At 37.7% G+C, this 121,896-nt stretch overlaps 7 protein-coding genes and 3 long non-coding RNA genes across 17 annotated transcripts; 8 read left to right on the top strand and 2 right to left on the bottom strand.

Annotated features, from left to right (window-relative positions):
- Positions 1 to 269: 269 nt before the first annotated feature.
- LOC149678824 (cytochrome P450 4V2-like) lies at positions 270 to 48,701 on the bottom strand. 4 transcript variants are annotated; one of them, XM_089836761.1, is made up of 12 exons: positions 13,527 to 13,844; positions 12,045 to 13,334; positions 7,449 to 7,561; positions 7,285 to 7,370; positions 7,007 to 7,206; positions 6,071 to 6,140; positions 2,947 to 3,070; positions 2,729 to 2,884; positions 2,491 to 2,664; positions 2,340 to 2,406; positions 1,076 to 1,255; positions 270 to 1,010 (listed from the first exon to the last, which is right to left on the bottom strand). In XM_089836761.1, exons 2-12 carry the CDS (start codon positions 12,241 to 12,243, stop codon positions 844 to 846), a joined length of 1,536 nt encoding a protein of 511 aa, XP_089692887.1. In that variant the 5' UTR covers positions 12,244 to 13,334; positions 13,527 to 13,844; the 3' UTR covers positions 270 to 843. The 4 variants fall into 4 exon arrangements, with proteins under 4 accessions (XP_089692887.1, XP_089692889.1, XP_089692888.1 ...); XM_089836763.1 differs by lacking the exons at positions 12,045 to 13,334; positions 13,527 to 13,844 and adding an exon at positions 48,278 to 48,701; XM_089836762.1 differs by lacking the exons at positions 12,045 to 13,334; positions 13,527 to 13,844 and adding an exon at positions 45,623 to 47,254.
- LOC149678826 (uncharacterized) lies at positions 17,218 to 17,692 on the top strand. The gene is made up of 2 exons (XR_016366286.1): positions 17,218 to 17,335; positions 17,556 to 17,692. It is a non-coding gene; the product is annotated as an uncharacterized LOC149678826 (long non-coding RNA).
- Positions 37,193 to 38,724, top strand: LOC149678825 (uncharacterized). The gene is made up of 3 exons (XR_016366285.1): positions 37,193 to 37,862; positions 37,934 to 38,346; positions 38,428 to 38,724. It is a non-coding gene; the product is annotated as an uncharacterized LOC149678825 (long non-coding RNA).
- LOC149678823 (uncharacterized) lies at positions 38,764 to 48,861 on the top strand. Its single transcript, XM_089835944.1, has 10 exons — positions 38,764 to 38,891; positions 38,973 to 39,158; positions 39,780 to 39,856; positions 39,920 to 39,986; positions 40,149 to 40,313; positions 40,382 to 40,517; positions 40,588 to 40,808; positions 41,481 to 41,761; positions 41,820 to 41,985; positions 48,706 to 48,861. The coding sequence occupies exons 2-10, from the start codon at positions 39,129 to 39,131 to the stop codon at positions 48,859 to 48,861; spliced, it is 1,299 nt and encodes a 432-aa protein (XP_089692070.1). The 5' UTR covers positions 38,764 to 38,891; positions 38,973 to 39,128.
- Positions 48,862 to 53,821: 4,960 nt separating this feature from the next.
- Positions 53,822 to 62,635, top strand: LOC149678822 (uncharacterized). The gene is made up of 5 exons (XM_089835943.1): positions 53,822 to 53,983; positions 58,619 to 58,760; positions 58,815 to 59,035; positions 59,102 to 59,412; positions 61,693 to 62,635. The coding sequence occupies exons 1-5, from the start codon at positions 53,822 to 53,824 to the stop codon at positions 61,985 to 61,987; spliced, it is 1,131 nt and encodes a 376-aa protein (XP_089692069.1). The 3' UTR covers positions 61,988 to 62,635.
- Positions 62,636 to 65,761: 3,126 nt separating this feature from the next.
- Positions 65,762 to 68,693, top strand: LOC149678821 (uncharacterized). The gene is made up of 7 exons (XM_089835942.1): positions 65,762 to 66,356; positions 66,485 to 66,591; positions 66,748 to 67,225; positions 67,470 to 67,784; positions 67,826 to 68,172; positions 68,277 to 68,432; positions 68,514 to 68,693. Exons 1-7 carry the CDS (start codon positions 65,762 to 65,764, stop codon positions 68,691 to 68,693), a joined length of 2,178 nt encoding a protein of 725 aa, XP_089692068.1.
- Positions 68,694 to 72,380: 3,687 nt separating this feature from the next.
- Positions 72,381 to 86,354, top strand: LOC149678820 (ATP-binding cassette sub-family C member 1-like). Of its 4 annotated transcripts, XM_089836758.1 has the most exons (22): positions 72,381 to 72,611; positions 72,691 to 72,909; positions 73,046 to 73,159; positions 73,228 to 73,365; positions 73,922 to 74,059; positions 74,237 to 74,295; positions 74,408 to 74,704; positions 75,028 to 75,202; positions 75,263 to 75,517; positions 75,900 to 76,103; positions 76,428 to 76,574; positions 77,284 to 77,374; positions 77,853 to 78,223; positions 78,502 to 78,669; positions 79,042 to 79,217; positions 79,746 to 79,851; positions 80,172 to 80,696; positions 80,915 to 81,114; positions 81,306 to 81,432; positions 82,835 to 83,083; positions 83,153 to 83,604; positions 85,537 to 86,354. In XM_089836758.1, exons 1-22 carry the CDS (start codon positions 72,567 to 72,569, stop codon positions 85,646 to 85,648), a joined length of 4,368 nt encoding a protein of 1,455 aa, XP_089692884.1. In that variant the 5' UTR covers positions 72,381 to 72,566; the 3' UTR covers positions 85,649 to 86,354. The 4 variants fall into 4 exon arrangements, with proteins under 4 accessions (XP_089692884.1, XP_089692882.1, XP_089692883.1 ...); XM_089836756.1 differs by having other exon boundaries at positions 72,382 to 72,611; positions 82,835 to 83,604; XM_089836757.1 differs by having other exon boundaries at positions 72,383 to 72,611; positions 72,733 to 72,909; positions 82,835 to 83,604.
- A 2,368-nt stretch (positions 86,355 to 88,722) lies between these two features.
- LOC149678819 (sodium-coupled monocarboxylate transporter 1-like) lies at positions 88,723 to 90,648 on the top strand. Of its 2 annotated transcripts, XM_089837209.1 has the most exons (5): positions 88,723 to 88,871; positions 88,927 to 89,256; positions 89,944 to 90,151; positions 90,217 to 90,371; positions 90,434 to 90,648. In XM_089837209.1, the coding sequence occupies exons 2-5, from the start codon at positions 89,170 to 89,172 to the stop codon at positions 90,629 to 90,631; spliced, it is 648 nt and encodes a 215-aa protein (XP_089693335.1). In that variant the 5' UTR covers positions 88,723 to 88,871; positions 88,927 to 89,169; the 3' UTR covers positions 90,632 to 90,648. The 2 variants fall into 2 exon arrangements, with proteins under 2 accessions (XP_089693335.1, XP_089693336.1); XM_089837210.1 differs by having other exon boundaries at positions 88,723 to 89,256.
- A 19,086-nt stretch (positions 90,649 to 109,734) lies between these two features.
- On the bottom strand, positions 109,735 to 110,675 carry LOC149678818 (uncharacterized). Its single transcript, XM_089837208.1, has 3 exons — positions 110,609 to 110,675; positions 110,358 to 110,546; positions 109,735 to 110,304 (listed from the first exon to the last, which is right to left on the bottom strand). The coding sequence occupies exons 1-3, from the start codon at positions 110,636 to 110,638 to the stop codon at positions 109,807 to 109,809; spliced, it is 717 nt and encodes a 238-aa protein (XP_089693334.1). The 5' UTR covers positions 110,639 to 110,675; the 3' UTR covers positions 109,735 to 109,806.
- A 5,472-nt stretch (positions 110,676 to 116,147) lies between these two features.
- LOC149678817 (uncharacterized) lies at positions 116,148 to 117,044 on the top strand. The gene is made up of 2 exons (XR_016366284.1): positions 116,148 to 116,274; positions 116,334 to 117,044. It is a non-coding gene; the product is annotated as an uncharacterized LOC149678817 (long non-coding RNA).
- Positions 117,045 to 121,896: the final 4,852 nt, after the last annotated feature.

The following is a 121,896-nucleotide window of genomic DNA, read 5'->3' as shown; positions in this document are numbered from 1 at the left end:
GTACTCTTATATAGCGCAGGCGCCAAAAAGCGAGATGGAAGGAAGAGTTTTACCCCCGTGTCTTCCCATATTAAATAGATGCAAAACTTGTATTGTAATCGTGGGGATTTTCAGATTTTGATATTTTAGGGTGAGATTTCGGGATTTTACGTAGGGATTTCGGGATTTCTAGATTTTAATGTGAGATTTCGGGATTATAGGTGAAGATTTCGGGATTTTCAGATTTTAGGGTAGGGATTTTGGGATTTTCAGATTTTGACGTGAGATTTTGGAATTTTTAGATTTTAAGGGTTAGATTTCGGGATTTCAAGATTTTCGAGAGAGATTTTAATAGATTTCAAACGAACTGTACGGGATTTTGACAAACGTCCGACCCCTCGAGGAATCCCAATTCGCGGTAATGGAATACTTTTAAGCAGAGACGATATAAATTTATGAATCATTTCAAACGCGAAAAGTAATATCTTCAGCAACATGATTGTTGTTTGATGGAAAGACCAACAGGGCGATCACCATTTCGACCCGCGATGTTTATACTCTGGCTCGAGTCGAATCTATTTATTATTAACTCAGAATGCATTTTCAATTGTTGCCTCGAACCAATTATATTTGAATTTATTACTGATTTAATATTTTAGCGAACATATTTTTCCTCAATTTGGAACCCCCTTAATCATGCTTAAGTGAAAACAAACGATTACAAGTACTAATTATATACGACCTGTGCTTTTTAACACGTGGCTGTACAAAAAAACGTGCATTTGTGATTAATTATTTCTTCAAGGTTTAATCATTTGTTAGTAAAAATAAATTGAACAAAAGAAATACAATACATAAATATTATCAATAAGTCTGGATTCTGGGCTCGAATTGGAGAGGCATCTCGTGAATATTTATGAAAATAAACATATTAGGAATTACTTTGTCTCTCGGTAGTTGCGAAGTGATTCGGAAATGGCGAAGAAAGTTCGCTAAAAATAATTTCAATTCAATCGTGGCGAGCGCTTGTCCTGAAAAAAATTTATGAAATTAACTTTTAGAAATAAGTCATTAAGAAGGAAATGTGTTGCCAAACCGATGCAATTTCGGGGACCGGCTGCAAATGGGATATAGCAAAATGGGGGTCTTCCTTTGCTATTTTCAGGATTGAATCTGTCGGGGTCGAATACTTCTGGATTGGGGAAATATCGGGGGTCGTGATGAACGCCTTGTATCAAAATAAGGCAATCCACACCCTTTTTAAGAATTTTCTGCCCTAAAATTTGCAAAAGAATTATATATTCAGTAACGTTGCCCGGATATGTATTGACGTTACAAGTCTCTCTACGAGCGCGATTTCAAGTCGCGAATGAAGGAGATGATAAAAAGTGACTCTTCGTTTTGAGGGTAGAAATGGAACTGATTTTATTATTGGTAACAACAGGAATGTATGGAGGGGTTGGAAAGGCTAAGGTCAAATCCTAATCGGTGTGAAATGATCTTGGAAACAACTGGCGTGGTTTAATTTACGCTAGTGATGTCATAACCTGACGTAAAAATCGTATTTACCACTTAAATTATTTTCATTCATTCATTGGCTGCCAAAAAACTTGTTTCCTATAATTCTCCACCCTCAACCCTAGGTCATCTGCCTAGGCTGAGAGAATCGAATATGAAGGCGAACGGCGGCGAATCAGCGCATTTAACTTTAAAAAATCTAAGGTCACTTCTGCCATGCCTTTTTTAACGAGTCATGACATTTTTCGCCTTCGGTAGACAGCTAAGCAGACGTAGGGGGAGGAGCTACATTTCTCGAAAAAAAGGACTCGCCTGATGTTTCCACCACCAAGGGCACAATTCGAGAGCCCCCTTAGCCATTCCAGCCCCTCCATACATTCCTGGTAACAACAGAATCCACAAGTCAACCCTGTCATAAAACCATTCGGTGAGAGTTTCTTCACATCTCTCCGCTAAGTCATCAAGTCATAAATTTCGGGAGATTCGTGGAAATGCCAATTAGTGCCTAATGGCATCCTAGTCCGGCAGGTCAGGGCCACGAGGACCACCCCAGCTAAGATGTCAATAGGACACCCTAAAGGCATAGACGGTTGGCGAGTATATTTTTCGAAAACTAAACGATAGTCGATTTACGGCTCATAATTTTAGACTTTCGAAAAAATATTGGAAGAGATTTTGAAGTGGAATTCACCCTAGCTGATGCTTCATTTTAATTAAGTATAGGTTTTAAATTATTTTATTTAATATTCAACAGTCACTGTTAAAGTCTCTGAAGTAAGAAATTAGTAGTTCCAAAATATACTTACAACATAGTAATTACCAATAATAAGCAGAAAACGAACCTATTTGTAAATCTTCAGTGAGCTGGCGACCAATAATTGCAGCTGGAGGACACAGCCTTAGTGATTCCTGCACATATACATGTTTTGATTTACTTAAATATAAAGAATGTTTAGAATTTAATTTGTGTCTAGGCTTTTAATCAAAATCAACCTTAATGACATTTTCGAGGTAGGTCAAGTGTTTAAGGTCGTTGTATTCGATGTCTCTTTCGATGTCCGTTCCACAGACGGAAGTCAACTCTTGGTAGACCTTTTCTTGAATCTCCGGGTAAAGACCGAGCAAATACAGGGTAATTGTTGTAGCAACAGAGGTGCTGTCGAAACCCTGCGAAATTCCTATGGTATAACCATAACCTTATTCCATTTAAAGCGCACTTGTTGTTTCATACCCCTCCAATTATAGTAACGGCTTCGTCTCGAAATTGTTTATCACTCATCAAGTGGGGGTTTTTCTCGAGCATTTGTAGAATGATATCCATAAAGTTAACATTTCGAACGTTATCGTCGGGCTCTTTCATATTCGCCTTCTTTCTCGTCAACTCCGTCTGCGAATGAATTGGTGTTTTTTTTTCACAATGTGTCCGAGTTACCTAAAGTGTGTGCTTACTTGGAACATCTCGTGGAATAATTTAACCGCATTTACTGTTTCTTTTCCCTTAGCTGTCATTTTGAACATATTGTCCGATTGCAACCATGGTCGAACTGAACGGTAACTGAAGCTTTCTTCGCATCTAATTTTAATGATTAATTTCTTATTATTATTAAGCACTCAGTTCTTTTTTGGTTGAGGCTTGAAATATCAAAATATTATTTGGATTCTTTGATTTTTGGTTAGAAAACAATTTTCGATAGCCCAACATTGCTACCATCGATTATCTTCACAAAACATTTAAAAACAAGAAGGCCCAAGGGCTGGGCCTTAATAGTAGCCACATCGCTATCTACTTAATTAGCACATAAATAAAAAGAAAAGAAATATAAAGACCAAAAGACAAAAATTCAGAAGTATCCGACCCCACCAATAAATAGGGCCCTCCCTCATTCCCGACCCTTTAGAGATAAATTAAAGGAAGAAAACTCGCTTTTTCTGAAAAGCCGTCATGATTCAGTGGTAAAGTGCCTTACTGCTCCAACCAAGAAAAATTTTAATTAAAATGCAATTTCTAACCCAGCTGGTTCCACCTATGGATGGGTTGATATACAATAGAGTTTCAGCATAGCGCGGCTCCTGTGGATCCCCTACAAGCGGACTTTCCTCCTGAGCTCCGGGTTTGGCTTGGCAAAGGCTAGTGGGCGGGATTTATACATGCACGCATAAATCCCGCTCACAAATACCTCTAGCTTTGCCAAGCCAAAACTGGAGTTCGTAAGGAAAGTCAACTTGTAGTGGATCCACAGGAGCCACGCTATGCTTTAAGCTAAAATTAAAAATCTAGGGTTGTAAATTTTCCGGAAAAATAAAACGCGGAAAATTTTCCGGAAAAATATAACGCGGAAAATTTTCCGGAAAAATATACAAGTTGGGAAACCAAAATAAACCTCTCCGAGCCGAGACGAATTTACTTTCCAAACACAGGTCCGCCAGCCAATGAGACAAACCGGAAATACATAGTTCTAATCGGCGAGATTTTGCCATGATCATTTGTAAAGTTTAAAGCGTTTAATAATTTCCTGCGTATCCTCAATAATTCTAATGAGGACCTAATATCTATCACTTAAATGTGTATTTAACTTTCGGCTCACTCTGAACCGTTAAGACCTTCTATAAGAGGACATGAAACAAGGTCAATTCTGGTTTAAATCTAAGTTATCTAATCTCATAGACACAGTCGTTTCAACACGTATGGAGAGATGAAGTATTAACATCCTTATTATTTAATGAAGCTAAAAGTTACGTTTACACTATATATAAATGTAGTAAAGATGAATTAAAAAGTAAACACCAAATTTTAAATGTTAATATCAAAAGATGTTCTTGGAATATTGAAATGAAACAGAGCTTTATAGCTACACAATTACTAAAAGAATCGTAATGCCGAAAAATATTTAAGTATTTCCGTTTAATATTCTGCAAAAAGAAAATGTTATCGTTTTGTAAGAGATCTTTTCATCCTACTCGCTTTATATTAACTTTGATATGCGTGTAGTGTTTCGATTCAGATGCAATCTTCATTACTCGTTCTATATTAACTCTCACTTGTGTCAGTACATAGAAATAAGTTTATCTTAAATAATTAATTAAATATAAATGATATTAATTATTTTAATCGCCAGTAAATAACTTTAAAAATAGTTAAATCGTTTAAAATAAAGTTGTTCCTATTATCTTTCGAAACTTTGCTAATATTGACGTTTAAAGTGAAGGGTACCCCTCTTGCCCGCTTTCTTCAAATTTTGGGGCATATATACGATTCGTTTCCATTATAATAATAGATAAAAACGCATTTGCGTGAACCGATGGTGGAAGCCCTGCCATTGGGAAGCTAGACGTTTCTCGTAACCCTAGCCGCTCGCCGCGTAAATCTTAAACCTAACGACGACGATGGAGTAGAAGCCAATGTTACTGATTGGTGTCTATGTGGGATAGACGAAAGACCAGTAGATGGTGGTTGTTAGACGTCAATGAGGATAGATTAGTGTGTATGTGGTATACACAAACTAGTGTCCATGTGGAGTGGACGAAAACCAAAACTGGTGGTGTGGGAACTCAAGTAGAATAGCCAGCGGAGACAAACACAATTTTCCAAATTTCCGTGAACTGTCAATGCAGTCCGAAAATTGGGAACACGTTTGCTCCGATACGCAAACTGCGAACGCGGTCACGTGGGTTGTGACAGACAGACACACATACACGTCCGGTGCAATACCTCTCCGTGACGTCATCGTCACTCGGAGAGGTAAAAACTAGCAATTAAGTGAGCTTTGAGTCAATTTATCAAACTTTTGAAGATATTTCGATAGCTTCTTCAGTTTTGTTGTCCTGAGTTCGAAATTAATATAATTGAATAGATACATTTTAAAATAGAAACTGCAGCCTTTTTATATAATTGAATTACGAATTTAACTAATTACACCTCGCTGACTTACCAAATGTAGTTGCATATCATGAGATGACTCATTTTTCGTGCAGTTAATTTTTAAAACTTTTCAATACAAGATGGGGAACACTTTTTGCACATACCAGATGAAAAGTGGCGTTTCATCCATGTTGCGTTATTTGCATAACATTGTTTACAATATATACATTCTCCAGTTATTTTGCCATCTTTAGTAGATTTATTAAAGTACCGCCAAATATTAGTCGTTGATTTTCCCATAATTTGTGACTTTAAACAGGGTTAACAAACAATTTTTTCCCCCTCCGAATTCACCGAAAACAAAATAATGAATGTTTTGAAAAGAAAGGCAATTGGAAAATTTTAAAGTTTTAACTTTTTAATTGAGAAACCGGTAGCGGAAAAATACGGAAAATTTTCCGGAAAAATATAGCTCGGTCATTTTCCGACTTACAACCCTACTAAAATCTAACGATAACGAAAGCGAAAACCCCGGCCACAACTACTACCACTACCACTACTACTACTACGGCTCGGGTCAAACTAAGAGCCTCATCGTATACTACGATGTGGCTAAAAATGAAAGAGTTGAAGTACAAAATATCTCACTGTTGAGGGTTATGTTTCTGACGTGTTCTGTTATTTGGAAGCAGAAAAGATTTTCCGTAATTTTACCTTCGAATAGCTTTGAAAAGGACATCTTTGGCAATATTTTCATTTTCATATTCGTAGTCAAAAACTGCGTCTATAATTAGAAAACCAAATTTAATTTAGGCTTTACAGACGTTTAACCGTAAGAACACCAATACTTTGAGGACTTTTTCGCAAAATTCCGCGGAACTTTTTTTACCGAATTCCGTGAAATTTTGATCAGTGAACACCAGCCACAATCCAAGAGTAAACAAACAAACCTAAACTAAAGCCGCTGCTGGGATATTGCGCTTTTGGCTTTAGTTATCAATAACGTAAGTTCATAAGATATATTCCTTAATTTTTCCAATGGTTAGTAAGAGCTTGTCATGAAGTGACTTTGGTGAAACGTCAAACATTCTCGTAAAACGACGCCTGGTAAGGCGCTGTCAAAGGCTTTGTATAGACTGAATTTAATAAAGATGGACCGCGAAAAAACCGAGCGTATAGTCTATTCTAGGGTCGTTCCCAAACTAGCTTTTAGTAGGACTCAAGCATATACGAAGCATGGACAAAGCAATACTGAAGGACCGATGGCAGCCCATAGAGCCCCATACTAAGCGACTAAACAACCAATGTTAAGCTTACTTCCCCCTTTTCAGCCCCAAAATGGACGGGGGGTTATAAAAAATACCGAGTCAAATCCCGGAAAAAGCTAGCGCCATCTAGATAAAATAAGACGCTAGGTACTTCCCTCTTTAGAACGTTGATTCCCCCATAAGCCCTCCACTATCCGCTTTGCTATTATCCGCCGCTAGAAGGCGAATCAACAAGTATTTTTCAACTGTCTCCTTCTGCCATCCGTCCTTCAGTATTGGTTCGTCCATGTACGAATTATAGGAAGTGTCATTCTTATATGGAACATATCGTTTAAGCTTTTGGAATGCTTATCATCATGCGCAATTAAGAGCATCAATTTACCCAAAATTATGTAGAACACGCACTTCTCGACTGAGTCCGATATATCTAAAATCCTGGAATCAGATTTGGAAATGTCTTCTTGTAATTGAGAGATCATAATTTTGACGTGTTTGTTCATCATGGGAACAAACTCCTTGACACTCTGGAGATGAAACATCGGATTCAACAATTGCCTCTGTTTCTTCCAATGGTCTCCATTGCTAAAAAATTCAGCATTTAAATTGCATTTTTGAATATATCGCGATCATAAGTAATGCAATAATTTTTAAAACTCTTACCTCGCTATTAAGCTCTCTCCTAAAAACAAGTTAAATAACTTGTAATGCTGGCTTTTGTTGATTTCTTTCCTATTAGTTAGGACAACCTTGAAATAAGTGTTCAATTCCGCGGATGTTAGCGAGGTCAGTCCCAAATTTATTGCCACACTAGAAAGGGCCATTACCTTTATTAGCTCTGGATCAACTAAAATAACCAATTTTCGATTGAAAATGTTGAAATCAAAAAGTCCTTCTTGACGAAATATCGTAGCCATTCCCATGGCGGTCTCCAAGAAATCTAAAAATAGCACAATCCCTTTTGTCACTACCAAAAAAACCCCCACAAATATATTGACAGTGAAATATTTGAGAGACAAGCTTCTAAAATTACATCCATTCCTGATATCATCTTTAAAAAATGTTCTTAGTTTTCATTTAATCTGAACAATTATACTTTTCATTGATTTTTTTTTTGTGTGGATTGACTTCAAAATTAAAACATTAATAACGATGGAAGACGTTATTTAAGAAAGCCGCAGTATTATCATTTTCCATTTTTAATTTCAAAACGGTGTTTAAAAGTTTTATTTTGCACCAAAAGGAGATGATCTAAAAGGACATAGCTTTCCAGCCTAGGAATGAAGGTATTGTGTGTCAGGTTCTCTCTAACGAACGTCTCATCTCGAGTGTTCCTAAAACTTGATATCCCAAGGCTAGGCCGAATATATTTACTGTAGAGTAAATGGTAGTTGAACACCCAAAGTTTTTCTCTCCTAACATTTTTTCTCGGCGCCAACTAACATCAGCCGCGGAAAGCTGGGTCTCACTAAAAAATTCCACCCCCCCCCTTAAAAAATGTACGAAACTTCAATTTTTGGATTTGAGGTTGGGTCCGCTTGTGTTGAGTTACTCAGCCAATAGAAGACGGATATCTTAAAAGACGATCGGAGCAAGTTACGAATAACGAATCGGGTGTAAATGTATTAATTTCTTTAAAAACGTTTGCACTCCACACGATACACCGTTGGCATAAAAAACGCAAACACCGTGCACTTGGATGAACCCTCCATGCTTGAACTTACTCGGATAAAAAAATTAACCCCGCCTCTTTTACTTCACTCTCCACCGCTGTGGAGCGCTGCTTCAATAGCTCGTTCTCGGTCGTGGCCGATATTTTAGAACTTTTATCTCTCCATTCACGCGAGCTCCGTTGGGAACTTTAAAAAGCTTAACGTCAGAACTTTCAGACACAGAGGCTACGGCAAAAAATCTTACATAGGAACTTGGTGTAAGATTATTCTACTATTGTTTTGCACCGAATTTACACTTTAAATTGGGCACAAAAACTCAAGGTAATAAAACTCTCTTTTGGGTGTTTTTACGGTGTAAAAAAAGTGTTTTCTTAAATTACACCCTTTTAACTAGGCCTGTGCGAGTACTCGAATGAAGGCGAGTACTCGAGACTCGAAAATCAAAATTTTAGGACTTGAAAATTATTTCGAGTCCTTAAAAATCTGCACTATTGGACTCGAGGAGGACTCGAACCGTAACTTGACGCCTTATCAAGTCGAAAAATATTTACTTTGTGACCCGGAATTTTAAGTAGAGCGCCGCATTTAGTGGGGTTTAATCGATTTAAAGTTTAGAAAAGACAGGTGATTGGACAAAAAATTTTTACTTCAGCTAAAGGAGTTAAGCAAACCAGAACCAAAAGTTAAAATTTTTGTTACTCCGCGTCATTTTCCTCGTGAGATTTATACTTTGTGAGTAAAATTTATCCTTATTAGAAATTAATTTATTATAATTCTTGTATTATTAGTTATGTAAAATTAAACTAAGTAAATTAAATTAAAGCAGAGCTGTGCTAATTAGCTGACAACTAATTGAATTAGAATTAGCAATTTGGGAAATATTTATGAACTAATTAATTAGCCAATTAGCAATTAGACATAGAAACTAATTCAATTCAATTAGAAATTAGGTATTTATTTATCAAACTAATTAATTAGAATTACTAATTTCTAATCAATTACTTGTCTAATTAAGGTAAAAAAGAAACCATAAGTAAACATAAAAGTTTAAAAGTGCCCATGGATTTAGTACTTTGGTAATGCAAAGTTTAATGTTTTAATGCCATTGAAAAACGGGTAGGGAAGCCGTGAATTATTCTCGAAAAATGAGACAAGCCTCGAGCCTTCCGTCATGTTAAAATTTGTCTCATTTCTTCATTTTCTTGCCACAGTTCCTATAATGGACCAGAGCTGTGCTAATTAATTAGTTAGCTAATTGAATTTCTAATTAATTAGCAACATTTACTAATTGAAAATGGTAATTGAATTTTAATTACCTTAGTGCTAATTGAGAAGTAATTCTAATTAATTAGTATAAATCGGAAAGGTAATTGTCTAATTAAAATTTAATTAGATTTAGGATTAACTAATTTGCCAATTGGATTTTCAATTAGTCTTTTACGACAATTTGTTGTAAAAAAATCGAGGAATTAACTCTTGATTCATCTATTTGAATATGAAAAAGCCTTATTATATCGATGAGGAAACCTTAGTGCTACTCTAAATTTTTCAGCTCCTCAAACATGAGAGAATACTAGTACTAGTAGAAAATTGCGTAGTTCGCAACTGCCCCATGTCGAAATTTCGACTGTTTTACCTACTCGAATTAATAGCAGTGCGCATGTATTTACTACTCAGGAGTCCATTATAGGAACTGTGGCAAGAAAATGAAGAAATGAGACAAATTTTAACATGACGGAAGGCTCGAGGCTTGTCTCATTTTTCGAGAATAATTCACGGCTTCCCTACCCGTTTTTCAATGGCATTAAAACATTAAACTTTGCATTACCAAAGTACTAAATCCATGGGCACTTTTAAACTTTTATGTTTACTTATGGTTTCTTTTTAACCTTAATTAGACAAGTAATTAATTAGAAATTAGTAATTCTAATTAATTAGTTTGATAAATAAATACCTAATTTCTAATTGAATTGAATTAGTTTCTATGTCTAATTGCTAATTGGCTAATTAATTAGTTCATAAATATTTCCCTAATTGCTAATTCTAATTCAATTAGTTGTCAGCTAATTAGCACAGCTCTGTAATGGACTCCTGAGTAGTAAATACATGCGCACTGCTATTAATTCGAGTAGGTAAAACAGTCGAAATTTCGACATGGGGCAGTTGCGAACTACGCAATTTTCTACTAGTACTAGTATTCTCTCATGTTTGAGGAGCTGAAAAATTTAGAGTAGCACCAGGAGCAGATGACAAAGGAGTCTCGGACGCTAGCTTCCACAATATAGAGGGCAATGGGACCCGCGTACGTCACAGCTGTAGCGGTATCGTTTGCCATAGAGGCGCTATCAGACATTATAGCAGACGATGCTTTTGGTGGATTATATCTGGCACCAAAGTCTGCTGGGAATTTTTTTTTGTAATAACGGACTAACGGTGGCTACTGAGGTTCGTCTTACCCGACCGCGACATAAATAAACACAATATAATTACTTTATTCAAACAGCTGTAATCGTTTTGTGACCTTAAAGGTAGGAATTAATTGACTGCTACAAGAGGTTGGAAACGAAATCACTGTCTCTTACTTTTTGGGTTTTAAAAGATCGTCAGTGATTTCTTTTCCCAACCTCTTGTAGCTATCATTTAATTCAAGAAGAAATTTCGAAAAATTTGGCACTGAAACACATTTTAGTTTTTTAATAGTGTACATACGTTACTCGCTGGGCTTTTCATTATCAATTTTAGTCTAAAAAAAGATTAAAAAGTCGTTGAAATCCATTTTTTAACTCTAATACTCGTTAAGCCTAGGCTAATTATAAGCAGACGATACATATTTTTAAAGAGAGGCTCCAGACGCGATTTCCCAGATCTCCTTTCGAGACTTTGCAGCCACGCTATTGGTTGGAAAATAAAGCTCAAATTTCCTACGAGAGGTGGCACTGGCGTAATGATTTTGGTTAATAACCGTGACGTTCGCGGATCCCATTGCCCTCTACATTATGGAAGCTAGCGTCCGAGACTCCTTTGTCATCTGCTCCTGGTAGCACTAAGGTTTCCTCATCGATATAATAAGGCTTTTTCATATTCAAATAGATGAATCAAGAGTTAATTCCTCGATTTTTTTACAACAAATTGTCGTAAAAGATTAATTGAAAATCCAATTGGCTAATTAGTTAATCCTAAATCTAATTAAATTTTAATTAGACAATTACCTTTCCGATTTATACTAATTAATTAGAATTACTTCTCAATTAGCACTAAGGTAATTAAAATTCAATTACCATTTTCAATTAGTAAATGTTGCTAATTAATTAGAAATTCAATTAGCTAACTAATTAATTAGCACAGCTCTGAATTAAAGTTAGTATTAATAGAGTTAATTTAATAGGACTCGAGTGGGACTTGATATAATTTATCAGGACTCGACACTGGACTTGAAACCCAGTTCTTAAGCCTACTTTAGGACTCGAGGACTCGATACCAATTAAAAGACTCGACTCGAGATTGTATAAGAGCTTTTTTAAGGACTCGAGACTCGACTCGAACCCTAAAAAACTGGACTCGTACAGGCCTACTGTTAACACATTTTTAACACTTTTATTTCTTTGAGTGTAGGCGTTTATGTACTGCACAGCTCACTGAGTATTTTACTCTTCATATAAAACTTGTTGCAAAAATAAATCATGTACTGCACAGCTCACTGAGTATTTTACTCTTCATATAAAACTTGTTGCAAAAATAAATCAAACTCACAAGTTGTAGTATTGATGTCTTTAACGGGTGGAAAGAGCTTCAGAAATCTGACGTGACCCAAGGCGAAGACTGACTTGAAGCCGTAATTTGGGTAGGAATCCTTAATTCGTGGTAATGGAATACTTTTAAGGAGAGAAGATATAAATGCCATCAATTTATGAATCACTTCAAATGTGAAAAGTATTATCTTTATCGACATGATTGTTGTTTGGTGGAAAGACCATTTGCGCAGCGATCAAGACTTCGACCAGAGCCTAAGCCTCGAGTCGAATTCATTTATTTTTAACTTATAACAAATTTTCAATTGTTGTGTCGAGTCATTCAAAGTTGAATTTATTACTGATTTACAATTTTAGCGAACAGATTTTTTTTTCAATTACCATTAAATATAGATGTAGGGAATTCTCTTAAACATGTCAAAGCGAAAACAAACGAGTACTAATTACGACCTGTGCATTTCAAAAACTCAGATTCAACTTCAAGTCATGACTTGTCTATTATAATTAGAAGGGTTCCCTACCATTGGACCGTTCATTCCTGTTAGTACCCGTTGAACAGAAGTACAGAAGTACAAATTTGGCACTTTTTAAATGAATAGAAACTAGCATCTCAGCTAGCACCAACCCAATACTTTTAAAGAAAGATCATTGTGTACGAAGAAGCTCACATTGAACGGTCAATGGAAAATTAACAAAGAATCATAATTATTTTGTTAAAGTCGTCAACTGATTAAAAGGGTCAATATTTTTGGAAAGAAGGCAAACTAATTATTAGGGCCAATGTTTTGGAAAAAGTGAAAACTGACTATTTGGTCGTATATTTTGGAAAAGGTAGCAACAGGGATAGATAGACTTTTTTAAGACGGAATAAACAATGTTTGGCCTTTACTTCAGTCCGACTCATAGACGAGTATATAGTCCCTTCCTTCGACACGTAACCAAAAAATTAAATTATCTTATTGGCTCACAAAAACTACGTATTGGTGACGTTGCTGACGGGGAGGGCCAAAAATACGTAATTCCTGTTTACCTCTGTCGTCATAACTACGACCCCTCTTGCGTTGTACCATAGCCCACTCGATCACGCGCGTCACGACGCAAGCTGCTCGCGCTATAGCTATAGAGCGCGGATCGAGTGGGCTATATGGTTGTACAGATAAGCGTCTTCACAGGGGTTCAAAATGGAGCCGTCTAAATGCGAGGGTCCGGTAATTATTCGGGAATTGTTTTTAATAGCAATTAAGAAGGTAGTTAGTGAATTTGGTGCCGGTGTTTTGGATTTGGAGTACATCTGTAAGGGTGAAAAGTGTTCGCTAATTCTTTCTTAAGCCAATCATTTCTACTATCCTCATGATTTTGTAAACGAATTTGATGAAGTTAACCAAGGCTTAGTGAATAGTCAGGAGTTTTGTGAGCTTAGTGTTTGGTTAAAACCTGTTCGTGCTGTAATATCAATGAAGACTTTTACTCAATTCTAACTCACTTTTAATTTTCTTGGGTCTTCCCCGTTTTTTTTTCAGTTGCAAGCCCTATGTCTTGTGTAACTTCCATTTTTAAACAATGTTATTTCAAAAATTACAATCCGAGCCCATTCCAACTTGGCAGACGAAGGGGCAGACGACGTTTATTTGACCCGGATATACATACAACGCCATAACGAAAATATGACCCGCCTCTTCTTTCATACCCCTCCGTCACGGGTAAGGGGTTCGTGGACTAGGACGCGCACCCTGTTACCCATTCCGTCTTAAAAAAGTCTATCTATCCCTGGTAGCAATCAATTATTAAGGTATATAAGGTGGTAACTAGGGATGGCAAAAATTCCGGAATTCCGGAACATATCCGGAATTTTCCGAAAAATTCCGGTACGGAATTTTCCAAGTTGAAAACCGGAATTCCGTATCATACGGAATACCGGTTTGTACGGAATACCGGTTTGTACGGAATTCCGGATCATACGGGATACCGGTTTGTACGGAATTCCGGATCATACGGGATACCGGTTTGTACGGAATTCCGGATCATACGGGATACCGGTTTGTACGGAATTCCGGATCATACGGAATACCGGTTTGAACGGAATTCCGGATCATACGGAATACCGCTTTGTACGGAATTCCGGATCATACGGAATGTTTTCAGCCAACATTACTCAAGAATCAAGAGTAAGACACACCACTATTGTCTTCAATCTTCATCTCTTCAAATAATACAAATGGAAACCTTCCATAAACGGCGTCACACTCTTAAAGGGGGGGGGGGAGTTTCTGAATTTGTGACAGTCCGTGACAAGGGGGGGGGGGGGGTTCGGAATTTGTGACAGTCCGTGACAAGGGGGAGGTTGGCGTAATGCTATTCGTGGCGTCACATTCAACTTTAATTTTGTTAGGAAGTCGGTGTATAAGAGGGGCGGATTGGCTCTCTTTCGTGATAAAATAATAAAAACAAAATTCTAAATTCCACCGTGGGAAACAAACTCAACAATATACAATAATAGCTAATGGTGTTGAGCCTATTTGTCTGTCCATAATTTAACAAAATTTATTTTCCTTGCCTTGATAAGTTATATAGCTAATGTAAGTTATAGCTATATAGTTAATGTTAATAGCTCCGGTTTTGATATCGGTTAAATTCCTGATTTGGTGTCGGTGTAATTTTGGTTTTGATTCCGAAATTGAAGCCGGTTTGATTCCAGAATTGAAGCCGGTTTGATTCCGGAATTGAAACCGTTTTGATTCCGGAATTGAAACCGTTTTGATTCCGGAATTGAAACCGTATTGATAACGGAATTGAAACCGTATTGATTCCGGAATCAATGCGGTTTGGTTCCGGAATTAAAACCGGATTGATTCCGGGATTTTTCGGAGTGTCAAAAGATTCCGGAATTCCGGTAAATTCCGGATTTGACATCGTCAAATACCGGTTTCGGAATTTTCCGAAAACCGCCATCCCTAGTGGTAACTGGCAACGAAGTATTAGGGACAATATTTTTGGAAAACGTCAAAACAAATCATTTATCATATATTTTGGAAAAGGTGACAACTATTTATTTGGGCATAAATTTTGGAAAAGGAGGCAACTAAGTATTACGGTAAATATTTTGGAAAGTTGGCAACTAATTATTAGGGCCAATATTTTTTGATCACATATTTTGGAAAAGATGACAACTAACTATTATGGCATATATTTTGGAAAGGTGGCAACTTATTAGTAATAGATGTACGCAAATGCGAGTTGACATATTTATTTTTAGTTCACAAACTTAACCTAGCCTCTCCTGTTCTAATGTTAAATAAATCACACTTAAGATAATACTAAATTTAAATTACTTTTGGAAATGAACATTTAATGACGCATCTTAATTACCTTTCCGTGTGACGTAGTCCAGGAGAGGTTCTGTAACGGCCGTGTCTGTGTGTGTGTGTCTGTGTGTCTGTCTGTCTGTCTGTCCGTTGTTACACCCACGTGACCGCGTTCGCAGTTTGCGTATCGGAGCAAACGTGTTCGCCATTTCCGAACTGCTTTCACAGTCACGGAAATGGCTACTCTACTTGAGTTCTCACACCACCATCTTCTGGTCTTTGTCCATCCCACACGGACACCAGTCTGTTCTTACTGACTTCTAATCACCACCATCTTCTGTTCTTTGTCAATCTCACATTGACACCAGTCTGCACTTACACTGGCTTCTAACACCACCATCCACTGGTCTTCCGTCTATTCCACATAGACACCAATCTGTATCATTGGCTTCTACTCCATTATCATCGTTTGGTTTTAGAATATACGCGGCGATCAGCTAGGGTTACGAGAAACGTCTAGCCTCCCTAAGGTGGGATCGCCACCAAAGGTTTTCGCAATTGCGCTTTTTCCTTACTATTATCAAAAACGGATTTATGGGATAAGAACGTCGGAGTTAGCGAATTCACTCCCCATCCTAGCATACTTTATTGAGAAACTTCGTCTGCTTATATTTTGACTCCACCCACAAATTCTGTATATAGCCACTTCTAGAGATCGAATTTGTGGGTGGAGTCAAAATATAAGCAGACGAAGTTTCTCAATAAAGTATGCGAGGATGGTACTAGAGGCTAAAGCTATGATCCGACGTTCTTATCCCATAAATCCGTTTTTGCTATTATGATGGAAACGAATCGTATATATACCCCAAATTTGAAAAAAGCGGGCAAGAGGGGTACCCTTCACTTTAAACGTCAATATTAGCAAAGTTTGAGAAGATAATAGGTATAACTTTATTTTAAACGATTTAACTATTATTAATGTTAATTATTGAAGATTAAAATAATTGAGTCATTCAAAGTTGAATTTATTACTGATTTACAATTTTAGCGAACAGATTTTTTTTTCAATTACCATTAAATATAGATGTAGGGAATTCTCTTAAACATGTCAAAGCGAAAACAAACGAGTACTAATTACGACCTGTGCATTTCAAAAACTCAGATTCAACTTCAAGTCATGACTTGTCTATTATAATTAGAAGGGTTCCCTACCATTGGACCGTTCATTCCTGTTAGTACCCGTTGAACAGAAGTACAGAAGTACAAATTTGGCACTTTTTAAATGAATAGAAACTAGCATCTCAGCTAGCACCAACCCAATACTTTTAAAGAAAGATCATTGTGTACGAAGAAGCTCACATTGAACGGTCAATGGAAAATTAACAAAGAATCATAATTATTTTGTTAAAGTCGTCAACTGATTAAAAGGGTCAATATTTTTGGAAAGAAGGCAAACTAATTATTAGGGCCAATGTTTTGGAAAAAGTGAAAACTGACTATTTGGTCGTATATTTTGGAAAAGGTAGCAACAGGGATAGATAGACTTTTTTAAGACGGAATAAACAATGTTTGGCCTTTACTTCAGTCCGACTCATAGACGAGTATATAGTCCCTTCCTTCGACACGTAACCAAAAAATTAAATTATCTTATTGGCTCACAAAAACTACGTATTGGTGACGTTGCTGACGGGGAGGGCCAAAAATACGTAATTCCTGTTTACCTCTGTCGTCATAACTACGACCCCTCTTGCGTTGTACCATAGCCCACTCGATCACGCGCGTCACGACGCAAGCTGCTCGCGCTATAGCTATAGAGCGCGGATCGAGTGGGCTATATGGTTGTACAGATAAGCGTCTTCACAGGGGTTCAAAATGGAGCCGTCTAAATGCGAGGGTCCGGTAATTATTCGGGAATTGTTTTTAATAGCAATTAAGAAGGTAGTTAGTGAATTTGGTGCCGGTGTTTTGGATTTGGAGTACATCTGTAAGGGTGAAAAGTGTTCGCTAATTCTTTCTTAAGCCAATCATTTCTACTATCCTCATGATTTTGTAAACGAATTTGATGAAGTTAACCAAGGCTTAGTGAATAGTCAGGAGTTTTGTGAGCTTAGTGTTTGGTTAAAACCTGTTCGTGCTGTAATATCAATGAAGACTTTTACTCAATTCTAACTCACTTTTAATTTTCTTGGGTCTTCCCCGTTTTTTTTCAGTTGCAAGCCCTATGTCTTGTGTAACTTCCATTTTTAAACAATGTTATTTCAAAAATTACAATCCGAGCCCATTCCAACTTGGCAGACGAAGGGGCAGACGACGTTTATTTGACCCGGATATACATACAACGCCATAACGAAAATATGACCCGCCTCTTCTTTCATACCCCTCCGTCACGGGTAAGGGGTTCGTGGACTAGGACGCGCACCCTGTTACCCATTCCGTCTTAAAAAAGTCTATCTATCCCTGGTAGCAATCAATTATTAAGGTATATAAGGTGGTAACTAGGGATGGCAAAAATTCCGGAATTCCGGAACATATCCGGAATTTTCCGAAAAATTCCGGTACGGAATTTTCCAAGTTGAAAACCGGAATTCCGTATCATACGGAATACCGGTTTGTACGGAATACCGGTTTGTACGGAATTCCGGATCATACGGGATACCGGTTTGTACGGAATTCCGGATCATACGGGATACCGGTTTGTACGGAATTCCGGATCATACGGGATACCGGTTTGTACGGAATTCCGGATCATACGGAATACCGGTTTGAACGGAATTCCGGATCATACGGAATACCGCTTTGTACGGAATTCCGGATCATACGGAATGTTTTCAGCCAACATTACTCAAGAATCAAGAGTAAGACACACCACTATTGTCTTCAATCTTCATCTCTTCAAATAATACAAATGGAAACCTTCCATAAACGGCGTCACACTCTTAAAGGGGGGGGGGAGTTTCTGAATTTGTGACAGTCCGTGACAAGGGGGGGGGGGGGTTCGGAATTTGTGACAGTCCGTGACAAGGGGGAGGTTGGCGTAATGCTATTCGTGGCGTCACATTCAACTTTAATTTTGTTAGGAAGTCGGTGTATAAGAGGGGCGGATTGGCTCTCTTTCGTGATAAAATAATAAAAACAAAATTCTAAATTCCACCGTGGGAAACAAACTCAACAATATACAATAATAGCTAATGGTGTTGAGCCTATTTGTCTGTCCATAATTTAACAAAATTTATTTTCCTTGCCTTGATAAGTTATATAGCTAATGTAAGTTATAGCTATATAGTTAATGTTAATAGCTCCGGTTTTGATATCGGTTAAATTCCTGATTTGGTGTCGGTGTAATTTTGGTTTTGATTCCGAAATTGAAGCCGGTTTGATTCCAGAATTGAAGCCGGTTTGATTCCGGAATTGAAACCGTTTTGATTCCGGAATTGAAACCGTTTTGATTCCGGAATTGAAACCGTATTGATAACGGAATTGAAACCGTATTGATTCCGGAATCAATGCGGTTTGGTTCCGGAATTAAAACCGGATTGATTCCGGGATTTTTCGGAGTGTCAAAAGATTCCGGAATTCCGGTAAATTCCGGATTTGACATCGTCAAATACCGGTTTCGGAATTTTCCGAAAACCGCCATCCCTAGTGGTAACTGGCAACGAAGTATTAGGGACAATATTTTTGGAAAACGTCAAAACAAATCATTTATCATATATTTTGGAAAAGGTGACAACTATTTATTTGGGCATAAATTTTGGAAAAGGAGGCAACTAAGTATTACGGTAAATATTTTGGAAAGTTGGCAACTAATTATTAGGGCCAATATTTTTTGATCACATATTTTGGAAAAGATGACAACTAACTATTATGGCATATATTTTGGAAAGGTGGCAACTTATTAGTAATAGATGTACGCAAATGCGAGTTGACATATTTATTTTTAGTTCACAAACTTAACCTAGCCTCTCCTGTTCTAATGTTAAATAAATCACACTTAAGATAATACTAAATTTAAATTACTTTTGGAAATGAACATTTAATGACGCATCTTAATTACCTCTCCGTGTGACGTAGTCCAGGAGAGGTTCTGTAACGGCCGTGTCTGTGTGTGTGTGTCTGTGTGTCTGTCTGTCTGTCTGTCCGTTGTTACACCCACGTGACCGCGTTCGCAGTTTGCGTATCGGAGCAAACGTGTTCGCCATTTCCGAACTGCTTTCACAGTCACGGAAATGGCTACTCTACTTGAGTTCTCACACCACCATCTTCTGGTCTTTGTCCATCCCACACGGACACCAGTCTGTTCTTACTGACTTCTAATCACCACCATCTTCTGTTCTTTGTCAATCTCACATTGACACCAGTCTGCACTTACACTGGCTTCTAACACCACCATCCACTGGTCTTCCGTCTATTCCACATAGACACCAATCTGTATCATTGGCTTCTACTCCATTATCATCGTTTGGTTTTAGAATATACGCGGCGATCAGCTAGGGTTACGAGAAACGTCTAGCCTCCCTAAGGTGGGATCGCCACCAAAGGTTTTCGCAATTGCGCTTTTTCCTTACTATTATCAAAAACGGATTTATGGGATAAGAACGTCGGAGTTAGCGAATTCACTCCCCATCCTAGCATACTTTATTGAGAAACTTCGTCTGCTTATATTTTGACTCCACCCACAAATTCTGTATATAGCCACTTCTAGAGATCGAATTTGTGGGTGGAGTCAAAATATAAGCAGACGAAGTTTCTCAATAAAGTATGCGAGGATGGTACTAGAGGCTAAAGCTATGATCCGACGTTCTTATCCCATAAATCCGTTTTTGCTATTATGATGGAAACGAATCGTATATATACCCCAAATTTGAAAAAAGCGGGCAAGAGGGGTACCCTTCACTTTAAACGTCAATATTAGCAAAGTTTGAGAAGATAATAGGTATAACTTTATTTTAAACGATTTAACTATTATTAATGTTAATTATTGAAGATTAAAATAATTAAAAATAATTATATTTATTTAAATATTAAAGATAAACCTCTCGTGCAAACAGAGAGATTATCATTGCCTCCTATATCTACCAAGGCCCGTGCTTGCGATATATTTCCTTCATTGCCTCCTATATCTATCAAGGCCCGTGCATTGTGATATATTTCATTCATTGCCTCCTATATTTATCAAGGCCCGTGTATTGTGATATATTTCATTCATTGCCTCCTATATCTATCAAGGCCCGTGCATTGCGATATATTTTTCAAAACAACAACAAAAATGGGAAACCCCAACTCAGAAACATAATAACGTTTTCATTGGATACTTAAATTTATATAATCTTCTTGACACGGAGAGGTAATATTTTGGTTTTCCCAACTTGTGTTAGTTCAGTCTTCATTGTTATTGTTACACATAATAGCTTATCTTAGTTCTTTACGAGACATTTATCTCCTCCGGGGATTGAAAATTTTTCATAATGAGATTTCTGTCGACTGGGAATTTTAGAGAATGCGATTTTTATCCAATGAGTTCCTGTTCAGTGGAACTAAACCTGAAATTCACCAACGAATTTAGTATATGTACTGTACTGTACATGTCTTGGTCCCTTTATTAGCCTCCCTCCCCAAAATTTCTAACCCTAGCGACGCTACTGTAAGTCTCTCTGCCTACTTTGCCTTCCACTGTACAAGCCCGGGTGTGGTGCGATTCAACGTGTCTCAGCGTGTTTAAATGTGTCGCGGATGAACTACTGAACATAATAATATGATGTTGCATAAGTTACTTTGGTTACTTGGGTTATTCATTCATAAATGTTGCCACTAAAAAATAAGAGTTCCATTGAAATTGTCCCTCCAAAATAACAATGTAGTTGTAGAATTTTCTAGCCTGGTCGCTGGCAAAACAGTTTCGATCCATTCTGTTTATGGTTTTCCTTTTTAGGTGTTTGGGCCACAGTTTTTTGACGTATTTACTTTTTCCCTTTAATATTGTGCCTTTTTTCTAACGATATAAGAAAATTTCGAAAACATTTACTTAGCCACTCGCTTTGCATGTAATCGTATATAAGTAGTGATAGCTACCTAGTTGCGCAGAGATCCAAGATGGCCGCCACCCCAAGATGGCCGCCACTACCCAACTCCAACCAAACTTCCAACCCTAGATTGGTTTCAAACCAAAGTTTTCAGACAAGTCCGGACTGGCCCGAGCTCTTACAGGCTATTTTCAAACCCTATGACGTCATCTTCTTAACTCAAACCAAAACTTAAACTATATTCAACGCTGGCCTGCTACAAAAAAAGAAAATGAGGCACAGCATATTTACAAAAGAACCCACCACCATTAAAAAATGACTAGAAAGAAAGACATCTTAAAGTGGTTGGGATTGGTGTTTAAGTAACAGAAGTTAAACAACTGATAACTTTCACCTTGAAACACGGGGCTTATATAGTAAGTTATGGAGGTTAAATCTAATTGTGTCTAGCTTTCAAGATTCTTAAGAAACTATTTTTCGATAATAAGGAAAAAAGTTTATTAGGTATATATTCATAGAATGAGAAATCTCTCCAAGGTCTAGGTTTATTTTTCTATATGCAAAACTTGTCTAGTCACGATTGAAATAATGCAAATAAGATCGTGTGATAGAAAAAATTTATGCGCGAAGGTTAAAAAGGTGTTACCTTGGCAGAAGTCCGAGGGGGGCAGAGTTTGTTTGAATCTGTCTGGGCGTGATGTGAATAATATAATTCGAATAATATGCATGAAATTTCCTTATAGGAAAATTTGGTTAAAATTAGTTTAGGAGGAAGTGAAATAATTTTTTAACATGATTTAAATATAAATAAACGTATATTAATATTAAACTAGAGAGGTATTTTTTATATGCGTATTTATGCCAATATCCTTCATAATCTCCAGTATCAACTCGTCAATAAAAAATGCATTTAAGGTTAAATTAACAAATCGTGCATAATTATATTTTTTAAACATTTAATAAAAGTAAAATAAGGTGGTTTTATAAAAAAAAAACCACGTCTGGGCCTGTATTCGAAAAAAATGACCCTGAGATTTTGGTATAAAAGCTGGAGCATCGGCAGTAGATTTTCACAATCGAACTTGCCACCATGAACAAGTACCAAGAATCGCAGTCTCTATCACAATCGCTCCTTAAGTCACCGCCGTCGTCGCAAGAAGATTTTCCACCCCCTTCTACCAGTAGTGGAAAAAGAGCCATCACCCAGTTCCTGAAGCCAGAACCCCTCGAAATACTGCTAGACTCGGACGACGATACCTTTGTGCAGGGCGTCCTGCAGAAAAATATCGTCGGGTCCAGTGGTATTGAGGGCTCCTTTCGCGTCAGAAAGGAAGGGCAGTACTTCGAGACAAAAGTCCCCCCACGCCAGGGGGATTTTTACATAGACGCGGCAGTCTATAAATTTTTCGATATTAGAAACTCCCAGCCTGATAAGGTCTGGGAGTGTAACCACAAAAGACTGAAAATAGTTTTAAAAAAAAACAACAAAGAAGGCGTTAAATTCCTTAACGCCTTCAAGAAGCTGGTGGAGACCGTCAAACAAGACGGAGAGGCCAAACAACAGCCTCCCAGCAAAGTACGTATCTATTTAACAATGGATCCGTAGACCAAGCTTTTTTCTAATTTTTTATTTCTGATAGAGATTTAAAAAATGAGCGACAGCAGTAGCAGCGGGAGTGACTCGGAGGGTAGTGAGGGAGAAGAACACGTAGAGGTAAACCGGTACTACACAATTGAGCGGCAGCTAGACAAAACGAGTCGCAAATGGCATTGTAAACAAATCGATTTGCGAATAGCTTTTAAAAATTTGGATGATATCCCAACGCGAGATTTTTTTCGAATTTTTCGAAAAATTCTCGACGAAGTTATTCGCAAATTAGTAACCGAGAATCCCGGGTATAATCGGGTTCGATTTGTTTTAAGTTCCCCCGGATTGACGACCCCCGTTAATATTAAATTTATAAAAATTGATAAATTCACCAGTAAACGAATTATGCGCACCATCTATAGAGTAACGCAATCTAGTCGGGACTTTGTCTTTAATGGTGAAGATTTTCAGTTTGACATAATTTTTTTAAACCTCGATGCGAATATAGGGACTTATTATAAATCCATTAAAAATAGAACTTTGGTTAATTTGGATTATTTCGTTAAACAAAATAACCAATTTATTTTTATGGAGAATAATGATAACCTCTGTTTTGCTCGGAGTTTAGTTCTGGGTAAAGAGATGGCCGATCGCAATTATTATCAACAAAATAAGCAAGGTCCGCCCTTTAACAAGAACAATTTTGACAAACTGAAACGCAATAGCACCCTCGTGGGTAATATTGCGAAAATCTTGCACCGAAAAGCCGGCGTCCCCGAAGGGTTCGTCACTCTAGAAGATATTCAAAAATTTCAAAATTACTTAGCTCCCCATTATAGGATCGTAATAGTTGATGCTGCGAATAATTTTACCATATTTTTCAAAGGACCCCAAGCTCCTAACTCTAGAAGATATTCAAAAATTTCAAAATTACTTAGCTCCCCATTATAGGATCGTAATAGTTGATGCTGCGAATAATTTTACCATATTTTTCAAAGGACCCCAAGCTCCTAAATTTATCTATCTCTTAAAAATTGGCGATCATATCCACCCCGCGAAAACTTGGCACGGCATGATGGGCGGATGTACCTCTTGCGATTTATGCTTAAAATCGTTTTACAAACGTGAATTGTTAAAAGAGCATAAATGCCCCGAGGGTACAAAACCCTATACATGTTTTCGATGCCAAGGAGAAGCTTTTCATTCGACCAGCGAGGACGTTTTAAAACGCTGCGACAAATGCCACCGCTATTTCTTCCCCGGCCCCTGCTTTGACACTCATGTTCTTAATGGCACCTGCGATAGTCAGAAACGATGTTTAGAATGTGGGCGGCTGATGGGGGACAATCACGACTGCAATCCCGAATGCTCTCAATGTAAAATAGTTCATCCGCCAGGCGAGCATTTTGTTATGCCTTTGGAAACCAAAATGAAAGCCTCGCGGTTTATTTATTACGACATTGAGACTATTCTCAGAAATAATATCCACGTCCCCATTTTACTAGTTTGCGACGTGCAGACTGAAGCTGGCTTTGAAACCAAAATTTTTTACGGCGCCAATTGCGTCGAGCAATTTTTAAATTATTTATTTAGCGTAGAACAGGTAGTTTTGACTGGACAAAAACGTAAAACGTACCGACCACGCTTTACTAACACTCAAGTCGTAGCTCATTACGCGAAAGCTTTCGATAACTTCTTAATTCTTAACGCTCTAGTTCATAGACACGTCACCCCTGCCGTTATTTTTGACGGCAGTAAAATTCTCATGATTCATCTCGAGGGACCGCAAATTAGATTCCTCGATAGCTATAACTATATTAGTCAGCCTCTGCGTAATTTCACCAGCATGTTTAGCCTCGGCGATGTGGCGAAAGGATTCTTTCCATTTGATTTTCATACCGAAGAAAATCTAAATTACATTGGCGTCATCCCTGAAGCTTCGTACTTTAACGTAGCTCAAATGAAGGCCAATGATTATCGAGATTTTCAAACTTGGTACGCGTCAATGGAAGGATCTATTTACAACATCAAAGAGGAGCTTATTAAATATTGCATTCAAGATGTCCGAGTCCTGAGACAAGGCGTCGAAGCTTTTAGAAAAATTTACTTAGATCTAACCAAATTAGACCCTTTCTGCTTGAAAAATATCACTTTGGCGGGTGCTCTAACCACTATTTATCTTAACAACTATTATAAACCTTACAGCATGGGTATTGTTCCTTCTAACGGGTATAACGCAAAATTTAATCATAGTCAAATTAGCTTAAAATATCTCGCTTGGGTGGAGAAAATGGAGGATATAAAATTGCGCACTGCTTTAAGCTACGGGGGCGAGTATCGCGTGGGTCGCTATTTAGTCGACGGCTATAGCGAAACTCCACCCAAAATTTTTGATTTCCACGGTTGCTACTATCACGGTTGTCCATGTCAAAAACTAAATGTCTACAATACCCAACTCAAGGCTAGCAACAGATTTCTGTACGAGCGGACGCTAGATAGAGAGCTCTTTATTAAAGAGAATATGCCCGGCTACGAGTACACATCGATTTTTGAGTGTCAATTTGTTAAGCTTTTAAAAGAAAACGCCGAAGCAAAGGCTTTTTGCAAAAGTTTAACTTTTCGGCCTCAAATATCAGCTCGTAGCGCTCTCTATGGGGGACGAACGGAAAATTTTGTTCTTAACTGCCACGTGCAAGGTGAGGAGAAAATTTTCTACAAGGATATTATTTCTTTGTACCCGAAAGTCTGTCGTGATTTTCCCTACCCTAGCGGCCATCCCATTATCTATAACAGAGATTTTGACAAATCGCCAGGGTGGTATTTTGGCGTTATGAGTTGTCGTCTGCTGGCCCCTCAAGATCTTCACATCCCCTTAATTCCCTTTCGCAGCGGTGGTAAATTAGCCTACGCCCTCTGTCGCACGTGTTTAGAATTGCGAGCGGAAATCTGCGATCACACTGTTAATGAACGGGCTTTCGAATCAGTCTGGCCAACGGTCGAAGTCTATGCCGCTATGGAGCATGGTTATAAACTCCTCGATATATTCGAGGTGTACCATTATCCAAAAACGGAATATTTCTTCGCCCAGTACATGACTGATTTTATCGCCTTGAAAGTGAAGAATTCCGGATTTCCCGCTCACGCGCAAACGCCTCTGCAAAAAGAGGCGTATATCGCCGATATAAACAAGAATGAAAAGCTTTCTTTGACCGTGGCGGATATTCAATCAAATCCCTCCCTGCGTAATATCGCTAAAATTAATTTAAATTCTCTTTGGGGTCGCATGGCGTTAAATACGGGAAAGATTCGCAGCATCTTTATCAACAACTATTACGAATTAATACGATACGCGAGCGATTACACTCTGGAATTAGTCGACTTACGGCCAGTTACGGAGTCGATCGCTCTCTTATCGTACAAAGCCAAAAGCGATTACATTCTAGACTACAAACTGGGGTCGGCCATTGTGGGGAGCTTCGTCTCGTGCTACGGGCGACTCGAATTGAACAAGATGCTGCTTCAATTGAACCGCGCAGCCTTGTATTGTGACACTGACTCAATAATCTACCGCCATCTACCGGGAAAATTTGACATTCCAACTGGCAACCATATTGGTTGCTGGGCGGATGAACTCGGCGGTGATTATATAACTTCCTTTTGTAGTACCGGCGCCAAAAGTTACTCGTTTCGCACTAGCAAAGGAAAAGAAGTCAAAAAAATTAAAGGCCTAACTTTAAATCGAGAAAATTTGGAAAAAATTGACTTTGAAACCTTTGAAAGTGTGGCGATGAATCCGGAAAAGGAAGTTATAGTCAATGTCCCCTTTAATTTTAAACGGGATAAATACAAGCTGCAGTTGGAGACCGTTAAGCTCACCAAGAAGTTTCGCCGAACCTCGGACAAAAGAGTGTTGAACGCGGATTTGAGAACCAGTCGACCGTACGGTTTTAAAGAGTCAGCATCCGCCTCAACATCTCTCGCGCATGAATTACGAGGCTAGGCGAAGACATACGTTCGAGGGCTTGTGGGAATCTTGCGTTCCCATCGAAGCCCTGGCCAAAGCCGGTTTCTATCTTGCAGATGTAGAAACACAGACGACGCGCTGCGCCTTTTGCGGCATCGCCTTGTACCAGTGGCGTTGCACGGACCATCCATCGAGGGAACATCGGAAGCACAGCCCATCGTGCCCGATGGTTACCAAGAAACCGTGCAACAACAAACCACTGCGTCAGGGGTTTCCCGACTTCCCGACCAGCGAGGGCGAGGATGTTTGCGACCATCTGGTTCAGACATGCCCAACCACCACCAACGAAGAGCGGTCGGGAACCGAAAAAGTGCGCGTCCATCCGTCGTGTTTGCTACTGTAGTGCGCGTTTACCAACTGCCCTCCGAGTCGCGCGTCAACTTTGACCTCCTCAACGCTCAACGCTTCCGCCAGCGTTGTCTGGAATTAGAAGAGAAACTTTTTAAAAAAACAATTACCTAATAGGGGAATTTTTTTGGGTAAAAGGGTTTCGTTTATATTGTTTAAATATTTTCTAATTTGTACTTATTAAGGATCTTTGGATATAAACTGTTAATTAAAATAAAAATGTTTATTAATCAAGATGAATCCAACCGAGTCAGTCTCGCATTCTTTAAAGTTCCAAACACCCGCTCAGTTTCTAATCGTGGGGCCAACGCAAGCGGGGAAGAGTTTTCTTTTAAGTAACTTATTGCAAAATCATCAACTTATGTTCGACCCGCCGCATAAAAAGGTTATTTATTGCTACGCGGCCTGGCAGCCAAACTACGAAAAATTGAAACAATTAATTCCGGGGATTGAATTTATTCAAGGATTGCCGCCCCCCGATCCTGAATTTTGGGAAACTCATCGCGATTCCTACTTGGTACTAGATGATTTGGCTAGTCAGCTATTTAAGCAAACTCATATTGCCGATTTAGTGTGCGTGACGTCGCATCATTTAGGCTATACGGTCATTATTATTACGCAGCAACTGTTTCCCAAGGGTAGCCAGTCGCGAATAATTTCCCAAAACTCTTCCTATTTCATAATAATGAAAAATCCTCGCGACGTCGCCTCTATTCGTTATCTAGCCCAACAGATTAGCCCCGACAATCCGAAACGTATTACGGACGCGTACAGGCTAGCCACTAAAGAACCCTATAGTTATTTGTTAATTGATTTAAAACAAGAAACTCCGGACAACTTACGGCTCAGATCTCGAGTTCTACCTCACGAGGGGCCTATGTATGTCTATGTCGATTAAATTTAATTGTCATTTGAATAATGGCGCCGCGCGTTAAACATCGATCAGGAAAACGTTCTCGCCTCGTAGTAGCGCGTCCATCATCAAAATTTGCCAAATTTGTCCCCTATTTACAGAGTCTGCGTCAAACTAGCTGTAAACAACGGCGTACACTCTTAAACAATAGTAGCACACCTCAATTAAAAAGCATTCAAACAATTTGTAAGAATTTAAAGGGCGGGGGCATTTTTTTAAGTAAAGACCGTAAAAAAAGGTTGGCCAAGTACAAGAAAATTATTAGACAATTAGGATCGAGTACCTTGTCGCAGAAAAGCAAAAAGAAGTTGCTCTTGCAGCAATCAGGTGGCTTTCTCACGACGTTGCTTGCAGCTATCCTGCCCTCAATTGTCCAAGCCATAGCGGCTAAACTATGAAACAAATGGTTTTAGTCCCAGCCAGCGCTGTAACTTCAACAGCGGCGCAAGAACATTCGGCCTTGGACCGAGAGATTGATGATATTTTTAAATCGCCATTGAGTGCTCGTGATAAATTATATAAATATTTAGACGCCTTTAATAAATATTTAAGTATCGAGAAAAAAATCCCCTTACCAAAATTTGAAGTCACGATGCCTTCAATGGCGTCTTCAGCCGCGTCTATACCGCCATTATTGGCCACCCCTGAAAAGCCGCCTCGAAAAAAACAATCTTTATGGTCAAGTTCTGCCACGTCATCTCCCTCCTTAAGTTCCTCAGGTAGTGCTTTTACCACGCCGCCACGCTATAAAATTAAGCCTCGGGAGAGAGTTTTAAAAAGCGAAGCCGGAACTCCTACACCTGATGAACTTTACCAGCAATTTGGGCCAACCTATGTTGGCGATATGGTAAAACGTCAAGCTGAAGTTTTGGCAAAAAGCTTGCAAAGAACATTTTTCACGCCAAAAAGAGAGATAGAAGAAGAAGAAGAGGGGGCTGTCGGATATGCAAATCGCGATGACGACGGCGATTTTCAAGAAGAAATCGTCGATGAACAGGAAAATATACCAGAAGACAACGCGGAAAGTTTAACGGACCTAGAAAACCTGTTTGAAAGCGCCTCTGCCAAGCAGAAGAAAAAAAAACAAAAAAAGCCTCGGAAGAAAAAAGATGAACTTCAAAACTTAGGACCGCTGGTTCCATCTAACGAGAGGAGAAAGAGGCACAATAAATGGCGCGATATTAATTAAATGTAATATTTAGACAAAATAAAAATTGTTTTATTGCGAACAATATCTGTGTACATGTTTTTTTAAATGTAAAGATAAATATAATAAAGCGACATAATCGTTAAGCTTAAGATTCTGATCATAGATGGCGTCTAATATCGTCTTCCTTGAGATTCCATCCGCCCTTAGTGTTAGGTACAAACAACAATGGATGCCGCACAGTTGAAAAAAAGGGTGTTGAATTTGATGCTTGTTGTAAACAACTCTTTTCCCGTATCGTTTTAAATTAACCCTATAGAATCGTGGCGAATTTCCGTATGTGCAGAACATTTCCACCGTGTCATTGCTGCAATAACACGCTATCCAATGCTGTCCAGCCTGGCCAGATGGTTCATTGTTAAATACGAAGCAAAATTTGGATTGTTTAGGACGATGCGGTAGCTTGTCCACCGGGAAGCAACCCAGGTAATAGGGTCGCGTCCTTTTGTCGCAAGTTAAAAGAGCGTTTATTTGCGAAGTGTTCATAATTGGCTCTTGACGAGGCCCGTCTCAGGTAACGAGACTTTTTGCAATTCGGCGGCGTAGAAGACGCCCAGAATTTCTTCTCCCTTCAAATCTGCTACTCGATACACGGGTGGAGACCTTGGTATGACGTCAACAACGCGAAATATTTCGTCAGTAAAAGTCCCACCAGAGCTAATTTTTCTAAAAACCCGACTGGCTATAGAAAGACGCACGTGGTCGCCAATTTTAAATCTTGGTGCGTATCGATGAATTCCGTTAGATTTGCCGTACAATTTATTCCAAATAATTGATTCGTTATCTATATTAACATTTGTCGGCGCTATGCCGGTAGTTGAATGAACCCGTTCATTATAAGCTCGAGTTATTAAAGGTAAATATTTCACGTAATTTTTATTTCCCGTGGCCGTTATAACCTTGGCAATCTGCTCCTTAATTGTTCTTATAAAACGCTCGGCTAAACTAGCTTTATGCTGACTCCGGGCAAAATGTATTTGCACATTGTTGCGCTTTAAAAAAGAGTCAAAGTTGCGCGAACTAAACTCCCCACCGAAATCGGCATAAATTTTTAACGGAATCCTCTCTCGAAATATGGTTTTGAAAGCTTCGATAACCTCGCCAGATGTTTTGTTTTTAAGAGGTATTGTCCATCCGTACCGGCTTAGGACATCAATGACGCACAAGACGTACCGAACATTTTTATTAAAACGTTTTAATTTTGGTAGATCCATCAAATCAGCTTGAAAGACATCGTCCATGCTCGAGGCGTACACTTGGTTGGTTTTGAAGCGGAAGCGTCTAAAACGATGTTTCGTGTAGGCTGGTTGTTTCTCGAGAAAGGCGGTTAATTTTGCTTTGGACACGCCCGGTAAAGCTTTTTGTAGCCTGGCTAGCGATCCATAAGCGGCCGGATTAGCCACGTCGTAATAAATTTTTCTAATTTTAGTATCCATAGTGTAACGAGTGTAAATAACGACTAAAATGTTTTCCCAATAAACAACTTTATTTATTATCCACAAAGGTATTTTAAAATAACAATATCAGTTCAACAATTACTATATATCAACACATTTTTTAAACATCCGTCAATAACCATAAATCAAGGCGTTCTTTAAATCGGCAAAATTGTTGGCAAAATAAGAGTAAATATCCTCTTGATCATCTAGCCATCCATTTTCATCCTCAAACTGCCTTAAAATTTTGTTCCGGTCCAGCTGAGGCAGCGCTTCGTGCAAATTGCGTTCAACTCGATCACTGAAATTCGTGTCAAATTCCGAGCAGCTTTGAGAGTGGCAGATTTGTTTTCGACACTCGATGTTGCCGCAGGTGGAAGTGACGTCAAACAAAGTGGTGGTGAGCTCATTTAAAATTAATTCACGCATTCGACAGACAGCTATTCCTTTAGCCTTGAGACTCTCGTCAATGAGAGGCTTTAAATTGAGCAACGTCTGCCAGCCTGTTTTGTCCAGGCTGAATCCTTCGCTGGTGCTAAAGTTGAGGAAATAACGACTTCCGCTGCCTCGTTCGTAGTGTCGAAGATCAATTAGCCGTTCCTCTTTCGAATTGACGAAACATTCCAGCTTGAGGCGTTCTTTGACGGGCAACCAAATATGATAGCGGGGAATTTTTCCCTCGAGAAAAGAGGTGATTTCATTTTGAAACCGAAACAAAGCGTACCAAGCGTTGGGTTTTAATATAGTTTTTGTACGCGTATCCGATCTTTGAACTAAGATTTTAGGTTCGATTGATTCAATGACGCAAATGTCGAGCTTCGGCGTGACGGTGTGGACTTGGTGCATTTTGACTCGCGACTGATATTGTATTTTTAATGCTTTAGTCTTTTATACGTTGGGGTGATTATAAATAATTTCTCTGTTTTTAGATATAATTAATTGATTGTTTGGAAATTCGGCCATAACAATGCACGTGACGTTCTCGGCTAGCGCGGCGCTGAATCTTAACGATAATCGCAAGTTACCAGTCTGGGGCATGGAATTTAAACCTAAAGACGCGAGATGTTCTCTACTCAAATCAAAAACAACGATAAAAAAGCCTTTTTTATATAAATCGTAAGAAATAATATTCCCTCTGTCAAGACCTAATGTGTCGAGCCCCTCGAATAAGGAATTGTAACATCTAACGTATTGATCATCGGCAAAATTAGGCGTGAAAGGTATATCAGGATAATTTTGAGAGTTTAACGAGAATTGCATGAAATCGAGATTGAAATGTTGGAGATCCAGGGGGTTGGAAGTGGCGTCCCCCACAAATTTACTATTAGCAACGAAAGCGACGACAGTTCGCGATGGTAATGGCCCTGAAAACAAGCTGTCCCTAATATAATCTTGCGTTCCAGCGGTTATTAAGAAATTTTTCATAACGACAGAGTTTACTTCGTAGCGAGCGTTTATTCCGGAATTTAACATTTGGGCGTGCGCTATTTGCAGTTCGGGATTAACCTCAATCTCGCGCGTAAACAAGGTACATTCCGTTAAGTCAATTTTATAATTTTTGTTCTGCTCATTGTGGATAATGGCGAAATCCGAGGAGCTGCGATGCAATCTAATCCGAACCTCAATATTATCTAGTAAGAATTTGGGCGTTTTGAACATATCCAGAAATAATTCGCCAATTACATCGCACGTCTTTGATTTGGCGACGCGTTTACTGCGCCGCCCGATACCATTATCTTCTTTGTTAATATTAGCATCTTCGAGAGCCGTCGCCGGATCGATAATGGTATCCAAATAATATAACATAGAAGTTAACCACGAGTTGGCCGCCGTTTGGCCATAATTTAAAAGTACTTTCAAATAGGCCATGTATGGAAACATATTATTAGGTTGCTGGACGGCGACGCCATTAAGAAATAATTCTACTTGACAAAATAGCGAGGCAATTATTAAATTTGTCACCGAAACTTGTTTCTCAGCCGCGGGAACGGCAGTCCCATCGCTATGTAAGACGCGAAATTTTAATCTCAAAAGAGTTTTAGTCAAATCATGATAATTGTTTGAGGGAGGAATGATAAATTCTACATATTTAGCATTAGTTAGCGGGGCAATTGGATAATGAGCTGTTGTTTTAGTCCCGACAATATTATTGTTCACTACCGGCTTTTCAAAGACTTCAAAATCGGAGAGAACGCTTTCGTAGGTCGACATGTTTAGTCTAGAAAATCGCGTTTAGTGCGTCTCTTAGGACGTTTGCTCCGGCTTGTTTTAGCAGTCCTCTTTCTTTTTCGGCCCGTTCCACTCTGAGTATTGACAAAGCGGTCCACGCCTTTATGTAGTAGGGAATTTATAGATTGTTTGACATTTCTTTTAATAGATTCACGTGGTGATATGGTGGGGTTTTGAGCATCGCTAATAACTCGGCCTGTCAAACCCACAGCTTCGGACGCTAGCGTACTAAGGGCTGGCCTAATAAAGGGTGTAATTTTGCGCAATAAAGAATTAAAGATACCGCCCACACTGAAGCGACCTCCGGATTGGAAAACGTTCGCGTGTAAAGATGGCAGAGACGATCCTCTTTGGAAATACAGAGTATATCTATTAGGCACCATTGCTCCTGTTCTATTGACGTCGACGCCTAAAAAACAGTTTAATATATACTTTGCCTAAATTAAACGGGATATTTTCCCCGTAATCGGATTTCAATTCAATTTCAATTTCCTGTATATCGCTAGTTGAAATTGGATAAAAGTCGATATTATTAAATATTTCCTGGTTCTCTTCGTCTAGTAGCGAAAAAGCTGGCATTTTTATGAAACGTAGCAGAGGGGCTTGACCACCACCCACTACTTGTTGACGGATAATATTGGTATAAACAAACATGGCGTCGACGCCTCTCATGATATCCGCGGGATACTCTGACGTCTCGCTGTTGATATACCGATCCAATTGATTACTACTAAAACCTAGCAATCGTCCCAGTCCTCGTCCGGGTGTTGTTTTGGGAAACAAAATTGAGACCGTATCGTTCAGTTTTGAAACCGTGACGGTTCCGTCTACATTCTGCCAAAATTTTAGACTTTTTCTATGCGTCGGCGACATGGCTTCGCTCATAGCACTTAAAACATCGCTAATATGATAGTATACCCCGGGAGGAATCTCGCACGCGTAATTGTCAACTCGTTTGCCTTGAGATCCGGGTACATACGGTTGGTCAGCATAGTCGGGATCTTCTGGAAATCTATCAACATCGTATTCGCTAGTCCAAAAATTATTAGCCTCTGTCAGTGTCATTGATCTCAATCGGGGGTTCACCAACGCTACACCCGAGTGGCTATGTTGCAAAACTTCTCCCTCTTCGGGAATGTTAAATAACTTGGCCATCGGTCCAGCTACCGAGACGCGAACACCTCGCTCTATTTCGAGACGCGTGTAGTATCTATTTTCTGGCGCCGTTTTGAGAATAAAGATTTTAAAATGACGGCGAGTCATAAATTGCTGAACTTCTAATAATTTGTTAATCACTTTCAAATGTAGCGAAAAGGGGATTACCGCACCGGTCGGGGTAAGATCACAGGTATATTCACGCGCCGGTATTTTGATTTTCGTTGTCTCCGTCTTTGTAAAAAGATACATTAATGAAAAGTGGACGCGATATGACACGCCTGTACTGTTAGTAGTTTTAAAATGCGTAAAATTACGCTCTAGAGGCCTCTTGGATAGAAACGTCCCCCCAACGTATTCATTTTCTAAATTTAATATATCCTGCAAATCCGGCGAAAATTTCATTTCAATTTTTGCCGGACAATGGACTCTAAAATAATGCTCCGCTCCTTGTTTAATAACGCTAAATTCAGCATTGTGCAATCTTAAAGGATCGTGGTTGTTCGAGCTTATTTTGAGCTCTTCGGCGATTTCATAATAAATTTTAAAATCATCCTCCAAAGATTGTTTCGCTTTAAACTCGCCTGACACCGAGAACAATAAATAAATCCATGGCTCCTCCCCGGCGGTATAATGCTTAATGGTTCTATTGACTCGATATTCTAGATAGGCATTGTTTTCATTTATGGTATATTCTTGTATCGTGAGGCTTAAGGGACCGCATTGCTGCTTTCCGGTATAATATTTATCGGGGTCGAGGTTGAGCAATTTAGCTAATTGGGGAGAAAATTTAATTTCCACCCATTCCGGTGTTTTGAAATTATACACGATAGCATAGCCCCAATTATCTACTACGTGATATGTGAATTGAATTTTATTTATTACTAATTTTTCTAAAGTGTTGGCTACGGCTCGATAAAGCCCTTCGGCGTTTTTCTCTGGCGTTTTACTGGCTTTAAAAGTTTGAGGTAAGAACAATATTTTATAGTTATCATAATCTTCGGGGTTAATTTGCTTAGGCTTTTCAGAGATAATTGGCTCGGGTTTTTTCTTTGGCGGATCAACCGGCTGCGGAAACAAGGGTTTTTCATCAACCGATGGTGGGGAGGGGGTCGGTAATACGGGTAGCTCAAAAGTAGAGGATGTTGTAGAGTCTGGAGATTTTGAGAGATCAGGCTTGGATAGGTCGGGTTTCGATAGGTCGGGGTTCGGTAGGTCGGGGTTCGGTAGGTCGGGGTTCGGTAAGTCGGGGTTCGGTAAGTCGGGGTTCGGTAAGTCGGGTTTCGGTGAGTCAGGTTTTGAGGGGTCTGGAAATATATATATTTCCTCAACCTCTGTTGGCGAGGGGGTCGGCGTCAGTGGTTCAAAGGTAGAGGGTTTCGGAACCTCGGGTGCTGGAATTTTAGGGGGATCCGGAGCTGGTATTTTGGGGGGATCCGGAGCTGGTATTTTGGGGGGGTCCGGAGCTGGTATTTTGGGGGGATCCGGAGCTGGTATTTTGGGGGATCCGGAGCTGGTATTTTGGGGGGGTCCGGAGCTGGTATTTTGGGGGGATCCGGAGCTGGTATTTTAGGGGGGTCCGGCGCTGGTATTTTGGGGGGATCCGGAGCTGGTATTTTAGGGGGGTCCGGAGCTGGTATTTTGGGGGGATCCGGAGCTGGTATTTTGGGGGGATCCGGAGCTGGAAGCTTCGGTAGTTCAGGCTTGGGTGGCTGAGGTTTTGGCTTTGGCTTTGGCTTTGGTAACTCAGGCTTAGGTGGTTTGGGCTTTGGATAGTAGGGTTTCGGTAAGTCAGGTTTAGGGGGGTTTTGTTTTGGAGTTGTTTGTTTTGGAAAAGTTATTTTGGGTGGAGGGGTTATTTTAGCTGGCTGTGGTTGTACAAGTACTACGGGTTCAGTCGTAGCAATAGGTATCGGAAGAAAAGGCGTAGTTCGCGGTAAAATAGGTATAGATGGCGGTACAGGCCTATATTCCGGTTGAGGTTTTTTTCTTATCGGCGGAACTTCGTGGCTTGTTTTACGTTTAATGCCTGCCTTAGGAATGTACTTGTAATCAAATTTTTTTCTAAAACTATCTCCAACATTATCAATTTCGATTTCCACGTAATTGTTAGTGTAATTTAAACTTATATTTTTAGCATGCTTTGATACAGGATATTTGGATATATAGGGAACATCTTCGTAATTATTCTCCTTAAATTCATATAGCGTGGCCAAGGGGGAATCAGCTGGTATTTTGAACCGTATGTTTTCCTCTCCTAAAACTTGCAGGTAAACGGGAAAGTTTGTATCTAACTGTTTTCCTAGGGCCCCGTCTTTATATTTATTCACTAATTTAAAAGATAATTTGCCTTTTAAATACGGATGACTGTTTACATCATCATTTAAAAGCTCAACAAAATTTTGAGGCAGTTCGTACTCTTTGGTCTTGGTATAACGATTGACTGGTATCTCTATTTTTTGATATTCAACAGGCTCTCGAATAGCCGCATATTTGTCACTATTTGGATCATTTACGACCTGAATTTCAAACTTGTTAAACTCTTCGCTTATATTCACCCAATGATTTGGAAATATGATTTCCGCCAACCCAACTTCATAATCACTAGTCAAGTTAAGGGGCTGATGCAAATAATTTTTAAAACTTGACTGAGTATTGTTTGGATATATATCTAGACACGTATTAGACGCTAGAGTTAAAAAAAAGGCGTCATTCATGACTGACGCTTGTTCACCAACTAACACTGATCTCTTAGGCTAACGTTATTTTATACATAAAAAAGATTGCCAATGGCTCCGTGGACTGGCCGGGATTTGAACTCGCCACCTTTTTGGGTATCACAATAGTACACCCTGCCTTAAACCATTGAGCCATTGACAATCTTGAAAAACACTCAGTTTATTTTCATCAAAACAACAAAATTGTTAAGCCTTTAAAGTCGCTATCCTTGAAACATCTACATCAATAGTTAATTAACCCGTTTCCAATAAAATATTATCCTCAAAACAAGGAAGGTTTTAAGTCATCATCCTTAAACCATCTACGTGAAAGTCGTGAATACTTAATTAAACCGCATCCAATAAAATATTTTCCTCAAAACAAGGAAGGTTTTAAGTCGTCATCCTTGAACTATCTACGTCAATAATTAATTAAACCGCATCCAATAAAATATTTTCCTTAAAACAAGGAAGGTTTTAAGTCGTCATTCTTGCAGCATCTACGTGAAAGTCGTGAATAGTTAATTAAACCGCATCCAATAAAATAGATTAAAGATTGGGGGTCGGTAACAAATAAATTTATCGAAAGCATTGCCTAGAGAACTCTTCTAATATTAAATTTGACCTCGATCTTTTAGTATATAAGAACCGTGTTTTAAAGAGAGAGTTATCAGTTGTTTAACTAGACGCTTATCCATAAAACTACTCAGTACCAGTACGAAGATGTCTTTACCCGCCGATCGTGGACTCACACAGCTTTTGCTGTGTGAGAAGAGACCAAATTCGATTGTTCCATCTGGCTCTTCTCAGGAATAGTCTGGGAAGAGACCAAATTCGACTCATTAGAACCCGACTTGTCGGGTTCTAAGTTGGCTATCAAGTAAGATTTTCGGAATCATTTATAACAAAAATTTAGTTTTTCATAATTAAATAAAACATTACCGATTATAGTATGGAAAAAGAAAGTAGCCCTGATCCAATTGATAGCCAAGAATCAACCTTCATTGCGGTGTCATATGTGTACATACAACTGACTACCGCAATGAAGGAAAATCGAGTTTAAGTTAAATCCTGCTACTTCTTCCGCTGGATACATTTTGGACACAAGAAGTAACGAAAAAACAACCAAGCCTCGGTCCATGATCTTCGAGAACCAATGGAGGACTTTACTTAAAATATCTTTCTCTAACAATCCTCGATTACCCTGCCTGTCTTTCATCAAAATTCATCCGGCATCGTTTATCTTAAGCCACTTGACGTCAGCCATCAGAATGCATGAAGAAAGCTAGTGGCGCTAATTACGATTTAAAGAGCGGCTTTCAGTTAAGATTTCGACTAAAATATCAAGTTTTGAAAATCAAAATGTCACTTTGAACAAGATGCTTTTTTACACTAGAGATAAGAACAATAAAATCTTTATTTGTATATTTGTCTTTGTTTCTCAGACATATTTAAAGGTTCTATGGTGGGAAATTCAAACAGAAATCTGGCAAAATAACACAAGTCTGGGTTGGTTTAGACTTGTTCGGGGGCATAGCATGGTGGAAGGCAGGAATACCCATAGCACGGTGGAAGGTAGGGAATATCAGGTAAGATTTCTCCATAAAATAACACAATCTAGGGTTGGCAGTTCATCAATCTAGGGTTGAAAAATAACACGCCCGAGCTCGGGCCAGTCCGGACTTGTCTGGGAAGTTTGGTTTGAGTTGGGTAGTGGCGGCCATCTTGGGGTGGCGGCCATCTTGGATCTCTGCGCAACTAGGTAGCTATCACTACTTATATATTTACTTAACTTAAAACGGCAATGCGTAACATAAAGTCAATATTTTTACGTAACAACAACCAAAAAAAACCCCTCCTAAGTCAACACTAAATTTGGAATGCAAGAAATAACCTGCTGAAAGTAAAGGTAGATAAATATAAATGTTGCGAAAATAGTAAACCCGTCTCGTTACTTCAGCGGTCTTGATTTACCAATACTTTGTGCTAGCGCACCTGCGCACCTACTTTGGCCATAAACAGAAATCGTCTCAGAGTATTTTTGTTTTTTCTTTTGTTGGCTGAACAGTGTAACTAAAATCCAAGAGAAAAAAAATCTCTTTTGCACCACGCCGCTTTCAACAGTCTGAATTACAAATCATTCAACATGGGTGATATTCGAATGGGAATAATCGAGGTAAGAATATTTCCGCACAGTAGCGTTGCTAGGATTTGAAATTGGGAGCAGACAAACTGCTTGAAAGTTGTTATAGGAAATAAATAACAAAATTTTGCATAATTGGTTCATTGAAACATGTGTAGAGACCTTTATAACTATCCGAAAATCTGTGTCTACGTGCAATTATTCGTATTTTAAAGATATACAAACCTTTATTGATAAAGAGTACAGAACCGAGTTATTGACTATGAGACAATTGTGGATGAAAGAGTTTTACTTGTCTTAAGTTTAGTTTTCGTTTGCTTTTAGTCTTCACTACTGTTTGATATTGAAATTCAGCTCTACAAAGATGAAACTTAACGAACTTATCATTATAATTTTTTTACACTATATTGCTATAGAATTTTAGGGGGTTACAAGCAATTTTTGGTAGGGTTTACGGATTATTTTGAGGGGACTAACTTTGAAAATTGGGAGGGGGGCTATAGCCCCCAAAAAAGCCTAGCGACGCCACTGTAAAATTCCGCAGCAATAATCTCTAATACATCTTTCAACGCGACTCGATATCCAGAAACTGAGATTAATCACGAAAATTTCATTGGTCAATTTGGATTGCATAAATAATTTTTTTTCTCACAGGACACTCAGGGTTTTGATATCGCCGACAGTCTCTACGCTGCGGTGACGGAGTTTTTCAGTAAAAGGTTTAACATTAGGTAGAATTGTGTGACACTTCTTCTTATCGTTTTATCTAAATAATGTTTATACTTTATTCCAAGTCTCATTTTTGTGCCCGTACCTTTGGATGAGTTAAACACTGTGCGAACCCGGAAAGATTTACCACTGGTAATATAAAGATTGCACAATGGGTTTTTGGGGATCCCTCAGATAAGGCACATCAAATCTAAATGATAATCGCTCTTAAGAAGTCTCCGCACCCAAACTATAGGACACTACTTGATCAGATATAATATGTTTATTTCATTTTTAAACGTATCCTTTTTGCAGAGAATGGACATGGTACTTTTTCCTATACAAGTCGATCGTTTCGCTACACCCGAGATGGTATGTCGAGTGACGAGTGTTTATAACTCTGTGTCGACCTACATCATCTCTTCAATCCCGAAAATGACGAAGACACCATCTCTGTCTTTCCTCAACATGGAACGACAAGTAACATGGACAATGCTACTTGTTATTACAAGGAAGTACAATAACAGTTTTATGAACATTAATTATAGTTTTCGATAACTTGGATTGTGAGTCTGTTGGCAGTTTCGATAATTTTGGCTTTGGTCATGCCCAAAAACGGCCGACCGTTCGTCTTTACTTTTGTCGACATGATCTGGAAGAATTTGCTCCTCTTTTTCTTCGAACGTAAGCTCCTTCCAATTTAAAAGGTGTAATAAATCTGTACTTGAAAGGCAACTCGCATTTTTGGTCACAGCTTACAACCGTGTTGAGAAAAGGATCGCTTGGCGCGTGGCGGCCATGTCGTGGTTGATCGCGACCACTTTTATTTTCTTCGAAATATCAGGCAACCTGAAGTCGGATTTCACCGAGAAGGACTATGATACGGTTGACACCATCGACCAGCTCCTCCAACAGGATTTACATAACGTCTGGTTTTGGGAGGACTCGGACGAATTAGATTCCTTGCTCAGAAAGGTAAGCGTCGTCCACCCTAGTTTGACTTCAACCGAACTTTTACGTCCTTTGATAATTAGTTTTATGAAAAAAAAAAGAAAACCTTATGGCCTTGACCCTCTTGTTGGAATGTAGCTTCGTCTCTAAGTCATGTGACCAAGATGTATTGCAGGGTTGAATTTCTGTTTTCAAGAAAGGTTTAAGGGCCAGTCGCTTTGATTAGTTTAAAACTTGACCATCGAATTTTTGGAAGCCACCACATCAGGCGAGAAAGATAAATCCATATAATCTAATTATAATACCAAATTGAACACTGATTTACATTAATTATCTTAATTTAATTTTAAAATGAATGTGAATAAATAAGCCTTAGCCGTTTCGCACGCTCGCGATAAAGCAATCAGTATGAACCGGAAATAAGAAAGTATTCATTTTAAACATAGCCCACTCTATCACTCTTGTTGCTGGAGTATAGCCAGAGTGATTGAGTGGGATATGCTTCATGGAAATTGTCGGCTTTCATTCGCACTAGCGAAATGACGTAGATAATGACGTCGAGGGCACCCTTTTTTTCTATAAGCTCCTCCTCTTTTATAAAACCAACTATTGGATTCAGACCAAAAAAGCTAATGAATATTTTAGTCTTTTATTATTACTGAATGATTTAAACAGAACTATAAATTTCATTTCTAGGTTAACGTGTCCATCCCAAAAAGTTCAATACTTCCGATTCTAAACGGGGTTGTCGGAGACGAGTTTGTCAACGTCGCGGAAAGCGTCGGTGACAACAGGAAGTTCATGGTCGTTGGGACACTTATAATTCAATTCCTTCTGCTTGAAAATAAAAGAATAGTTAATAAAATACAATACGCGAACAAATATTACTTTTCCCCGCCTATAGATAGTAAACCCTTGACTTTTGCTGTTTCCTACAATTTCTCGCAATCAGAACTCATGGAGAAAGTCAACCTGATGTAAGACTAACGAAACAAAGAGGCTACTGTCACTTTTAACACGTGATCTTTGTTTCAGTATTGAATTACTCGGAGAAAACGACCTCTTGTTTTATCACTTTTACAAAGCGCGATACTCGATGGATCACATCCAATGGAAAGAACCAGAGGATGATTTTTCTCCGATATCCGTTACGGAAATCGAAAGCCTTCTTTCTCTGTACTACGTGGGAAACGTCATCACGGTATTAGCTTTAGTATTGGAATATGCTTTATATATTCTGCAGGCTTTGAAGAAGTCGAGAACAGTAGTGAAGGTCTCAAGACGACGTTCACGCGCACTTCACCTTCATTATGAATTCCAATCTCTTACCTTCCACGACGGATTTCACTTAGTCTCCCGTTGAAGTGAAAGCAAAATATGACTTACAAGTTACAACCCCTAACATTGTGAGTGAGAGGGAAACTCGAGTTTTGCTCTTTGCGCATGGGCAAAATTTCAATCGCACCACTAAGGATTCTCTGGAGAGATATTAGTCCATTCCCCCACGTTACGTGGACTAGCTATTTCCGCCTTGATTTACAGCCGTCTCACAATCGCGTGTGTAACGCGTATTTGGTTTCCGGATTTTGTGTCTAGTTGGGAATCCATAATACGTTTTTTTCTTTATGTTAAAAAACGTATGTTGTGAATATAGGTAAATTATATTGCTTAAAAAAAAATAAAAATAAAATTGTATTTAAGTTTATGCTTAAAACGAAATATAAATTTCAGAAAATAAATGCTTCTGTTTAGAAAGTAATATATTAATTTCTGAAAAAATACTTGTACTTAAAACAAAATCTTTAAACAGATATTTCGGCTTATATCGAAATAAAATAGATGTAATTTTGCTTAAATATAAATAAAGTAGCCTGCCTTTTTCTTAAATTTAAATGAAATAGGTGTAGGTGTAAATGACTTGGTTTATATCGAAAATAAAATTGGCTCGAAAAGAATTATGCATTTTAGCGAAATTTGAGAGAAATACAACGCGACGTTACAAGCACACATTAGGCCAGAATTGAACCTAAAGCCCACTACTTAGTCTTGCAATTGGGACGAATGAGGGTTGGGAATCTGGATCCTAAACTGAAACATTTGGCGGGTATAACAACTATTTAAAGACGAGTTTGGAGTTCTGTGGAGACGTTAGTTCAAAACGTAATGAGGGTGTTACAGTTAAGATACGACTTACACGAATCGAAAATTTAAATATTCTGATCCATGTATTTGTATAATTTCAGAGGTAAGCCTATATTTTATTTAAGATATGAATGATAGAGCGAAGGAGAAATAATATCACATTTGGTTTTTGAATTGTACGTTTTGTTGAATTAAGTCAAAGGTAAAATCAGTAGTAAATATAGGAAATAGGTATCTCCAGTTTTAGTTAGTGTAAGGCGTCCTTTTCCCGTAGAAACACGGTTTGCGTCGCAAAATTTAAACTAATCCAATCAGAGAGAGGCAACTTATCGAGAAACATTTTTTTACACTCGCCACTACACGGTCATAAAGCTAACTAAAATCGTACAACCTGCACAGACGAAATGAAAATAATTTCGGGCAATATGTAGAGTACTTCCCCCTATTTACTTCTGGTACGATCAAACTCAATGAGAATTGCGAACTCTTCAATCCTACAAAGATAACTCTTCAACTTAGAATGTTGAGAACCGTGAAAACGCTCAGCATTTTCGTTCTATTCAATAGCCCCTGAAAAATTGTAAAAAGGCATTACAATTGATAATAATAATATTAAATTTAAGCCATATATGATTTTGCTTAAAATGAAAAGAAAAAAATAAAAATTGTTAAGTTTGGTTAGTTGGAGTTCTATTTTGGTCTCAACTTACTCGAGCGTAGCTTTACCCTTTTCACATTCGCCTTGGCACGAAGTCGGGTCGATTGATTTACGGCAACTTTCGACAAGCGGAAAATAAAGGAAGTGAAGTTAAAATTGGGATAGTTATAATCTTTTGAAAATTAAGGTAATTTAATACGAACTTTGAGAGTTAAAACTTTAGGAGCCGCTGCCCTCACGTTAAGTCGGGTCGATTTAATTTAACGGTTTAACTCACTAATGTTTCTCTCGCCTGCAATGCCAAAAATAAAGTTACTTTTACCAGAAGCACGCAGGAAGTATAATCTGGTGAAATATGAGCGTTTGCCAAGAAACTTTCAAAAGGCCGCTATAAAGTGCTATCGATTTAAGTAAGATTAACGTCTGAATTCAAGATAATTTCCTTACCCGCAATGCGGAAAACCACGTCCTAATTGCCAAACGAACGCACGGAATATAATTTGCAATAAATAACTGAAAGTTAAATATCAACTCTTTGAAAATATTATTAGACAGTGCGCGTCGAGTGGTTTATGGTGAAATATAGAACACCAAATACAACCAAATGTTTGTTTCCCGTGTTAAATAACATTTCAAAAAATCATCTGTAAACACGAAAGATTTGCAGATGGGAATAATTGAGGTTAGAATCTTTTAATTAAAAAGAAATTCAAAGATAGCTGATAATACCAACGTCGTCCATTAACGTTTTACAATGCAAATGTCACTTACGTCGCCCCTGCGTCTAAGTCCAAAGAAATCATGACTATGTATAAATAGTAGGCCTGTGCGAGTCCAGTTTTTTGGGCTTCGAGTCGAGTCTCGAGTCCTAAAAAAGCTCTTATAGAATCTCGAGTCGAGTCTTATAAATGGTACCGAGTCCTCGAGTCCTAAAGTCAGCTTCAAAACTACGTCTCAAGCCCAGTGTCGAGTCCTGATAAATTATATCAAGTCCCAGTCGAGTACTAATAAATTATTTCATGTCAAAATCAAGGATAACTATTTTCAAATCTTTTTCTTTTTTACTCTTCATTTGTTCAAATATCACAGCTTGGATATAAAAAGTAAGAAACGTCAATAAACATAATCTTAACTTTTGGTTTTGGTTTGTTCTAGCTGACGTCAAATTTTTGTCCAATCACCTGTCTTCTCTAAAATCTAAATCGGTAAAACCCCACTAGATGCCACGCTTTACTTGAAATTCCGGGTCACCGAGTTCAGGGGAAATACATGGATAAAGGATGAGCGTGAGGAAATTTGTTTTCAGGCTAGAGGGTAGGCAACTCCCTATCTCCGAAGGCAGCTTATTCGATATATACTTTGTTGCACCTTCGGTTGTCAGCACGGGAAAGCTAGGCCACTATGTAATGTAGATTTGTGCGTGCTGACAAGAGACGAAAGAAGAATAAATTCTTTATCCATGGTAAATATTTTTGGACTTGATATGGTGTTAAACCTCGGTTCGAGTCCTCCTCGAGGATTTTTGAGGACTCGAAATTATTCTCAAGTCCTAAAATATTTATTTTCAAGTCTCGAGTCGAGTACTCGCCTTTGATCGAGTACTCACACAGGCCTAATAAATAGTAATGTATTAAGGATTCGCATCCCTTTCGTTCCACAAGGCATTTTGCTCAGATACCCGCTTCGAAAAGAACAAGTCGACCCAAGGGCTCGTAATAGTAGCCCCATCGTACGAGTGAATAGCCCCTCTATACCTACCCTAATGAGCGGATAACCCCTCTATACCTTACCCTAATGAGTGAATAACGCTATCTTTTACAATGCTTAAATGATTTACCATGCATAAAATCAGAGTGAATAGCCCCTCGATGCCCTACCCTAAACAGCGATAAAAACTTCTGCCCGGTCGGTAAAAATTTATTTAATATGCTTTTGCCTCTCCAACCGTGAAGTTATATCTCCTGGCCTCGGATAGGATCATGACTCCTAGTTGAAGAGATAGAGAGAAAGAGAGAAAGGGACGGTGCCTGTGACAAACCTCTCTCTCCGAGTATAGCGCTTTATTCGAGACCGTTTCTTAACAAGCGATTTTGGGCGAGGCTGTTTAGTACTGGCAGGGGCTGGCAAGTGAAACGTCCGCGGTTCGATTCTCCGTGGAGGAAGGAAAGTTAAAAAAAAATTTCTTCCCTGCATTAAGTTTAAAACTCCACCTGTGAACTGTAACGTTAACTAAAAAGAAAAATATTTTCTCTCGACGTTCAAAAATGACGAACGATACTGCCAAAGGCAGGACTGTGGCACTACTACAACAGGGCAGATCAAACTAAGAGCCTCATCGTATACTACTATGGGTATGGTCCCATTTCTCCCAATTCTGTGTTTCCCAAAATACATTTTTATCCCAAACTTTCCGATTCCCAGTTCTCCCAATCTTATATTTCCCAATCGGAATTTTTATCCCAAACTATTCAATTCTCATTTCTCCCAATCGAATGGTTTCGTCTAATATTTTATGCTACAAAGGGTTGCTTTCAAAACGACTTTGATTATTTTTAATGCGAATAGGTTAGGTTAGGTTAGGTTGGGTTAGGTTAGGTTAGGTTTGGTTGGGTTAGATTGGGCTAGGGTTAGGTTAGATTGGGCTAGGGTTAGGTTAGATTGGGCTAGGTTAGGTTAGGTTGGGTTAGGTTAGGTTAGGTTGGGTTAGGTTAGGTTAGGTTAGGTTAGGTTTGGTTTGGTTAGGTTAGGTTTGGTTTGGTTAGGTTTGGTTAGGTTAGGTTAGGTTTGGTTAGGTTTGGTTAGGTTTGGTTTGGTTTGGTTTGGTTTGGTTAGGTTAGGTTAGGTTAAATAATTTTCCTACCAATTAATGTGAAGTGTTATTCTAAATGTATTATATTTTTCTGCTAGATCCACGAGAAAGTTCGTGTTTTATAAATCATTTAACTATGGTACGCCTTTTCCAAAATATTAATGTTTAACTTCATTGACTTCTCAAATAATATGCCTTTTCCAAAATATTAATGTTTAACTTCATTGACTTCTCAAATAATATGCCTTTTCCAAAATATTAATGTTTAACTTCATTGACTTCTCAAATAATATGCCTTTTCCAAAACATTACTGTTATGATAGGTTAGGTTTGGTTTGGATAAGTTAGGTTAGTAATATTTTATAAATCATTTAACTATGTTACGCCTTTTCCAAAATATTGACGTTTAGCTTCATTGACTTCTCAAATAATATGCCTTTTCCAAAACATTACTGTTAAGTTATTTTAGGTTAGGTTTGGTTTGGTTAGGAGGATGTCTCTTCCTCTTTGGAGCGGTTATACACTTCAAGTAAGTGTATCCCTTATGAAATGAAAAAATAAATAAATAAAACCATCAAATTCTACTCTATTTGAGTCTTTTTGGGTATGCAATATTGGGTTAATTGGAATAGGAGAACTGGGAATTGGGTGTTTTAAATTGGGTGAAACGGGGGGTAACCTGTTCGACCACCAAACAGAAAATACAAGATTCAGGAGGAAAGAATAAAACAACTAAAAAGGGAACTGGATGCGGGGAGAAAAACTCCATTTGAATATATAGAAATCATAAAATGGAAATTCAAACTAAACTGAATATGTAAAACATATCATTGTTAATAAAACCAAAAAATTCTCTTTGAATTTATTAACATATGTTTTATGCTGAATTGGGAGAAATGAAATTGGGGGAAAAGACATAGTGTTGGGTCAAATGGGATTGGGAGATATGGGAATTGGGAGAAACGGTTTGGGTTAAATGGGAGTAAATCCTACTATGTGGCTAAAAATATGGCTTGTAACCGTCCAGCCTTGTATTCTCGGGAGAGATATAGTTCAGGCTGAGAAATAAGTGTTAATTTAAACTGTTCATATGGCCAGTAGAGCCAAAGCACTTTAAAACTGGACATTAGCCACTTAAAATGGTGAAACCTTGGAATGTTATAAATAATTATATGGCCACAGGGCCACTAGACTCCCAATCATTTAATTTTTAAACTGGCCCAGGCAATTTTTAAAGTGGACATATGACCAGTGCCACGCCTTATTTCTCAGCCTGATATAGTTCATTTTCAGAACGCAACCAAGCTATTCCCGCCCCGATTTACAGCCTTCTCACATCCCCGGATGTAACGCGTATTTGGTGGGAGGTCTATGGCCTAGTTGGAAATTCATAAAACGATATTTAAACATATTTATTTGGAAACGCAGTTTTAATGTTGTAGCGATTTCCTTTTGTACTGGGGTGGCTACCGTAATGTTATGAATCCGGGTACCCGCCAAGCTTTCACTATTGGGGCTTGCGGTTAAAGTAAATTGTAATATATCAAAGTAGGTCGTTAGTCTAGGGGAATGTCTTTTCTAAGTTAATTTACGCATATCAAGACGCCTAATTTAAGGTTGCCAAAAGAATAATATTTAATGTTCCGTTCTTAACAATTTGCATGCACACTTTTAAAGAAAATGGACTTTACCGCGATAAAATTATTTACATGCACACTTTTAAAATGAGACGTTACCGCGATAAAATAATTAGCATGCACAGTTATTAGTCTACACTCAATTGGCCAATAATCTATTCTCGAGAATATCTAGCTACTACTACAGTCTGTTATTTTCTTTACTAATTAAAAGAGATAACCCGAGTAACGGGGTGGTACGGTGTACCGGGTACTTAAGGCTTTTCCTGGTCCGAATGTTGGGACCGTCTAGTAGCAAATCTCCGGTGAGGCGCGCACTTAATGGTATCCGTGGTTGAAGCTTTTGGTTACGGCACTTATAATCATCCCGCAATTATTTAATTGATGGCAGCGAGGTGTTCTCGTACACCGGTAATAGTTCCCGGCCGTTGATATGGTTCGCTACGTTGTTTTAGGACTCGAACGGGGATGACGTCTATCTTTCGTTTCTCGACGCGTTCGGTATTATTTTTGGACACGTTAGGGCCGAGGGTGACTTGATCTCGAACACGAGTACTTTGTTCTTTTATCCTTTTTTGGTTCCAGCCCTGGCGTTTTCGTCAACTTCTTCCTCCCAAGCCTCGTGTCTTTCTGCTTAGTCCAAAAACGAAAACTACTCTCTTTCTTCTTACTTAGCATCCAGGTGTTTCTTCTTTCATGGAGGTCAACCCTACGCTTTTTTACCGCCAGGCCAAAGTTTTGTTGACCTCTCCGTTCTATTCATCTCCCTTCGGACCGCGTCTTCTCGCGTACATCGTTTTTCCCGACAATATAAGTTATAAAGTTCAATGATACTAACACTATAAAGAAGACCTTTGACAACCTTATCTTTTCTCGTGTATGAATAGCTTTCTTCGCGGTTATTATAATAGTATCGTGACGAATTAGGAAAAGGGCCCAGCTAGTGAAAACTTAACCTGGTACGGGTCAACTTGGCCCAACCAGGTGCTTACTGAAGGGTTAGATTTCGAATTAATGAATTTATTTCATTTATCTGCGAGTATTTTCATGAATATAAATTCCTATTTTCATGAATGTAAATTCCAGCGTTACAATGTAACCAGTTCGGGAAGCCCTCTTATGAGCAGTTCCCGTAGGAGCGGATTTCATAATAGTGGTCCTCATAACAGCAGTTCCCGTATGAGCGGATTTCATAATAGCGGTCCTCTAAAGAGCGGAAAAACAGATATGCGAAAAACGATAGTTGTTTATTATGGTGCAAGCTGGCCCAGCTGGGTTATATGAACTCAAAAGAGCTAGGTCAGATATGGATAATTTGGTTAGGTTAAAGATGATTATTTCAACTAAATAGTATTAGGTCAGGTCAGGTTAGGATTTGTTTCGTTTGGTTAGTCTAGGTTAGTAATATTTTAAAATTAGTGTTGTTTATCTTCATTGACTTCCCAAATAATAGTATTGTTTTTCCAAAAAAATACTGTTTACAATTATCTACTTCCAAAATAAAATAACCTTTCTCGAATTATAAAATGCCTTTTCCAAAAAATTACTGTTTACAATTATCTACTTCCGATATAAAATAACCTTTCTCGAATTATAATATGCCTTTTCCAAAAAATTACTATTTACAATTATCTACTTCTGAAATAAAATAACCTTTCTCGAATTATTTTTCTATCCTGGTATGAGAATTGTAAAATGATACAGCCTGAAGAATAGTACAATATTTAAGTGTACTTTTAAAAATATTCATAAACACGATCCGTTAGTAGGTCACATTACTGATTAAATGATCACAGAAAAAGGTAGTTTTTGAAACCAACGAATACAACTGTATTGTTAAGAAATGCGCAAAACACGCCACAAACACTGCTGTTTCCCAAAATAGCAGCCGCTATTTCTAAAACAGCAGTTTTGAAAAACACCGCTGTTTTTTTGGAATCGCGGTTGCTATTTCGAGAACTGCTCTACCGGGAACTGCTCATACGAGGTACACCCACTAGTTCACCATAACGGCCAACGAATTTTTAATACAATTTATTTCGATTCCTTATTAATATTGGACCAAGGCCGAAAAAACAAACGATATGTGTGAGGTTGACTGAAGTTTCAGATATTGAAATTTTTTTCTAGTTCTTTTTATCCACTCAATCCTTAATCAATATTTAATTCAATCAACTGATTTTACTGATAATCGATCTAGTCCCTCTAAATTAATTGAAAAAATTACATATCTACGCTTTTTCAAGAACAATTACATTTTCGAAAACATTTTATCATGAAATTAATTGTTCTTGAAAAAGCGTAGATATGTAATTTTTTCAATTAATTTAGAGGGACTAGATCGATTAACAGTAAAATCAGTTGATTGAAATAAATATTGATTAAGGATTGAGTGGATAAAAAGAACTAGAAAAAAATTTCAATATCTGAAACTTCAGTCAATTGATAAACCTCACACATATCGTTTGTTTTTTCGGCCTTGGTCCAAACCAAGACGTTTTTATATAATATCTGTCACTTCAGTCTTAATGTAATTAAATTTTGAATAATTATGTTTGCTTTACCGTCATACATTTGCACTCTGAAATATAATGGTGCATTCAAACACCATATATGCTGTTTTTTCCAGTGCCATAAAAGACATCATTTAGGGTGTACTTTAACCCCATTTCTATGATCAATTCACGCCATTTACTAATATTATTTGCAAGTATTAAGGAAATATTAAGCATTTATGCACCATTTACAGTGGCTTTTAACATCTTTTTTAGACAATCTATTGAACTTCTAATATTACTTAGTTTAATGGTTTTAAAAGTAGGGAAAAAGTACGCTACCTATGTCACCTTATTAAACCAAGTGAAGTGAAATAATTGTTAAATATATATTATAACCACTACACCACAGACACGTGGTAAGTCTAAGTTTTTCAAGAGATCTAACTAATTATTATGTCCAATCAAGATGGTTAAAACATGTTTCTACCTGGGCTCGAACCTGGGACTTTCCGCTTGTGAAGCGGACATGATAACCACTACACCATAGATACGTGGTAATACTGAGTTTTCCAAGAGATCTAGCTAATTCTTTTGCCCAACCACGATGGTCAAAACATGTAGATCTAGCTAATTCTTATGTCCAATCACGATGGTCAATACATGTATCGACCAGGGCTCGAACCTGGGACCTTCCGCGTGTGAAGCGGACGTGATAACCACCACAGATACGTAGCGACACTGAGTTTTCCAAGAGATCTAGCTAATTATTATGTCCAATCACGATGGTCAAAGCCGTACTTCTGTAATTAAGTAAAATTAACATACTTAGACTTAATTGTTTTGATCACGCTGGCCGATAGCACACCCTGAATACTTAATTGTTAATTTAAGATAATTCCGAAAAGTATCTTCGCTGTAGTTTTTAAGTTATCGGTGGGGAAAAATCACGAAAAACCCATGTTAATCTCCATAGGAAATTAGCAAAAGCGGGTGAATATTACTTTAACGTTACAAAACGGTATCAAGTCATATCTACAAGGGCCTACCGGCCCTGTAGAATTTCCAAGGTTCTAAGAGACAATTTTGGACAGAGCTTATTAAACGTTTAACATTAACATTAATAAACATATATATTTCGATCCGCGAGAACTTAGTCTCGCCGATTTGGTCTTGGAACAATTTGTTCTCAGGACAATTGGGTCTCGAGACAATTGGGTCTCGGGGCAAATGGTTCTCGGGACACTTCGGTCTCGAGACAAATTGGTGCCGGTACAATTGGGTCTCGGTACTCATTGGTCCCGGAAAAATTGGGTCTGGGGACAAATTGGTCTCTGGACACGAAAATCTCGTTTTAAGAAATTATCACCCCTTCAGCAATTACTTATTTCAGCCAAATTTAACCCAACCAAACCAAACCAAACCAAACCTAATCTGACCTAACCTAACCGAACCTAACCCAACCAAACCTAACCTAAACTAACCAAACCTAACCTAAACTAACCAAACATAACCTAACCAAACCTAAACTTACCAAACCTAACCTAAACTAACTAAATCTAACTTAAACTAATCAAACCAAACCAAACCTAACCTAAACTAAACTAGCCAATCCTAACCAAACCTAACCTAACCAAAGATAAGAAGATTATTTATATAATGAGCTTGAAAAGCCCGCCTCTTAGCACGAACAATTTATTAACAACAATACAATAATATAAATATTTTGGAAAAGGTGGCAACGAATTATTGGGACCATTGTTTTGGAAAAGGTGGCAACGAATTATTGGGACCATTGTTTTGGAAAAGGTGGCAACGAATTATTGGGACCATTGTTTTGGAAAATGTGGCAACTAATTAGTTAACCAAATAATCATCAAACCGTTCCCGAGACCAAATAATCACGATACCAAATAGTCCCGAGAGCAAAAAATCACGAGACCTAATAGTTCCGAGACCGTAAAATCACGAGACCAAATAATCACGATACCAAATAGTTCCGAGAGCAAAAAATCACGAGACCTAATAGTCCCGAGACCAAAAAATCACGTGACCAAAAGTCACGGGACCAAAAAATCACGAGACCAAAAGTTACGGGACCAAAAAATCACGAGACCAAATGGTCCCAAGACCAAATCGGAGAGTCCAATTAGTCCCAAGACCAAATCAGCGAGACCAATTCAGCAAGACCAAATTTTCCTGTTCCGTCTATATTTATATCCTGACTGATTTTTTCATCAACACACAACCCACACCTTTTTACACAGGATCCAGGGTCGTTACTCATTAAGAAATATTTTCCCAATCCAAGATTCCTGGGCCATCTTAGAAAATGGTAGCCAGAAGTATTTGAAGGGTTTTATTGTTACCTTACAATTATCGGTATTGAAGGTTTAGGTTTAGTAACGAAAAATTCCTGAGAATCTGACTAATTCCTCATTCTCATCAAAAAATTCGTTTTTGGATAGTTACAAACAGCCTTCACTGACATGTACGATATAAGATTTGGGTTCATTGAGGTATTTGCGAAATTATTATTTTTTTTACTTAACATGTTTTTTATCAAAAGCCACATTTCTGCCCTAGGAAACGAAGGCTTTGGAATCCGCCATTCAAGTATACGATATGCTGACAGAGTTCTACAGTAAAAGGTTCAATTTGAGGTAGTCTAGATGAAGTTTATTAAAATCCTGAATGCTAACAATTTTCTTTTTACATGAAGCATTGGTTTTTTTCCTTTTTCACAAGAGCATATCAAGGCATTTCGGGAAGGAGGCGACTTACCAGAGGTGAAAACACTCTTGAAAAGCAGTAGTACCTTTTTCCCATTTTAATCCAACATAACCCAATATTTAATTGCAATCATTGCAATTACGCCGCGTTATTTCACATATTGTTATTAGACTTCCGCGTAGATAACAAAAAAAATTTAGTTTTCTCAATACAGAGCCGGGAAAGACAAAGCGCTCGTTAAAGAACGACAACAAGAAGTGATATCTAGTTTGTTAGGGAAAGGTATAAGATGCCTAAGTATTCGCGCGCCATAGTCCCAGTCCCCCTTTCAAAATGCAAGGGGGACGTAAAAGGAGGCCGGGTTATTTCGCCTATCCTCAGTCGGAGAGTCGCGCTGACGTGAGTTTTCAAGAACCAATGAGATGCTGATTGTAATTTAGAGGCGGGGACTAACTCCGGACCTACGTCTGGACTGGAGATAAAGCTGGAAATGTGGCTAATTTATACCTTCTCCCTATAAACTAGATATCACCTCTTGACGACAACTTGTCATTTTACAGACAATGGACTTCTTGATGTTTCCTCTTCAAGCAGAGAATTTCGTTTCTCCTCAAATCAGGGCAAGAATGACGGTCGCCTATGACTCGGTGGCCACCGTCATCGTCTCTTCAGTCCCGGAAATGACAAAGAAACCATCTCTGTCTTTCCTCAACATGGAAGGGCCGGTAAATCTTCTATATCTAAGTCCAGACTGACTGATAATCAACGCCCAGCCCAAACCGCTAGACCTAGAAGGCTGAAAATGTGCAGGAACGTTACTCATAAGTAGTAGGCGCGTACAAAGAAATATTTTTCCAATTTGCCGCCATCTTAATAAAGGCGCAAAGAAATGTAAAAGAATCTTCTCTATGCAACAAAGTCCGCAGCAAATCAACCGATTTCGCAAATATTTAGTACACTGGTTACCTTTAAGCTATAGACGGGCTGAATGGTCTTTTGGGTTCGATTTGTTGCATGTTTTTAAATGGCGGCCAGAAACTTAAAAACCTTTCTTTATGGAATAATGTCCGCGTGAAAAGTCCCGACGGGCTGACGGGCAATGCCGAGTGCCTTCGCTCTTAGGGTGCTACAAAAAATTAGTCATCAGTAAAATCTACCCATTCTCAGGCCCGGATCGCCCATAAGGCAGACCGGGCAGCTGCCCAGGGCCCCGCTGTTGGAAGGGGCCCCGCTAAATATCAAAGGTTCCCCGTCCCGGGCCGTTTCAGAATTGGAAAATTTTTCCTTTAAATTTATTTCAAAAAATCGAACTGTTCGAGAATTCTGATTATGCAGCCTCAATATTTTGCTGCATAATATTAGGGGGGGCATCTATAAAATTCATCATCTTATAGATCATTCCGAAACTTTTCACTTGCTGTGCAAATTAAAACCCAACATTATGTTGAATGGCCAATATCAGGAGCAGATGACAAAGGAGTCTCGGACGCTAGCTTCCACAATATAGAGGGCAATGGGACCCGCGTACGTCACAGCTGTAGCGGTATCGTTTGCCATAGAGGCGCTATCAGACATTATAGCAGACGATGCTTTTGGTGGATTATACCTGGCACCAAAGTCTGCTGGGAATTTTTTTTTGTAATAACGGACTAACGGTGGCTACTGAGGTTCGTCTTACCCGATCGCGACATAAATAAACACAATATAATTACTTTATTCAAACAGCTGTAATCGTTTTGTGACCTTAAAGGTAGGAATTAATTGACTGCTACAAGAGGTTGGAAACGAAATCACTGTCTCTTACTTTTTGGGTTTTAAAAGATCGTCAGTGATTTCTTTTCCCAACCTCTTGTAGCTATCATTTAATTCAAGAAGAAATTTAGAAAAATTTGGCACTGAAACACATTTTAGTTTTTTAATAGTGTACATACGTTACTCGCTGGGCTTTTCATTATCAATTTTAGTCTAAAAAAAAGATTAAAAAGTCGTTGAAATCCATTTTTTAACTCTAATACTCGTTAAGCCTAGGCTAATTATAAGCAGACGATACATATTTTTAAAGAGAGGCTCCAGACGCGATTTCCCAGATCTCCTTTCGAGACTTTGCAGCCACGCTATTGGTTGGAAAATAAAGCTCAAATTTCCTACGAGAGGTGGCACTGGCGTAATGATTTTGGTTAATAACCGTGACGTTCGCGGATCCCATTGCCCTCTACATTATGGAAGCTAGCGTCCGAGACTCCTTTGTCATCTGCTCCTGCCAATATTTAGAAAAAAACCCTTAAAACTTTATTGGACAAGTATATTGATTAAATTCCACAAAATATTTGAATTATATTGAATTTATTTTTGTCACAATAAAACTGTGATGTTGAGTCCATAGACCGGGTACAATTTTATTGTCCAAAGATTACATATAAGGTGTCAAAAACACAGAGTTTAATGTTATTCGAAAGCGGAATATCGTTCAATTGTTCAAATAACCTTGAGCAATAAGAAACTCGTACAATATGTATTTTCAGGTTTTTATGGAAACATTGTGCAACATTTATTGCAAATGATGTTCCATTTCGTAAAAAATATTGTGGATTTGAACTTTGCAGAAAAGTTAGTCTGGATAACGTTAATTTTTACTTTGTAACTAAAACAACGGGCCCACGTTTTTTACATTAACATACCACTGGGAACATAATAGAAAGCCCATGTTGCAATGAAAACTGGACTTAAGGGGACCGTATACGCTCAATAATTGGCTCAAAAAAACGTTCAAATATATTGCCACAATATTTTTTTTTTGGAAATTGATCATCATTTAGGGTAAATTTTGTACAATACTTGCGTAAAAAAATCTGAACGAGTGTTTATCGCGCAAAATGTTATTCGAACAATTGAACAATATTTCGCTTTTGAATAACATTAAAGTTTGTGTATTTGACGCTTTATATGTAATGTTTGGACAATAAAATTGTACCCGGTCTAAGAACTCAACATCAGCAATTTTACTGTGATCAAAACATATTCAATACAATTGAATATATCATGTTGAATTTAATCAATATATTTGTCCAATAAAGTTCTAAGGTTTTTTCACAATATTGAGCTTCAAACATCTTGATGGATTTCGGAGTAAATTAGTAAAAAGTCTTGGGAATAATTTTTAAGACGATGAATTTTTTAGATGTCCCCATTTAATTGCGCAAAAAATTGAGCGTGTAAAGGCCACATAAAAACTTTCCCAAGAACGAGAATTATAAGCGTTCGTGAATGGTCATAACCCATGCAGACGATGCGCTAGCAGTTTTGTGAAGCGGGAATGCGTGATCTATTTGACCATGCCACAATTATGTGTGGAACCTATATATTATAAGCAGACGACATTCTGACATAAAGTCCTCGAGCCTCGAGGATTTTGTCAATGATTTCGATATTAATAAATAAATATAGAATTTTTCACCTATACTAAAAACAGAAATTAATTACCTTACACGAAGTTCACTTCAATAATGGTTAGTACTGTGGACATCATCTATGAAGATAAAACCCGAAAAAAAAACTTTGCAAGAGTGAAGAGGCGTGAATTTTTTCCCCTCCCGACGCGCGCTAGTCGCGAAGAGAAAAATGTTTCCTCTCGAGAGAGAACTGTGATAAATGGCCACTGCCAAGATAATCTGACATTTCCTAGAAACGGCGGGATTCAACTGTATTTCGCGCAAGTGAGAAGCCGCTGCATAAGATACAACCATGATGCGATTGTAAGAAAACCTGTTTTACGCGCATTTTTCTCAGTACGCGACGCTAGTGTTTTTATTTTCACCTCTCTGCCTCGCTTTTCGGGAGGAACGGTACCGTTTCTAACCTGTAAAAATACTTCATAGATGATGGCCGGCGCGAGGTAGGGAGAAGTGAACTTCGTGTAAGGTAATATATTTCTGCTAAAAATCAGGGGCCTCGCGTTAGCAATCTGCCCTGGGCCCCGCATTGGCTTGATCCGGGCCTGCCCATTCTTTATATCATTTTGATGGAAGTTCTTATTATACGCGAGCGACGCCGAGGGTAACAGCTAGTATTCAATATTTTATCACTAAAGGATTTTTATTGGATAAACGTTTAAGCAAGAACTAAAGAGAAACGCCCTAAAAATTAGGTAAAAATCGTGCACTGTACAATAAGAATTGAGATAGTTTTTAATAATAATAGATATATTTAATAATTATGAACTTAAGAAATTAGAGTTTTATTAAATTGGTTCGTATTAAACTCTAGGAGAAATCTTTTAAAATAATAAAGCTTAAAGGAATGGGCGTCAATAGTACTTTTATAAAGATAGTGGTACTACTGAAATTAAAATAGAAGCGATAGTTTTCATTTTATAATTAAAATAAAATTTTATATGGACATCACCATTAACCCCTATCTCTAAACTTCACTGTCGTGCTTGGCTAGACCTGTCAGATGGTTGGCTGGTTTAAATAGACGTTTAGCCAATGAGATTTTAGCACTTCAAGCAGAAGAATTTAGGTCGGATTTTTTTTTGAGTCTGACAACTTAGTCTTCAAGTATGTTTAGCTCTCGTTAGTCGTTTCGTTGATCAATTTGAATCAAAATTAATTGCAGAAATGCCAAGTTGTATTATAAAAGACTGTCTAGGTGTGCGGTTAGTATTTATACTGTTCCCGACCTGATTTTGCATAAAAATGGTTACGATATGCCACGAAGCCCACGATTCGCTAGCGTACTAGGCCTTTGCTACGGCGCTACCATATTATCTCTACGGGCGCTACCAACGTAACTTGTCGCCGGTCTAGCGCTCAAACGGGTAATAGTCGAGCTTACTTTTTAGTAGAAGCTTGTCCTATAGATACCTCGGCCAATAAGATGGAGGACTGAATTAATATATGAGAGTGACGTATCGCACTCTCTCTGGCTCTGCGGAAAAGCACCATACAGGCGCGATAAGGTCCTCAATGCAATTAGTATTTTTGATTTAATTTAAAATATACTTAATGTAAAATTTTTCCAACTCTCGAAATCTTGGTTTTGGGTGAAATTAAAGGGATTACAGCCAAAAACGTTTATTGGTGAACCATTCCTTTAATGCTTTTTAAAATAAACTGTCGTCATTGGAATTAATAATAAAAATAGTTTTAATGATTTATAATAAAAATAAGGTAACCCTGGCTGAGTTTAATTTAAATAATGGTTTATATTTACGAATGATGAGACCCGCACAAAAGCGTCCGGCGCGAAATTGTAGATCGTTCAGGTAACCGGCGCTACTGTTACAGAATTGCACCGACAATAGTTTAAATCATGTCTGATATTAACTCATACTGTCTCACGGTCCTCGCCCTGAAATGCAGTTCGCCTTAGTTTGGATGACGAGCCTATTGGCGGTTTCAATCATCTTGGCTTTAGCCACTCCCAGGAAAAAAAATGGCCGCACGTTCATCTTTACTCTTATTGATATGCTATGGAGAAACTGTCTGATTTTCTTCTACGAACGTAAGATATTTCAAATTAAAAGTAACGAGATTTATCACAAAAATGACTTCACAGCGTTCATGTCGGTTGAAAAAGCGATCACGTGGCGAATAGCTGCTATGTCCTGGTTGATAGCCACCAGTTTCATTTTCTTCGAAATATCAGGCAACCTGAAATCGGATTTTACAGAGAAAGTCTACGATACCGTGGACACCATCGACGAACTCGTCAAACAGGATTTCCATAACGTCTTCTTCTGGGAAGCTTCTGACGAATTCACTTCCTTACTCAGAAAGGTTAGGGTCGTTATATTAACGAGGGTCGTTTCATGAAACCTGTGATGCAATAATTTGCATATCTAGGCAAGGTCAAACGAGGAGCAATACGGGAAACTATTGAATGGAATTCCACCCACGTCCATGCTCTCTGTAGAGAGTGCCGTTTTGGGAGAAGAGTTCGCGGATATTGCGAAAGCCAATGGACGTGATAGAAAGTTTATGGTCATGTCGACACTTATCCTTCATGTTATGCTCTTGGAAAACGCAGCAATGAGCGAGAAATTGCAATACGCCGAGAAATACTACTTGTCGCCTTCAATAGAAAATAACCTTTTGGTTTTCGCTGTTTCCAACAATTTCTCGCGATCTAAGTACATGGAAAACGTCAACAGAATGTAAGAAACTTAAATTTCGAGTCACAAAAACATCAGGGCTGTTCGAAAAAGCACAGCCAGGCGGGTTTTATCGCGTTCTATTTTTTATAATTAGCAGTAGCGTCAGGAGCAGATGACAAAGGAGTCTCGGACGCTAGCTTCCACAATATAGAGGGCAATGGGACCCGCGTACGTCACAGCTGTAGCGGTATCGTTTGCCATAGAGGCGCTATCAGACATTATAGCAGACGATGCTTTTGGTGGATTATATCTGGCACCAAAGTCTGCTGGGAATTTTTTTTTGTAATAACGGACTAACGGTGGCTACTGAGGTTCGTCTTACCCGATCGCGACATAAATAAACACAATATAATTACTTTATTCAAACAGCTGTAATCGTTTTGTGACCTTAAAGGTAGGAATTAATTGACTGCTACAAGAGGTTGGAAACGAAATCACTGTCTCTTACTTTTTGGGTTTTAAAAGATCGTGAGTGGTTTCTTTTCCCAACCTCTTGTAGCTATCATTTAATTCAAGAAGAAGTTTAGAAAAATTTGGCACTGAAACACATTTTAGTTTTTTAATAGTGTACATACGTTACTCGCTGGGCTTTTCATTATCAATTTTAGTCTAAAAAAAAGATTAAAAAGTCGTTGAAATCCATTTTTTAACTCTAATACTCGTTAAGCCTAGGCTAATTATAAGCATACGATACGTATTTTTAAAGAGAGGCTCCAGACGCGATTTCCCAGATCTCCTTTCGAGACTTTGCAGCCACGCTATTGGTTGGAAAATAAAGCTCAAATTTCCTACGAGAGGTGGCACTGGCATAATGATTTTGGTTAATAACCGTGACGTTCGCGGATCCCATTGCCCTCTACATTATGGAAGCTAGCGTCCGAGACTCCTTTGTCATCTGCTCCTGGTAAAACCGAATGAAATCCGTGGGTTTTTTGGATGTGTTTTTTGGATGATTACTCTAAAAACATAATTCCATTAATGGGAGGGTGAAATGGAAAATCAAGTGATTTTTATAGATTCTTCTGCAAATTATAAGACCAGTCTGCATAGTGAAAAATTCAGGAAATACTTCCGAATGATTTTAAAATTCAAATTACGGTCAGATTTTAAGGATAAATTTAAATTAAAATAAAAATCACGTAACACCTTGCCCTTTTATTAACAAAATTCTCGTGGCACGTTCCGTGTGAATGAAATTTATCACGAGATTTGATAAAATTTGCACGCCACACGCGACGTGACAACCGTAGCGCGAGACAAGGAGCGTGCCACGAGAATTTTGTTAATAAATGTGCAAGGCGTTACGTGATTGGTCGGAGGTCCTTATTTAAAATTATCCTTAAAATCTGAACCTAATTTGAATTTTAGAATCACTCGTAGTTATTTTATGGATGTTTCAGTATGCAGACTGGTCTTATAATTAGTGGAAGAATCGAAAAAAAAATCACTTGATTTTCCCCTTCACCCTCCCTTTAAGCGATCGGCTTCGTCGTTAATCACATCCAAATGAACCGGTAAGTCATTATATTCAGTTATTTCAGTACATATTTACTCCGTGTGGTTATGTAATAACCAATGGCGTTCTGCGTTGATACCCAGTTATTTAGTCATTCGGATGCACTCGAATAGGCAGTGCACGCGATTACCTGGATAATGCAATCGCAAAGGGGACTGCAGTGACAGCTTTGCTGAAGAATTGAAGTTCAGTATAAAGCTCCAGTTCTAAAAGGAATTATGAAACGTATTTTATAAGAGTTTGTAGAAGTGTAGAATACTTTTTGAACTCGCCCTGGAAATGAAGAATTTCGCATTGTTTGATTGTCCCGTATGAGTAGTATATATCGTTTCTGACTTACACCAGTTTTACGACTTCAGAACCAGTTTTTGTGTACATACACAGACTTCAGCAACCACGATTTTCTATACCGTGTTGCAAGACTTTCACATAAACTGAAAGACTAAGCTGTTAAACTGCCAGCTTCTAGAAAGAAAGGGTAGCTTTATTGTAGCTATCATAAGCGACATCTTTGGAAAAGAATTGGTAGGCTAAAGACGCATATTTTCTTTGCGTTTTTACTATTTTCAACGATTTACGAAAAGAAAAAACTGTACCCAGTGAATATTGAATACAGCAGGCATTAATCTGGCACTCTTCGTAACTTTAGAGTGTATGCCAGACACTGTATATAGCCTTAGACCACTGTTGGGTGCTTTACAAACTTAGCACATTGGAAACCACACGGAGTATTGGAAAATTATTTTTGCCCTTGTTATCCTCAGGGTTGAGTTATTTGCCGAAAACGACCTCGCATTCAGAACTATATACAAATCTCGCTACTCCATCGATGTCCTTCAATGGAGAAAGCCCCAGGATGACTTTTCTTCGATATCTGTCAAGGAAATTGAAAGCCTCCTATTGATCTACTTCGTGGGAAACGCGATCGTCTTATTGGCTCTGATTTTGGAAAATATATTTACACTTCTGCAGATGTCGTTGAAGAAGTCAAAGCCGAAAAGACACGCTTTAAGACGAGATAACCATAAAGTTAACCTTTACAATCTAATGTATCACTAGTTAATAACCTTCCGAACATAATTCATTAACTCCGTTCTCTATAGAATAATTAGCATATGTACGAACAGGTTTTGACTACATACAATTAATAAGATCAGTGTAAAATTCACTGACTGAAGGTTCAGATGTTAAAATATATTTTACTATGAAAGACACGATTGTAACCGTCAGCTGTTTATAAACATTATCTATTTGCGAAAGAAAACATTTCTGCAACATTTTCAAATACATATGAATACTATTACACATTGTACAGAATGTTCCCAAAAGGGTGGTAGGAGCTTAGTAAAGTGGTATCCATGGCCGTTTTGGAGGCGAAAATTTTCCATTAGCACTGTCTTTCCATTTCTTACTTAAATTTAAAGGGCCATTCGTGAAACACTTTAAACATAACTTGTAAACGGTAGCCCGGACGTTAAAATGTTTAAGAATATTTTCTACTTTAATTTTCCATATAAACCAAACTAGTTCGATCCTTTCACGCATTTTTTGAAACACCCTCAACGATGATCTGCATTCATCCCTTAATAGATTCTCTTTCCGCATTCTGACTCACTACAAAACAGAGTAAATAGAAAGTCCCTAAATATACCCTACATTAGTTTTCAGTGTTCTAATGTAATGTAGAAAACATGCAATTAAATAAATAAATAAATAATGGCATCGCTTTCATGACTTAATTTTTTACTATCCTAAAACTAAGCCGGGAGTGTGGCGCACTCCTGTAAGCCAAGCTACTGGGCGGCAAAGTTTGAGGGAATAAGACACATGTCGGCGATCCTACCCTATAGGTGCCGACTGCCCCGTGTCCGCCGGAGGTGACTTGACCCCCACACCCCGTCCGTCACCTCCCAAGTAAACCTCATTTTCCTTCCCCTGCTTACACTCCTCCTGAAACCTGATTAATCACATCCTTGCCGCGGTCCATAGACCCTATTCGCATTGAAACCTCAAAAAAAAAAAAAAAAAAAAAAAAAAAATCCTAAAACTAACGTTAACGTATTTGATTAATATATCTGGCGTTCTATTTTCAACTCTTGAATAATGTGAAAAACAATTAAATTATCAAGTGTTTTTTAAATGTTTAGAATATTTAAAAGTAATTTAGCACTTTGTATAACGTGTCAGAAAAATTCCGTATTATGGATTCCCATCTCTTACCTTCCACAAGTCGTTTCGCGTAGTCACTCTTTGAGGAGATCAGTCATTCACGTGAGAGTCAAAGAAAGAACTTTAACGGCACAGCCTGATATCTCTTGCACGCGCACCTAGGAAATTGAAGAAGGGTAAATACGAAAAGACGGTTAGTGGCTCACAACAGAGATCAGCGTAGTTAACCGTAGCCTCGCCCGTAATACTGGACAAACATCTGATTTTTCCTCTCCGTGCAGAACTCTGAATTTGGTCTCCTCCGTGATTCCTCATATATGCTCACTGAGGTGGGAAAAAACATGACTTGTAACCCCCCAACCTTGTGAGTGAGAGGGAAATTTCTCTCTGCGCATGGGCGATTATTATTATTATTATTATTATTATTATGCTCTCGTTTTTCAATTCTAACATCGTTCTGTCTCCGGTTTTGTGCACCAAACGGCATCTTAAGTATCCCGCTCACGGTAATTAAACTTATAGCGATTTCCACTGACTGCTCCAAAGAGTGCTCTCAGTGTCAGGATGACGTAACTGCCCTCAGCGAGTTTTGGAGAGAATAGTTTCGTCAGTGGAACACGATCGAGAGGTCAGAGCGCGCTCTGAATAATCAAAATTGGCTCCGGAGACGAAATTGCAATAAAGTGTGTATATCTTGACGCAAATGGGCCGAAACCAATTAATAGAATTAACATTTCAATTAATTTTCAAAAAATCTATTTTGAATAATGATCGACAACGTCTCTGATATAATTATTGGTTTTAGGAAGAGGCGTAATATCTTTAAAGTAATGATAAAACCTCGTATTCTTCATCTTCAGAACTTTAAGAAGATGATTCCAGAAATAAATAAGCATAAGCGAGAGCCTGTCTTCTATGAGATACCCCATGGTCCGCCATTTTAATTTTATTACGTCATACTCGAGCACCGTCGCTCCGTCGAATTTTTCAGAGCACGAAAGAGCAATTCTCGGGCAGTTTTTGGGGTCAGTGGAAAACGCGATTCTGGGCGAGTGTTGCACTCGTGTTCCCAGTGGCGGACGAAAACGCGCCGAGAGTGCACTTAGAGTGCTCTAGTGCAGTCAGTGGAAATCGCTATTAATTTTAAGTTTTTTGAACTATTTTTCGTATTTTGGGCGTTATTCGTTCGAATCTCCTGGCAGCAGTCTGCCATACACCTTACAAAGTTCGTGTTGTTTGTGCCGCCGGACTCATGAAGGAGCCATTTTCTATAACTGTTTTTGAGACCGTACTAAATAATCAGTAATTTTCTACTCTGGTGCTTGTGGTTTTTTGGCTATCACAATGGCATCTTCTAAGGATCAGTGTTGCTGTTGCCATGCCAATTTCTTTGGTAAGCAACAAGTTCTTTGGTGTACTAATGGATGTAAAAGCAGAGTGCACATGAAATGTACTGCGGAACAATCGTTTACATGCAAAGCTTGTAAGCGTTCATCTCAATCTTCTCGACCATCTCGCAGTCCATCACGCCGAGTTAGAAGCTCTATTGCTGTAGGCGATAAATCACCTTTAGCGGCCACCCATACTGATACTGTGCCTATGGCTGACATTCAAGAGGCTTTGCAAGAACTACTGGCACCAAATAGCCTTACTCGCAATCGAGATTCAATTTTGGATTGCATATTGCTTCAAGTTCAGTCCACTGATAAGCTGGTGGAATCTCTTCAGTCGGAAATTACGTCGCTCAGGACTCTGACCGGTGATCTTAAGGAGCGCGTAGAGGTACTCGAGAAAGAAAAATTGGAACTCACCTCAGAGTTGCTGCATCGTCGACAGGTTGATGCTCTATTGCTGTAGGCGATAAATCACCTTTAGCGGCCACCCATACTGATACTGTGCCTATGGCTGACATTCAAGAGGCTTTGCAAGAACTACTGGCACCAAATAGCCTTACTCGCAATCGAGATTCAATTTTGGATTGCATATTGCTTCAAGTTCAGTCCACTGATAAGCTGGTGGAATCTCTTCAGTCGGAAATTACGTCGCTCAGGACTCTGACCGGTGATCTTAAGGAGCGCGTAGAGGTACTCGAGAAAGAAAAATTGGAACTCACCTCAGAGTTGCTGCATCGTCGACAGGTTGATGCTCCACCTACCACATTTGTGACCAGCAGTCAGTCTGCTTCTAATGTTTCCCCCCTGTACTCGAGCTCACTACTTACTCACTTGCCAGCTCTTGCACACGGGCATCCTCATTTCCCACCGCTTGGTCCAGCTGCCACTGCTAAGCCTAATCCTACTCTTCAACGCAGGGTTGCCAAACCTGTTCAATTGGGTTCGGCTGTTAACTCGAAATTGAAAGCCGTTTCCAGACCTTCGGGACCAAGGAACTCTTTTCGCAAGGCCATATTCGTTAGTCGTTTGGAGGAGTCTCTACTTTCCAACGACTTGAGAGATATACTGGTTGCCAATATGCATTAGACTGAAAACTAAGAATCCTAATGCTGATCTCGTTTTACGTGTCCTGCGATGATGCTGGTCAGTTCGATACCTTGTCTGATCCCTCCAACTAGCCTGTCAATTGCGTTATTGCCGAGTTTAATGGTTTCCCGCGTGATACTAGCAAACACAGTAGTGAGCTCACCAGTGCTAACGCGACATCAACATGAAAGAGCTCAAGATAGCATACCAGAACGTTCGTGGTTTGCGAACAAAATCCAAGGAATTTTATAAGAACGTTGCTTCGAATGACTGTGATATCATTTGTCTAACTGAAACGTGGTTTAATGACACTCACTTTACTATAATGACTATTTTCCAAATTATTACAAATGTCTTTCGTGCCGATCGATTAGATCCTCAATTTAACAATGTCCGTGGTGGTGGCGCCTTGATTGCCGTGCGGCGCTCATTTAATTGCTGTAGACGACGCGATCTTGAGGGCACCTCAGAGAACGTTGTTATTGACATAAGGACCTCGTCCTCTGGGTCTTTAATATTGGGTACCTCTTACTTTCGTCCAGCACTCACAGATGCTGACTACACGCTATACGTTGACCGTTTAGTGCGGGGCTTGGATGGCACTACCGCTGACATTGTTCTACTAGGAGATTATAATCTGCCTGGGATCGACTGGCTGAATTATAGCACTTTTGGCTGCAATTCATCTACTCGATCCAAGGCAGCTCCTATTTTCGAACTTTGTTTTAATCTTAATCTTAACCATGATCTTAACCAAGTTATTCAACCTATAACCACGGGTAATTTACTTGATTTATGTTTCACCAATATCAATTTTTTAGAAATTGGTGGGCTTGATACCCCTTGGTCTCTATTGATTCCTTTCACCCCTCATTATTGATAACTCTCCCCGACACAACCTGCTCAGTACCTCCTCCACCTGACCCTAGTTTTGTTTACACTAAAGGAGACTATGAACTCCTTTACTCTACCCTAAGAGATGCTAATTGGGGTGCTTTGCTCGAATCACAAGATGTTAATTATTGTGTTGCTTTGCTTACTGATCGTGTTATGGCAGCTATGGAGTTAGCTATCCCACGTAAGACTCGCCGTGGTTCTACTGGATTCCCTTTTTGGTATTCACAGGCTCTCCGCAAAGCTATTAAACGCAAACGGTAATTTTTTCGTAAGAAAAAGCGTACGGACACCTTGACTGATGCCATCGAGTTTAACCGTCAACGTGCCATTGTGAGACAATTGCTTTCTCGCGACCGAACTGCTCACATTACGGGTGTTTGCCAGGATGCGTATTTGCACCCTAAAAAGTTCTGGAGCCTTGTCAATGGCAACATTCGAGAAGGCTCCAGAGCCATTACTCTTAAACTTGGAACTGACATGGTTTCAGACCCGGAACGCCTGGCTTCGACGTGCTCAGAGCATTTTTCTCGTGTATCTGTTGATAATACCCAATCAGACGAACAGTATCACTTTGACTCCTCTGGCATTACACCTGTGCCGTTACACTCTTTGGTCATCTCGCGGCAGGATATACATAACGCTATTTCCAGACTTCCTAACAAATTCTCAACGGGTTCGGATGGTATCCCAGCCTTCGTAGTCAAGGGCTGCGAGGCCATTCTACTCCCGTTGCTGGACCATAGTGGTCGGCGTTTGGACAAGATAATCCACAGAATTTTGGTTAATCAGTTATTCATGAATAATAATCAGATAATTATTCGTGATTACATTGCATTAATCATAGACTTCCCGTGGATAATTTCAAATTATGAATAAAGATAAAACAAACAGATATTATCCTATCCTAATGCCGACCACTACTGGACCATATTTTTAATCTTTCAATTACAGGCCCATTTCACTTCTCTGTGTATTTGCTAAAATATTTGACATAGTTATGCATAAGCATTTACAAAAGTGGTTCAATCTTTTCCCTAACGACTGTCAGCATGGTTTCACCCCGGGAAAATCTGTTGACACCAATCATGCTGCCTTTATGAACTATGTAGCTCCGGTAGTTGAAAGCTGTGGGCAAGTTGATGTAGTATATTTGGACCTTGCTAAGGCTTTTGATCGCGTATCGCATCACTTTCTAAGGGATAAGCTTTACGCCCTGGGCGTTAGCGGATTGCTGCTTGATTGGATTGGCGAATATTTAAAGGATAGGACTTATGTCCTTAAATGCAATGGGAAAATTACATATCTGTTGAGTACAATTTGAAATGTGGAGTACCTCAAGGCTCCTCATTAGGGCCTTTGCTCTTTAATATCTATATTTTCGACCTATCTTTGCTTATCCGTCATTCCTATCTCTTGCAATTCGCTGACGATAACAAGCTTTGTAAGGTAGTTAATAATGCACTTGATTGCTCCTTACTGCAAAATGACTTAAACACTGTTACTACCTGGTGCAGGAATAATAATATTCCAATTAACCCCGCAAAATCTGTCCATGTCACGTTTACTAGAAGAGTTAGCAGGACCATTATTCACTCTTATAAAATTGACGCCAAAATAATTCGCACGGCAACGGAAACTAAAGATCTTGGAACGTTGTTCGATGCCAAGCTACACTTTTCTAAACATATATCGCGGACGGTTAATTTATGCCGTCGTACCTTAGCCGTTTCACTTAAGATTTGTCGTCAACTACGCTCTCTGCGTCATTTTCGACTTTTATATCTTAGTCTTGTTCGCTCTAGGCTGATATTCGGTTGGGTAGCCAGTATCTCAAAAATAAACTAGAAGGCGTCCAACGCAAATTTGTTGAGTTTTGCCATACTTTCTTTGTATCACGTTCAAACTATAATTATACTTCATTGTTATCCATTCTTGATATTCTAAAAATTTCTGATTATGTTAGTATGAACGATTTTACCTTTCTCTTTAAATTATTACATAACATAATTCCCCTATCTGATCTATTAATGACACTTCAGTTTTCAACTCACAAAAATTTGCGTAGCCCTGACACCTTCTACATCAAACGAAATAGTATTAACCCATTAGTTAGAATGCAAATTACATGCAATAAATTTATTAACATAATTGATATTTTCTCTGACACCCTGCAAGATGCCAAGCGCCTTATCCGTCTCGAGTTTTTAAATCAATATTAAATAGAACATTAAACATTAGTATTGTAACGCGACCTTCCATGTTGCTTTGTACTTTCATGTCTCTTGTATAATTTTAAATACTTTCGTTTTATTCTCCGTAATCTTGTATAGTTCCGTTTAATTGTCCATAATTTTCATTAATTCTCCATAATTCTGTATAATTCCGTTCAATTCTCCATAATTTTGTTTAACTCCATTTAATTCTCCATAATTTTGTTTAATTTCGTTTAATTCTGTATCCTGTAGTATAATTTGAATTTTGTGTTTTTGTAATATCCAAACTGTGTATAATCTCGTGAGTTGTGAACCAACTTTTATTATGCACAATAAACTTCTCTTTCATTCATTCATTATTATTATTATCCATTCTGAAGCTGTGCCTCAAATCGCTCAAACCGTCTATTGACAGCGAAGTTTGGTACTTATGATTCACCTATTATACTAAAATCATTAGAAGGGTGCTGAGGGAGTTAGGTAAATATCGGCTGCAAGCGTTTCTCACATCCTGCTTTTGGACTTAATTGTATTATTACTATGGGATGAACATTAATCACTGCCTTCCATTTCGCATTTTTCAACCCCTCGTGAGACTTTTGTGCCCATGCAGATTAGTTAGATTTCCCGCTAAATTCGAAATTATCGTACAATTATCGTACGCCTAAGCCAAATTATCGAATTAAGCGTCTATTTAGTACAGCGTCAAAATTATCATACACTTCGATAAAACTATTAAAATTATCACATTGTACTATATAATTATCGTACGTCTGGCAACGCTGGGCCTCTATTAATCAGTATCAACTTTCATATTCCCTTCAATCCCGAAAATGAGCTTGAAACCGTCTCTGTAGGACAAGTAACGTTAAATTGCACCGTATATTTCAAGTTAAAACAATGACAATTAAGGATTTTCACTCAAGACGAGTGAAATTCCTTCACCCAACAATTGTCTCGTAGTCATTAAATTCGGTTCCAAACTCTTTATCAATAAAAGTTTCTATACCTATAAAATGGAATAACTTCAGGTTGACACAAATTTTCGGCTTTTTTAAAGGTCTACACATATTACCATGTACCAATTGTACAAAATTTAGCTAATAAATTTCTAATTATAACTATGAAATAGTTTGCCCTGATTAGGCCCCTAAATTTCAAACCATAGCGACGCTACTGCAAGTATCTATGCTTTAGGCATTTAGAATAGAAAAATGAATAGAACAAGTTGAGGAAAAAAAAAATAAAATAAAATAAACTTTTGAATATAATAAAATGACTTTGCTTAAATAATTTAGTTTATTTGGAATATTCATTAAAAACATTTGCCACTAATCTACAAGAGTTTGTAAATTCCCTTTGGCCATATAAGCACAGAGTTGCAGAAAATCGTTATTTAGGTCTACTGATTATGGTAACAAAAATCCTTTCTTTGCCCCGACGTCTTCAATAGAGAGCTTTCCGATGGGATAGTAGTACGTCACACCCTCCCAAGTCTTACCGCTGTTCTGGTAACCATATTGGGTGGTATCAGCTTCATTCCTGCTTTAGGGTATACCCACCAATATGGCAACGTAAATTATGTCACGAGACTCAGCTCCTCCTCCAACTGAAAGCTCTCTATAGTAAAAGTCATTCAAAATGGGTGTTATTCGAAGGGAGCAATCGAGGTAAAAATATTTACCCAATAATAATCTAAAATGTATCTTTCAAAGCGACTCGATATAGAAAAACTGATTATTTAAGAAATTTTCAATGGTTAATTTCTATTGTCTAAATTGTCCTTTTTTCCTCATAGGAAATGGTGGGGTTTGAAATCGCCGGCAATCTCTGCGCTTAGATAACGGAGTTTTTCAGTAAAACGTTTAACTTTAGGTAGATTATTATTATTTTTAACGCGTTGTCTAAATGCTTTATTCCATGTGTCGGTTTTGTGGCCGTACCTTCGGATGAGGTTAACACTAACAGTAGTGATTTACAACGGATAATATTAACAAGTTGGGAAACGAAAATAAACCTCTACGAGTCGAGGTGTGGACTTTCTACCCATTTAATTACCTGAATATGCAACTATCGCTATTTATTGATAAGCAACTACGGCTTATTTGAAATAATGAAGGAAAACAAATTCAAGTTTGGCTTAGGCGTTTGCTTGCATTTTCGTTCGAAAACGGGCCTTTATCCATAATAAGCGCTTGACTAGGACCAACGATGATTTAACGTATAGGTATGGGTTACCAGAGTGGTCAGTAGAACTTTTCTTCCGTCACTGTTTAAAAAATGCTTCTATTCATTTACGGCTTAGGTTTTCTGTAGCAGCAGCTCGCTTTCAAGCTAATTATCAGACAAGTTTATTATATTATCTTTGAAGGATAAAATTTCAACGAATAAGCGATTTTTCTCAAAAAGGCTTCAGAACCATTATCTTCCGAAGCCTGCTATTTTGTTTATAGATATAGAATGTACAAAATTTCATATTCAACCCCACTTGTGTTATGTACAAGTTGGGAAAACCAAAATATTAGCTCGCCGAGTCGAGAGGAGAGCTAGAACTACAAACAAACATATTTACCTAGATATGCAATCATTGCTCTTTATTGATTAGCAATTGCAGAAGTTAAAATTAATGAATTATTAAAATCATTTAAATTATACAGTAAAGAAGACGACATTTTTCACCCAAACACTATCCTCCAGTCCAACTACAACTATACTCTTAATCTGCCAGCATGATTTTTAAGTTCATACATTGACAAAGCTTATTTATCTCATGGACAAACCAAACGAGAATGCTCGCAAAAGAATGCAAGCTTCAAACCTTTAACCTAATAACGATCAGATTTTAAACTGATCTAGTTACCACCATCAGTTCTATTAAGAAGCCTAGAATTACTCATTTTAATGTGTATTTAACTTTCGGCTCACTCTAAAACTAAAGACATCGTTACATTTTGCAATGTCGAATTCAAGGTATAGCTTATTTAATTCGGTTAAAGGAGGTTTTTCTCAAACAATTTAATAAATCTGTTTGATATTATTTTATCGTGAGTTACTTATCATACTTCTAGTTAAATCGTTTTAAGAAAGGTTTTCCCAACATCGTTTGAACGTTAGTTGTTATTGACGTTTGACGCTTAGAGTATGCCTCTTTCGCGGTTGTCTGGAAATTAGGGGTATATAAGGCAGCCGATTCTGAGTAAGTGATAAGTAAAAGCGCGTTCGTGTGAACCTTGATGGAAGCCCCGCCTTTCAAAGGCTAGACGTTTTTCGTAAACCTAGCCTATCGCCACGTATGCATTAAGCTCACCGATCATAATGGAGTAGTAGCCAATGTGGCAGATTCGTATCCGTGTAGGATGGACAATGTCTAAAGCATTATGGTGTTTAGTATCCAGTAAGTTTCAACAGGTGTCCAAGTGGGATGGACAAAGACCAGAATATGGGGGTGCTAGACAGATTGGTGAAGATAGATAATGGAATAGTGTCCAGTTTAAGTGTGTTATTAGACCTAAGTGGATAACAGTTTTCTTGATTTCAGTAAACTATGAATTTGTTCTAGAAATTGAAAACAAACTTGCTCCGATTTGCTAACTGCATGTGAACGTGGTCCTCTGGGGTTAACAACAGACAGACAGTCACACACACAGACAGTCAGGAAGATAGATACGTCGAGAACAGAACCTCTCCGTAACATGCGTCACTCGTAGAGGTAAAAAAGCCAAGATCAATGTCTAAATAAACGTGATATTATACATCGCAATATCGGTTTATTTGAAAAAGTAGAGCGAACCAGTTAGACGCACGAAATTCTCACAGCCTGTTAACCCTTAGGGTAAATTCATTTATTTTAGCAAAACTTTTAGGGTTATTCATCTTGAGATGGATTCAATTGTTTTGGATGACCTCTGTGAATCTCCATTTTGGGTATGTTACGTTTTATTTTTTTGTTTTCAGGGCTCTGATTTAATAGCTATTAAATTGTGTTATAATATTATAATATTAGGCATGTGTGTACAATTATGGCGAGTTTAATTATTTTCAACAGGACGCCAATTTGACATGGTACACTGATAACCCGGATTTAACTCCTTGTTTTCAAAAAACCATCTTGGTTTGGGTGCCATGCGCAGTACTATGGCTCTTACTTCCATTAGAAGTTGTGCTAATCGCCAATTCGAAACGTCTAAGCGCCCGTTGCTCTCGTCTTTCCATTGAGAAAAGTGTAAGTCCTTTTATTCCTATCATCGTTGTACGGCACAATTTGCACTGTACAGTATGAGCGTGTTCTTGGTACTGTTTAATCGTTCCAACCGAAAAGCTCCTAAAACGAAGGTCCTACTTCTGCTTTGTTGTTTCAGTTTCTGGCTTTGTTACTCGCCGCAATTACCGTTTTAAAATTTGGTAGACAAATTTACCATGGAAATTATCAAATCGTTGACAATTTGGCGGTCGGCCTTGAATTTGGAACTTACGTAAGACATTAAAAAAAAAAGTCCACGTCTAATTTTTCGATGAAATAAATTGAAGTAGCGTGTTGTAGATGTTGGCGTTGTTCCTCATAATTTACGGCAGAGGGGGTGGCACGGTGTTGTCCGGGATCCTGACATGCTTTTGGTTCCTCTTAACGCTAGCGCAAACTATCACACTGAGATCCACCATCATGAAATACTATTTACACGTAAGGCAAGGTTTTCCATCCATTTTTAGCTAGGCGTGGTTATGCAATAACCGGACTGTAGTTTTTGCGATATTGACATATGTGTCTTGCGCTTGTCTGTGAATCCCGGGTACACCAAATACAAGCGTGGCTGGAAACGGATTAAGGCACTTTCAACCTTGCGAAACAAAATAAGTTGGCTGAAATTGGGTCCATCATATGAGTTTACTGGTGTTATCCTGACTTCGGATATACGAGAAACATGTTTGTCAAGAACCAAGGGCGGGAATACGCGCACTGTGGCTAGAATAAAAGATTAGTTTTCAGGGTAAAAGGGCACTATTGTTGGGTTGGTGTTATTTGCTATATATATTGGACACAAAGAATGACTAATACAATTCTTTGAGCAAGTGAGTACTCCAACCGCGTTGGATCATCTCGTACATCCTTTTATCGAGCTAGAAAGCATAAGAAACTAACATGTATTAAGCACCACCAACCACAACTAGCTAATACGGAAATTTTAATTTGCGTTACTTGTATAGTGATAATGATAACGGATAAATAAATGTTTCAGGGCAACAAAGATGACTATTTTGGGTTGGTAATTCAGTCACTAATTTACCCTTTAGTAGTAGTTACCCTCGTATTACACTCACTGACTGACAACGAGGTTGACGATGGGAAACAAACGTGTTCAATGGAAGACAAATTGGTAATATTCTAGATTTTTTAACACCATTCGATAGTATTTATAAGAGCTCCTGTTTCTTCATTACTTGATATTGCCGTTCCCGAATTACCTCTTATTGAGATTTTAACCTAAACAAGTGTATTATTTTAAAACATTTTACCGAAAAGAGTTTAAAGACTATTATATTATAACTTAAAGAAATCAAGAGAAGATTATGCGTCGTTTTGTTCACGCATGGTACATTCATGGCTTACCAGGTAAACATGTTCTTCTTTGTATTAACCTTAATTGAAAGAGTTATTACATCGAAGCTGATTGTATTTGAACAAAAATTCTTCTAATTTTTTCGATTAAATTCTTCAATTGTAGCACGCTGTGGAAAGGTTGGAAGAGAAGCCTCGAGCCATCGGACGTATTCGAACTGAATGACTCAGAGCAAGCGCTGACTGTCTCACGCCTTTTCGAAAAACACTGGAAGACCAAAGCTAAGACGAACAATTCCGGTGATGAAAAGGAAAGCTTTTCGGGAAAACGAATCGGAACAAAAAGTCAAAGCAAATCCATCACTTGGTCCTTGTTGAGGACAATCGGTCCTTGCTTGATTGCTGGAGTGGTCTTTCAATTTCTTTCCGACGCAGTGTCTATCGGTCCGGCCCTTTTGACAGGGTAATCAATTTTACTTTTTCAGTCATGTATAAGAAACTTCATCCGTGATTATTTTTGGCAAATCAAAAAAAAATAAGATCAAATATAAAAAAACCAAGATTGTAAATGATTATCACCTAAAACATGAAGCTAAGTTCTTTGGTTGCTGTGAGTTGGTTCTTTGCTTTTCTAAAGGGTAGAGAGTCCTATCACTTGAGCAATAACATTTTCTGTTTCTATTTTATAAATCTGATCCAACCAGAGGTTAATATGGCTGGAAACGTTGTAATTAGTTTAGTAAACTTTGGAACCGAGTTAAGCAGTGCACTCACTTTTATTTTCAGTTCCATTATTGATTATTCTATGAGTGAAGATCCTTTATGGAAGGGCATATTCTACACTTGCCTTTACGGTTTAGCCGGTCTTTTGCAATCCTTGTTGGAAGAAGGCAGCGCCATTTTCCACACCAAACTAGGACTTAGACTCAAATCCGCCACCATGTACGTTCTGTACAAAAAAGTGAGTTAGTGATATCGTGATAGTGTGATGCTAGTTCATTACTGAGATTCTTTGAAACAGACATTTCGCTTGACGAGCAGTGATCGACGTGACTTGACAATGGGGGAAATACTGAACACGATGTACGTGGACACAAACAGATTCCAAATTCTGTCACCGCAACTGGGCCTCTTGTGGTCGGTCCCGGTACAATTAGTACTGTGTTTCACCTTCATGTATCGAGAACTGGGCTATTCAGCTTTTGCTGGTATCCTACCTATTTTCGTTCTTCTTCCGCTCAACTATATCAGCACTAAGAAATACAAAGAACTGCAGGTAAATTTTATCCAACTAAAACAATACCAGACTGTTATCGGAACCATAGACATAGAATAATAACAGTCTCCAGTTGTAGGCGTCGATGAAGTGTTAACAGCAATTTATAGTGCGTCTTTTAAAAGAGTTGGCATTTTAAAAATATTGGCCGGGAGAAAAAGAAAATATAGTAAATATTCTTCCCTTCCGCTTCCGCGCATGCGATATAATAGGCATCTCAAAAGTTCGTTAAATATTTTCCAAAAGTGTCCCACTGTAGAATTCCAATATTATACTTCTCTACTCTGTTTTTATTAATTTTTCGTGGCAACGATGTCATTACTCGTTCTATATTAATTTTTATGGGAGTTTTCACGATTTCAATTTCAATCTCGTTTCTTAGATTGAACTGATGAAGCTGAAGGACAACAGAATGAAAATGATGAGCGAAATCTTGAACGGAATCCGCGTCTTGAAGTTGTACGCCTGGGAGAGATCGTTCCAGAGAACGGTTCTTGAAATCAGAAAAAAAGAAATTGCACTCATGAAGAAACAAGCCCTCTTTCAAGGAATAAATGGATTTATATCTTCTCTAATACCGGTTTTGGTAAGAAAGTAAAAACTTTAACAAGAAGTTGTTTGTTATAATCGATGATGGGGCATATGAAGGTGTAGAGATTACAGCTCCATGTTAGTTTTTTCTCCAAGGGTTCTCACTCGACTCAAAGGACAGATGTCCCTGAAATCTCTAGTCTTTTTCTGAGCTCGAGAAAGGCAATAACGCCACATTTCAGAAATGGAATAAGATCACGGGTTGTTCTACTGGTGGCCGTTATATTTTTCTATTTAGCTTTTAAACTTCAGGACTTACACACTCTTTTACCTCCATATTGATTTTAAGTTACTAACGATAATGTTTCTAAATCTTCAGATTACATCACCGTGTTTCGCCATGTACGTATTAATTGACGACGATAACGTTCTCACCTCAAGGAAAGCTTTCGTGTCCTTTCAGTTGGTGCGATTACTAGCGATGTCAATGCAAATGCTTCCAGATTTAGTAAATACCCTAGTTTTGGTAAGAATTGTGTCAGGGAGGGTCAAAAGATAAATCTAGTATTAGCTTCTCCCAATTCATTTATTAACTGATTTTCGATTGTCAAAGATTTTAAAGTTTCTTGATTTTTGAAAAATTTAAACTTTGACCTTTTTTGGTACATACCTATTTTCGAATATTATCAAAAGAATATATAATATAGCAAAATGTTTCGGTTTCCCACCTTTGTGTTTGCCACAAAAAATAAAGGTATTTTCATTAGTAGTAAAGCTGGCATTTGAACCCCTGCTATCTCAATTTTTTACTAGTAACTGTTAGGAGTCACTGACCATGGATAGATTTAATTTTAGAAGTAGGAATAGAGCACAGAGTAATGTGGGCGCGCGTCAAACTCCCGGATCCCTGCCACGGGACGGAGGGATATGAAGGAAGAGGTAAAAAAGAATTGCGTATTTTCCGCCGTCCCCGTCAGCAACGTTATCAAAACGAAATTTAAGTGAGCCAATAAGATAATTTAAACTTTTCGTTACGTGTTGGAGGGAGGGGCTCTATACTGGGCTATGAGTCGGACTGAAGTAAATACTAACCGTTCTCCGTTCCTACTTCTAAAATTAAATCTATCCCTGCACTGACTACGTGGGGTAGCAATATTTATTATTTAAACTGTTTAACCTTTCGCATGTTTCATTGATATCAAAAATACGGAATTACACTAAACAATTTTTAATAGACGAATGTCTCGGTAAGAAGAATTACAAACTTGTTGAGTCGTCGGGAAACCGAGCAATACGTGGAAAAGATGACTAGCGACGCCCAATATGGTATGTTAATTAATTAGGGACTTGAAATAACGTGATTATAGGTCGCTTGTTATATCCGGCAGATATTCCTACATAAACAGATAAATTTAAGTTCAAAATTATTTGTGGTTAAAAGGTAGAAGCGCAAACTTGAGCGTGGAGAAACAAACAATTGAAGGAACGTCTTCAGAACTTAATCCTCTAGTCTGGGGCTGGGGCATAGGTGTAAAAAATTATCAACCTATAATAGTTCTAAAGATATTCTGAGTGAGATATCTCTAGGCCTTGCACAAAAATAATTTTGAAGGAAACCCTGCAAGACTCAACTATCTCCTTTAACAATCTTACTTGTAAAATAAGCTAATCAATATGTCGTTTTTAAAGAGGATTTAATGGACTGAAGTCTCTTATAGATTGTTTCCAGATATTTTTATCTAGCCGCTTACTATTGGTCAATTTTGACCAGTGTTAAAATAATTTTCTTCTATAAAAATTTCAGCAATTGAGATTAAGAAGGGAACGTTTCATTGGAACCTGGAAGAGCCAGTAGCGGCGTCTCTTTGGGACCTCAATTTGACTGTTTCACGTGGTTCGTTGGTAGCCGTGGTGGGTCCGGTGGGTTGTGGCAAGTCTTCCCTTTTGTCCGCTCTGTTATCCGAGATGCAGAAGGTGGAGGGAGAGGTGAGAGTGACTGGGAGAGTGGGATACGTCACTCAACAACCCTGGATTCAGAACGCCTCACTCAGAGAGAACATTCTGTTCGTTGACGACATGGACCAGAAAAGGTACAACAACGTCATACGCGCTTGCGCCCTACAACCGGACTTCGGCCAGCTACCCGCTGGCGACCAAACGGAGATCGGAGAAAGAGTATGTATTATTGAAACATAAAATTGTTGTGAGAAAACAATTGAATTATGAAGAAGCGGCGTCGGAGTTAAAAAGCAAAAAATAAAAAGTGAGGTGAAGTCATTGATAGTAAAAAAACTAGTATAATCAGGCTTTCGCAATCCTATGCAATGTCCGTTTATTCGGGCGGGAAGGAGTATAAAAGGAGAGGAATTTGGGAAAGTTGGTTCTAACTAATCATTACGAGATTTTTTTGAACATAGTACATTTTGTGATAGTTTACTAATTTTACATGATAGGGTATCAACTTGAGTGGTGGTCAGAAGCAAAGGGTCAACGTGGCCAGAGCAGTTTATCGTGATGACGATGTCTATCTCTTTGATGACCCTTTGGGCGCGGTTGACTCACATGTGGCTAAATATCTGTTCAACGAAGTCATCGGACCAAATGGATTACTTCGAAAGAAAGTAAATAACGCAAATCTTAAATTTATTATGAAAGTTCTTAGCGTGCATTAATCTAAATGAGTTGTCGACGTTTCGTTTCGACTAAAACCATATAGTTGGTGAAAATGGCGTCACGGAAAGTAATCAGTGTCTTTACCGTGAAATAAATTTCAGCTGACTTCTCGTATATACATATTAATTTAAGCTGCATACATTTTGATTTAAATCTGCATAGCAACTTCAATAATAGCGGGTCGAAAAGTGATCGAAGTATGTAGATGCTGAAAGTCTATAGCTATAGAAATAAACCCTTATGAGTGACTCGCTTTTGAAAGTTCCATCTCTTCTGAAATTCTTTGCAAGCTCTACAATTACTATTTCAACTTGTTACAGACGAGAGTTTTGGTGACGCACAACTTAAGCTTCATCCGAGAAGTGGACGAGATCTTCTTCATGAACAACGGACAAATCATCGAGAGGGGAACTTATGACGAAATCATGAGTCGCCAAGGAATGGCCAGAGATTATTTCGCGCAACACATGAGTGACGAGAATAAAGAAGAACCGTCGTGAGTTAATTTGCAGCTATATCTAAACTTGCTACCGCCAGTACGTAGTAGACCAGTTTTGAAACAAATGATGTTGTTGTTACAATCCAATGTGTACAGATTGGTGTCTAAGTGGGATAGACGATAACTAATGGATGGGAGAACTAGTAAAAGAATAATGGCTGAATATTGATTAGCGCTTAAAAAGATAGATTACGTTATGAAATACATTTCACCTAATTTCTGTGAACTGCGAACGCGGTCCGGAAATTGTGAATACCTTTGCTCAGATTTGCCAACTGCGAACACTGTGCTTGTGTAACAACAGCAAACATTTAGACAGTCTCGTCCAAAGTAATACTTCTTCGTGACGTCATCGTCACTCGGAGAGGTTTAAAGCTTTAAGTCGTAGAAATTAACCACTTACAAAGCAAAATAACCATGGGGCGTGTACTAACTGTAGAGATAGCATTATTTTAAAAAATTAGAATTCTTTCAAGTTGAACACGCTTTGCTAATTTATGAATTTTGGTAATAAAATATTTTTAGTACGTTAACTATCAAAGCTGACAGATTTCATCTTCCATCAAAAGGAAAAGTCGCAATTGAAGATGAGACAAAACTCATGACTATAGAGACACTCAAAGAAGGAAATGTATGTACTCTTAATATAAGAGGGGTGTTTGGACTTTTCTTGGCTTCTTGAGAACTAATACTGTCTACAAAATTTTTTCCTTTTGGAAATGTTATTCAATCCAAGGGCAAAACGAACTGTGGTGGGATATTTTTTGGCTTTGCACAATTATAAATTTTGAAGAAAACCCTGAAAAGGCTCAACTATCTCATTTAAAAATCTTATTTGAAAAATAAGCTAATAAACATATCGTTTTTAATGAGGATTTAAAGGCCTGAAGTCCCTTTTAGATTGTTTCAGATATTTTTTAACTAGCCTCTTACAATTGTTAAATTTTCCAGATATCCGTATCAGAATACAAGCAATATTTTAAAGCCTATGGTATAGTCTGGTGTGCTATCTTCGAAATGACAGCCACCAGTATTGCAGTTTTTAGTTTCGCGTCCGTGTACTGGCTGTCACTGTGGTGCGCGGACTCCAAGGAAGATTTTAAAGCGAACCCAGACTTGAAGGCAGCCCGTATAGCGGTCTTAGTTGTTCTTGGTCTAAGCCAAGCCATTGCGGTGTTTAACGCTATAATCATAAACAATTTTCGCTGTTTACGAGCGGCAAACTGTCTACATGAGAAAATGCTTGACAGTGTATCTCGTTCTCCCATGTCCTTCTTCGACACGACCCCCGTTGGAAGGATACTCAATCGTTTCTCCCAAGATATCGACGCCCTTGACCAGCAATTACCTTCAATGATATTAAAAACGAATAGAGGATTGCTATATTTAGCTGTTTTTCCTTTAGGAATTGCAATATATTTGCCATTATTCATAATTCCATGCGTTGCTGTTGTCGTTGGATATTTTTTACTTCAGGTAGGAACTCGATTTAAGTTTTCTATCATTAGTAAAATATTTAGCATCAAATATGTGAAATCGCATACCGCTTAATGTGTTTTGGCACATATATATTTTATTGCAAATGTTAAAGAAGGCATGCACATCATACAGTCTGCACTCATCGCGAACAATGCTTGGGGAATTACTTCATATTGTCGCATTTAAAATAAAAACATTTCACGCATATTTTGCAGCGTTTTTTGATGTCGAGCAATCGTCAATTGAAGCGGATAACAAGCTTGAGAAATTCCTTCTTGTTTTCCCACGTGGGAGGATCTGTAGCTGGCAGCACTGTCATCAGGGCGTGTGACGCCGAAGAGAACTTCGAAGGACAGTTTCTGAAACTGATCGACGAATGCACTGCCGCTAACTACATGATGAACATGGCCCAAAGGTATCTCATTCACTTAATTTTTTAATTCCGTCATTAAAGCCTTGCTTCAGTTGAGTCTATTTCGTTTTGGAGCGACATCTTGTCAACATCTACGCTACATTTTTACCTTTGACTTGAAAAGCGCTGCGAACGCAATGCAAATCGGACATACCAAGTCGCTACTCAAACAATAAAATGCAATTTCTTTCCAGATGGCTTGCAGTACGCTACAATATTTTGGGCAATTGCTTGATGTTTTGCACCGCAATTTTCATTATTTTGAGCAAAGGGACTCTGCCTGCTGATTTTGTAGGATTGATCTTGTCTAATGCCGATCGGGTAAGCGATACCAATAGAGTCAAAGCGATTAAATCAAAATCTATATTACAAGTTAAATTAAAAATCTCGGCTGGTTTTCCGTATATACTGAAGCAGGAATGAATGGAGGCGAGTTGGAATGGCTAAGGTCAAATCATAATAGGCGTGAAATGATCTTGGAAACATCTGGCGTGGCTTATTTTATGTTAGCGACGTCATAGACTGACGAAATACGATTATTTCCCGCTTAAAAATTTTCATTGGCTACCAAAAAAGTGAAAATTCTTCCACTAACTCCACCCTCTATCCGCTCGGTCCCTAGTTTGAAACGACTAGACATTTACCGCCTTCAGGAGATGGCTAAGCAGACGATGGGGGAGGAGCTACACTTTTCAAAAAATAAATAAATAAGGCCTCGCCATAAGTTTCTACCATCAAGGGAACACCGGGAGCCCCTTTAGCCATTCCAACCACCCTCCATACATTCCTGACTGAAGTGAAACGTCGGTAAAGTGGGACGAAACTATAGGACCAATAGTTAATTAATTAAAAAGTATTTTGAGGTGGAATTGTATGCTGCGGTTTTAATGGGAGATTGGTATAGCGAAGCGAAGCAAAATATCACCTTGTCAAGTTTAATAACAATGTAATTTTAAGTTAGGTATACCGGCCGCCGTCATTATGATTTTTCTTAAAGAATAGAAGCTATTTTGTTCACCATTCCGGTACGTTTTCAAGAATATGTTAAATTGTCGTTTCGTGACGTGGCCCTTTTAGAATTTTATTTACTTTGCTGATGATTTGCTATGCTTTTAAAATTATAACCGATTTTGGTCATTTACTCCATAAAAAATATTCCACACCGTCGTTAGTGAGAAGGGGCTGGAAACTGTAGGTTTTGCGAAAGAACCTGTTCACACCGCGATTAATGTATAGGAACAATGAACTTTCGTGTTTTGCGAAGATCACTTCTACCAAAGTATCGTAACACCTATGCCTTTTATTGCGTCGAATAAATTAAATTTTCGGTGTTCGAACGGTATCCGAACTTACCGAATCTAATTTGATCAATTACAGTGGTAGAATTTCCTCTGATCGTTTTATAATTTTATCGACATTCAAAGGACTTCTTTAGTGCAAAGATACTTCTCATACGAAACGAATCTACTAAGAACTCGATAATTCTAACTCAACTTCGAAAGTCATTGTTACCGCTTTCACCATTCCCTGCTTGATCGCGACTTTTGGTTTTAACATATATATACCAATATCCTTACAATAGAGGCATTATCAGGTCTTACCCACGAAATACTTTCTTAAATCTTATGGTTCAAAATAATAAATTGCGCGGGCTTTTCCTTCTCGTGGAAACATTATTTATTTTCTACAAACAAAGCAGTAATTAAATACTTTTTAACCGCAGCTTCTGCAAGTGTTGAAGCAATTTATCGCTGCCACTACGGGTTTGGAATCACATATAGTCTCTATAGAAAGAGTTGACGAATACTGTCGTTTGGAGTCCGAGGCAGCGTGGGAGAAACCAGAATCTCAACTTTCATCTGATTGGCCTCCTCGAGGAGAAATCATATTCCACGACTACTGTACTAGATATCGCGAAGGATTGGATTTGGTCTTGAAGGAAATTGATGTCAGGATCGAAGCTGGAGAGAAGGTGGGCGTGGTAGGGCGAACAGGCGCTGGAAAGTCGACGCTAACGCTGGCTCTCTTTCGTCTCATCGAGGGGGTGCGCGGTAAAATCGTTATAGACGGAGTGGAAGTGGACAGGTTGGGCTTGTCCGACTTGAGGTCGCGGCTGACCATCATTCCCCAAGAGCCCGTTCTTTTCTCTGGCACGCTGAGACTCAACGTTGATCCTTTTGGACACGAAGATGACCAGCAACTATGGGTCGCCCTCGAACAATCACACCTGAAATCCTTCGTATCATCACTCGAGCTGGGACTGGATCACCCAGTGGCCGAAGGAGGGCAGAATCTGAGCGTCGGGCAGCGTCAGTTGGTCTGCTTGGCTCGTGCCTTGTTGAGGAAGACCAAGATCCTCATTTTAGACGAAGCCACGGCGTCGGTCGACATGGACACCGACGACCTCATTCAAGAGACCATCAAGAAGGAATTCGCCAACTCTACCATCATCACCATCGCGCACAGAATAAACACCATCTTGGACTACGACAAGTTAGTTTACCTACCCACTAAATCGGCTTAAAATGATCGAGTAATTTGAAATCGGGTCTCGTACATAATCCCCCTGGACATAATCCCCCCGGACCAAATCCCCCTATTTTGGATTTGCCAAGACTTTTTCCCCCCGATTTTAGACGTGTTTGTACAAAATCCCCCCAGAGAAAACGTCCAGGACAAAATCCCCCAAAAGGAAAACTGCTCAACAAAATCCTACCGAAAGGATCATATTATTGAAAATCCCCCAGATAATAGGCATTTAGAAGTAAAGGTAAACGGAAGCCCAAATCCAAAGATTATCTTTAATTATAATGCAAAAGTATAATTCACAAGAGTGAAAGGTATTGCAAACAATGTTCCTAAACCAAAAGAAGTAAACTACTGATTTTGTTTTAACTTATTTCCAAAATTCCAATATTTTGGAAAAGGCGGCATTTTATGGTTAGTCAGCAATATTTTGGAAAAGGCGGAAATTTATGGTTAGTCAGCGATATTTTGGAAAAGGCGGAAATTTATGGTTAGTCAGCAATATTTTGGAAAAGGGGGAAATTTATGGTTAGTCAGCGATATTTTGGAAAAGGCGTAAATTTGTGGTTAGTCAAAAATATTTTGGAAAAGGCGGCAATTTATGGTTAGTCAGCGATATTCTGGAAAAGGCGGCAATTTATGGTTAGTCAGCAATACTTTGGAAAAGGGGGAAATTTATGGTTAGTCAGCGATATTTTGGAAAAGGCGGAAATTTGTGGTTAGTCAAAAATATTTTGGAAAAGGCGGCAATTTATGGTTAGTCGGCAATATTTTGCAAAAGGCGGAAATTTATGGTTATGAGCAGTATTTTGGAAAAGGCGGAAATTTATGGTTAGTCAGCGATATTTTGGAAAAGGCAGAAATTTATGGTTAGTCAGCAATATTTTGGAAAAGGCGGAAATTTATGGTTATCAGCAGTATTTTGGAAAAGGCGGAAATTTATGGTTAGTCAGCGATATTTTGGAAAAGGAGGAAATTTATGGTTAGTCAGCGATATTTTGGAAAAGGAGGAAATTTATGGTTAGTCAGCGATATTTTGGAAAAGGCGGAAATTTATGGTTAGTCAGCGATATTTTGGAAAAGGCGGAAATTTATGGTTAGTCAGCGATATTTTGGAAAAGGCGGAAATTTATGGTTAGTCAGCAATATTTTGGAAAAGGCGAAAATTTATGGTTAGTCGGCAATATTTTGGAAAAGGCGGAAATTTATGGTTATCAGCAGTATTTTGGAAATGGGGGAAATTTATGGTTAGTCAGCGATATTTTGGAAAAGGCTGAAATTTAGGGTTAGTCAGCGATATTTTGGAAAAGGCGGAAATTTATAATTAGTCAGCGATATTTTGGAAAAGACGGAAATTTATGGTTAGTCAGCGATATTTTGGAAAAGGCGGAAATTTATAATTAGTCAGCGATATTTTGGAAAAGACGGAAATTTATAGTTAGTCAGCGATATTTTGGAAAAGGCGGAAATTTATGGTTAGTCAGCGATATTTTGGAAAAGGCGGAAATTTATGGTTAGTCAGCAATATTTTGGAAAAGGCGACAATTTATGGTTAGTCGGCAATTCATACTATTTTCTCCATCATTGGTTCCGCTTTTCCTCGTAGGTGGAATACTACTATTTTTACTACTATCCTACTAAAAAAATTTCCACTGTGGAAAACGACCTCTAAAATAGGAATGACCCCTGAAGGGTTCGTCTCCAAGGTGGGGATTTCGTTCCGTAAGCGGGGGATTTTGTCTCCAATTTGGGAGGGATTTTGTCTCCAGTTTGGGGGGATTTTGTCTGCAAATGGGGGGATTTTGTCTTATGCCCATTTGGACGGGGGGAAATTTTTGGGGGGATTATGTCCAGGGGGATTATGGGAGTCACCCTTTGAAATCTCTTAATTCTTCATAGGGTGATGGTTCTCGATCAGGGCCGAATTGTCGAATTCGACTCTCCACATACTCTCTTGAGGAATGAACAATCAATGTTCTACATTTTGGCCAAGGATGCGAACATAATCTAGATAACATTTAAATTAAGCATCACTGTACAGATCGTTATGAGTCTAACAAAAAACCTTTATCTTTTATTTTATTACTAATAGAGCAACGTCACTTGGTGTTTTTTCTTTAGTAAACAACACATTTAAAGGGTCTCAACGAAATAAGATATCATTAATCTTTGGATCAGTTATTGCCAAAAGCGTCAATAAATTACACCTTTATTTAAAGAAATTGAGAGACTAAAAAACCCTTTTTAAAAATTTTGCTTCCATTTAAAATTGAGCTATAAGATATAACATAGAACTGAAATAGCTAACTTGTATTTTTCAGTGGGCCTATTTGACAAAAGACGTTCAGTATTTCAGCCTTAATTATATCTTTGAATAAAATGTTTAGCTAAGCATACATTTCCGAAACACATCAAATATTTTATTTCTCGTTGAAGCATTTTTTTTTGCATTAGTTTTACGATATCAAATGCCGCAGGCAGCATGAAAGAGGTTCTAACAATTCTTAATGAAACACCCTGATCAAACACTGGACAAACCGAAGGAATATCAAGCTGAATTATTCATCTTATGCTAACCCTACAGCCACCTAGATGCCTAATCGTTGCAGTTTTTGTAACTAATAATGAGGAAGTATTATTACATTAGTATTCTATGTATTTTTGACAACCTAACTCTGAATATTTAAGAAAAATAAAATTCACTATTTTTAAAATGATGGACACATTTTATAATAAAATATTTTACTTGAAGAATTATGGTGAAAAAACGTAGATAAGAATTTTTTTTTTTCAAAATTGGCGTTTTATAATCATGTTTTCAAAAGTGAAAATTTGAATATCTGTTACTCCAGGCTATTAATTTTCTACACTTATCTTTTAATTTTTTGCGTCTTTGTCTACAAAGACATTTTTTATTTATACTATTACGGGTCTTGTCTTCAAAGACATTTTATTAATGCTATTACGGGTCTTTGTCTACAAAGATATTTTTCATTATTACTATTACGGCTCGGTTCAAACTAAGAGTTAAAAGACCGCTTTTCAATTTTTATCTCAGAATTCCTATAAATTAATTCTAGATAAATCATTGTAAGAAACTTTATTCATAAAATCGTTTTAAACTTAGCTATAAAGTTTGATGCCTGGCGTGTTCCCATATGAAGGGGATTATTCCTCATAATTGACAAGTACAGCATTCCTTAAAGAAAATATTTCCTTCTAAAATCTCGCCATCTAGTGACACTCTACCCTGGAGACCAGTGATCACGTATGAGAAGGAAAGTCTAAGAGAGAAGGGGAAGGTAACTATAACGACCCAGCCCGATATCTCTCTCACGCACACCTACCTCGGCGCACAGCTGAAGAGCCAGACGTCACGTGATTCGTTAAGAATACTGGCCGTAGAAAAACTCTGATTTTCTTCCTCTCTGTTGCGCCTATTGCGCATGTGCGGCACTCTTATACAGAGCCCCAGCTCGGTACCGGTTTAGAAAGTAGGACTGACAGAGAATTTGATATCTCCGAGCTTCCTTCCCAAACGTGCTCACTGCAGAGACGAAAAGAAAGTAAAATTTTGAAACTAGGCTCTTTCACTTGACACCTGCTGAGCGAAAGGAGAAGCGTATCGAACGTAAACCCAACTAATCTCAATTCAATCCCGACCGTTCACGAAACGAGTAAATTGAGTCCTCTAGATTCTTTTACTTAACACCTGCTGCGGGAAGGGAGAAGCGTCGGTCTAGACATAAAAAATGGTATTCTGCGGTATCGTTTGCATAATGAAATCTCCTCTTCGAAAGTGTAAATGTAAAAATAAACAATTACTTGTGCGATAAAAGTACAGAGCTCTGTACCGTAAATTTAGTTCACTTTGGTAATACGCGCTGTCTAGTCATGTCTAGCACTTTAAGCAAAAAAACGTTTTTACAATGGCCAGATTATGCTTTCATATTCTGTGTACTTGGTAGTTGCGTTTGTCTTGGTCTATACTTGAAACGGAAAAACACCAAGGTCCATCATAGTGGTGTAAAAAAGCTTTCCGAATTCCTATTAGCCAGTCGCAGTTTATCCATTCTACCAGCAGCATTTTCAATGGGGGCCACATTAATATCACCAATTTCTCTCACCGGAAGTACTGGAGATATGTACGTTTATGGCGTACAAATCGCTTTTCAGCATGTTGGCATGGTTTTTGGTATTTTATTTGCGGCCTTTACGGTAGTACCGATATATCGTCGGGCAAAATACGTCAGCGTTTTTCAGGTTAGACAATAACACGCACCATCGACCGATTTTGTCCAAAGCTAAAGACAGCGTTTACCTTAGTTATTAGAAGAGCGTTTCGACGGCAATTTAAGGCGTATATTTTCCTTCATTTACATTCTATTCAAAGTAAGATTAAACATTCAGTCTTGTACACGTGTTTCTTGATAAATTTCTTGATAAATTGAGACTTACCGCAATTAAATTCTAGCTTACATTTTTGGGTTTGGTACTTTATCTTCCTGCGCTATCCTTGACCACCGTAACACCTTTCGATACTCGAATAACTACATGCATCCTTGGGTTTGTTTGCTCCGTTTATAGTTCTTTCGTAAGTAACATTGTACTGAGTGTTTCTGAAAGATCTGTTAGTATAAAGCACTGTCGGTTAGCAATGGCATAGAGGCTATAGCCAACACCATTCTATGCATTGTAAAGGGACCCACTTGTAAATATGTCACAGGCTTAGTGTGAACATCCTTTCATATACAAAGCTTAGATTATTATATACTGTTGAACTAAGGGGATGTTCCTTCTTTTGGACAATTTCGACCAGAAAATGTTCAATGACATTTTGCTTTCAGAGCCACCGTTAAGATTAGGGTATTACACGGATAACGCCTTAAATTTAATTAATTAAGAAACTGTCAGACAATGCTACTTTAATTAAGGGGTCATCCCTGAAACACTTACTTGAAAACTGTGACCAGGATGTCAAATGTCGTAGAATACTTTTGACTCGAAATTTGATAGATCTTTAACCTTAACCCGGCGGTATAAATTTGTTCAGATAGTAACACATTAATGCAAACGCAGGGTGGTTTTCGTACGGTAGTTTGGACAGATGTTCTGCAACTTATCCTGTCCATGACCGCTTTACTAATGGTCATCTTCCAAAGTAACGTCTGGTTCAACGGTCTAAGCCAACTCTGGGAAAATTCATTGGATAATGGTTTCCTCACAGAAATTTAGTAAGAATACGAATTTTACATAATTTGAGACTCATTATTAATTATTTGTTTCCAGTTGGACCGAAAGTGACGCGACACGTGCTTCAATTTGGGCATTTCTACTTAGTGGTATTGTGAATTCACTGGATACGTTTCTGATTAATCAAGCCATATTACAAAGAGTGCTTGCCGCGAAATCAAACCAAGTCGCCGGAAAGTAAGTCTGTATCTCGGGATATGTTTTCAAAATATTAACAAAATTTATAGTTCGGTCATAGCGACAGGCTTATTAATTTTTCCATTCATCATCGCGGTTACGATGGTTGCTGCAGTACTTTATATCACGTATGGACATTGCAACCCTCTCGCTCTCCCTGAACACACTGGTGTCGAACGGATGGATCAAGTAAGATAGTGACCATATTAGATGAATGATATGATCAAGTATGATATTAAAATCACCAGATGAAGAATTAAATTAGTCAATTAAATATTATTTATTATACAAAATACAGCCCACATAAGACCTGAGAACGTATGTATAGCCATCTAAGATTTCCTTGACCTCACAGCACGGAGGAGTGAGGTGAGAGGGAGCGTTAGTCTAATGTTACAGAAGTAGTAATATAAATGGAAGGGGGAAAAGGGATGGTAGGAATTTTTATCTCTGTCTCCCTCGATTCTAGCTAACGCGCACGCGCGAGTGGCGTCGGTTATTACACTACAGCCAGCTCCCACTTCCAGTTCAAAGCCGGTTTTTAAATTTGACGCATGCGCGCGGACACCTCGGCGAATGACTGAGCCAGCGTATGAGAGAGACGAGTTTAACCACCAAGCGAACTAACCCGCCTATTCACATTATTACTCCCTTTTGCCTCTCTCCTCCCATCTCACAGTTATTTTGGTCGCTGAATTCTTAGGGAAGCTGAAAATGTAGGTGAAAGAAAAACTTGTATCTTGAAACATTCTCAGGTTTCACATGGGTTCTTAACACAATATGTATCAGCTATTGTCGGCCCTATCGTCAGTGATTGATTGTGAGAGTAACACCAGGTTTCCACTTTCCAATGGCTAAATTTTGTCTTATTCTCAGATGTTTACTTACGCCATTGGCGATTTGTTCAGAGATTATCCAGTTCTCAAAGGTGTTGCCATTTCCGGAATTATCAGCGCATCTCTTAGTACATTCTCATCGTTCATCAACGCCTTCGCGGCACTAGCTTTGGAAGATTTCATTAAACCACTCTTTCCCAATTTCAACCAAAATGAAAAGTGGTCCGTCACATTGTGCATTTTTTTAAGTAAGAATTGTACGCTATTGTGTAGCCATGTGATCACGAAATAATAATCGGTCATCCTTGTATAGGTTTTTTCTTCGGTATTTTGACAACCATGATCAGTTTTGTTATGCCTTTGATAGGTCACGCAGTCAAAGCTTTTGGGATTATGAACGGAATATTCCGTGGACCATTGGCTGGAGTAGCTTTGCTTGTCTTATTCTACAAGAAACTAACAAAAAACGTAAAGGAAAACAATTCAAATACTATTATTTAACTTAAATCCAAAAGGCGTCATTATTACAGATTTGCCTTATAAGCTTGGTGACTGCTATGCTTTTCAATACATGGATAATCACGGGTAACTTCTTATATGTCTCAAAACGAAAATACACTACGCTGGAACACACCATTAACCACTGTGAGGGCAATTACTCGAGTATCAACTCGACAGTGAATATGCTCAATTCTACACCAGAGTTTGCACCAGAAATAAAAAGGTAAGTTAGCAGTCAATAAAAAATAAAATTCCTAACAATGAACCCTATTTTCGAAGCGTCTTCCTCAAATTGTATAAGATTTCCTATATATGGTACAATGTGATTGGTTTCGCTTTAAGTATCTTTGTGGGTGTTGTGCTTTCGGAAATTTCGAATTTGTTGAATGGTTTGTTTCATAAATTCATGAAGTTAAGAAACATTTTAAGTAGGAACGATTTCAATTTACAGCTCGCCAAAAGCCACGAAATATTTTCAGAATAGAAACTAAGTTAATAATGTAAGAAAAAGAACAAGATGGTTACGGTGAACTTGACTTCTATGCTTTACAAAGAATTTTTAACAGGAGCCACGCAAGTGGAAACTATCAATCAGAAGCTTTACCATTAACCACAAGACAAATCTAGATTAACAACGGAAGCTTATGCTATCATGTGTTATTTCTCATTGCAAAAACCAAATAAAGCGTGCCTTTGTTTAATTAATTAACTGCCTTTATTTTCAATTACTCCAAAAAATATGAATAAGTGTAATCAGAAATGAATGGAGGGGAGTTGGAATGGCTAAGGTGAAATTCATAATAGGCGTGAAATGATCTTGGAATCATCTGGCGTGGCTTATTTTATGTTAGCTACGTCATAGACTGACGAAATACGATTATTTCCCGCTTAAATATTTTCATTGGCTGCCAAAAAAAAGTGAAAATTCTTCCGCTAACTCCACCCTCTATCCGCTCGATCCCTAGTTTGAAACGACTAGACATTTACCGCCTTCAGGAGATGGCTAAGCAGACGATGGGGGAGGAGCTACACTTTTCAAAAAAAAAAAAATAATAAATAAATAAGGCCTCGCCATATGTTTCCACCATCAAGGGAACATCGGGAGCCCCTTTAGCGGCTTAGCCATTCCAATCCCCCTCCATACATTCCTGGTGTAATAACAAGATATTTGGTGTGATATCAAAATACATTATATAAAAACGTCTTGGTTTGGACCAAGGCCGACAAAACAAACGATGTGTGTGAGGTTTATCAATTGACTGAAGTTTCACATATTGAAATTTTTTTCTACTTATTTTTATCCACTCAATCCTTAATCAATATTTAATTCAATCAACTGATTTTACTGTTAATCGATCTAGTCCCTCTAAATTAATTGAAAAAATTACATATCTACGCTTTTTCAAGAACAATTACATTTTCGAAAACATTTTATCATGAAATTAATTGTTCTTGAAAAAGCGTAGATTAATTGTTTTGATCAAGCTGGCCGATAGCACACCCTGAATACTTAATTGTTAATTTAAGATAATTCCGAAAAGTATCTTCGCTGTAGTTTTTAAGTTATCGGTGGGGAAAAATCACGAAAAACCCATGTTAATCTCCATAGGAAATTAGCAAAAGCGGGTGAATATTACTTTAACGTTACAAAACGGTATCAAGTCATATCTACAAGGGCCTACCGGCCCTGTAGAATAGAAAGATAGTACGTTTCGGTATTCCGCCCAAATTTAGTATCAAAATAAGGATTTACCTTTAGAGATAGGCATTTAAATGTAAAAAATGTGGTGTTACTAATTATAGTTCATATTAATTCTATAGCCTAGCACTTTGATAGTGTTCTGTTAAGTTTAAAATAATTAAATACAGGTAGGGATCGATTTAATTCAGTACTAGGAATAGAGAACAGGGTAATTGGGCGCGCTATAAAGCCCAAGACTCCCTTACCCGGGACGGGGGGGGGGTATGAAAGAAGAGGCGGGTCATAGCGACAGAGGTAAAAAGAAAATACACATTTTTGGCCGGCCCCATTAGCAACGTCCCCTAAACGTAGTTTAAGTGAACCAATAATATAATTTACAATTTTCGTTACGTGTTGAAGGGAGGGGCTCTAAACTGGGCTAACCGTTCTCTATTCCTGCTTCTAAAATTACATGGATCCCTGATACAGGTAATGCAAGTTAGAAAACCAAAATATTACCTGAAATAATATCTTTCAATTTTTTTCAAGAAATGCATATTATATTGCTATTTAATGATAATACACTGCTGCTAAAATTATATATATAAATTATTCATGCGTTATTTAAAGGTCTATTCAACACTAGGTCGGAAGTTACCCAACGTACGTTATCAATTTATTCAATTGTTCCAGCATGATTGCGTTTTTTTTCATGCTAGAGGTGAATGATCTCTAGAAAACGAAGCAGCAGGGTCTATGCAAATAGTAATGGAAACTATATGGAATTTACGAGAGGTATTTCTGTGGGCGCTGCCATAACCTGTCGGCGGCCTTTATTTAGTGGCTGACATTCCCTGTCGTTGAACGCGCTCCGTAGCCTTGGCAGACCAGCTCTTTGAAAAGGGGGCGGTAACCTCGTAAGTCCCGTATAGCCCGACAATACTTATAACGATTTACGTGAGGTAATGTTCCTGAGTTTGAGTAATGAAATAGAACTATTAATTTCATTGTGAAATTAACTTTTGGTTCACACTGAATCCTTGAACACACTTTAAGAGGATGTGCTTATAGTTTTATGTTACATATTTGTAAGTACCTGCTTGAATGAAGAACCTAACTAAATTACCTTTATTACTGAAACGCAACTAGTCAAGGTCAAATTAAAACATAGGTCGATTTGTGTATTAGAGTGTTTTTGAATTGATAACCTGGGCTTTTTATACTAACTGTATAAACAACAATACCCATGAAGGATTGGTTCATAATAGAAGTCACAACGTTCCTTATTTAACAGGAGTAGAGAAAATTTGTGCGAATAGCCCCTCGATGCGCTAACTTTAACTATGTTAATATGATAGCCAGTGATCTTTATTTCAATAATTTACCTTCTGTTTTAATTGTAATAGTGCGACACAAACAGAAAACTTGAGTGAGTAGCCCCTCGATGTGAAGCGTTTAACATCGCAATCTTTACTTCAATAAATTAACTTATGTTATAGTGCGACACAAACAGAAAACTTGAGTGAGTAACCCGTCCATATGTGTTATACCCTTTACAGTGCTAAAATGATTACCATTAATCCTTACTATAATAATAGTAATTATTTTAATTGCATAACACAAACAGAAAACTTCAGTAAGTAGCCCTATGATGCGCAGCCTTTAAACTTTAAAAAGCCTGCATGTTATGCTTCAGTGGGAAAAATCGATTTATGTTCTACATTATGATATGAACAGTTTTTAGTCGGCTTTGGGGTGCGAATCGATTAAGAAACCACTTCAAGCAGCTTACACTTCACCAATTATGCAGGGTAATTCAGATATGCATGCGTTCCTTAAGTTAAAACAGTAGCACACATCACTGAATCACCATGTATTTCGCCAAGATGGACGCACTAAGCGTAACAAACTTCATTATTAATAAACGAGGGAAATGAATCATAAGTGAATAACAGACCCTTTTAAGTTAAACAAACTCATGGCTGCATCATTTATACCAAAATATTTCGTTTTGACTGTTTTTATCCTTGAGTCATCTTAAGAACCGCCACACATTTATTAAGCTTTGAAACAGTCCTGGATTTATAAATAGATAAATTATTGTTTGTTTGTCTGCTACATGTGCGATTCGACGTCATTCATCGTATTGTAATGACACTTTTGCGAGTTGGTTTCCTAAGTCCGCGAAGGTTTTCTAAATGGTTGTACATTTTAGCTTTAAGATAGATCTCTATTAAAAAACCGTTCTATTGAATTTGAAATTGGTATAAAATTCGTTCCTAAAAACAAACACATCATTGAGATATTTGATAGGGATGAATGCAAAGACTATTTAGTGTCAGAAGTGACATGAAACTCTACCCAGTAAAACCGAAACGGGAAGCAAGACTGGAAACGGAGCAAGAGAAATCAACTATGGAAAACGCTCGAGTATACTAAAAATAAAATTTCCGTTTCACCTAATAACAAATAAATATAAGCATTTTCGCGATGCCAGAAAAAACGGCTAAAAAAAAAGGGCGAATACCTAAAATGGCTATAAAATTTAAGGCCAACGGAACGATAAGGCGCATAAAATTATGTGCTAAAATTAAAAACGTCTATTTATTATTTGAAATATTATTGTGTACAATTGTTTGTTAAAAATAACTTCGTTTAAGCTTAAAAACACAATTATAATCCGAGGTAGGAATTATTGGCAGCTATAGTGTTATATTTGCTGAGGGGGGTGAGACGTCATTGGTTTTTCAGCCAGTGAAATTAATAAGTCAACAGATGGAGTCACCTTCTGGTGGCTATAGAGCTCATGTCAAATTCTGCCTCCAAAAGGGCGAATGGGCGGAGTTTAATGTCACCCTCTCCGTAACCGATATTACTCTATTTCCTTGAAGTAATTGTCGAGCGTGCGGTTTGGGAAGTCCATTACGACCGTTTTTAGCTTCTTATTCGAGATCAAAGTCTTCTTTCGTTTTCTTTGTCCTTCACTTGAGCCGAGGACATTAGATGCCATATGAAGCTCTGTTAATTGTTGTAACTGCGATTCAATGCGTAAGAATACCCTATTGCGTCAACGTAAACATAACTGATTAAATAAACACAGACAAACACTTTAATTTCAAATTGGTTCCGTTTAGCCTTATATAAACTTTTAGACATTTTTTATTGCGCCATTATGATTTTTATTTTTTTTAAAGAGTTCGCCTTTTTAATCTTTGGACTTAATTTTTTGGACTTTTAAGGTAATCGCCTATTTTTTTTAGCCCTTTTGTACTGGACCCGCTTAAACCATTTGTAGGGTTAAAAGTTCAGGTTAATTTTCGTCACAAACAACCATAAGTTACTAAACCACTCTTAAAGTGACTATAATAGCTTCTGTATTTCCATGTCTTTAAAAAAAGGTGTATGAAACTTATCCATTCAGACCCGATGAAAAATACTTAGAATAAAACGAAAATGCGGGTCCAGTACAAAAGGGCTAAAAAAAATAGATGGTTAATCCAGCTTATCTTAGTATTCCGCTTGCCCTGTAAATCAGTAGAGCGACTAGCGTCACATTTAGTGTGTCGTGGTGCATAAAATCCGTTTGAAACGATACGCGTTTCCTCGCCTAGTAATATTCCCTACCTAAGTTCAAGGTACTATCGAAATTCTTTGTTTTGCTATTGATCCTGTATTGGGAACTTCGAATTATACTTCAAAGAAGCGATTTTAATTATGGCTCTCAAAATTGGGCTATATCCTGTAAGTGTTTTCTTTTTTCTTATTATAACGCTAATAGAGAAACTATAAGCGGGTAAATTTTCAGGGAACGTTACAGTTTGAAAAGGTGTCATTCCATATGAAACAAACAAGAGACTTCCTTGGAAAGTGGTTAAACATGAGGTGACTTTGACTGTGGAATTTTTTAGTAGGTTTTCACCTATTAATTAAGATTTGATTATTATTTCAGCTCTAAATTTGATACTTTTGGAACTGACAAAGTAAGTATCTTCAAATCGTTATTATTATCAACTAAGAACACTCACACCAAGTGGATATACATTGCTAGAATTCAGACATCTTGATATTAGGCCAAGAAATGAACTCGGAATTCCTTCCAAAATCATACAAATTTTGCACAACTGATTTTTACAAGTCGACCCACATTGCCACCGGTGCGCCTCTTCTGGTCCAAGGTTCACACGAAACGCGAATACATCCATTTGATAATATGGTAAGATTAACTGTTATAGCATTTGCGCAGGTATAGGTGAAGTACTTACCTTAGTATGGCCGCATTTGTTCATCCAACAATTTGGTCGAATATTTTCCTCTTTTGGGTTCAAACAAAGTATTCATACATTTGAAATTCTTTAAATTTTAAATAGAATACGGTGGAACGTTTCTAAATCTACTTTTAAATGCTAGTTTAAATATCTTTAAAACTATTTAGGTATTTCTTGGTTTGACGGTGGCCAGTGTTCTAATTTTGTTTATGAATGAATTGATTTTGGCACTTGCCAAAAGAAAGAGGAAGAGGCGTAGAAGAATAAGACGGAAAAAGAAAGACACTGCAACATACAAATCTTATGACTATTGGAAAGCATTCGTTTGCACCATCTTCCGCCAAATGTTTCTTATCAATTCACCATTAATCATGAAACGTCAGTATAATTTTCTGTTTTTAATTAATAACTGTATTGAACTAATATCACAAGTTATATAGGGCATTATAACATTGTTCATTACAATCAGAATTGGCATTTATACATGTATACCGTAAAACGTTTCATGTTTTTAAGTTACTCTCTTAGTTTCCTTTCAAACCCAAGTGTGCCTTAAAACAGGTTTGTCGATTTGCTTGTACAAAAGGAATAGCTTGGCTGCTCTATCATTTCCTAGTCTAGAGACCATTTCGAGCACAAAAATTTGCATGCACGATTGTAGCTCGTAAAAACAGGATTTTGCTTGAAATATTTTAAATCTTTTCGGCACAAGCTCAAGCTCAGCCATTTACATGAGTGCTTCGCTTGTTCCTTGGTTTGGTTTTTAACAAGCTCAATTCGCAACCAAAACACACAGAGCCAGTGAAGTTATTTTTCTATCAGAAAAGTTGGTCTTTGATATCGTGACAACAATGACTGCTATAAAGGCTTAACACATATATGTAATAATTAGGCCAAACACATATTTGAATAAATAGGTCATACACATATTTGGAATAATTAGGCCAAACACATATTTGAATAATTAGGCCAAACACATATTTGAATAATTAGGCCAAACACATATTTGAATAATTAGGCCAAACACATATTTGAATAATTAGGCCAAACACATATTTATAAAATTTTGTCTTAGCAAAAGTTTGAAAAACTAGGCTTAAGAAAAGTTTGAAAAACTAGGCTTAATAAAAGTTTGAACATTATAGGCTTAACGAAAATCTGAACAATTTCAAGTTATATCATAAAATGCATTTTTAAATGCATGTAAATCAAAATGCTTGAAGCTTGCGCTTGAGCCTGTAAAAACGTAATTAAAAAATCTCAAGCTCTGTCACTAGCGAAAAGATCACGCACAAGCAGTTTTTTTAGCCTTAAGAGGGAAAGACACGGGGGTAAAACTTTTCCTTCCATCTCGCTTTTTTTTTGCGCATGGGCTGTAGTCTTTTTGCATCACGAGAGGGCGCAGACCCCCTTATATGTCCCAATACTGACGGTTGCTTACCCCCTTTTTTATAGGGCTCGGGGATCGGTTAACTATTATTCAAACATATTAACATACATAGTCAATAACTACACCTTATGGTCACTTATTCCTGATTTAAGATCTAATTTTTATAAAGAAGCTCAAAAAATTATCATCAATGTATTTTTTTTTTTTTTTTTTTTTTTTTTCCCCTCTGTAATGTATAACTACTTCTATTTCAATAATCTTCAACTTAACTTGTTCTCTATAATTTAAATTCAACTTGCCCCTTCTAATTCAAATTTAACTTGCCCTTTCTACCTTAAAATTTAACTTGTCCACCCACTGTAATTTACCCTAATACTGATATTTAAATTTAACTATTCTTTTTTTTTTCTAAGGTACTAACCGAGCCCTATTGGCTTATATGTACTATTAGTAGCAAATAAATAAATAAATACCAAAATTTGTAAAACGAAGATTATATATAAGTATTTCGTCTCGTTTTTATTTGGAAAAAGGTAGATTGATGCAATTATTAATCGTAAGTATTTTTTCCGAAAAACTAAAATTTTCAGCATTATCAGAAGAATTTTAATCAAAAAGGTTTTTTGCGATACGTTGTATTCGATTTCGAATAAAAAATTATGATCCATACATTTCTTGATACAAATGTGGTTTTGGTTTCTTTTATCGATTAGTATTTGGACGAGTAACCGCCACTATTATTTTTTTACGATAAACTTTGATAATTTTTAAATTTTTTAAAGTCTATATTAACGAAAAACGCAAAGTTTTAATCATTGACAAGTAATAGTATTTAAAAACCTGATAATGGTATGAACTATCAATAAAAACATTGTGATTGTCAATATTATCAGAAGTGTATAATACTTATCTTCGAGAGAAGTGTACCACAAAGCGTGGTAACATGAGAACATTAAAAACAAGGTTACTAAATCGAATCACATACACGATAAATAGTACCCTCATCATTACTCTATTAGCACTTGAATATTTCCCAAGGCGTGCACTATTAAAAATTTTTGTCCAAAATTGGATGTAAATGGATCCAAACGGCTGACTCTGAGACAGCACAGTTTTTCATCTATTTTTGGATAACGTAACTAGTGACCAAAAAGGGATTGTCGAATGATAAGCCAGATTTGGAGTCTCATCCAAAATTGGATCCAGAATCATTTATTAAGGGATAAGTTATAACCCAGAAATTGGCAGGAAATTATCCATACATCAATCAAGCCCACATTGGACAAATTTCTAACCAATATAGGACTAAAATCAAACCCTCACTGGACAGATTTCTAACCTATATCGTTCTAATATCAAGCCCATATTGAACTAATATCTAACCTATATCGTTCTAATATCAAGCCCATATGGAACTAATATCTAACCGATATTGGACTAAAAATCGAGCCCATATTGAACTAATATCTAACCTTTATTGGACTACAATCGAGCCAATATTGGATCAATATCAAACCGACGTTGGACAGTTGTCGAACAATATTGGACTCACATGAAGCAAATATAGAGGATTGACTTTTTACTTCACCGAGTGATGATTGATTTGGAAGCGTTCTGTTCTCGATGTCTCCATCTGTCTGTGTGTTTGTGTGTCTGTCTGCCTGTTGTTACACCCCAGGGGATCGCGTTCGCAATTTCCTAATCTGAACCAAAGGGCTCTCAATTTCCGGATCGTATTCACAATTGACGGATATCTGAAAAACTGTACTGACCACTATTCTATTAACTGTCATTACCAATCTAACTACACCATTTTAAGGTCTTTCAGACACTCCCGAAAGTGGCATACTCTAGGAAAAACATCTCTTAAAACGATACAACTAGAATTATGATAAGTAACTTCAGATAAAAATAATTCATATCATATAATTTTATAAATTATTTGAGAAAAACCTCTCTTAAACGAAAAATCTGTAGTGAAAGTTTATAAAGGACCAGTAACGAAGATTGGGTATGAAGTCGATAGACTAGATAAATTTAATAGTTTGTATAAAGCTTAGTTCCCCCTTGACCGAAAACAGGACGGAAACACTGCGTAAGTACCTCTGCGGTACAACATCTTCCGCAGAACGCGACCGAAACAGCTTTCGGTCGGACAGAATTGGTGGTCTATTTTTGACGCAGAGGCCGACGTAAAATTATTTTCATAACCAATCAAAATTCGTTTCGAGATGAAGCTTCTGTTGACGTTATATTAGGGGAGATTTTCAACTCGCCAGTCGCCATAGCCACACTTGAATGTTATGAACTTTTGAGTCTAAATTCTCTAATCGGATTTGATCGTGAGTCGCTAATGCCGTGTTTGTATGTAATAAACATTCGATTTGAATCTCTGACCTTCATTTGGTAGAAGTAAGCTCCCTAATTAAAATACCATCAAGGGAAAATCAAAGGCCAAGGCTCAAGTTCTTCTGACTCCGAGTCCCAATTCCAACTCGTGCCACGTGACTACCGGTCGACCGCCCTTTTTGTTCTAAATTCTGTCGTATGTGTGAACCGAACAAAAATCTTGCCGTCGAAGGGCTGCGTAAAACTCAATTTTTTGACGCAGCGCTAACGTTTTCGGTCGTCATTTTCGGTCAAGTGGGAACCAAGCTTAAAGCGAAAAATTGAGACTTTACTACACTGTACCATGAAACTCTTTCCAAAGTTAATATAGGATGAGTATTGATATTGTTGGTTAATAAAAACAGAATAGAGAAGTCGTTTTCAAGTAAATGATCAAAAGGTGTTTCAAGTGTGACTCTCTGAAATATAGTAGGCGCTAGGGAAGAGTGGATTTTTACTTCTCCTGAGAGACAGACTTTGTACCTGACGTGTCTGTCTGTGTGTTTTGTTTTAACTTCTGCAATTGTTTATCAATAAAGAGAAATGATTGTATGACTAGGTAAATAGGTATGCTGGTGATCCTCAAATATTATTTCACTTCCACTTTTTACCTTGACCCTTTTATAATACACTAACCCCTCTTTGTTCGAGTCTAGGGCGTTTATGTTAAGATAATATGAATGGGTTTCGCACCAAGAATCGAAAGCATCCATTTACGAATTAAAGCTAGCATTATTTATTAGCCCCTTACACATTAATTTTTGTTGCTTTTATCGCCATTTCAACGATACGGTGAGCAAAAGTAGTTTTCAAGCCCGGTAATCAAAGACGTTAAGTTGTTACACACTTAATTCAGTTTCCCACTAAAACTGGTGTAATTTTGCTACTAGTTTAAGGTGGTATCGCGAGATCCCTATGGCGAAAATATCACAGATATACTATTTTGGTGTTTGGAGGAAAGTATTTTGCTATATAGTCCACTAACGTAATAACTATGGCTTTTTGGAATTGGCTTTTTACGAAAAGATTGTAGCAATAAGTGAGTTTGGCGATCTGATCATAAATAACTGATACGGAGAAAAGCGTATACATGTAAAATTCTAATAAAACATAATAGTGACAAAATTTAAGATTAATGTCTACTACAAAAAAAATTATTTGGATATTTTTTTACAAAGCTTAGATTATAAAATATTACGCTAAAAGTTAGACTTCGAAGCAAGTGAATTTTAGAATAGAAAATATTTTTAATTTAACCGAACAGAGAGAACGACCTTTTTTTCTACATAAATATTTTCGGAAAATTTTGCCGATTGATTAAATTTGTCGGTTAAATTCTTACTAAGATTACTCAATCTCAAAAAATATCAGCTAAAATTGTTGTTTTGTTTAAATGAATAAACTTCTGAATAGTTTTCGATTATTTGTAGTTAACCGTATTTTTCGAAAAAAAGCGATCAAAAAACCCCGAGCCCTACTTTTTTACATCGAAAGGTCTGTTAAAAGTGGCGATTTGAGTGACAAAACAGACTGCGGGTCTGGGAAAAAACTTAAATTGAAATATGTCAAACCATGATTTTTTTAATAAGAGGCCTATTCTGCTTAAGTTTCATGAACCATTTTTTGAAATTGTGGAAAACATTTTTTTAATTCAACTGATTTCAATCAAAGAAGTAATTGTTTTCCTGTTGGTATGTTTGAATTAAGCGATTCCTGAAAGATTTACGAATGGTAGAGCGTCGAGGATTTTGTTCGCATTTTGGTTGATGTCACAAACGTTGCTCTTGTGGAATATTCTGTGTTATTATCATGCGGAAACATCCTCCTTTAATTATCTAAAAGTCGATCAAATAAACGACCTTCCCAATTATATTCGTCGAAATGATGCCAAACATACTTCTGAGCAATTCCATAGAAGACAAGTACCTTAAAGAACTGGTAAATATTAACCTTTCGACGGAGCCACGACGCAATCAAAACCAAACCATATATATAAGAATAGTTGTTTCTCGGCTTCTCTTTTCTAAAAAAACCTTTAGACAAAAATTTGGCTGAGTTTAATGAAAAATCGAAACTATAAATTCTCATCAGGGATAAATTTAATTTTAGAAGTAGGAATGCAGCCTTCAGTGCAACTCCTAGCCCAGTGTAGAGCCCCTCCCTCCAACACGTAAAGAAAATTTTAAATTATCTTATTAGCTCACTTAAACTACGTTTTGATGATGTTGCTGACGGGGACGGCGAAAAATGCGTAATTCCTTTTTACCTCTGTCGCTATGACCGGCCTCTTCTTTCATACCCCTCCGTCCTGGGGAAGGGGGTCGCGCGCCCAGATTACTCTGTTCTCCATTCCTACTTCTAAAATTAAATCTATCCCTGCTCTCATTTTAATCTTATTTTTCCAGGCGGATGAAAATTTAATTAATAGCGCCCTAAAGGAGGTTTGGATAAATAAGAGGATTTACATTGATCGTGAAGGTGTTTTAGACCAAAATCTATTTTTTAATATATCAAACGGAAAAGTTGCGTTTCTCATGAGTAATATACTGAAACGGTTCCTTTTCATACCTTTAAAGGGAGTTAAAAAAGGAGAAATCAGCATGTATTTTTCAAAATATCCAATATTTAGCATTCCAAGTGGGCATTTTGTACATGAAAATATCTCATCTGCTCATTTAGAAATTCTAAGATTAAGGTAATAATGCGTGGTTTCCCTGGTAAATACTTGACTGATACCGTAAGTGTATTTCTTCTAAATTTCGACAAGATCTCTTTTACTTTTCGGCCCTTAGCGAAAACTGAAAATCATGTTTCATAAGGTTTACCGAGAATTAAATATTAGGCCGGGCGTAGATTTAGCGTTGGTCTGCTATGAATTAAAAGAGAAAAAGTACTTGGAATTAGGGACTATCCGGACTTTGAATCTTTAAGTCTTAATCATTTAGCAAAGTTGCTGACTGCGTTCAGCGCGAAGTATCGAGGCATAATATTCTCGGTAAATGGGTTCTCGGGTAAGGACGGTCGAACGCACTTTTGTGACATCGATGATCGACCAAAACCCATCGCAAAAAGTTGGTTGGGGTAACTGCTGCCTATTACCTCTCCGAGTGACGTATGTCTGTGTCCGTTGTTACACCATAGGGAACTGAGTTCGCAATTTCCGGACCGCATTCACGGTAAACAGGATGCCGTTTTCTGTCAATAAAGAGCAATAGTTGCACATTTAGGTAAATAAGTGGGTAGATAGTTTTCTCGACTCGGAGAGATAATATTTTGGTTTTGAACCTATTCTTCTCATACGGCGAGAGTATAGGAAAAATTAAGGTAAAAAATGCTATTCGAGTTAAATGAGAAGCAAAATGTTACTCCTTGTCTTTAAAAATACATCTTCAAATAACAATTGAACGTATCATTTTAGATTTGGCGAAATATTTGAATCAGATCCATTTCGTTACCTCTATTTCGAAGAACAGTATGATATTGATTACAAGTATTTTTGGGAGAAACCAAGTGTTCACCACGAAGTGCAACTAACATTACACTCAATGCTATTCCCAATTATAATTAACGTTTCTTTCAACACCATGGTTGTAATTATGGTAATTTTCAACGTCTGCTATGAAAGGCGTGACGTAGTTTGAAAATAGCCAATGCCCGTTGAGTATTAAATATTACGCAACTGTGAACTGCCTAGAAATTCAGGAAAAGGCAGGGATTTTGAAAATGTGTGTGAATTTCTATGGAAAGGTCAGACATTTTTAAAAATGTCATGGAAGACAGGGAATATTGAAATTCTCCTTACAGTCAGGGAATATTAAAAATTTCATTAATATAAAATTGTCATTATAGTCATGGAATTTTAAAACGGTCACAGTAGTATCAGAAGCCGATTAGGCTTTAAACATGAAGTACGTAACATGCGCCTGGGGGAGCTACACGATATTCTCTAAGCTCCTAGGAAAGAACCTCCCCTTACGCGGAGGGAAATAGTTCAGTAACGCGGCTCCTTCGGATCCATCCGATCCTTCCGCCTAAAGAACCGATTTACCAGGTAAATTAATTCGGAAACTACTATAAAGAATGAGTAGGGTGTCTAAAATATTCTTTAGATAAAACTATTCACAATACGAAAGATTATTTGGGAGTAAAGGTGTTAAAATGTTATCAATCTGGGTAGCTTTTGCTTGGACTATTTAAGACGTCGTGCATCTGTTTCTTAAGGAGGTATTTTTCTGTTCTCGCCGTTACGGCAAGCCCGGCCGCCGGCGGCTCGAGATGCGCCGCTCGGCCTCAGCCGCTGATATCTAGCCAAGGCTTAGTGTAGTTTTCGTGTCTAATTTTACCCGCAGAGCTATATTTATGTTGAAATTTAAAGAAAATCTTATAATATTTAGTCAACTCTTCATTATTTAAAATTGGGAGATTGGGTTGTAGTTCCCTCCATTTTTTGAGTCACGGCGCAAATAGACGAAATTTACGTCATGAATCCGATGCTCATCTAAAAAGCCTCCTCTCACAGCTGATTTTTCTGATGGGCATCCGATGAGCATCATGACGTCACGCCCAAAGACGCGAAAAACCGTTCTTTTAGTCATCGATGTTTTTGATGCCGGTTACGGAACGCAGCCGTAAAGACATCTTTACCTCTCTGAGTGAAGTTTGTTTACTCAGAGGTACACTGGACTTGTCTATCTGTATGTCTGTGTTTTTGTTCGTCTACAAAATGGTAACCGCGCAATGTCAATTTAATTCGAGTTGATTTTGATTGTAGCGTTCGATTGTTTCATCTTGCGTATACGCAAAATAAATAATAAAATAGAAAGCTATGGCATATTTGGATTTAATTTCAGAGTTTTACCATTGAAGCTATACTTTCATTCCATTATTTATACATGGATTTGTCGAAAATAGGTTTCGCACGGTTCTCCCGAAGCAGAAGAAAATAGGGGAAGTACGTATTCGTACCTTTAGCTAGTGCAAGTCGTCCTTCTCTCCCAGAAACAAGCTATCGCTTTTAAATTGGCCAATCAGAGATAGGCAGAGAACCGATAGAAATTTTTGAAGGTGCGCCACCATACCGTGAGAAACCGAACTACAGAGTATAGACGACGATTTCCGTCCTTCTTTCGCCCCGGTAGATTGATATTGAAAGTTATCGTTCAATTAAGAGTTAAAAATGGATAGTTCTGTCCAGTGTAATTTATGATATCGGGAAACTAGTGACAAGAAAAGCCAGACAAGTTTTTAAGGCAAAACTAAAGGTATTCAAGTAGATTTTTCGCCAAATTCGAGTGACTCGTTAAGCCTCGGCCATAGTAAACTGAAGAAGTCTAATATAAAGACACTACCAGAAGGATCAACAATAGCAGACGAACCTTCGAAGAAAATAGTTTCTTGTATACATCCGCGGTTTCCCGCCAAAAAAAGCGGATATTCAGTGGCGCGAAAAACCGATAAAGTGACGTTTCGCGAAATAGCTAAGAATACGTACTTCCCCTATTTTCTTCTGCCCGAAGTTATAGGCATACTATTAATTTTCTTCAAACATTTATTTTCGTAGCATTAACCAAAATACCAGTATAACTCCAAATATGAACGCGTTAATGCCAGACTTCGTTAACTGTTTATACAAGGTAAGTAACTAAAAGCACCATTTAAATCCGAACAGAACGAACTGATAACAATTTCTTATCAAATTAGAATCACATTTTCGGAAGGGGGGCTTGTAGCATGGAGGCAGTATGCCCATGAATATACAGCTCTATCATGTCGATTTGGTTTGGGTGTTACCGCCTCTTAGCCTTTGACGCGTTTTACGTAGCTCTAATAGCCAATCATAAGACAAGAGGAAGTGACGTTTCGAATTTACACACCCCCGTACTCCCCCTCCCTTTTCCCATTCCTAACACTAGCAGACATCAATTTTGGAGGGAATATAGATATCTTTTCGTTTCGTGATTTGTCGCGGCGAGTTACAAAATTAAAACAATAAATAAGAAAAGTTCGACTTAAAGATGTCAGAGGATGCAGGCTCCACTGAAGAATTGTTAAAAGCGATTTTATCAAGCGTGTGCGAGGTTTTCAATAACCTGGAAATTAAAACAGTAAGCGAAATCGTAGGCCTTGGCTCTGAAGAGGCTGCCGCTGCTAGCCCTTGCTCAAACGTGGAAAAACAATGCAATCTTCAAAAATTAATATTTTGAACTCTGAATTCTTTTGACTAAAACGCAGTACTCTGAAATGCAGTCCTCTAAAACTATTAATTTCAACTCTGAAATCGGTTGACTAAAATGCAGTACTCTGAAATGCAGTCTTCAAAAATTAATATTTTGAACTCTGAATTCTTTTGACTAAAACGCAGTACTCTGAAATGCAGTCCTCTAAAACTATTAATTTCAACTCTGAAATCGGTTGACTAAAATGCAGTACTCTGAAAAGCAGTCCACGAAAATTATTAATTTCATCTCTGAAATCGGTTGACTAAAATGCAGTACTCTGAAAAGCAGTCCACGAAAATAATAAATTTCAACTCTGAAATCGGTTAACTAAAATGCAGTACTCTGAAATGCAGTCCTAAAAAATCCGAATTACAACTCTGAAATCTTTTGACTAAAACGCTGTACTCTGAAATGCAGTCCTCGAAAACTATTAATTTCAACTCTGAAATCGGTTGACTAAAATGCAGTACTCTGAAATGCAGTCTTCAAAAATTAATATTTTGAACTCTGAATTCTTTTGACTAAAACGCAGTACTCTGAAATGCAGTCCTCTAAAACTATTAATTTCAACTCTGAAATCGGTTGACTAAATTGCAGTACTCTGAAAAGCAGTCCACGAAAATTATTAATTTCATCTCTGAAATCAGTTGACTAAAATGCAGTACTCTGAAAAGCAGTCCACGAAAATAATAAATTTCAACTCTGAAATCGGTTGAAAAAATGCAGTACTCTGAAATGCAGTCCTAAAAAATCCGAATTACAACTCTGAAATCTTTTGACTAAAACGCAGTACTCTGAAATGCAGTCCTCGAAAACTATTAATTTCAACTCTGAAATCTCTTCACTAAAATGCAGTCTTCAAAAATTAATATTTTGAACTCTAAATTCTTTTGACTAAAACGCAGTACTCTGAAATGCAGTCCTCTAAAACTATTAATTTCAACTCTGAAATCGGTTGACTAAAATGCAGTACTCTGAAAAGCAGTCCACGAAAATTATTAATTTCATCTCTGAAATCTTTGACTAAAACGCAGTACTCTGAAATGCAGTCCTCGAAAACTATTAATTTCACTCTGAAATCTTTTGACTAAAAGGCAGTACTCTGAAATGAGGTCCTCGAAAATTATTAATTTCAACTCTGAAATCGGTTGACTAAAATGCAGTACTCTGAAAAGCAGTTTAGTCAACCGATTTCAGAGTTGAAATTTATTATTTTCGTGGACTGTTTTTCGGAGTACTGCATTTTAGTCAACCGATTTCAGAGTTGAAATTAATAGTTTTAGAGGACTGCGCATTTCAGAGTACTGCGTTTTAGTCAAAAGATTTCAGAGTTGAAATTCGGATTTTTTAGGACTGCATTTCAGAGTACTGCGTTTTAGTCAAGAGATTTCAGAGTTGAAATTAATAGTTTTCGAGGACTGCATTTCAGAGTACTGCATTTTAGTCAACCGATTTCAGAGTTGAAATTTATTATTTTCGTGGACTGCTTTTCACAGTACTGCATTTTAGTCAACCGATTTCAGAGTTGAAATTAATCATTTTCGAGGACTGCATTTCAGAGTACTGCGTTTTAGTCAAAAGATTTCAGAGTTTATATAATAATTTTCGCGGACTGCATTTCAGAGCACTGCATTTTAGTCAAAAGATTTCAGAGTTGAAACTCTATTTTTTTCGACTGTATGTTGGGCAATGAATTTTAGAATTGCTTACTTATATTTGTAAATGTGAACCGAACCTGCATACTACAAATAGAAGGTTTCCTACCGTGGACTGCATTTCAGACATTCAGAGGACCTGCAGATTAGTCGACCCCACGATTTGGACTTCACAATGTTTGGAGATATTTATGAAGATATTTTAGGTTCCAGAGAAAGGGAAACTAGATATATTCTACAATTTTTGTGGCGCGATCTTTTGCATAGCTTTGACGTTCTTGGACCATATTTTACGTTTTCTGGTTCTATTAATAGAAAGAATTTGTATACGTGTCTAATGAACACTATAAGAATTTTTGAGTTTCACGACTTCCACATCCGCGGTTGCGTCTGTGACGGTGCCAGCACTAATCTGAGCGTTTTAAAATTTACAATGGGACACCCGAAAACATCATTCGGTAAGAAAAATGGATCACACGAAATTGACCCTTCCTTCGACAATCCATTTTGGCCTGGACACCGGATCAACTGGATTATTTGTCCTAGCCATGAGGTAAAGAAAGATTGATTTTAGGAACAAATTTCGTAACATAAATTATGGACTAAAATATGTATTTAGATGAAAAGTCTTATAAATCAACTACATGCGTCGAGACATCCTGATGGAGCAAGAAATTTTAAAAGTGCATCTGGCGTTTGTTTTGGTTGGAGAGTCATTGAAAAACATTATGACAGAGAAGTCGCTAGAATGAAGCAAAACCTACCAAAATTGGTGAAAAAACTGCAAAAGTCTTATGTTGAGAGGGATTCATGGACTAAGCTAAATGTATTGCCCGCTAAAATATTACAAGTATGCATTACTCTTCCTTTTTACTTTCAATATCCATGAATCTGATGATATTAACAAACAAATTTTCTTAATAGCAGGAGGAGATGTTGATGGCTTTATTGCATTACGCAAAACCACCCGCAATTGAGGCTTCAGAGTCAGCCACTAAATGTACTCAAGCACCTGATTCTCCAGCTGATGCCCCTGAAGTGTTAGCTGTTTACGATTATCTCAAGGCCCTCAATCTTATCTTTGAGAGGGGAATTCTTAAGAGGTTTGCGCTGTTTAGGCTTGACCACCCTGTGATACATGGAATTAAAGAGTTATTCAATTTTTAAGCCTCTTGGATTGATGCAATCGAAGGTAGAGAACTGTTTAAACATGATTTTAGTACGATATTTATGTTAAGCTAAAACATGTGATCAAACATTATTTCTAGATAATCAAGATTTTAAACAATCTCAATTTTTGTCATGGCAGGTGTGATGTTAAATTTGAAGATTTTAGTTTTTTTTTCATAATTTATGGTACGCTTAATTAAAATAAATTTCAGACCTGGGATCTCTTTCGTGTAATGCATTATGGATTCCTGAATCTTTGCGAAGATTACATAAGAAGCCAACAATGGCTATTTCATATCACCCGGTAAAATTAATGCAGTGGAAACGCTCTTCAGTCAATTCAAATTTAGTGCTGCGGGGAAATTATCTGGAATTAATTACGCTACGGCCAGGAGAGCCTTTTTGATAAAAAGAGATGTTCATGGAATGCGCACCACCCATTGTGATTACAGAAATGCTCCGCTAGCTGTGGCTGAAACTGAATTGAAGAAAAAAAACTAAAAAAAAAATGAATACCAAAATGCTCCTCAAAAACAATCTAAGAAAAAATTATTCAAAAGTAATTCAGAAATGACTATATTTTATTAAAAATAGGAAATTGTTGAATATTAATTATTAAAGGCTTCAAAAGCATGTTAAAGTTCCAGTATTTTTCTTGCTTTTATAATCCGTTTGGAACGGGTAACATTTGGTGGGGTAGTGGAAGTATGTTCTACGAGCTGAGACCACGATTCGTTACAATATCTGTTGTTGGAAAAAATTGAGCGAGGAATATTGTCTTTAACTTCTGTAGAACTAGCAGTATCACAATTAGAGGGAATTCCTGAGATTACTTCTTTTTTTGAATAAGTCTGTTTGTAACATTCCTCACGTTTACTTGTCTTTTTCGACAGTTTATCACATTTTGTCTTTTTGGTCAGTTTATCACATTTTTCCTTTTCGCTAAGTATATCACATATTGCCTTCTCGCTTATTTTGGAACATTCAGTCGCGTTTACGATTGCAGTATTTTTAGACTCAAAAATTTTTATAGGAATTTTAACTTCATTCTTCTTTTTTTGTTTCAAAGCTATTCCGTAAAGGTCATCCCTGAGCATTGTTCCACCTTTAGAGAGTTCTTTTCGTGCATCGATCTTAAAATTGGATTTCTTAATATGACTTAAATTATTTTTCTTTTTCTACTAACCTTTAATTGGTGAAATGAAGTCTTAAAAGCTCCAACTCTCGCATGAACTAATGTCCTCATAAATAATTTAAAAAATGGGTTTCTATCTTCTAATTCAAAGAAACGGCCATCTTCTATTTCCATTTGGTTGACTGCTTTAGTAAACTCTTCATTTAGAACAACTGCATTTTTCATATGAGAACAAATGAACTGAAACCCATCAATCAATTTCAGTTTAAAATTCAGTACTAAATTAAATCTACACAGCCTACCTTAATGGCATTTGACCCGTAGGTTGTCATAGTTTCTTTGGATGCAACTTTGCTTAGTTCGCTTTCAAATTTCAAGAGGAAATTGTTCAGCTGTTTTCTTGGGAAATACATGCCACTTTTATCTCTATCCTTTAATGCTTCTTCAAGTGTTTTCTTTTCTTCGGAATCCATAGTTATTGATTTTATGAAATCAATAATTTCATTTTTAGCATCGCCATTTTTTTTCTCATTATTCAATATTTGACCTAAACATCCTCCAGCTACTAAAATTAGCCTTAATTTTTGATCACCATCACTGAATCTGACAAATTCATGATAATTTGACATTAGCAAACAAATTCATAGCAAAGGTGTAACCTAAGAACTCACCCTAAATCTTTATTATTGCTGGTCAGAGTGACGCAACTGGGTGGATGTGGAGTCTCAAGGTTATTGACAGCTTTTTTCATAATAGTACAAAAAGTCGCATAGGCAATAGAGTAATTTCTTTCCCATATACGGCAACGTCATAACCCTCTATCTCTTACTTTAGTGATATCCCCCCTCCCCTTCCCTTCCGGGGGCAAATAGTATTCTCTAGTACAAAGTTGCCCCTAACGTAGGGGATACACAGTTCACTCCCCCTCTCAACCGAAATTACTCTATAGCGTGAAATACTGAAACCCAGTCTCGTTGTGAGCTCCCAAGAAGATTTTTAGAACTGTTGTCCAATATTTTTAAAAGAGCAGTTTCATGTTCATTTATGGGATCTCGCAAACAGCCAACCAATCCTTTACACACTACTCCAACTGATGTAAACCAGCGCTTTTCCAATTCCATTTGTTTTTCACTACCTTTAACATTTTGGTCATCTCCTACTACTTTGCAAAGATTGACATATAAGTTTTTCAACTCGCTGACAATCTGGTAACCATTTGAGATTAGATTATTTTCCTTTTCAAAGCCTAATTCTTTAACTATTATCATTTTTGAAGAGTTGCATCCTTCAATATCTGTCAGCAACTTATTATATACAGTAGCATTCAGTTCCTGAACATCGAATTTCATTATTTTCTCTATTATTTCCACCAAATTTCTGGCTTCAGGGGTTTTTTTTGAAGTTCTTTTATGGGATTGAGAATTAGAGATCGGCCGAGGCTTAGGACTTAGCTTACGTTTAGGCATTTCTGGAAACTTATTTCTTCAAATACAACTTCTTGAACTTTAAAATAAGGTTTTATTAATTAATTTGTAGCAAATACTTTTACAATACATTAGAATAATCATAAATTCGTGAAAGAACTCACCAACTTAAGCCACAAAGTCATATAGCCAACGTTTCCCATCCCAAAATAGGTCGTCTGCTTTTGCCTAACATATGTTTTCTATTTCCGGCACGTGACTGATGTCACACTTTTCGCTAAGCCCCGCCCAAACCTTAGCGAGAGGTTAGACAGCTTAACGCAGCTGTATATTCATAGTTATATAGATTCATGGTATGCCCTGCCAGATCCAAGGAGTTGAAGCTCCAAGCAGCCATGCTTCAGTATTAGTTTTTATAATTTCAAATGCACACTCTGATTTACTACCTTTCACTGTTTAACTTACGACATTTTTGATGTGTAGAGCCATAAGTGTGACTTAGGCCATTTTACCGCGGATAGAGAGACTTTAACTAAGTAGAAAATTTGTTAGTGAAATTCTTCCGCTTTAAGACTCATTTCTGATCATGGAGGTTAACTAGCGCTGATTTAGTATTTGTCGTAAGTAAAACTTTATTATAATTTAAAGGTATGATATATTTGTAATATATGTTATAATCCTGGGGCGAGAAGCTAGAATGAATGTTATAATTGTAATATTCCTGGGCCATATATTGGGTTTTGCATTAGAAATTCATCTCTATTTTTTTTTCAAAATACACGTAACTCTTTGATTGTATTGAACACCGCTTTAAGATAATTCTAAAAATGTAAGTATATACTTGCTTTTGCTTTTCAAATTCAATTTGTTTTCTTTCAAATGTTAAAATAGGGGAAATTTATAAAACGTGATCGAAATCCAAATTGTGTGAGAAACTTTAAAGGGAGTAGTATGGAAATCCCATAATCCTCTCTCTCGCATTTGAAAAATTGCAAACGTAAAACACATTCAGAGGACATTTGATTAGGCGCTGCACCTGGCGGGGGGGGCCTTATCAGCGCCCCCCCCCAATCGTCTCTTATCACTGTTCCCAATGGAACCTGCGAAACCGCTATCAAGGCACACGTTATCGGCCAGCGGCCGCGACTAACGCCCCTTGAGCAGGTGACGAGAGCGCTACACCGTTAGCGGCGAGCCCAGCCAAGAGGTGGTCAGTGACAGGGAGGGACTAAGGCAGCAGAAGGCTCGAGGGGCCGGGGGAGTGCCCTCCGAGCACATCAGTGCCATACGGTCCCGAAATGTATCCGCGGCCCCCAGAGGGTTGCCAAGAGCTGGGGATGAGCCATAGCAACACCTGGACGGGGGCGAGGCGGCCGAGCAAAACGTTCGCGGACCCAAGGAACCATCCTAACCGGCACACCGAACTCGGGCCCCCTCCGCCACGACAAGGCCTTTCGCTCTGCTCCAACGGGACGACGACCCCAAGGGAGCGGGAGGGGCAACAGTTCAAAATGCCTAATCTTACTAGTACAATTTAACCTTAAGAAGCTTGCTTCAGTGTGAAAAATGTATCTTCAATATTATGGTATGCGAACAGTTTTTAGCCACATCGTATTATACGATGAGGCTCTTAGTTTGATACGAGCCGTAGTAGTAGTAGCAAAAGGAGATGATCTTAAAGAACATAGCTTTCCAGCCTAGGAATGAGGGTATTGTGTGTCAGGTTATCTCTAACGAACGTCTCATCTCGAGTGTTCCTAAAACTTGATATCCCAAGGCTAGGCCGAATGAATTTACTGTAGAGTAAATGGTAGTTGAACACCCAAAGTTTTTCTCTACTAACACTTTTTCTCGGCGCCAACTAACATCAGCCGCGGAAAGCTGGGTCTCACTAAAAAAATTCCACCCCCCTTAAAAAATGTACGAAACTTCAATTTTTGGATTGGAGGTTGGGTCCGCTTGTGGTGAGTTACTCAGCCAATAGAGAGACGGATATCTTATAAGACGATCGGAGTTTACGTAATGGCGGAGCAAGTTACGAATAACGAATCGGGTGTAAATGTATTAATTTAGAAATGGATAAAAGGCTCTCAAAACAAACTCAGGGTATTTCCGTGCCAGAAAAATATAATTCCGTCGGCTTTCTTTAAAAACGTTTGTACTCCACACGATACACCGTTGCCATAAAAAACGCAAACACCGTTCACTTGGATGAACCCTCCATGCTTGAACTTACTCGGATAAAAAAATTAACCCCGCCTGTTTTACTTCACTCTCCACCCGCTGTGGAGCGCTGCTTCAAAAGCTCGTTCTCGGTCGTGGCCGATATTTTAGAAATTTTATCTCTCCTTTCACGCGAGCTCCGTTGGGAACTTTAAAAAGCTTAACGTCAGAACTTTCAGAACCAGAGGCTACGGCAAAAAATGTTACATAGGAACTTGGTGTAAGATTATTCTACTTGTGGTAGTAGTAGTAGTGGCCGGGGTTGTCGCTTTCGTTATTCGTCAGATTTTTAGCTTAAAAGGAACCCTAAAGTACCTGAACCCACCAATAGGGATAACTGAGGTCGGTTAGAGATTTTATATTAATTAAAATGTTTTCAGGTCAGACCCAGGAATCGAACCCGGGTCGATCACACAGTAGTAAGACACTCCACCACTGAGCCATAGAGACTTGATAGAAGATCTGAGATTTTATGGTTTAGTTTCATCTCTAAAGTGTCGGGGGTGAGGTGGGGTGGGGTACCTCTTAATCTGTGGGGTCGGATACATTTCAGTTTTTATCCGTGGGGTCGGATACTTCTGAATTTGTATGTTTGGGGTTTTTATATTTATTTTCTTTTTATTTATGTGCTTATTAAATGGATAACGATTTTCCCCGTTTCCTACCGCGCTCCTCATGCGTTTCGTTCTCGTTCTGTAGCTATCGCCATCTATGTTATGTTTGACTGGAACGTTTTGGCGGTTAATTCAAATATGGTTTTAGATAGAGCCAACATAGTGTTAAATGAGCGTTATGCGTTTGATCATTTTAGCACTGCTAAAGGTAATTCGAGGGGATAATCACTATAGCTAAACTTTCTCTTTCAAACGTTTCTGGGCATAAGTCCTTGTTAGAAATTTATAAGATGCGATAAGTGTGCATCGGCATAAGTCTATGTTGTAAACTCATCGAGGGGATTATCACTAAAACAATCTGTTCTTCGATTCGCCGGAATATTAGAATTTCAGCATAAGTAAGTTTATACGGTTATAATTTTATCACTGTTTAGAGTAGGGCATCGAGGGGCTATTAACTCTGATTTTCTGCACGGTAAATCATTTAAGCATTGTAAAAGATAGCGCTATTCACTCATTAGGGTAAGTTATAGAGGGGGTATCCACTCATTAGGGTAGGGTATAGAGGGGCTATTCACTCGATGGCTACGATGTGGCTACTATTACGAGCCCTTGGGCCGTCTTGTTAACTAGGCTTTGGACTGAAAATCGATTAAAAAGCCATTTCACGCGTAGCCTACTTTTTACCAAGATGGAAGCACTAAGCGTAAAAAAATTCATTATCGTGAAAGCATAAAACGCACATAGCCAATAAATGGGAAACAGGAGGCATAAGCGAATAACTTCCCCTTATAAGTTAAAAAATCTCACTGATGCAAGCTTTAAACCGAAATATCAAGTTTTGACTTTTTTAAACTTTCCTTGTTCAGAATCGAAATATGAGCCATATTAAAACTAACAGGTATTTCTTTGTTTGCTTGGGTCTCACATATGTGTTGCTATATCATTCATCCTATTGCGATGAAACTTTGGTGAGTTGTTTCGCGTACGCCCACGAAAGTTTTGTAAGTGATTGTACAATTTAGCGATATGGTTTATCTCTATTAAAACTTCGGTTCAGTGAATTTGAAGTAAAATTCGGGTCGAAAAAGAAACAAGTTATTGAAATATTTGATAGGGATGAGTGCAAAGGCTGTTCACTGTTTAGTGTCAACAGTGACATGAATTTTTTTTCCCAAAGAAACCGAAACGGGATAATGGATTGGAAACCGAGCAATGGGAAGCATCCATGGGAACCTTACACCGTGTTTAATGATCTTAGAGTATAGTTCCTTTAAAGTGTTAGTGCCACGTTTTTTGAAAAGTGGCTAATTTTCGTTTTAAAACATCAATTGGGTTATAATTACAGTAGATCCAAGGTAAAAAGTCTTATAGAAATTTATTCATTTTGTAATATGAAAAAGAAAATTGATATTTCACATACCTCATTAAAACGGAATAAATAATAAATATACCCCTGGTGACGTCATAAGAGGTTGACCAGCGCGAGACAGTTTTCGAGACAGATTTCATTACGAGAGCTAAGCCTAGTTTTTAAACATCGTGCGCGCGTCAAACTCGATCACTTTGAAAGCACCACCCATAGAGATACATAGAGTCACTGTTGAATTCCCGCAATTGAGGCCGATTGTTGCTGACGTCACAGCATTTATGTATTTTACGTCATATGGGGAAAAAAAGGCCATGCGACACTCTGCGGCGGCGGCGGTAACTAAAATATATTTTTTTAATTTAATGCTGGAATATGATTGGTTAACTTATTTAAGTCATGCGCACCAGCGTCACGAACGAAAAATGCCGAGAGTGTAAAAAAAAATACAGTTTAATTATACGGTAGGGCATTATTATTTACTTTTTCAAGTAAATTAAATTATTAATGTTCAAGATAAAAGAAAATAAATGGTAAGCAACTTTAATAGTTTTTCTCCTTAAAGAGAGAGAGAGAAATATATAATTTATTATAAAGCAAAATCAACTCTTTTCAAGTTAGGGCTACTGCCCTTGTCAAAGGCTTAACTACTTGGTAAATTGTTAAGGTAGGTTTTTCCTTAGAGTTTCTCTATTAATTTCGTTGTAAATGTTTTTAGTGGTTTTTGTGTTGACGAAAAGTAAAATAAATCGTATCAATTCGTTTTATCAAAGCGTTGAGATGATACTATCATGCTGGGAGCCTAGTTACATCGATAAATCAGTATCAATGAGCTACTCCAATACACCGATACCCTCAGAATTCCCATTTCAAATAGTATTAACAAAGCTGGTCTTTTTAAATATTCTTAAAGGTATTTACTTCTTGGCAACAACAATTTCGTGGTTAAAGGAAGACAATTATCTGGGATTTATAAAGACGTTATTGGGAGATATTGGGTCATGATTGCGATGTAATGTGTCTTTGTGTTAAATTTTTAAACTCTTTATTCAATCGTTATGTACACTTTTCAACTGGATTCATTAAATCTTTTAATTAAAAAAACAAAGGTATTGTGTCATCATTAACTAATTGTCCTCTCTAGCGTGAATCTCACTATCGTTAGCCTTGATAAACTGGTCTTAATCTTCCAGATTGTGACATTCTTCAGAGTTTGTTCTTTTTACCAGTAGTGTTGTGTTTTCTTATTGATTTATTTACCGAAATTCTACATTTTAATAAACCTATTATAGGAATGAGTTAAGAGTATTTAAGCCTACCAAAGTTGTTTTAAGAGTATTAGTTGATTATTCTCGATGAGCACTACTCTATCAGAATATTCTTTGTGATTAAATGACTGAGTCCAAAGATTCTTGTCCGAAGCAGCGTGACAGCTAGTCATTTAACATATATTATCAGAGTATTTTTATCAAAATAAGTGTTTTAATTGTCTGGATTGGTAAAAATTGTTAGAGTATACTAGTATAGATGATAAAGGTACTCAATATTAGTTTCTATCTAAACATTTGTGTCAAGTTTTATATTGTTCCTTTAACATTTGGCCAAAGAAAATTCATCATTCAATTTATTTTATCATACTAATTTTACATATGTATGTAAGCTTTTGTGTGTGTCTGTTTTATTGCAAGCCGTTAAATTAACTCAGAGACTCTTATTATTCACTTTTACTATTCGGTCTACACAAGTCTCAAGTAGACTTTCTGTGCCAATGCAAAACAAGTAAATAACCACAAACAGGCTTGCCTCTGTGGTTTATGGTAGGCCTCACATAGTTATTGTTCCTAGTAAAAATTACACAAATCCAATATGAATACCACTTACTAGGTACTAAGTTCACCGCTTATATGGTAGCGAGTCATTTACAGTATAGTCGTTTCTATAAAAGTAGTAATAAGAGTAAAATATCGATACCTGTGTGACATGAAATTAGCCCTCAGACTTGTAAGAGTCGAAATAAAAAAATTATATAATTATTTTATGTATATCACCATACATTAAGAAACCTCATGCTCGCAAAGTGTAATTATTTATGATTCTACTTCACCTGTCTGTATATGTGCCAAATTCCGGCTTTTATTTAATTGAAATTTACATAAATAAATAGAAAACGCTTTTACATCTTAGTAAAACCTAACTTTCTTAACATAATTTGTCTTTTTTTATGCCTTCTCTTTTAAAAATACAGAAAATGCAACATAAATAAATAGCAAATGCTTTTATATCTTAATAAAACCTAACTTTCTTAACATAATTGGTCTATTTTTATGCCATCTCTTTTAAAAATACAGAAAATGCAACATAAATTTACCGCCTTTTTGGAATTATTTTGATTTTTAGTTTCTCCGTCCGCCGCTAGGTGGCCAACGTCTTGTTTTTCCCCATAGCATATAAAATGGGTAAATAGCGTAAAATCGGCATCCAAAAAGCGCGTGTTTCTCTTCCGATAAGTGTGTCTAGGTTATTAATAGTATTCTAATGTCTATGGCACCACCTATCAATAAAAAAATAGGACTTGCGGAGTCGCGCGTGCCGCGTGCTCACGCGCGCTCGAATCGTGACGTCACCAGGGGTATATGGAGTACTGCGAAATTTAACTGTCAAAATAGTTTGAAAAAATTCTGCGAGTAGGTTCCGAAAGCCGGGGTTTTAATAATATTTGAAAAATTATAATGCATTATATAAATAGATATTCTGAATCAGAAAGATTTGATCTTTCAGATGGGAATAAAACCTTTTAGTTTTAAAAATAGCGATTTTTGGTGACTAATACTTTAAATTCATATATCGGTTGGAGACGTAAAAACGATCCCACGATACAGGTAATATCAAGTAATTATTAGTATTTTCGATTTATATTAAGTATTATTTGTTCTGGTTCTGAATCAATTAGTCGCATAGCTTTTGTTTGAAAAACATGGAACTAGAGATGCTATTAGTCACTTGGTTACTTGCAACCTTTAAGAGTTGTTTATTAACTTATGGTTGTTCTTGCCGAAAATTAGCCGACCTAAATCATACAAATGCGTTAGGCAACAATCCCGCTACTAACAGTAAGTCAGTGGAGCGACTAGCATCACATTAAGTGTTTCGTGGTGCATAAAATATTTTTAGAACTCTTTGCGTTTCATGGCTTAATAATATGCCCTTTTGAATATATGCGCTCTTCAAACTAAGGTCAAGACACTAGCGAAAACCTTCATTTCGCTATTGATCCTCTATTGGAAACTTTCGTCTGTACGATTATCAGCCTCGATTTATCCTTCAAATAAGGGGTATTAATTATGGCTCTCAAAATTGCTGTAGCTCCAGTAAGTCTCTTTTCTCTTATTAATACAGCTTATAGAGAAACTAAAGCGAGAATAGATGAAGCTTAACTTTAGGAGATGACTTCGAGGTACTTTCCGAGCAACGAATCTTCGCCTCTGCCGTTATTCGCAATGCTGGTTACCGTTTAACACGTAAAAGCACATTTAAACAAGACTACCCAAGGGCTGGGCTCGTAATAGTAGCCACATCGTACTGTACTTAACAAGAGTACTGAAAATTTGAGTGAATAGCCCCTGGATGCGCTACCTTCAATTGTTTTAAAATAATTACTTAAATGTTTTTACTTCTGTTACAATTATAATTAAACAGTATTAAAGGAAATACCCGTAAATACCCATTAAAAGAAGTACAGAAAATCGCAGTGAATAGCCCCTCGATGCCCTAACAAAAAATATAATCCTTAATCGTTCCTTCAACAAATTTACTTATGTTATATTTGTAATTTTCGGGGCCACAATCTAGTACTTTCTTTTAAAATTATTCTCGATTTGTGGAGAAATACACGTAACTTATAATAATAAACACCGCGTTAAGACTATTCAAAATAAAACATCAGTACATTCTTGCTTTTCCATTTAAAATTCCCCATCGCTTTCTTTTAATTTAGAAATAGGGGAGCGGGATTGAAAGTGTGAGACGCTTATTGTCGATGGGTGACAGGAATTTTAAAGACAGTATTAAACCTTAAATTTAAACTAAAGCAATACCAAAATCCTCTCTCTATCTCGCTTTGAAAATATCGAGCAAACGTAAAACACAATTCACAAAGCCTAACCTTACTAGTACAATTAAATGCAATGATTAAACATACTATTAGAATCCTCATCCATTTAAAATACACGAACGAAAATATCACCTCACACAATTATCTCCCATTCACTCTCCCTTCAATGACAAACCAAAATGTTTATACTGCCAAAGGAAAAGCATTTACTGTGGCACTCCTACAATGCCGCTCACAACTAGCCAGGCCAAACTAAGACTCACATCGTAGATGTTCACCATACGATGACCAAGGCGGAAAAAAACGATAAGATTGAGATTATCAATTGACTGAAATGTCTGATATTGCAATTTCTCTTTAATTATTTTTATTAATTTAATCCTTAATCACTATTTAATTCAATAAACTGATTTTACTGTTAATAGATTTATTCCCTCTAAAATCATTTAAAAATTACATATCAATACGCGTTTTCAAGAATAATTCCATTCTCCGAAAACATTTTATCATGGAAGTAATTATTTTGAATTGAGTACGTGTTGAGTAATCAATGTTAAATGTTTGAAATATTCTACTAACTTTAAAAGAGCAAGCGATTTTTGACATAGGCCAAATTCGAAAAGAAAATGTAATAGCGGATGCAAAATCACGGCGCGTTACCTGCTCAACGGACGTTAGTCACGTCCGCAGGCCGAGCCCGTGTGCCTTGACGGTGGTTCCGCAGGTACCATTGGGAACAATGATGAGCGACAATTATGGGGGGATGCTGATAAGGCCCCCAGCTAGGTGCAGCGCCTAGTCAAATGTTCCCTGAATGGGTTTGTAGGTGACATGGTAGTTAGTTAGTCTATGTCTTTGAGCAGAAATGCATATACGCGCTAAATGACCTTTCTTGTGGCAATAGGAACAGGACTTGCTTCTTGCATGTTCGCATGTACCGGCACGGTGATCATATTTCACATAGTGAAAATAAATGCTTAAGAAGAAGTCTGCTTCGCAGAATTCTTGTAAGGCTTGCTTTCATGTTCAACTTGTTTGCGAGTGTATCAGGATACTAGGGCATTAATGTGCTCAGGTGAGGTAGATTTAGTGGACTTCACCGTAAGACTGGAAATTCTTCGCAGTGGATTCCATGGTTAGGAAAATATAGCTCGTTGCAGGGTGAAGCCAGGTAGTGGTAACAGAAGATATTTACCGTGGATAACGTCATTAACGATTCCAGCAATTCCAAGATGAGTTCCGAAGTTGCAGAATCTTGCCATGCGACGAAGTTAAGATATAGTGGTGGCAACCGTTTCATCTCGCTCTCGCTTGCGATTGCTGAAGTTTATTCATTCCGTAATTCAAAGTGATTGTTTAAGATGGTGACCAGCTCATTTGCAGGTTTTATAAGTCACACGCTTTTTGACTTATAAATTTAAAAAAATTATGATCATCATTACAGTTTCACTTTACGAAATTAATAGGCCTGGAAAGCTCGAGACCAAGGCTTAAGGTTATCGAGGTTCAGTCAGAGGTCTGTGAGATTCTAGATTAGGTTAAAGGCCAAGAATTACCGTCTAACACAATCTACTGAATGTTGAGACCCTGCAGTGACGCGTGAAATAGGAAATTAAACTGGTTGGTGCCTTGTTTGTAAGCCCACATTTTATTGGCGGAAGTTTTACTTTGGGCAATGAAAAATATGAAAAATCATTCTTGAAGTTTTAGTTTTACTTCTATGTATAGAAAAATACGCTTGGTTTGTATTATCAATGCGATTGTCAGAGCACGTAAGTAATTTCGATTAGTGATAATAGGATTCAAGTTTAATTATAGTCAAATAAAAGTTTATCTGTTATAGTTACGA

This window comes from Phalangium opilio, unplaced genomic scaffold (genome assembly GCF_054372755.1).
Source record: "Phalangium opilio isolate 3A_F unplaced genomic scaffold, DU_Popi_V2 ptg000042l_1, whole genome shotgun sequence".
Classification (NCBI taxonomy): Eukaryota; Metazoa; Arthropoda; class Arachnida; order Opiliones; family Phalangiidae; genus Phalangium; species Phalangium opilio.
Note: the sequence above shows the minus strand (reverse complement) of the source record. Positions and strands in the feature narration are given on the sequence as shown.

Coding starts and splice junctions, on each gene's coding strand:
- LOC149678819 (XM_089837209.1), top strand. CDS start 89,170: ATGGTTGCTGCAGTACTTTATATCACGTATGGACATTGCAACCCTCTC. Junction 90,152..90,216: donor CACATTGTGCATTTTTTTAA/GTAAGAATTGTA, acceptor ATCCTTGTATAG/GTTTTTTCTTCGGTATTTTG. Junction 90,372..90,433: donor ACAAGAAACTAACAAAAAAC/GTAAAGGAAAAC, acceptor TCATTATTACAG/ATTTGCCTTATAAGCTTGGT.
- LOC149678823 (XM_089835944.1), top strand. CDS start 39,129: ATGGGTGATATTCGAATGGGAATAATCGAG. Junction 39,857..39,919: donor AGTAAAAGGTTTAACATTAG/GTAGAATTGTGT, acceptor CTTTATTCCAAG/TCTCATTTTTGTGCCCGTAC. Junction 41,762..41,819: donor ATGGAGAAAGTCAACCTGAT/GTAAGACTAACG, acceptor TCTTTGTTTCAG/TATTGAATTACTCGGAGAAA.
- LOC149678824 (XM_089836760.1), bottom strand. CDS start 12,243: ATGTCGATAAAGATAATACTTTTCACATTTGAAGTGATTCATAAATTG. Junction 7,207..7,284: donor GGAGAGAGCTTAATAGCGAG/GTAAGAGTTTTA, acceptor TGAATTTTTTAG/CAATGGAGACCATTGGAAGA. Junction 3,071..6,070: donor CTTTTCAAAGCTATTCGAAG/GTAAAATTACGG, acceptor CATTAAAATTAG/ATGCGAAGAAAGCTTCAGTT.
- LOC149678820 (XM_089836756.1), top strand. CDS start 72,567: ATGGATTCAATTGTTTTGGATGACCTCTGTGAATCTCCATTTTGG. Junction 73,160..73,227: donor GCCTTGAATTTGGAACTTAC/GTAAGACATTAA, acceptor AGCGTGTTGTAG/ATGTTGGCGTTGTTCCTCAT. Junction 79,218..79,745: donor GAGAATAAAGAAGAACCGTC/GTGAGTTAATTT, acceptor AAATATTTTTAG/TACGTTAACTATCAAAGCTG.
- LOC149678821 (XM_089835942.1), top strand. CDS start 65,762: ATGAAAGAGCTCAAGATAGCATACCAGAACGTTCGTGGTTTGCGAACA. Junction 66,357..66,484: donor TATTCAACCTATAACCACGG/GTAATTTACTTG, acceptor CAACCTGCTCAG/TACCTCCTCCACCTGACCCT. Junction 68,433..68,513: donor TTCTAAAAATTTCTGATTAT/GTTAGTATGAAC, acceptor ATGACACTTCAG/TTTTCAACTCACAAAAATTT.
- LOC149678818 (XM_089837208.1), bottom strand. CDS start 110,638: ATGACAACCTACGGGTCAAATGCCATTAAG. Junction 110,547..110,608: donor ACGGGTCAAATGCCATTAAG/GTAGGCTGTGTA, acceptor GATGGGTTTCAG/TTCATTTGTTCTCATATGAA. Junction 110,305..110,357: donor CTTCATTTCACCAATTAAAG/GTTAGTAGAAAA, acceptor TCCAATTTTAAG/ATCGATGCACGAAAAGAACT.
- LOC149678822 (XM_089835943.1), top strand. CDS start 53,822: ATGGACTTCTTGATGTTTCCTCTTCAAGCAGAGAATTTCGTTTCTCCT. Junction 53,984..58,618: donor TCCTCAACATGGAAGGGCCG/GTAAATCTTCTA, acceptor CCTGAAATGCAG/TTCGCCTTAGTTTGGATGAC. Junction 59,036..59,101: donor TCACTTCCTTACTCAGAAAG/GTTAGGGTCGTT, acceptor TTGCATATCTAG/GCAAGGTCAAACGAGGAGCA.